At 41.0% G+C, this 121,896-nt stretch overlaps 12 protein-coding genes and 1 long non-coding RNA gene across 22 annotated transcripts; 5 read left to right on the top strand and 8 right to left on the bottom strand.

Annotated features, from left to right (window-relative positions):
• Positions 1-5,276: 5,276 nt before the first annotated feature.
• LOC135503583 (uncharacterized) lies at positions 5,277-8,629 on the bottom strand. Its single transcript, XM_064797189.1, has 2 exons — positions 8,360-8,629; positions 5,277-7,733 (listed from the first exon to the last, which is right to left on the bottom strand). Exon 2 carries the CDS (start codon positions 7,731-7,733, stop codon positions 6,594-6,596), a length of 1,140 nt encoding a protein of 379 aa, XP_064653259.1. The 5' UTR covers positions 8,360-8,629; the 3' UTR covers positions 5,277-6,593.
• Positions 8,630-8,889: 260 nt separating this feature from the next.
• LOC135503584 (uncharacterized protein C9orf85 homolog) lies at positions 8,890-11,372 on the top strand. 2 transcript variants are annotated; one of them, XM_064797191.1, is made up of 5 exons: positions 8,890-9,125; positions 9,407-9,624; positions 10,154-10,267; positions 10,466-10,548; positions 11,048-11,372. In XM_064797191.1, the coding sequence occupies exons 2-5, from the start codon at positions 9,416-9,418 to the stop codon at positions 11,194-11,196; spliced, it is 555 nt and encodes a 184-aa protein (XP_064653261.1). In that variant the 5' UTR covers positions 8,890-9,125; positions 9,407-9,415; the 3' UTR covers positions 11,197-11,372. The 2 variants fall into 2 exon arrangements, with proteins under 2 accessions (XP_064653261.1, XP_064653260.1); XM_064797190.1 differs by having other exon boundaries at positions 9,341-9,624.
• A 3,452-nt stretch (positions 11,373-14,824) lies between these two features.
• LOC135483585 (uncharacterized) lies at positions 14,825-16,154 on the bottom strand. The gene has a single exon (XM_064764560.1). It carries the CDS (start codon positions 16,049-16,051, stop codon positions 15,020-15,022), a length of 1,032 nt encoding a protein of 343 aa, XP_064620630.1. The 5' UTR covers positions 16,052-16,154; the 3' UTR covers positions 14,825-15,019.
• Positions 16,155-18,170: 2,016 nt separating this feature from the next.
• LOC135503581 (14-3-3 protein gamma-like) lies at positions 18,171-23,767 on the bottom strand. Its single transcript, XM_064797188.1, has 5 exons — positions 23,573-23,767; positions 22,985-23,178; positions 22,392-22,543; positions 21,846-22,183; positions 18,171-21,509 (listed from the first exon to the last, which is right to left on the bottom strand). Exons 1-5 carry the CDS (start codon positions 23,655-23,657, stop codon positions 21,487-21,489), a joined length of 792 nt encoding a protein of 263 aa, XP_064653258.1. The 5' UTR covers positions 23,658-23,767; the 3' UTR covers positions 18,171-21,486.
• Positions 23,768-24,805: 1,038 nt separating this feature from the next.
• Positions 24,806-30,432, bottom strand: LOC135503580 (14-3-3-like protein 1). Of its 2 annotated transcripts, none has more exons than XM_064797186.1 (5): positions 30,241-30,432; positions 29,336-29,532; positions 28,985-29,091; positions 28,274-28,626; positions 24,806-28,108 (listed from the first exon to the last, which is right to left on the bottom strand). In XM_064797186.1, the coding sequence occupies exons 1-5, from the start codon at positions 30,350-30,352 to the stop codon at positions 28,089-28,091; spliced, it is 789 nt and encodes a 262-aa protein (XP_064653256.1). In that variant the 5' UTR covers positions 30,353-30,432; the 3' UTR covers positions 24,806-28,088. The 2 variants fall into 2 exon arrangements, with proteins under 2 accessions (XP_064653256.1, XP_064653257.1); XM_064797187.1 differs by lacking the exon at positions 30,241-30,432 and adding an exon at positions 29,677-29,731.
• A 613-nt stretch (positions 30,433-31,045) lies between these two features.
• On the bottom strand, positions 31,046-38,900 carry LOC135503578 (gametogenetin-binding protein 2-like). Of its 2 annotated transcripts, none has more exons than XM_064797184.1 (12): positions 38,672-38,900; positions 37,303-37,493; positions 36,935-37,078; positions 36,673-36,771; positions 36,137-36,247; positions 35,671-35,874; positions 35,154-35,334; positions 34,803-34,997; positions 34,242-34,521; positions 33,999-34,090; positions 33,567-33,683; positions 31,046-33,449 (listed from the first exon to the last, which is right to left on the bottom strand). In XM_064797184.1, the coding sequence occupies exons 1-12, from the start codon at positions 38,759-38,761 to the stop codon at positions 33,237-33,239; spliced, it is 1,917 nt and encodes a 638-aa protein (XP_064653254.1). In that variant the 5' UTR covers positions 38,762-38,900; the 3' UTR covers positions 31,046-33,236. The 2 variants fall into 2 exon arrangements, with proteins under 2 accessions (XP_064653254.1, XP_064653255.1); XM_064797185.1 differs by having other exon boundaries at positions 35,154-35,331.
• Positions 38,901-39,332: 432 nt separating this feature from the next.
• LOC135503577 (ATP-dependent RNA helicase DDX55-like) lies at positions 39,333-76,096 on the top strand. 6 transcript variants are annotated; one of them, XR_010449923.1, is made up of 15 exons: positions 39,333-39,432; positions 43,981-44,118; positions 44,401-44,555; positions 44,760-44,853; positions 44,957-45,202; positions 45,437-45,561; positions 45,656-45,745; positions 46,026-46,233; positions 46,418-46,586; positions 46,830-46,962; positions 47,575-47,665; positions 47,995-48,165; positions 48,360-48,833; positions 49,365-49,410; positions 74,392-76,096. XR_010449923.1 is itself a non-coding variant. In XM_064797182.1 (13 exons), the coding sequence occupies exons 1-13, from the start codon at positions 39,337-39,339 to the stop codon at positions 48,423-48,425; spliced, it is 1,782 nt and encodes a 593-aa protein (XP_064653252.1). In that variant the 5' UTR covers positions 39,333-39,336; the 3' UTR covers positions 48,426-48,950. The 6 variants fall into 6 exon arrangements, 3 of the variants coding, with proteins under 3 accessions (XP_064653252.1, XP_064653251.1, XP_064653253.1); XR_010449921.1 differs by having other exon boundaries at positions 48,360-48,863; XR_010449922.1 differs by lacking the exon at positions 74,392-76,096 and adding an exon at positions 74,105-74,146.
• LOC135503576 (somatomedin-B and thrombospondin type-1 domain-containing protein-like) lies at positions 49,633-67,879 on the bottom strand. The gene is made up of 4 exons (XM_064797179.1): positions 67,261-67,879; positions 58,266-58,469; positions 52,084-52,210; positions 49,633-51,715 (listed from the first exon to the last, which is right to left on the bottom strand). Exons 1-4 carry the CDS (start codon positions 67,502-67,504, stop codon positions 51,427-51,429), a joined length of 864 nt encoding a protein of 287 aa, XP_064653249.1. The 5' UTR covers positions 67,505-67,879; the 3' UTR covers positions 49,633-51,426.
• A 5,619-nt stretch (positions 76,097-81,715) lies between the features above and the next one.
• On the bottom strand, positions 81,716-89,842 carry LOC135503575 (threonine--tRNA ligase 1, cytoplasmic-like). The gene is made up of 18 exons (XM_064797178.1): positions 89,667-89,842; positions 89,258-89,323; positions 88,278-88,459; positions 88,060-88,175; positions 87,606-87,732; positions 87,225-87,342; positions 86,889-87,032; positions 86,559-86,705; positions 86,185-86,283; positions 85,868-85,963; positions 85,502-85,572; positions 85,189-85,351; positions 84,737-84,874; positions 84,219-84,296; positions 83,855-83,955; positions 83,444-83,624; positions 83,246-83,360; positions 81,716-82,925 (listed from the first exon to the last, which is right to left on the bottom strand). Exons 1-18 carry the CDS (start codon positions 89,736-89,738, stop codon positions 82,777-82,779), a joined length of 2,163 nt encoding a protein of 720 aa, XP_064653248.1. The 5' UTR covers positions 89,739-89,842; the 3' UTR covers positions 81,716-82,776.
• Positions 89,843-90,546: 704 nt separating this feature from the next.
• On the bottom strand, positions 90,547-96,200 carry LOC135483584 (pre-mRNA-processing factor 19-like). The gene is made up of 12 exons (XM_064764559.1): positions 96,166-96,200; positions 95,444-95,593; positions 95,126-95,260; positions 94,836-94,919; positions 94,527-94,576; positions 94,045-94,239; positions 93,469-93,654; positions 93,078-93,233; positions 92,691-92,760; positions 92,190-92,345; positions 91,841-92,003; positions 90,547-91,468 (listed from the first exon to the last, which is right to left on the bottom strand). Exons 1-12 carry the CDS (start codon positions 96,182-96,184, stop codon positions 91,324-91,326), a joined length of 1,509 nt encoding a protein of 502 aa, XP_064620629.1. The 5' UTR covers positions 96,185-96,200; the 3' UTR covers positions 90,547-91,323.
• Positions 96,201-97,553: 1,353 nt separating this feature from the next.
• On the top strand, positions 97,554-101,013 carry LOC135483674 (uncharacterized). Its single transcript, XR_010446355.1, has 3 exons — positions 97,554-97,642; positions 99,772-99,861; positions 100,204-101,013. It is a non-coding gene; the product is annotated as an uncharacterized LOC135483674 (long non-coding RNA).
• A 638-nt stretch (positions 101,014-101,651) lies between these two features.
• On the top strand, positions 101,652-106,999 carry LOC135503573 (uncharacterized). 2 transcript variants are annotated; one of them, XM_064797176.1, is made up of 8 exons: positions 101,652-102,036; positions 102,590-102,708; positions 103,101-103,218; positions 103,792-103,914; positions 104,201-104,294; positions 105,063-105,148; positions 105,397-105,507; positions 105,852-106,999. In XM_064797176.1, exons 1-8 carry the CDS (start codon positions 101,872-101,874, stop codon positions 106,029-106,031), a joined length of 996 nt encoding a protein of 331 aa, XP_064653246.1. In that variant the 5' UTR covers positions 101,652-101,871; the 3' UTR covers positions 106,032-106,999. The 2 variants fall into 2 exon arrangements, with proteins under 2 accessions (XP_064653246.1, XP_064653247.1); XM_064797177.1 differs by having other exon boundaries at positions 103,101-103,197; positions 105,852-106,981.
• Positions 107,000-111,847: 4,848 nt separating this feature from the next.
• LOC135503566 (cAMP-dependent protein kinase type II regulatory subunit-like) lies at positions 111,848-116,215 on the top strand. Its single transcript, XM_064797173.1, has one exon. The coding sequence runs from the start codon at positions 112,028-112,030 to the stop codon at positions 113,111-113,113; it is 1,086 nt and encodes a 361-aa protein (XP_064653243.1). The 5' UTR covers positions 111,848-112,027; the 3' UTR covers positions 113,114-116,215.
• The last annotated feature ends 5,681 nt before the right edge of the window (positions 116,216-121,896 follow it).

Genomic DNA, 121,896 nt, shown 5'->3' with positions numbered 1-121,896 from the left:
TACTAGAATATATAACTCATAATAAAAAAACAATATAGTAGTAGTTCATGGACAACGCAAAACTTAAGTTCAGAAGATGATTATTACATTGTGATCTGACAAGCAAAGGTATGCTTGCAGTTCAGTTTTCTTTTGGTTGCACCTGGTACTAACTTGCTATCCTTTGCAAGTTTGTCCTCGGAATCTTTCAGTTTGTTCCTCTTGGTTTCAACTTGAGTTGACAACTCATCAAGATCTTCCTGTAATTGTTGACAGTTCTCCTCCATCTTTGTTATCTCACTTTGCGTCAGGTAACTTTGTCTCATCTCCTCGGCCATTTCTTTCTTCATCTTGGTCTGGTTGTCTTTCTCTTTTCAAAGTGAGAGGACGATACATTTGCAGTTTTATCGAACTTTAACGGGATGGCTGGCTTGGAGAGGTCCCAGTTAAAGAAAGAAGATGATGAAAATTGCACTATTGCTCTGCTTCCAGACAACGCGCGTATGGGCGTAGGCAATATCGCTGGAAGTTCAGTATGCCGGTATTCCTGATCAGCCCATGTATTTTAAAAGGTATTCGTAATGTCCGGCGTTTTGAATGAACGGTGTTGACAACCCAGCTAATCCATATTCCCTCATCCCACCTCAAACACCATGAACAATGGATGACAGAGTTTAAATTATTAATATACAACTGAACTGCTCAGAAGTGGAAATGGTGCCTTCGGCAGCCCCGTTCCAGAACGCCACGCCAAAAACTTAAATATGCCTAAATGGTACCTGATGGATACTATTACCATTGGACATGTATTTCCGAGCTATAATATAATATAATAATAGTCGGCGCTTATATAGCGCTCGAATTACTCAATAGCTGGGTATTCTCAAGCGCTTTGGGACTATCATCATCCCGGTCTCCACAGAAGTCAATCTGGGGTTTCAAGGAGCAGCTACAAAGCGCTCATTCTTGAACTCGACCAGTAGGAGAAACAAAGTGACGATTAAGCCGGGAATCGAACCCACGACCTCCGGATCATGAGTCCGACTTTCTACCACTGCGCCACCGCGTCTCACTGCCAAAATACCTCAGTAGGCCCTACAGAAATTGCCTAGCTACTGAACTCACCATGAGTTAGTGTTGCCTGAAAGAGAATGAAACTCAATGATAATTCATACATGATCAAAATATGTCCCGAAAAGATACATTTGAAAATATTTGTTTCCTGGTTCTATTGCGAAGTGGAAATTAAGTTACCCAAACACAACCTTGCCGGCCAACCAACATCACCAAAACTGTCAGGAGATGTAAATAGTCAGACTATGATTAGATCACTTTTTGAAAAGCACGCCGGAACGTATACTACCATACATCTTGACCACCGAGGTTTCTGCATCTTATCAATATTTAAACCCCGGATATGTAGAGGGGGTATAGACCATGAGGTTTAGGACCACTACCACAAAGGAATACATGTAAATAAAACCGCAGGAAATGCCTACCTTAAGGTTACTTAGTATGCGATTCTGTTTTTGTATTTCATCGGCCTGGTCCTTCTGCATCACAGCAACTTCACTTACAACCTGAGGGAGACTCCTCACGTTTGCGATCGCTGCGTCCACAAATTCACTTTCAAGCTCCATGCTTGTTAAACTTGGTTGCGGAAGTGCATCTTAACAAAGAAGATGATGCCTCATGAAACATCCTCCACTTGGGTTTATTCGTAAAACAGGCAGCCTTCAAAACCGTGGACCCACAGAGTCTACGTTGCCCGTGTAGCCTTTAATAACTTTAAATCATATCGTTGTGGTTGACGGACATATCATGAGGTTGTAATGAAATTCCCCGTGATTCTTGCAACAGATAGAAAGAAAAAAAACGGGAAAGGACAATCTCCTCGACCTCGAAAAGACGCATCGGGAAAAAAGATCGGTAAATACCAACCTGCAATGGCTATTGGATCTAGTCCAACCACATGCTCCGAACGCCCGAGATGTTCAATTATTCCCTTCATTTCTCTATCTTCTTGACAGATATTAGATATTTTACAGAAGGCCTGGTCCATAAGGTTAGGATGGTCATCGATGGGCTTGATTGGCAAATGGATCATCGGAAGTGGAATGGTGTTCGAGAGCCTGATTGTCCTCGTTGGTTTTGGCGGACTGAAGAAATGAAATTTACAAGTCGTTCGACACTGTCATATTTCAATTTGTAATTGTAATGTTACATATCAAAAACTATAAACAAATACATGTCACTAAAATGTTGATATGTAGTAAGATAAAGTTGTTGAATAATGTACAGGCAACATAGGCCTACTATCTATGTTCAAAAACGGTGAAACTAGAGTATTTTGTGAAACAGTTATAAACAATGTTTGTACACCGATATTGCACGTGCTGCATCATCAGTGCATGCATGTACCCATGTATGATGTAGTGCCTAGTGGATCAAACTCGTGGCGTCACCGTCATCCTCACTGTCCACTGACAAGTCGTCCGATGCTGATGAGGCAATAAATTTTGTATTACCTGTTAAATAATGCAGATTCCTGCATTCTGTGCATGAAACTGGTAAGCTTGATCCTCCCAGAAAGTACTGAAATGGTGAACAATTGAAACTTCGCGCTTAGAAAAACCGCATCAGAAATGTCTGACGTTTTGTACCGTTGCCTCCTGATAAACCCAGCGGACCGTTTGACCTATCGCCGTGGAAATGATCATCTCAAAAACACCGTCTTTCCACTATACAGGGTGGTCCAGAAAAAACGTAACCGGACACTTCCACTACCATGGGAACACCATTGGTATCAGTTGATGGGGAATCTCTCTAGGAGAGGAATGATAGGGCCTACCAAGATCGCCCGATTTGGTCGAGTGATTTTTGTTTTAGAGCCTAGTCAAAGGCAGACTTCTCGCACATCGAACTGTGCCGGTAAATTGAACTTAGCAAGTGTACTTGAAGTAGGTGGATTAAATGAAAGGTAGTAATTCTGATATGAGATAATGTCAACAAGACTTCTAGTGACCATTTGCAACTGAGTTAAGGTCGTGATAGCATGACCAGGCCTCAGCACTCCACTGGGATGTAACTTACAACAGACGCGTTCTGTTTTCTGCATTGAACCTGGCCAAGGGGCTCCAATCTTGCTTCACAAAAACGTCTCTACAACAAAAACTACTGATCAAAATCGGTCGATCTTGGTATCATTATTCTTCTAGAAAGATTCCCCATCCACTGGTATCAATGGTTTCGACTCCCTGGTAGTGGAAGTATCTGGACCACCCTGTATGATCTTGTCCAAGATGTTGAGAAATCTTGAAAATCGCTCTCTAGTTAACAATTGCGTATTTATATCAATGAAACCTACCTCAATTGAATCTTCCCAGCTTGTCCCACCCTGTGAGAGAGTATGAATAGGATGACAAAAAGGTCTACAGGGAAGGCCAAGTCACAGAGGATTATAACTCACCTCCGTTCTTTCAGGACATGGTCACATACCACGACGCTGGGTCAAGGGGGATCATCCCCCCCTTCTTCTTTCAGGAGATGGTCACAGCCACACCGGTGGGTCAAGGGAGATCGTCCACCTCCCTTCTTTCAGGAGATGGTCACAGCTACACCGGTGGGTCAAGGGAGATCATTTACCTCCCTTCTTTCAGGAGATGGTCACAGCCACACCGGTGGGTCAAGGGAGATCATCCACCTCCCTTCTTTCAGGAGATGGTCACAGCCACACCGGTGGGTCAAGGGAGATCACCCACCTCCCTTCTTTCAGGAGATGGTCACAACGCTGGTTCAAGGGAGCTGAGATCATCCACCTCCCTTCTTTCAGGAGATGGTCACAGCCACACCGGTGGGTCAAGGGAGATCATTCACCTCCCTTCTTTCAGGAGATGGTCACAACCACAACGGTGGGTCAAGGGAGATCATTCACCTCCCTTCTTTCAGGAGATGGTCACAGCCACACCGGTGGGTCAAGGGAGATCATCCACCTCCCTTCTTTCAGGACACGGTCACAACCACAACGGTGGGTCAAGGGAGATCATCCATTCCCTTCTTTCAGGATATGGTAACAACGACAACTTTGGCGGCACAGGGGGAACATCACTTCCCTTCGTTCAGGACATAGTCACAACCACACCGGTGGTTCAAGGGGATCATCCACTTTCTCTTCTTTCAGGACATGGTAACAACCACAACGCTGGGTCAAGGGGATCATCCACTTTACCTTCGTTCAGGACATGGTAACAACCACAACGCTGGGTCAAGGGGATCATCCACTTTCTCTTCTTTCAAGACACGGTCACAACCACAACGCTGGGTCAAGGGGATCATCCACTTTCTCTTCTTTCAGGACACGGTCACAACCACAACGCTGGGTCAAGGGGATCATCCATTCCCTTCGTTCAGGACGTGGTCACAACCACGACGCTGGGTCAAGGGAGATCATCCACCTCCTTTCTTTCAAGACACGGTCACAACCACAACGCTGGGTCAAGGGGATCATCCACTTTCTCTTCTTTCAGGACATGGTAACAACCACAACGCTGGGTCAAGGGGATCATCCATTCCCTTCTTTCAGGGCATGGTCACAACCACACCGGTGCGTCAAGGGAGATCATCCACCTCCATTCTTTCAGGACACGGTCACAACCACAACGCCGGTTCAAGGGGATCATCCACTTTCCCTTCTTTCAGGACATGGTAACAACCACAACGCTGGGTCAAGGGGATCATCCACTTTCCCTTCTTTCAGGACATGGTAACAACCACAACGCTGCTTCAAGGGAGATCATCCACCTCCCTTCTTTCAGGAGATGCATCGTGCACATCCATTCAGGACAGACAGAGCCATCTAAAGCCAATTCATCACCATACATATGTTGTGGTATATTCAGCCAATTTCCCCAAGGACAGTGCCACAATAAACGCCACCAACAGTATTGTTCCTCTTTCAACTAGTCAAGAGTGATCCATCAGCCCCCGTTCGATGGGGGCAAGTCAATCAGCACAACAGGCCAAGACATCGATTTATCCCTAACAGGTGTCAGAACAACACTTTGAGGAACATCTACCTCATTATTCTCGAAAGGGACTATGACCAGTGTCAGGACCAATTAGAAGCAGTATTTCTTACAATGGGGGAAAGTCAATCATGATATCCGAGGGAGATGACCTCCGCAGCTAAGATAAATTCCATGTCAAACCTTTGTTATGTGTTTTCAATAACGAGAAATGGACAACGCCAAATGAAGAAATCCTCTCCAAAGCAAATTAAATAGCCTCATAACAAGCACTTCCTGATGAATTCAGATTTTTATTAACATCTTTCATTAAGTACATGTTTTAACAAATGAGGAAGAGACAGAAGATAAGAGTCTCGACACTAGTAAGATAGGCTACATGTAGACTAAGAGTAATACCAAAACACACAAGCTGTTGCAGATGCGATGTTCTTAAATGAAATGTCCTTGGGACATTGTGCTCACCTGGGAATGATTTAGAGCTGGATGAAATGAGACATGGGGGTTAAATTGACTAATATATGGCACTATCAATGATACTTTTAGAATTTGACCTCTGTGAACTAGATAACTAGGTCAAAATTAGTTCACAGTTGACTTAAATTGGGTCAACTTGTACAGATACCAAATAGGTGTCTACATATAAAATCTGTAGAATCTGTGACAAACAGTAGTGAAACGGAGTTTGACCTTTCTGACATTGGAAACTAGGTCAAGGTCAAAATGTTATAAGCACTATGTTAAGTTTGATCAGATCTAACAATGCACATTTTATGATCACACAGTGAAGGTTTCTTGATAAAAAGATACATGACCAGACATTGAGTTTTATGACCGGACCTGAGCTAAATAATGGGCTAGAAAGAGATTCATGTGTAAATAGAATACACCACATCAAAAGCACAATTCAAAGCAGCAAGTTTGCTAGTTTTAGTTTTAGTCCAAAACATCAACTGTAAAAGGTAGATTTATGAAACTTTGGGGCCACACTCAAATTATCCTTGAATGATATTAGGTATATGCCAATCTAATATCACCAACCATTATTGAATTATGGGTATGTATCACTTTATTGACTAAGGGCGTTTTTTGGCCACACGGTGCATTTATTATTACCAGGTATTTCAGCTAGGTTGACCCCCTGGGCTCCTGGTCTGATATATAAGTTAAATGATCCTGAAGGACAAAAAAATAAAGGCACAGAAACATTTGTATACCACTATTTGCAGGTAAGAGTCCACAGACTGAGACGGATCAAAAATCTATAAAATGTAAGAAGCGCAAAATAATATGAACATGTGGGCTCTGTTAAGCACATAGAATTTCTATATACACCTTATATATACTTATCATGTACCTCAAATACATTCACTTCCTTCTTGCTGACAGACATACAGTCATAGACAAGGTTTTCATTCAATCAATACACTATACACTGATCATACAACTACTTTCTGTTCAGTTGCGAAAAAATTTACAATAGGTAAGAGACCAAATGACATTCAATTCAACGACGAAACTTACATTCAATTCGAAGATAGAATTTTTTAATATTCAATGTGACCACGGTCTCATTCAAACATCCAAATCTTAGAGTACTTGGTTGGGGACTAATTGAGCTTGGTCATGCGTGCTTACCACCTGCGCCTGTGCAGGGTTTGCTTCACTTCCACTGGTGCTGGCAGACTTGTCAGAATACCTGCACCACAGCATCAGTGCCCACAGTGCATAGGCCACCAAGGGCACAAGAAGGAAGCAGGGGACATAAATGGCAATGCGGGGCTTGCAGACGGTTTCAATTTGGTATTTCTTTACCAAAGCACCATCTAGGTCCCTACCTGGTGCGTACACCAAAGCCATTTGTTCAGAGCCAAATGTCAGGTCTACACCACAACCTCCATCTGTATAGTTAGCACAAACATACGTTGCTTCTCTCCAGTCATACATGGTTTTCTGCAACCCGAACTTTGCATTTACAGTGGCACTAGAACCGCCACTTATGAACCCAAAATCAGCTATGGCCATCGTGATGTAATACTCATCAGTTTCAGTTATATTATAATCGAAGTAACTCCAACCAAAGCTGGATGAAGAGTCCTTCTTGAGGTAGCAGCAGTCCTGGTCACCGATCCACTCTCCCAAGTTGTAGCTGCCCTTGATAACGTAGACCTCCACGCTGGGGAACGTAAGTGATGCGTGGGTTTGTACCTCTAGGCGGGACCCCTTCAACATGTAGAAGTTAATCATCTCCCAGTGTTTGCTATCAATGTTCTGTGGATCAACCTCAATGACATAATTCTTGTGGAAGTGTTGACGTATTGGTGGCGTCTTATCAAAGAAGTAGACATCGACTGGAGCGTTGGACTTGGTGACTTCAAAACGACTACAGAGGTTGGAGGAGAACTTCCTATCCATTGGACGCATATCAGCGGGGGACGCCTCAAACTCGTCGCTACCGTATGTGACGAATGCAAGCAGGAGTCCAGCTGCCAATGCAATAGCAGCAAATGTAAAGAAAGAAATCACAAGACGGTTTACACGCTCCATTTTCGGCTTAAGACCAAAACAGCATGCTATCATCTGGAATGGTAGACAGCAGATTATTGCTAATCCCCCGCATAAACGTGTTTGCCGAGCAGCATTTTGCCTGGGAATGATGATGATTCTCTGCACTTGCGGGCCCTGCTGGATGGGGTGGTCTGAGTACGGAGGCGGCATTCCATTGGACATCTGTAATGAGAAAGCACTCAGATCAAAGAAAATCCATTTTATTTTTGGTATATATTCCAGAAGTATCCCCTGGGGTGCTGACGCAGTGACATGGCAGTGGCATGTGTCATTTTTATGGAAACAATCACCAGAGTAAACGGTTTCACTGTCACCATCAATTAGACATTGCCCTCAAATGGTGGCGTTTCATTCGCCAAGGGGAAAGCAAAATTTACATGTTTACAAAATTACATTTACAGTTTTCATACTGTCAAAAGCAAGGTAAAGGAGTAAAATTGTCACACTTTATACCGAAAAACCCCCCTTTTTTACGAGTACGTCAAAAAAGTGCTCTTTGTAGACTTGTGAAAATGTTGAACCACCCCTGGCCCTTAGGCTTTCCAGCAGACTGAGAACTCTAGGTATATAAAAGTGGTTCTTCACTGACGTCACATGATGATGTTGCCAATTGTTTTGCACTGCCATATTGGCCGTCAGACGTGGTCACGACGTAAAGGAAATGCATTGGCAGGTGGCCGTCAAAACGTCACATCGTGAAGTCACGTGAAAAACCTCTATAGGCAACTGACACTTGATAGTGATACAGTAGTGTCCAGTGTGAGTGGCCTGTGGACGTGTGTGCTTACCTTGTTGTTGTTTGTTGTTGTGACTTAATGTAGACTTGTGGATATATTTCTCGGGGCCCTACTCCTTACCCTGGATGGCGGTGGTGTATATGTGAATTTGGCACCCTCCGGGAGCCAGTAACAGACTCACAGAGACTGAGAGAGGTCTAGCTGGTCCTTTAGTGAAAACTTGGAACTTGCGATATATAGCCTACTATTGCGCAAAACTAGGGGTTAGTTCAATACCTGGCAATCGGCAATTGGCGAATGGCGGTTGGATTTTGACAATGGCAATGTGCCAAAAGTATATCGCATGTTATTGATGGTACGGTATTATTTCATCATTATTCCTTGGTTGTTTGACATATTTGACCAAATCCCAAAAATTTGGGATTTCGGAAATTTTTGCTGACCCATCCTGTCCTCTACATAACATGTACACTTAGATAGGTGGCAGCACTTATGTCATATATGTCAAACATCCAAAGAATAAATGTGAATTATCACCATCATTAAAACCTGTTTTATAGCATTTGATATACTTTTGGCACATTGCCATTACCAAATACTAATCGCAAATCGCCAATCGCCAATCGTCAATTGCCAATCGCCAATTGCCAATTGCCTGGTATTGAACTAGTGAGTAACCCGTTTCCAAATAAATCAGTGACGTCAACTGACGTCATTTATTTGGTTTTGTCACTTGCTCATAGATGGCAGCAATTCCTGATCCTCGTTTCTTTAATTTCTTGCCCTGATTAGCGCTCATCCTCCCTGTGTTTGTTTGGTAAGGCTACCTGTATGTTCTGTGTGAACCGATCCGCTAAAAAAAGTAGGACCGAGGCCAACACTCCTCATTTCAATGTTAACCTAGTCAAATGACTCAAAATTAAGTCGGTCAAGATCGTGTGTACACATTCACATTGCATGCATGCATGCATGGACGGTGTGTATCATTCACATCATAGGCCTATACCCAGATATTTCTTTCTATTTTACTAGCGCAATACCCTGTGTACTGTAAGAAGTCCATTTATTGTTAATCCATTCCATGCACCTCCAAACCAGAATTAAAACATGAGCAGCAAGAAAGGAAATGTGAAGAAGACCGGTCCTCCAAAATACCAGAATAAAACAGCTTTCAAGAATAATCTACACGACACAAGTATACAGACCAAGCGCATCAACAGCCTTGAGGTGACTGGGGCATGCCAGAGGTGTAAAGAGGTCATTGAATGGAAGATTAAATACAAGAAATACAAACCTCTGAGTGTGCCAAAGAAATGGTGAGTATACCTCAGAAATGGCTGAAACAGCCCAAAAACAGTTTGAGAATATTGATCTAAAATTTATAAAAACTATTTGTAATGTAATATTCACCAGAAAGTGTCTTCTCCCCACCAAAGCCGATGTTGAAATGGTCCATAACCGTCACTGTACCATGACGGCATGAGGTAGGGGTTCTCCACATATCATACAGAGTACTAATAGGCTATTCTTGCTTGAATTTTTTGTGCATTGCTGACTTTCAACTCGCAAAGCCTCGGGGTAGATACAGATTCTCAAAGCCTCGGGGTAGATACACACTCTCAAAGCCTCGGGGTAGATACAGACTCTCAAGGAAGGATACGGGGAAGGGTAAAAGAAAAGCCATGATATACCCTTTATTGTCAAGAATCCTGTTCAATAATGGGATTGATTTCTACTTCAATCAATTAACTGATAGATTGAATGTAAGCGGTAAGCTCTGTATTGTTTACTGCTTAATATTTAATGGTGTAATCTAATGCAACCTCTTTGGTTTCTTTTTTTCAGTGTACGTTGCAATGAGAAGGCTATCAAGAAGGCGTACTGTGTTGTATGTGATGCATGTGCTGCCAAACATGAAGTCTGCATAAAATGTAACAAAGCTGAGAACATAGTACAAAAGTAAGTTGACAGGGGAGTTGTGAATAGCTGTCTGAGGCCAAGAGTGGCGAAATGATGTTAGTTAACCACTTTGCTGCTACTCCTTTTCTGTACCACTGTGATTACAATTATTGAGGGTTTGCTTCTCTAGTCTTATATTCGTGTTATGTTAATTCATAGTTCCTTATCTTCTTTATTTCTCACTCTATTTCCTTTAAGGCCTGGTTTGTCACCCGAGGAAGAAGCACGCCAGCAAAGTCTGTTGGAACAAGAAATCAGGATGATGTCTGAACGGAAAAGAAGTGAGTTGTTGTGATAATGTTACAATTATCCAACTTAGAAATCTGCATGCAACTAAATGGAATATCTTTGACTCAGATTCAATTTGAATCTGGTACAGGAGACAAGCTATTTTTTTCGGAGCGGGCACCAGGTTCATCATCAAGATGCTTCTGTTTCTGTGTCTCTGAGCAAGATACAGCTATTTCATCACTATGTCTTTGGCCAGATACATATAAACTCAACATTGCTTTGTCTTTCAAATGAAATGTAAGACCATCTTGCCTATGCCAGGACAAGCAGATAGTAGCTTGTGATGGACACCTTCTCTTTGGTTGAAGAGGGAGTCACTCGGCCAAAAAACCCAGTTGGTGCTTCACCATTGTGGCATGCCAAAACGCTCACTTCACTGAATGCAGAGAAATTCTTCGAATAAGAAGAAGTTTGAATTGGCGATATGCTTTTTCAAATCTTTATGAGGGCTGATACAATCCTGTTGAAATTTATTAAATCTTCTTTCAGGGACGTTTTTCCGCCTTCAAGAATCCGGTAAACTCAAAGATGCAGCTGAATTAGAGGGAGATGATGGAGACGATGATTCAGATGTAGAGGAGAGTGATAATGAAAAAGATATTGATACTATGGACACTAGAGATGGACAAGGAAGTTGATGAAACAGTTCATAGATTGGAAAAAGTGACAATTTATTGATGGACTCCATTTTAGTGACATTGACAAGGACTATGTACGAGCAGGATGCCTCTAAACTAAATGCTAATATAAACTGAAGTCTAAATATCTGCTTGTCAAAATGCGATGCAAAATAAAAATGTTTATATTAGAGAAATCTTGCTTTGTTTCAGTCAATTAAATCCTGAGTTGACCTACTAACGTTAATTCTCTTTCTGTCAGAATTGATTGAATTGGGTGAGAGTGAGACCATTTCCTCCTCTCCCGCCTGGTCCTCCCTAGTTAGTTCCCTCGGAGCATGGAGAAGGGTAAAGAGATCAGCTTCTTGCACATGTCAGTCGTCCTAGAGAGTTGGATATTGTTGCAGGTTGTGATGTCTCTGTAGCATGTGGTCCTAGATTAGGACTGTAAGGTTGTGACGTGGCTAGCTTGGAAAGTAAGTCTGCTTCTGGCATCAAACTTCGATACTGTAGACCATGACATCACTGGTGTACGGGAAAACGAGGTTGTGACACAAAGTCCTATACTTGGTCTCTTAGGTTGTGACTTGTCTGGTGTGGAAAGGGAGTCAGCTTCTTGCATAAGACTTGGATACTATAGACTCTGACATCTCTGGTGTATGGAAAGAATGAGCGTGTGGCACATTGTCCCACGTTGTGACCTGGCTTGAGTGGAAAGGGAGTCAGCTTCTTGCATAAGACTTGGATACTATAGACTCTGACATCTCTGGTGTATGGAAAGAATGAGCGTGTGGCACATTGTCCCACGTTGTGACCTGGCTTGAGTGGAAAGGGAGTCAGCTTCTTGTATAAGACTTGGATACTGTAGACCATGACATCACTGGTGTATGGAAAAACGAGGTTGTGGCACAAAGTCCTATACTTGGTCTCTTAGGTTGTGACATGTCTGGTGTGGTATAAAGGAAGTCTGCTTCTTGCATACACTCATATAGGCAGTCATTTGAATACTGTAGGCGATAGTCCTATGTTCAGACTGTTATGTTGTGACTTGTCTGGTGTGCATCGAATGGAGATCAGCTTCTGGAATACTACAGTATGTCATAGAGAGTTTGATACTGTATGATATGATGTCTCTGCATAGTCTAATCATTTACTTGTAGGCTGTGATGTCTCTAGAAAGACGAGCATGTTACTGCCTTGTCCTTTCATTTGAGTGATAAGATGTGACATGTCTGGTGTGGAAAGGAGGTCAGCTTCTTGCATCAGACTTGGATGAATGACCATGCCACGTGGCACATAGTCCTATATTTGGACAGGTTGTGACTTATCAGGTGTGATAAAGAAGTCAGCCTCTTCAATTGCATTAGACTTGGATATTACAGACCATGACATCTCGGGTGTGTGGAAAGAATGAGCGCGTGGCACAGTCTCTTAGGTTGTGACATGTCTGGTGTGGTATAAAGGAAGTCTGCTTCTTGCATACAATCATATAGGCAGGGAGTTGAATACTGTAGGCGATAGTCCTATGGTCAGACTGTTATGTTGTTAGTATGTCATGGAGAGTTTGATATTGTATGATATGATGTCTCTGCATAGTCCAATCGATCACTTATAGGCTGTGATGTCTCTTTAAAGATGAACAGGTTACGCCTTGTCCATCCATCTGAGTGATGATAGGTTGTGACATGGATGGTGTGGAAAGGAGATCAGCTTCTTTCATTAGACTTTGTTACTGTTGACCATGACATCTCTGGTGTATGGAAAGAATGATCGTGTGGCACATTGTCCCACGTTGTGACCTGGCTTGGGTGGAAAGGGGGTCAGCTTCTTGTACAAGACTTGGATACTGTAGACTATGACATCACTGGTGTATGGAAAGAATGAGCGTGTGGCACATTGTCCCACGTTGTGACCTGGCTTGAGTGGAAAGGGGGTCAGCTTCTTGTACAAGACTTGGATACTGTAGACTATGACATCTCTGGTGTATGGAAAGAATGAGCGTGTGGCACATTGTCCCACGTTGTGACCTGGCTTGAGTGGAATGGGAGTCAGCTTCTTGTATAAGACTTGGATACTGTAGACTATGACATCACTGGTGTATGGAAAGAATGAGCGTGTGGCACATTGTCCCACGTTGTGACCTGGCTTGAGTGGAATGGGAGTCAGCTTCTTGTATAAGACTTGGATACTGTAGACTATGACATCTCTGGTGTATGGAAAGAATGAGCGTGTGGCACATTGGGTGAGGTCAAATCTCAGAGTTAACTCCACACCTAGATTATCCAAGTGTAATCTCTGTGAAAAGTGTTAACCTGAACCCTAGACACCAAGTTCAGGTTAACACCTTGGTGACACCTGGGTTACACCAAGATTACACTTGAATAATACTTTCCTAACACCTTCTAGATACTTTACTTCTACATGGGCAAGGTGCCAAGCCTGGCACATGTCAGTGGTAAATAATCCATGCCACAGTTACATAATGATGTTAGTTTCACTTGGTTCCTGGTTGCACAGGTCTGGCACTTTGCCCATGTTGAAGAGAGGTTGAATTGGACTATGCGTAGATCTTTAGTGTAAGTCTGTCATCTGAGCAGTCATCATGGACGGAAAGGGGAAGAAACGCTTCCAGTGGACACTCGAGAAGAGGATGCAAACTCTTGAGTACATGATTGATCACCATGAGGCATTTCGTCGTGCCAAGAAGAATGCTCTGGTCCAGGAATTTTATGCAGCAGTAGGGAACCACGTTGGTACCCACGCCGAAGTGGTTGAAAATATGCTTAAGAACCTAGGGAAGGAATATCGAGATGCCATCAAGACACAGCAGGCTTCAGGGGCTGCAACAGATGATATGCACCCTGGTTTAAAACTCAAGGACTCTCGTGAATTATTTGAACTTTTTGACTCTTTCCATCGACTTTATTATCCGAAGGGCGGGGCAGCCAGACCTGCAATTGTTATGACACCAACCGGCATCACTAGGCCAGGATCTGCAACGAACTCCCGACCCCAAACCCCTAGCGATGAAAACTGCAGCATACCAGATGACCTCGGTGTTGTCATCAGCTCAGATAGGAGTACTCCATCCCCTTCGACATCAAGGTCTGGAACGCCAACTGTTCAGGCAGGAACCGATGCCAGTACCAGTGCCGGAAAAAAACGTCCTGCTTCACAAATGATGCCCCCGGTGACCACAGGAAAGAAGGCCTGGGACGAAAGTGATTTCATGAACTCTTCTGTGCAACATCAAGAGCAAACTTGTGACTTGATGAAAGAAATCAGGGATACGCTCCGTGAACTTGTGTACGAGATTCGTTTATTCCGTGCTGCTGTGTTGGAGGAGAGAGGAATAACCATTATTGAACAATTACCTGATACCGACTAAATTACAGTCCCTACTAACCCGCTCAATACCGGATTTTTCAAGCACCGAGTCCCGTCATACAGACAAGACTCTTTTTATGCAATTAATTACCATGATTGCTGAGTGAACAACATTTTATTGATGAAAACAGTTACAGAAACTGCGATTTGTCACGCTAACAGCAAGGAATTAGTTTTAGTTAATTTTATAGATGGCTCTTTATAGTGGTGGCTTGATCTATACTACACCCACAAAACAGAGAGGTACAATTGCTGTGTGATAACAGACTATTTTGTTTCTTCAGTTCTAGCCATGACTATTCCATCATATTTTTGGTTCAGGATTTGTTTACAAGTAGTGACATGCCACAGATTGGACAGCCAAGTAGGCTTCTCTTTCAGTTACTAAATTGGGGATACTAAGAATAAGCAATCATTTTCAGTTATTTTACTTTTGTCTTTGTCTTTCACATATGGTTCAAGCCAAGAAATTGGTGTAAAGGTTGTGTAACACGCATGTTGCTACAGTGCATTTTGATGGAAAAACAGGGCCATATTTCGCAGCGTACCTATTCTCTTTTAGCTGATTGATCCTCCATATCAGTTCAGTACATCCGATAGACCTCTCAACTATTTGACGGAGTCGAGTGCATCTGTTGTTAAAATCTAGTTGTTCCTGTCGAAGATTATTTCCAGTAAAAGTAATCAGCACAGATCGGTGCAGGTTCCTGTAGGCAGGATCACCAAGCATAACATACTCCTCTGGAAGTTGATCAAGGAAGTCGAACAATTCTCGAGACCACTCGGCCGCTGTTTTGTCGTGCGTCGATCCAGGTACTCCGCTTATAACGTGTCTTACCCTGCCAAATCGATCTACAACGTACTGCACGTTGATGGAGTCGCAACATTTCCCCGGCCTCCCACAGTAATACGCATCACCAGCCCTATCAGGCTTTTGGATTTTCACAATAACGCCGTCTATGAAAAGAATCACTTGCCGCTCAACTCCGTCGATATCAACCAGAGGCTGGGCCAGTTGATCAAACTCATCCTGCTCAGGGAATGAAATATGACGCGCAGCTATGTCAAAGAAAAAGTCAGAAACCTCAGTCACATGTAATATTGCAGTTGGCTTAGCATAACCAACAGCATAACCGACCTGTCTGTGAAAGCCTCCTGAAGCGAGGTAGTGCAAAAAAGTTTTCATTCTTCTTGAAGATGTACTTGCGTTGACTTGGCCATTCCCCTGGTGATTAGCCTGCCTCCATCCATGAAAATAATCAACAAGGTGATCAAATTGTTCTTGGTTGAGCCTCATATGCCGCTCAATCGGTTCTCCACTGTAGGCAGGCGTTCGAATAAAGTTCTCTGCTCTTCTATTATGTCTTAGGGCAACAACTTGAAACATAGGAATCGCAAACATGGCTGCCTTTGTAACTCTGAGAATTGACCTCTCACAGGTGTTAACCTCCAGGAGGTTAACACCTGATGTACACGATCTGTAATGCATTTTCTTAACACTTGGCCACTTCCTCAGATTAAGGGAACACCTGAGCGATCAAAGTGTTCCCTAGGTGTCTACCAAGTGTTAACTTAGTGTCAACTCGGTGTTAAGAAAGTGTTAACTAGAAGTCAAGTGAGGAGGTCAAATCTCGGGGTTTTGGAACACTTTCTTAACACCTAGTGTTAACACTTAGTAAACTCTGAGATTTGACCTCACCCATTGTCCCACGTTGTGACCTGGCTTGAGTGGAAAGGGAGTCAGCTTCTTGTATAAGACTTGGATACTGTAGACTATGACATCTCTGGTGTATGGAAAGAATGAGCGTGTGGCACATTGTCCCACGTTGTGACCTGGCTTGAGTGGAATGGGAGTCAGCTTCTTGTATAAGACTTGGATACTGTAGACCATGACATCTCTGGTGTATGGAAAGAATGAGCGTGTGGCACATTGTCCCACGTTGTGACCTGGCTTGAGTGGAATGGGAGTCAGCTTCTTGTATAAGACTTGGATACTGTAGACCATGACATCTCTGGTGTATGGAAAGAATGAGCGTGTGGCACATTGTCCCACGTTGTGACCTGGCTTGAGTGGAATGGGAGTCAGCTTCTTGTATAAGACTTGGATACTGTTGACCATGACATCTCTGGTGTATGGAAAGAATGAGCGTGTGGCACATTGTCCCACGTTGTGACCTGGCTTGAGTGGAATGGGAGTCAGCTTCTTGTATAAGACTTGGATACTGTAGACTATGACATCTCTGGTGTATGGAAAGAATGAGCGTGTGGCACATTGTCCCACGTTGTGACCTGGCTTGGGTGGAAAGGGAGTCAGCTTCTTGTATAAGACTAGTGTAGACCATTACATCTCTGGTGTATGGAAAATATGAGCGTGTGGCACGGTCTCTTAGGTTGTGACGTGTCTGGTGTGGTATAAAGGAAGTCTGCTTCTTGCATACAATCATATAGGCAGGGAGCTGAATACTGTACGCCATAGTCCTATGGTCAGACTGTTATGTTGTGACTTGTCTGGTGGGCATGGAATGGAGATCTGCTTCTGGAATACTACAGTATGTCATAGAGAGTTTGATACTGTATGATATGATGTCTCTGCATAGTCTAATCATTTACTTGTAGGCTGTGATGTCTCTAGAAAGATGAGCATGTTACTGCCTTGTCCTTTCATTTGAGTGATAAGAATGATGTGACATGTCTGGTGTGGAAAGGAGGTCAGCTTCTTACATTAGACTTGGATACTGTAGACCATGACATCTTTGGTGTATGGAAAGAATGAGCACATTGCCTTTTCCTACGTGGCATATCTGGTATGGAGTCAGCTTCTTGCATTATAGTCATAGACTGTTGAATATGTACTGTAGTCGGCAGTCCTAGGTTGTGACTTGTTTGATGTGCTTGGAATGGAGATTAGTTGCTGACATAATACTATAATATTTCATTGGAGTGGACATGTCTCTGCATAGTTCTGTCATTTACTTTCAGGCTGTGACATCTCTGTAAAGATGAGCATGTAACACATTCCCCTCATTTGAGTGATTGGTTGTGACATGTCTGGTGTGGAAAGGAAAAAATCTGCTTGCTTAGTCAAGAGTTGGGTGCTGCAGACAAATTATGTCACTGCTGGTAAAAGATGAGAATGTGCCACATAGTCCTATAGCGGGACTGTTAGGTTGTGACTTGTCTTGGGTGGAAAGCAGGTCTGTAGACCGCTGTGTCTGATTAGACAAGCTTGTGGCTGACAGTCCTGTAATTGGAATGCAAGGTTGTGACCTCTCTGCTGTGTGGTAAGGAGGCCAGCCTTTGGCATATTGTCAGGAGTTTGACCATGACGCCACTGCAGAGAAAGATGAGCACATTCATGTTGTGGTGGTACGGAGTCCTGAAGTAGCACTGTGTACACCATCTCATGGTTGGACTGTCAGGTTGTGACAATTCATATGAAGTTTGGAAAGGAGGCTATGAACATCAGAGCATACGTCCATAACTGCCCACTCGGGGACACTAAATAGTGCATCAATGGAGACAAAGCTCTGGTAAGAAGAGGGACAAGAGACGACAGATACACCAAGATAGATGTAAGCTTCAAACACAACAGGAAAAAACAAGCAATATGTTCATTAACACAATTTAATTTATTTGTTGCCCGAGTTGTACTAGTCTACTTTAATCTACTGATGTTACAATATTAGGAAGTTAGTTCTTACATGATAAAAGGCATTATTTTCTAGACATCAAATTTCGATAAAATCGGCTACTGTCATGTTTCACTTGAAAGCTTCCAGGTTATTATCCTTTCCAAAATTATCACCAAGTTCCACATGATTTTCAAATCCGGTTTAATTTTAAAAATTTTACATCACAATATTATCCACAATATTTCTTAATGCTCTTAATTTTGGTTAGTGGCATTAAACATGTCCTAAATGTGGGGGAATCTCAGGCAGACAAGGATGTGTCTTAAAATAAAAGTACATGTATATGATATGTTTGGGTACTACATGTATAAAACTGAAAGTCAGCCACCTTAGCACTTTTCTGGTTGAGTTCTAACTAGGAGCAAATAAGAAAGTATAGCAGAAGAAGTACAAGTTGGAACAACAGCTGAAGGTTGAGCAAGCAGAAATATTTTAAAACATTTTGAAAACTTGGCCCTGAACAATGCCTGGCTGAGTTCTTTTACCATGCATCACAAACACTTTAAGAAGTTAAGTTGAAAGGAGGACAATATTGAAGAGATATTCCCAGAAAGGCATTTTAAAGAATAATTTACTCCTCTTATATGTCTAGAGGGATCTCAGTGACATTCTCAGCACTAAAAGACAGGAATTATTGATAAGACTCAAAAAGCTCGAGATAGTGCAATTAGTTTGTCAAACACCACACACAATAAATTGTACCAAAGTGGCCACATAAAAGCCAAGCAGACTACTCAAGAAAAAACATACCTAAACAAGATAATTAAGGTCAGACAGCCTAAATAAAGATTAAGTCTAAATCTATGCTTATACCCATTACATTAAATTCAACACTACACGCTCCCAACAAAGAATTTTGTATCTTCGGTAAAAAAGTGAAAATTACATACACAAATACACATTTCACATCATTACAATGTGCAAAGCTCTGCACCTAAACCACCTTGCAAATGACAACTGCAACGAGGATGTGGACTTTCGATAAATCATAGATGGCGCAGCGAGTCACGTTCCTTTTCAAGGCCCGTGTGAACTTCGTAACAACGGTGCCAACAGCAGATGACGTAAATGACGCCACGCATCCAGCAAATCACGTCTCAAAAAGAAGCATAAGGATGGAATGGACTTTGCGAGGCATGATTGCTTTCCCAGTCGTGGTTACATCTTGCTAGTTTTTCGGGTGTAAAAACATACCTCCATATGAGCCCTGAAAAAGAATGCAACTCACTGCGCCTTCTAGCCTTGTCAATTGGCTATTGTAACATTAGTATTTTTCGTAGGTGAAATAAGAGGCTTTACATTTCACAAAGGGCTGAGCAGCGACTGTTGCAAGGACGGACAGTATCCCATATAAATGTCAACAGCCCACTTTGCAAATACCACATACAGAAAGTGTTTCATCTGTGCAAGTAAATCAGTCAAATCTGACCTCGGTGAACTTCTTGAAGATGCCCTACTAAAAGGACTATCTACAATCAATTGACATTTTGAGGACACCAAATCAAAGTCAATTATTGGAATTTTTCGCTTATAAATGGTATAGAAAATTTACTTGAAATTCTCGTCAGTTGCAGTACTTGACCATTGTCACAGGGGCGGGGGGTTTACGACGCTATCAATCCACTTCTTTGTATCACACCACTTACCACTTACTACACCTCCAGGACAGATTTAATTGCAAATCTTCAACTCAACAGGTCTCTAGAGAAATGCAGAAAATTGCAAGTGAAATACATATGCAAGTCAGTAGGTCAAGCGGTTAGAGATACGGTACTTAAAATGGACTAAATTCACCAGAACACCTGCAAGACTGTACAGAGATAATCACATGTACATGTACACCCATATATACATATAATACATGTAACAATACTTTCACTTTAGGTCCTATATCAAACATTTAATCAGTAATGCAGTTTCGACTCAACGATTTCAACCAAAGACACTAACTCTACCCTGTGGATTAAACAATGCATACCTTACAATACATACTAAACTGAAATTCAACACTGGCAAATTCATTTATCAAGAACATCAGTAAACACCGAGATATGTTCTGTTCTTGAGATTTTACCGCTCTGTCCTGTTGGTTGTTAATGATAGTTGTAGCAATAGCCAACTTAGCAGTAACTTGAAAATCCACAATTCACAACGATTATTCATTTCAAGCCCTTGACAACATAATGATCGGCCCGACATATTTCTACTGAAAATTTATTAGACTGTTCATAAGGGGATCACACCAAAACGTCAGATCCAAAAGCCAAAGCACATACTTCACAAATGGGAATAGTTCACCAACATTTATGATATTTTAATAAATCAAATCCAGTCCTGGTCACAGAAATGTGCTTCTTTCATGCAAGACCGAATGTATTCAAAGATTAAACTGTCCCTTTACACTATCAAAATGTCATGAAGGCAAGAGAGTAAATGGATAAAGCTTTAGTCACAGAAAACGTTTTTATCCGTTTATCAAACTATTCTTAGACCAGCGATTCTAGGGTCAAAGGGAGATTTGAAAATTCCACATTAAAATTAACCAACAGACCGCCGAAAACCAATTAAACCAACGAAAGTTGGTGATTTTTAAAAGTTGTGTTAACATGGTACAAAAAAAACTAGTTGTCCTGGCAAAAAATATGTGTGAAACCTCGAAATTCGAGGAAAGCTGGCTTGGAAAATACAATTCCTTATTTAATATTTACTTTATTTTGATACAAGAGAATATATTGTGCAAGTATGCGGAGTCAATTTGTAGTTACAAAAGCACATGAACAGTACTTCAATACAAGCATTGCACCGATGTTCGAGCTATGGAATGTAAACAAAGACGCTTGCGCACAAATGCTATAGGGGCGAAAACACTACTGACACATGCTATTCAAGTACGTACCACAGATTTTCCAACTACTGTATTCTAAAAAGATCTTTACTGTTGGAGCAACAATGTACCAACAAGCAACATTCAACATACTTTGTTTACATTCAATTTTTTCAAAAATACGATCACAGCAATCCTAACTAGAGATTGACCCACATGAGTAAGGTGTTCGGTCCCGCATATGTTTTTTAAGTACACAATTAGCAATAGAATTCAAATAGTGCAGGGGCCACGGATAATTCACTCATCACAGTCTTCCTTATCCAGAAAACAAACATCTGTCTACTTCACATGTGTTGATGAACTTGGTTATATAGAGTACAATAGATTTTATGGTGGAGGTGCCGCTCAATCATCATCTTCCTGGCCAGCTGAAACGAAAAACAGGCACAAATGATTAGACACATGAACAACTGGCAGCATTAGTATACAGGGAGATAAGTGGCATAAGTGTTTCTGCTAGGACTTGAAAAGGGCAAAAATATTGATGGCCCACCCAACATTATGAATTAGGACAAATACATTTTGCCCATTCTTATGCTGCACACAAGGGGATTATTTGAAAACTACACATTTGGACTGAAGTTTGGAAGAGCTAAAGTGACTTTTCTTTATCAACAGATGTCAGTGACAGAAATTTCAACTTTATAGTGGGCAGGGGTGGGTTGTGTTGCTCCGGTTGTCAGAATGATCTGAATGACGCTCACCATCATTCTCACTGGTCCATAATGTCAGGTTGTCTCTCAATAGCTGCATGATCAAGGTGGAGTCCTTGTAGGAATCTTCGGGGAGGGAGTCGAGCTGTGCAATTGCATCATCGAAAGCAGACTTGGCGAGGAGACATGCCTTTCCAGGATCGCTAAGGATCTCATAATAGAACACTGAGTAGTTCAGTGCCAAACCAAGCCTAATGGGATTCGTTGGTTTGATGTCAGCTTTAGCTTTTTCATATGCATCCTCGTAATGTTTGCCGGCATTTTTTGTGTTCTGTTCCCTCTCATCACCTTCTTTACACTCAACGGTATAACGGAAGTAGTCACCAAGCCTGCAACCAAATTGTATTTATTAAAAGAATGAACTGAGAAACCTTCGGTATATACAGACTTAGCGCGGAATAGCATCACCCTACTTAGATTTGAAATAATGAGTTGAGACGCTATTTAGCCGGTTATGGTGGGTCTGTTTCATTTAGGCCTATAATAGGTAGGGTCAACAACAAAAGCTTCCCATCTAGTGCCCTCCCCGGTACTCACATTTTTGCGAAGAAAACCAGTGCTTCAGTATTTCTTCCCTTTTCTTCAGCACTTATGTCTGGGTTACCATCAATTTTTTTCAAGGGAGGTAGCACATGGTCTTCAACAAGTTTGATCACTTCATGGCAGGTTTCCATTAATTCTTTCTCAATCTGCAAAAGGAGTAAGCTATAGTCCATGTCACAATTGACATTGTGTATTATGCAGGGTAGCGCATCAATGACGCGGATGTCAATTGTGATTTGGACTGTACATGTAAAAGTATCGACGATGAATTAGCAGAAGCCAAATATAAACCTGACATTTCTCGCGTTAACATAATGATGCTTTACCCGGGGGCCATGATGTAAAGTTACTTTTGGACCAAAATTGTTTTCAGGTTTTTTCTAAATAAAACTACATAAGCTAGAAGTCAGGAGGTGGGGGCGAAAAAATCCTTGCACCCAAGTGAATTTAGCAATCAAACATCCATTGCGTGACACTTAAATTGTTACGTCACTTCGCCCTCTGTTGAGAGGCGTCTGTTTCTGGATCCGGGCGTGTGACATCAGAATGGCGTCTTCTGTATACAAAGATCACCTTCCATTTATTACCTTTTCTTTATAGGCGTGACATTGTTCTTTATTAGCCTCTGCTGATTTGGATTCAATGCTTGATATGATCCTCCATGCCGACCGTCTGGCACCAACAACATTTTTATAGGCTACGGAAAGGAGATTTCTCTCTTCAGTAGAAAGCGGTTCGTCAGATTTGAACCCAACAGCCTTTTTCATAGCATTTACCATGTCTGAAAAGTCAGAATAATAATATTTCCACATTTTACTGGAATTTAGATATTAGTAGGCCTATAGCCTATTACACAACAAGGAAGCACCTTAACAATAACAGTGTTAGGCCTAGTGACTGTATTCCTTTGGAAGTAGGCCTAGGCTAGGCCAAATATTTTTTTCAACAACTTCTCTCTCTTCACTTTTCAATCTTCTCGGGAGAACGTTCATCCCATTAAAACACAACGCCGATAACTATATCATCAACACCATACTTACACAGCAGCGAATTCAACGGGGCTAAAAAGGTGTGCGTTCATTCATGGGTATACTAAGATGTACTATGCACTCCGCCGCCACACACAGTACAGTGCATGCTCACTCTGTCGCCGCCATGATGACACAGAAACCTACCTTCATATAGCTCGACTTGTTCAGCCAGTTTGGCAAACCTAACACACTGTTCCCGGGTATCCAACGAAGGTATCACTTTCGCCATATCTTCTTAGTTTTTTCTCCGCGTCTGTGGTGAAACTGGAGGGTTTATTCGACGGTGCAAAAGTGCTAGTGGAATGTCCGCATGCAAGTATGTACAGGTCAAATCTCGCAAGGCCGTTGTCAAAGCTCGGCAACCTCGTGGCAGCGTATAATGTAGTGTAACCAGTGTATGTCGTAGTGTAGACTACATTACAGATACGATTAGGAGTGAGGTTGATAATTATTCAGTTCACTGGTGACTAGTCGGTTCACTAGCAGTACTGGTGACCAGTAAAATAAAAGGGCGGAGTCTTTATTGTCTACAAATCAAGGGACTGATTACAAAAAGAAACTATGATTCCAGGGGTTGCTGGGCCTATTCCAACACACAAGATACAAGCCTAAACCTCCATAACTAATAGCCTACATCATTAATACATGCAAGAGTTAGCTTACAGTAACTTAGAGTAACCAACCTGTCCTCTAAGGTTACTCTATTAAGTAGTGAGCCCAGTCCAGCTTCATCCCTTTATTTTTGGTTCTACATGTATTTGAATACAACTAAAACCCAGACAGGCTGGAGCGTATAAAGATCGCATAACTTAATTTCCTAGAGACATTTCAAACTGACATCTTGTATATTCTTTAGAGAAGACCAACCTGCTGGTTACTCAAATGTAACTCAAAGCTAACTTTAGCATGATGATCTATACTACACAGTATCAGTTATGGAGATTTAGGCTTGTATCTTGTGTGTGGGAATAGCAATTGTTGCAAGGAACAAAATCAGTGCCTCTGGTGTCAAGATTGTCACATCCTGGTGCAGACTTCCATTCTCCTTCACAGACACACATCAATCAGTTAGTCACACTTACAGTTTAGTTCTAATAGTTTCACTGCATAATTACAGCTTACATAATAGAATCTTCAGAAAATAATTGTCCCAAATGAACATATTATAGATTATAGATCATGCAGTTTCAATATATTCTATGATGGAAGCTCTCTGTCATAAAACTAGAATGGGCCACCATGGAACATATAACGATCATCATCTGTCACAGATTCAAAACAATCTCCACTCTTTGTTTGTCCATGTGTTGCTTTCCCATAATAAACATGGTAGGCCTTGTCAATGGAAATGTACAAAAAAACAACATGACCTTGTTTACTTTTAAAGAAAGCTTATTATTTGTCCAACGAAACAAATAGTACACTGGTTCTCACATCCAGCAGTAGTACCTGAGTGCACAAATTAAAATCCTAAACCCATCAGAAAACTTCTAAAACCTTTTGGTAGTATCATTAACACTCCAACTATTATACATGATTGATATTATAGAAGACATAAATACAATTCCGAATATGGTCCGACAATACACATTATGATAAACAGTAAAATAACAGAACCCCTATAAATCCCAGCATTAATAATTTTCTCGCGGGAAAATGACAACAGGTAAAAAAGATACATCTATTATAATAGTACCGATATGATGCTAGGCATTACATATGAAATAAATAGGTAGCCTGATTAACAATATAATTGTGTATGTAAACTAGTAGCCAGTGCTCTGCTTCAAATCAGAAGTTAATCCAATAATCATGGACAACGTGATGGACAGCGGGCAGTTTGACCAAGGAACACTGGAATTTTCAGGAATACCTGTCCTCATGTATGACGCGTTGGATTGACAGCCAAAGCAGAAAAATAACTTATTTCAAGCCCTTTTCAGCTTCATGAAGATGTTTAAATCAACATTGGCTAACATTTGGGCATTTTGTAGATTACTATGAGAAAATTATACAGAAACAAGTTCATTTAGCACTGCTACCATTGGCAAAGATAGTTTACCCAGAAAATAAAGAACTTTCAAAAGCTAGATAAAGGAGACATTGATACGTTCATGTATTGAATACGAGTAAATACATGAGGTAAATAGTTTGTAAGGATACATCATATATATCAATAAATATATGCAAAGACTTCAGAACAGGTGGGTTTATAGTGTAAGGACGCAAGAGCCACCTCCTTTTCGTTGTAAGTTCGTCATAATTAAAGCACCGTGCAAACAAGTGATTTTAGTCACTGCGATCTGCGACAAAGCCATGGCAACATAACAAGCGATTACACTTTAACCAATCGGTGGCCACATTCCAACCACAACTGTTATGTTGTGATAGCAACGTTGCAGGTCGCATTGACAAAAATCACTTATTTGCATGGCACTTAACAAAGCACATAATCACCCATAAAGAACCCAGGCAAGGACCTACTATGCTACTGATGGAAGTTTTAACATGGCTTGATAATTGAAGCTAAATATTCTTTCTCTCTTACTCGAGTAAGTGAGTACTGGAACCTCACACAGGAGTATCATAGTTGACCTCCACTGGGCATCCTTTTGAGTACCATTATGAAACTTGAAATTGTGCCAAAGTGATAGTTGGCATCAATGATTCAAAAAGATAATGGTAACCGTATAGACAATATCAAAATCAATTGATACCACAGAAGACTCCATGATGCCAATGTGTCTACCTGTTTTGTCTTTTGAGGGGGCCCGATGCTGAACAAGAGACAGATTATACTTTTGTGGTATCAAAGATGAGATGGTCCCTTAATTTGCAGGCAGTAACTTTGAATAAAATGCAAGAACTGGTATGAGATATTTCAGGTGAACTGAAGCGAAAACAGGCGAGATACAGTATAAATGCATGAACTACACATGCAAAGAAGAGGTTCAGCAGTTTGCAATTTTATAAATCACCACAAGAGTCTTTGTTCAAGCATGTGAACATTGCAATGGGGAAGAAAGCAATATGACTTAGGGTGCTGTATCTCAGAAAAGCTCTTCTCGGTAAGAAAATAATACCAAATTAACACAGCCATAGATGACTTCTTAAAATCTTAAATGATCCATTACGGGAAGAGAGAATGTATGTTACTACAAATACAATGAGTAATACAACATGGAAGATTGAAGCCTATCAACATTACTCATTTGCCTCTATTTTGGACACGAATTGATCTAACTTGTGTTATTTTATTGAACAGGGACTAACATGCCAAGTTATGAGGAGTAAATTATGAATCATTCCGTTATGCAGGCCACAGTGCGCCCTATATTGTTTGACACACTACAAGTTGTTGGTGAAAATATTCAACTTGCTAATTCTCATTTACATCTTTTCACCATTGACATCATCATCATCGTCATCGTCATCATGTTAAGCTGCATGGCCTAGACTTCGGCCTCTGCGATGACTAGGGCCTTGGTCAATTTCTCTTACAAACAAGATACTGAATTTAAAACCATGAATGTAGATCAATTTGAGTCCTGTCACTGCAAGCTATGGCTTACTTTGTCTGCCTGCACAATATTAACGATTAATACTTTATAGCGGCCCCTAAATTTTCTTCTACGTAAAAGCTGGCAGACGCTATCTTTCACAGTATGCCACTATTGATTGCAAAACATATCGGTATGCACAGTTCGCAGACTACAAGACAGCTATATAGCTCACACTTGTAAGCAGAGGTTTATATTTTTATAAGGGGCGTTATCAATTTTTTCAAAGTTACATGAAGTCGCCAGATGTATAGAATGCCTGAGACCAAGAAGGATGATTACAGATGAGATTTGAGGAAAATCAGATAATATTCATCAAGAGAACGCTCATTGAAAATATTTCGTAGTTATAGCCAAAGTTAAACTTTATTCAGTTTAGCTCCCTCTTGAATTGTTAACAAAACAAACACGAATGGATACTATTCTTCTTGCTTTGAAGTCATTCCGGTAATTTGAAGAAATAAACAAAGCCTAGCCAAATGCAATCATCTTGAGAATATGATAAAGCCGCCCTTTGGCTTTTACATCAACTGGTTTTTCAGAGATAATATGGAGTTTAAAGCCGACGGGTAAAATATACCTTTCAGTGTGATGATTTTGGCTCAGGATCATTGAACACCAGTCAGGCCAAAGCCAAGTATCGGTAATGTTTGTAATGTGCATTTGGATCTGCCCATTACATACCCATTACCCCAAGTGCACAACCAGAATAGTCATCATTATCTGCCAGGTCCCAAAGACAATTGTGTGATTGACCGGTCGGCTTAAATTGCCCAACAAGAACAACTTGAACAACTTGAACAACATGTACATTATCAATTTATAATAGATCGATATTTGGATGTTTTCACAACTTCATCAATTTACCTTTCACAAAATCTCTCCTACATGTAGCACTACTGTGACAGCACCATAATAAGTTCAAGTTGTTCTCGTAAAAATCTCTTCACCACCCAACTACCAGCCATCAGTCAACAAGATCTTGCTTAACTGTTGTTCCAGACTGTGGCCAACTCTTATTCTAAAGTTATGGCACACAGAAAAAAGTCCTTCACTTGGTAGATTTTCATAAGGAAACGGTACAGAGATGATGGCATCATTTACTCTTGTTTATCGACTTCTGAAAAGAGGAAAGGGATCTCTGTAAGTGCAGTAATAATAGACAGTTTGAGATTGACGAATCGACAATTAGTACAGGTAGTACAGTCCGCCAGGGACACTTGGACGATTAGAATGAACACTTTAAGAGACATTACTGTGGAGTCGATACCATTACTATACATACCTTCTGGTTCACCAGTCTCAGACTTCCACAAGGTTAAGTTATCTCGAAGAAGCTGCATGATAAGCGTAGAATCTTTGTACGAGTGCTGGTCATCTGATATCGAGTCAATATCATTGATGGCATCGTCGAAAGCTTGTTTGGCTAGTTCACAGGCAGTTGCACAGTCTTCAGCGATCTCATAGTAATACACTGAATAATTAAGGGCAAGGCCTAACCGAATGGGATGGGTAGCTCGCATTTTTTCCTTGGCAGTCTCCATGGCTTCAGAATAGGCTATTTTACTTTTTTCTGATAATGCATCCCTCTCTTCTGGCTTGGCACATTCCGTCAAGTAGCGGTGGTAATCTCCCTTCCTGTATTATAAGGAATGGTTGGATTAGGAAGAGAATATAAATATCCTTATTTCTCTGATAGTGAAATATTACAAGGCCGAGTCGGCATTGGTTTTCCTTGATTAGTTGCAGAGTCAACCATGCAACACAGGGTTACATGGACCCGGGGATCATCTCAATGGCAAACAAAAGTTTTCCCTCAAAGGTCACTTTAATAAAGGCATTGGGCCTGGGTGTTCCTGCTGTTATCTCTTTCCTTTAATTCATATAAGGTTATTAGAATTGGGACAGATGGAGACACTGACAAATAGAGACATAACAGATGGAGATCTGACAGATGGATGGGCAAATGAAGATGATACTCTTTTCCTTGACTTACATTTTAAGGTAGAAGACCTTGCTGTGATCATCAGCTGCATTAGCTACAAGTGTCTTCTCAAGCAGTTCAATTACTTCATTACACAGCTGGTTCAATTCACTACGGAGCTGGAATGATAAGATAGGATGTTACCTAAAACAAAGGGAAAATGACAAAATAATGTGAATGCAAATAACATTGATCACTAGAGACAATAAGTAGGCATGGGGGAGATGCTAGATGGTTCTCCACTTTGCTTATTGTCCAAGCAGAGCACCCCTTGGACAGATTTATTCGTCCTGGACTCCATTTTTGCACCTACACCAGTGATCCGGACACAAAGAGTGGTCAACATCGACACAAAGCACTTACAATCTCCAAATATTTCTGCACATCAGCAGTCTTCTTTTCACTGTTGCACCCCTTCTGCGCAATACTATGAATGACTCGATACGCACTCCTCTGAACCCCAACAACATTCTTGTAAGCCACAGACACCAGGTTTCTCTCTTCTTCTTCAAGCTTGCCTCCAGAACATTCTATGATCTTTTTACAAGCTTCCACCATTTCTGAAAGATTTAAGATCTTGACTAAGTTAAGGGGGCCTATAGCAAGGGGCCTATCACAAGGGGGCCTATAGCCTATAGTCACATAATTACAAGATATAGGAAGGGTCGCATTGAATTCTGTGACAAAAGAATACAGCAACAGACTTGATGATTAAAAAAATCCACTTCAGCAGGCCTGCTGTCCATCACCTAATCACAGAACAATGCAACAATGGGATAGGCCTAGGCCTACAATGATTCATGAATTGGCCCATTGCCTACAATTAGGCCTACCCTAGGTTTGAGCAAACAGATTTGCGTGACCTGTATACTTCCAGGAAATAATGACTCATTATCACTAGCCGCATTCTAGTAAATTGAAACAAAGCCAGGTATGGCAGGCAATGTCTGGGTGTTGGCATGAACCAGATATTTTTGCCTAAGATGGCGCCCCATAAATTATCCATCTTTCCCTCAAAAGATGGTCATTTTTCTGGAACTCTGAACAACAACCTGATTGAAAATGAATTATGCAATACATGCATCCAAATTGAGAAACATTTTATCTATCTAACAGATTATATTTGGGCCCAATCGGATGATCTGCAGCAAAGATACAGCATCACGAGGTCAGCATCTCATCTTAGTTGAGAACCATGCAGATAAGCAGATACAGTGTACAAGCATGAGCAGTGTAAAATGTACACTGGGCAATCAGAGAAATCTTACCGTCATATCTTTCTGCCTGTTCAGTCAGTTTAGCAAGCTGTACCCAGGTTTCTTTTTTGTCAGCATTTGCTACTTTGTTCGCCATGAACTCCTTAAACTTCTCAATACCCATTTTGCGAGTTGGAATAGGGAGATTTTGGAAAGAATGAGATCGCGAATGAGATGCAAGCGCTTCGATTCAGCAGCAGGGGATGGCAGACTCTGACGTCATAGACAGCTCAGCTTGATTTTCATATGGGGCGCAAACATTTGAAAAATCAGCAGCTCTCTTCCATCATTACTCTTTGAGCATCATTGCAATTGGAAGATAGAGAACAGCTAATTTTATCACATAAGTGCCCCGGTATTAAGTTTTCTGGAGACTATCAAAGGCGAGAAAGAGCCACTGCATACAGTGAGGTCCCATGGAATATTTAAAACCTGGGAGGTTGTTTTAAAGAAAACAAAGAACTCCCACCCCACTTCCTTTTGAGTTCCAATTACTCTAAGATTTCAGGTTCTTGCTAAATTGATGGTGCCTATTATCGACCCTTAGAATTTATGGCGACGGTGCTGTCATATCTTTCATAATCACTGAGCAAAGTTTTTATGAATCTTAGAAGATGATAAGTACTGTAAACTCAGTCAAGAACCATCATGACCTCAGCAATAACCATGTGCAGCTTGTAATGAAATAGAACAGCTGTTACCATGAGGAAAGCCCTCAAAAGGAAGACGAAAGCCCTTTTTCTGACCGATTACACTAAAACTTGCGTAGCCAGAGAAAACTTAGTTTTCTTCATCAGTAAAAACAACACAACAATGATTTATTCCTTTATTTATCACTTTATTCAGATACTTGCATCCCAGATTTACTTGAAACATAGGTAGCATAGGGTCAGCCAGCCGCTCAATGACCAAAGTTAAATGTTATCAAGTCCACACACTCTTCATATACAAACAGTTTTCTGCAACACAATTAAATATCCATTCTAAAAAAAAGACGGAAATGGCTCCATTGCTACTTCTGGCAAAAATCATTGAGGTACAAAGGTTATTATTTGACTATCAATCTAGAAACTACAAATCATCCCCAGCTCCTCTTCCAGTACAAGGACAAAATCAACAATCGGATAAGCCAAAGAATGATACCGTAGGCAGCCCTGCTTCAGTCAGTAACTGCAAAGTTAAATATGAAGATTTTGAAAGTTGTGACTGGCAATCGCAGCTCATTCAATGTAAAAAAATAGCCGCAAGTACAGAGTACAGCACTTCAGGCAAAAGGTAAATCAAAAGAGAGAAGCATGTGATTGTGCAGAAGTAGGCCTATGAAATGTCACATCACTGTTATTGCAAACACATCTGAGCATAATGACTTGTGAAAAAACTGTCCATTAAAACGTTTTTACCAGTCACATTCAAATAAAGACATGAGAACAAAATCCACTGCAAACACATCAAATTTTAATGACTTGTAAAAATGCAGTCCATTATAAGGTTTTTACAAGTCACATTCAAAAGACACGAGACCAGAATCCATTGTGGATAACTTCCATTTGTTCTAGTGTAAACTGGGTTATTGGCCCAAGGAAACGCTGACAGTGAAAGTTTTACTGATTTTGTGATTAGTGGTAGGGACAATTTAGAAAGAACAAAATGTGTTCAATTAGAGCATGCATCGTTGTGAAATGAATTGCCCCAATAGCCTAGACAGATGACAGAGGTAGGGGCCAGCCTATCATTGTCAATTACAGCAACGGCCTTCAAACATTCGGTTAGATACTACAACAATACCATCATAAATTTTACTGCCTTTCTTTCAGTATAATAATTCACTTATGACATGTGTGAGATTATCCTTGCACTTACTGATCATTTTTAACATGTTGGGTGCCCAGGGGTTATTACTTAATGGGTTAATTTCTAAATTATTACAGTTACAGGACTAAGGAAAATAACAACCAAGTTTGCATAGCAAGTTAAAAAATTTCAGCCTTCGACTTTACAAGTAAGAATATGTCCATTTTTTCAGTGTGTCTAATGTCTGGTAGTTCACATTAAAAGCAGTCAGGGAAGTAATGCATGTTGGGTCAATTTATGGTCATCATTTACCGGTGAGCAAGAACTAAACTTTTTTATACATTTCTTTTTAAGTGTGGACAAATGCATATATTTCTTTTCTGATATTCAAGATAGACAAATGTCCAACTAACAAAAGTTTCAGACCAAGGTAACTGAAATAACCTCGAAATTTCACAATCCGTTCAATAAATTACTTTCATACAAAATTAGCTGTCTCCATTTCACAATAACTGCCGCCTCCATTCAATAACCGGTTACACCTCTCGACATATCCAAGGCAAACGGGTCACTGAAATTTAAGAAAACTGGCAATTCTGGTATCCATATACAAGTATCTATTCGACCTGGTTCAAGAGGCAAACTAGAGGAACCATAAACCCTAAAATCACATCATTGTTCCGTCATCACCAAGAGCATGGGACACTTCCTTAAATACAGGCGCCCTTAACATACTGAAGAGTGAATTCCAAGACATTCAGGTGACAAGCATCAGTTGCATCATAATTTCAAACACTCTATATACAAATAGCATCTCGGATGCATTACTTCTCTGCATGTCACATTATACACCTGCTAGAAACAGCCCACAGCTTAGATATCACTTACTTTTTTCAAGTATGCCAACAGTGTTGAACGATTATGTGGATTATGGGAGGATGTGGATGATAGATTTCGTTAAGGAGGACTTTAATGCAGGGGTTCCATCCACAAGTTGTTGGGCAAAGAACGGTTGAGAGCAATAGACATAACTGTAGATCTACCTAGTTGGGTACCCAAGGTGTTAATTGCATACACTTCTTGATGGATTTATCATAAGACATCTCGAACTCGCATAAAGGTCAACCAAACTATCATCCACAAAATCCCAACCTCCATCATTAAAGTCTTAGTAACAAGTTGACAAAACTGTACAATTAAAGAAAAGAGCCAAGGGCCTATTCAGAGCCGAGATTCAAGTCTTTCATCGCATGATTCATTTTACAATTTGGATGCGCACACTGCCCATTACGACACATCATGTCAAAACGTTTCCGCAATGTCTCACGCAGCTCCTGACGCTTGGTAGACAGCAGTTTCGAATTTTCCTTGAATCTCTGGATGTCCTCTTCTGATATTGCATCACCTTCGTCTTCAGAAGAACATGACGCCTGCAAATTCAAATAAACAACGTTAGACTACTGTCTAGGAGCAGAGGATGCTACTTCTATATACACGACCTGATGGCGATTGTGATGTATCGTAAAACACGACTCCAGGAAACCTACCTCTAACATATCTTGTAAACTGAGTGTCGTTCTGTAGTGGGAATCTTTGGAAGGGCTGGAGTCGTTCTGTTGCGGTTCCACTTGAACTGCTTTACCTAGGTCTCTGGTTGATTTACACTGAATAATTCAACAGAAATTTGTTAGTCTCAGACTGAGGATTAGTTGGCAGTGACAGTTGGTCCCCAAATTACTCAGCATTAACAATGAGACTCAAATAGATTGTGCAGTCAATTTTGCATTGATTTTCAGCACCTAAGACAAGAAGACAGAGCCAACCTTCCTTGAGGGCTATTACTATCGCGGTATTGGGAACGGTTTCTTAATTGTTGCCTTTCTTCCGTATTTTTAATCATCAGGTTCGTTTGGGAAATATTTTCTTTAAAGGCGAAAGCACACCGACAATGTTTTGATTTCCTTTGTACGATTACTTACTCGTCCTTTCTGCCTGCAACCTCCCTCTCTGCCGTCCCCTAACCACTCCTTGCACACGTCTGGAAGGTCGACAGTACATGGACTAGAGTTACCTGTGATAAACAAAAAGAGTTTACAGGGACAGTTCCAACATTAGCTAACATCATGGCGCAGGCAATCGATGACGCCATATAAAAGAAAAGAATATTTTATGTGACTATCCGTTTTGAGGTTGTACGAGTATGATCCAGCTCGGCTACTTACCATCATGGTTACAACTCTCCTCCGAACAAGCTATATCTGACCCATTTGAACTTGGCATACTGCAACTCTCGCATCCTTCATGGCCTGATGAGTACCCCGCATCACTCCGATTACTCAAACTCCCCGGCGGCGGAACCTTACAGCCTAGGGCGCGTAGATCCTGGTCTCCCTTACAGTCTGTACAAGAGTCGACGATTTTGTCCAAAGTGTTGTTGTTGGCAGAATGATCACGATCACAGTTTGCACAGTTGGTGATAGAGCAATTGGTATTTTCATCACACTGAAAACAAAGACATTTTCATGAGCAATAATTATCAGTCCGCTGACTCTTTCTCTAGGCAACTGGTATCAGAGCAGACCACAAACCGTTTTAGCATAACATGACAGAAATTTAAATCATAATTTCTATTGCAATTTTCAAATACCATACATCGGTCTATTGAAATTTGATATTATCAAATGATAGGTGCTTTATCAAATTTCAACTGCATGCAAGCTGTGCAAAAGATTATTCGTGAATCAGCAATTTGACCGTTCACTACACCAAAATCATCAACTTACCTCACACTTATCACCACCAGTATCACTGTTTTGTTCCGGGCACCACCCATTCTCAACCGGACCTCCTTTGTTTTTCTTCTTCTTACGTTTCTGTCGCTTCTGCTCGCGTTTCTGCTCTTTGGCTATTTCCTCTGCAAGCAGCTCCTCGCACATCAGCTCCAAGTTTGATTTGCCCTGCTTCTTCTCCAGGGCAACCTGTCAAAGAGAGTGAAAGACTTAAAGACTGCTGGGCTTTTGCCCAAGTTGCAAAGGGATCACCCTAGCCGTGTTTGGTGAGACAACCAATACCTCCATTCGGGTTCCGGTATCAATTCCTTAAACTAAAAATCTGGCATCAAGCAATCAACCTACCTCAAAGTTCTTCTTCAATGATTCAACCCCCAAACAGAACAATATCTGCCAAGTCTGTTCCTCGGCACGGAGCTTCTGCCAGATACGATGAAGCCTCTCATACAAATGTATCCCCAGGCAAGTCAGGACCTCTTCTTGTGCAATGTCCAAAGTCTTGGCATGCCGTTCCCTGCGGCTACTGCTGGTGCAAGATGGGAGATATAAAAACAAATCAAAATTTTTGTTGTGACAATAATGAGGCCAAACCAGTAGTCCTCATATAAGACAAAAGCATAGCCTCAAGACTGAAGTCAGAAGATGCATAACACACCCGTGAGGTCCAGGGTTCGATTCAGGGTTGGTCCCGGTCTCAAGTGATAGAGAGGGCCCCTTTCTTTAACAGCTGCGGAGACTCCAGTTTCCTCCTACTTTCATCACAATTGCCCAATACTGTTTTTACACCTAATAATGTCCGAGTTCGATGGTCAGCTCTCAACAGTCACCTCAATTTTTTTTCAGTTTAAAGAAATCCACCCACCTGCCAAGTAACTCTGGCTCAGCACGATGAATGATCTGCTCAATGAAGTCAGTATCACAGTGAATATGGAGGTGTCTGTCCTGTGGACAACAGCGGAGACCTTCATACAGGGCTGGACAGTAACCTTTCTCAGAGTTGGAGTTGACTTCGCCAACCAATATGCTGTACGCACGCTGAACCTTAGACTTGCAGTCGGAGCAGAATCTGAAATGAGTGAAAAAATATTTCAAGGTCTTTGGCAGAAATTCTGCAGCTATGTGAGTTTATCTTATCTTCTTGCAGTGGCAACAGAAAGCTGTCATTTCTTCTTGGCCATCAATTTTCTTGTTTATGGATGTACTACAGAACCAGGCCTATGTCTCTGATAAACCTGGCTGTCGTCTTTCGTTGACATTCCCCTCTTGAACCACTGAGCTTTGTCCTTTAGAACAGTTGAAGAAACAAAACTAATTTAGTCGACACTCACCTGTGCTTTCTGAGGTATGTTTCTAAGGTATCCAAGAGACTATCAGCATCGATAAGGACAACCTTTTCCCTGCATTCTTTCGATAACACATCCCAGACATCAGTCCAAGTCCTGAAAATATCAAATAAGATATCAAATGTGTAGCATACACAGAAGTTATGCATTTAAAGAAATATTCGTAATCTGACGTAACAAAATATGTCAAATGTCAACCATCATGTAACATTTAATGCCGAATTCAGACCTTGTAGGTAAATCAGTTCTTTGACATGCAATGAACCTTAAAACGACTTTTTACAATGCTTATTGGCAGATGAATCAACTGTGTTAACAAGGAATACCATATGAGATTTCCAAAATGAAATACCTAAGAGTTGAGGGATTGGAGTTCTTTTCTTGATCCACATATTATGTTTTGACACAAATGAGAATAATATCAGCCAAAATCACATCATGCAGACTCAACCAAGGACATTTTTCAGTCTATGATGTTTGTTTCACTGACAACGTACCCCAAACATTTCACTTCAACTTACCCCAAGCATTTCACCTTGTGTGTTTCCAGGGAATGTAGTGTACACCGCTTATTCTTTCTGCTCTTGGGAATCGAGTCCACAATTGTGCTGAATTTGGACCTGAAAGTAAAACAAGAAAATAATGTGATCAAAGAAATCACCAAGGAAAACAATAAATTCCACAAGTATAAATTCAACTCGAACCAATTAGAAGTGCTTCAACATGTGCAAAACAGATTTAGTGACTGGCTTGATGTTAGGTAGCACAAGTTTCAACACTTACCCATGCACGTGAAATAAAGCATACATCGCTTTGGGATCTAACAGGTAGTTTCGGTTTATGGACAGCTCAGAATCCTTTGTGATCACCAATGGTTCCAGAGCAGGATGGCTTGAACGTGCAAGCTGACTGAACAACCTCTCAACACTGAAATGAAAGACGAAATGTACTCTGTACATGTCTGAAGTGTTAGAAGCAATATTCAAAGCCCCTGAATAATGACAATGCCATATATCATCTAGTTTAAGTGAGTTATGATTGATGAGCTTACTGTAGTGTAAATGATAACTGAAACACTGAAAAAAAGCTGGCCAGATATTGAGATTACCACCCTACAGACAGTCAATTCGTTATTTTCATCTCTTACTTACCTCCTCCGACAGCCTACACACGGCACCTTCTGTGATAACAGGTGAAAAATATCACTGTCTTTAACCAAAAGGGCGATAGCTACTTCATCTTTTGTCAACGCTGAAAACTTCTGGACAAAACTTTCCATCTCTTTCTGTTTGATGCTCCCCTTCTCACAGCCCAAGCAGCTGTCATTGAATTGCATCACCATCTGAAAAGACAGATTTAGAATTTTGTGACTGATCAGTATTGGAATAGAGTTCGCAATTCAGCAAGTGAGACAGAGACAAATCATCCTTCTAATTTTAGAAGACACTAAAACAATCCTATGGAGGCCGCCAGAATAAGTATTATTATGGAGTAAAATTATGGTCAACTTGCACCAATTGGGGCCAGTTGACCATGATTTGTAAGCATAGTATTGGGAAGGGTGCAGCCGACTACAAATTTTACTTTGCTGCTTTGGCTTTTTCTCTCTTCATATGTGAATAGTCAGCACCATATACTACTATGCTTACAACAAGACCACTTTGAATTCAAAACCAGGAAACAAGTACATGAGACCCTGCACCAGTGATCCCTATTCCACACATAGCCAATACCATAAACAAATCAATACTAACTACTTGTGGGAAATTGATTGAATGTGGTCAATACATCATCAAACATGAATGGCCTCCATGTACTTTAGAATGGAATAAACAGATGTCTTCAGTCTTACAAATAAATCGACTCCAGACCAAAATCATCATATTTACAATGTGTGGTGTTAACTACAAACATTCTCTAAGTCACAAACTTCCTGACACTGACAGTCAATGCACGGTCCACTTCATAAACTTACTGCCCTGCGTTCAACTTGATTTTGATAGGCGTCATTCTGAGAGAGAAAGACGTATATCACACGGACAATCAGAACACATCAGCAGAGGGCCCACGCCGGATTCTATAGGCCTACGCCACTCATTGTTCCAGATGAGACACATTACTGGTTAGCTGGCTGGTCTTCGAATATGGTAAATCTATAGGCCTAGTTTGTAGAAACTGTTGTCAGTATTTTGTAGATTTGAACATGTTGAACGACATGCGTCCATTGCATCATCAACACGACTCACGGACACGGTCATGCTTGCCTTCAGCTGCGATCGTCATTGAGACATGATTGACTGCCACTGCCATGCCAGCTAGCCTAGTGGCAGTAGTGCCATGCAATGCATCGCATGCCAGGTGCAGGTCTAGGCATAGTCTACACTCTTCCATCCAGAGCTGTGCTTCCTCTAGGCCCTACCATGAGCTATCGAAGCCACGAAATGGGGGGGGGGGGGATTTACATGTTACAGGACAGGCAAGATATATAAAGATAGGACTTCTTCAAGGAATGCGACATACCGTGAGAGTGTCGTCAACAACCAGTGGAAGTTGTCGCCTCTCGAATTCGTAGTCTTGCAATCCTGGGCAAACTTTTACCAGTTTTGCCATACTTCTGATGTTTTATTGTAACCCGAATGTGTCAAGTTTCTGCTCGATTAATTTCACAAACTATAAATGGTATATATTGGTAGAAAAAGCGATCTTTTTCGCTGTATTTTGCGGGCTCCTGCCGAAAGTACTGTCGACCATAACCGTTTAACTCAGCCACAATTCGAGTGATACTGAGCCTTCAAATTAGTTCTTAATTCAGGTCTTATATTGAAGAACTCAAAGCCGATTATTACTTAAAATTTAAAATAAAACAAAACTATGGTTAATATCAGTCAAAAGAAAAAGTTTGTGATTAAAATTCGTCGTATTTCAATAAAAAAGTAATATTTGCTTATTTTTGCGGATAAATACATCTAAAAGTAGTTTCCCAAATACCCTCCACACCAGTAGAACAGGAACTTGGTATTTGAAATCTATAATGAGCCTAAGAATAAAAAAGCAATTTAGGTTTATGCAGCATATTTGAAATATTTTATTTTAGTTACCAGATTATTTGTTCTAAAAATGGTAAAATTACTGTAGATAAACACCAATATTGAAATATACCGCACACCTGTTTTGAGAATAATACAATGGAGTCGGAGTGGCGTAATTTGCCCGTAAAATTCAACAAATCCGTCCTAAAATCACTCAGGCAATTAAGATTCCAGCACGCAACCCCTGTTCAAGTAAGTTCGGTTTTTTTAGCATTGTTTTTTATCCACCATTTTCCAAACATTGAGAGGAATCTCTAGATGTAGAGGTTCGAAAAAGCGTAAACAGTTGAGAAGTTGTGTGCCATGTGGTGGTGTAACAGGAAAAGTTGTCCCCAGGGCAAATAGTCCTAGGAGTTGCTCATGGCCATGATAGCATAGGATATGCTGATCTATTAGCGTTGGGCATTTGTATCCGTTTATATGCCACTGAGTCGTCATATCCTTAAGATAAGACATCTTGACGGCTGTTGCACATTTTTGGTTGTCCCAGCCCCAGCCCAGGGGGCGGGGCAGGGCAGGGCAGGCCTCATCGGATGGTACTGGTAGGCTATAAAAGTTGTTTTGTGGAATATTCGATAAAGGCATAGAATGCCTTGAAATATGCATACTGTTGTTTTTATATATTTTGTAAATTCAGGACGTCTTTCAATTAGTTTGTTTCGAGCAGTTTCATTGGTCATCCAGTTAGTTATGATTGATGGTGCGTACGGATCGGATCGGTGATGATGACAGAGACTTGAGGATAAAATCGTTGCACACCGCTGATACTACATGTAAATTGGCATGGCATGTGAGGGCTGCAGTGAAAGTCAAATTAACCATCAATCCTTGTCTTCATGAACAGACCATGAATGATGGATAGACATCTCGGACATACATAACGGAGCATCATCAAGCAAAGAAAACAGACGTGTGTCGGGTACCTATATAATTGGTCGTTTTACATGTACTTGCAGGATCACTGAAGATGGAGGACTTCGTGTCTAAAGAAAACAAGTTCAGTTCTTTGGAAGGAAATCTAACCAAGGAACAGCTTGATGAATACCATCAGATGAGGTCTTCTACTGCTGGTCTTGTGGAATCTAGCGACAACACCTCACACGATGATATTGATGTCGATGTCTCGGCTCTCGAGAGCCTGGCTTCCGTTGCAACGTTTGTCCAGGAGAAGGAACAGGTTATTGAAGTACAGGTCGAAAGAGACCAAGTTGTTGATGGTTCCTCTACACAAACACTCTTCCACGCAGTGGATCCTTCGACATCAATGATGACGACCATTGATGTCAATAGCGAGTTGACTATCAAATATTTGAAAGGGGAAGTGGAGTTTGTTGAGTTCATGAAGCAGATGTTTTATGCTGATAAAGAGGCTGAACCTGAAGAAGGTGGTCCCGATCTTCCTGCTGAAGCAGACAACCTACATGTAGACCAGCCTGCAGACGACACTATTGAAATGGAAGAGGAACCATCAGCATCCACATCTCAAGAACCAGACAGTCCAAAAAAGAGAAAGAAGCGGACGCGTAAGCTGCATTCTCGGCTGCCGAAGGACTTGCAGGGTTTGATGGGAGAGGCGAATCTAATGTTTGCACGCGGTAAACGTGATGAGGCTATCAAGATGTGTATGGAAGTAATCAGACTGGCCCCAAATGCGCCGGAACCTTTCCAGACACTTGGGATGTTGTATGAAGAGCTGGATGATACAGATAAAGCGATGCAGTTCCACTTGATAGGCGCTCATCTTGCCCCATCTGACTCCGACCAGTGGTGCAAACTTGCCGAGATGGCCATCGAACTTGGAAAGCTTAAAGACGCATGCCAATATTATACCAAAGCCATAAGGTACGACCATGATAACACCAACCTGATATTTCAGAGGAGTCAGCTCTACCAAGAAGTTGGAGATATGCATTTAGCTATCGATGGATTCCACAATGTGCTAAGGCTGCTTCCTCAAACTGAGGGGGAACGATATCTGCAGTTGGCTAGAGATTTGACTAAGAAGTTGCACGGATTGAAGAAGATTCCGGAAGCAATACAAACAATGGAAAAAACATTTGAAAAGCATCAGGACAAAGTTACATCTGAGGATGTGAATCTACTTGTAGAACTGTACATGTCGCAGCAAAATTATAAGCGACCTATGGCTCTCTTGGTCGAGTCGTGTGGAGCTGTGTTGACAACAGCTGATGGGCGTGCTTTGGATGGCACTGCTGCCAAAGAACTGGTTGCCAACGATGAGGAGAGAGGAAAGTTAAAAAGTGTAGAAATCTCTGAGCAAATTCCGATTGATCTCCGCGTAAAGCTGGTGCTCTGCTTGATTCATTTGATGATGCTCAAAGTTGTTCCGGCCCTGCTGGCACCCCTGTTTGATGAAAGCCCCAATGACATGGGTGATCTTTACCTCGATGTGGCAGAGGCATTCATGGAGAAAAGCGTCTACAAGCAAGCAAAGCCGATCCTTGCTACTCTCGTCCATTCAGACTCTTATAATTTGGCGGCAGTTTGGTTCATCTATGGAGAGTGCCTGAATGCCCTTGGTGAGCAAGGCAATGCAGCAGAGGCCTTTAAACATGTCGTTGAGCTAGCGCCACAGCACTTTGGTGCTAGAGTCTCACTCTCCGCAATACAACAACAGTTAGGGAAGCCTGAGGAAGCTCTTAGAGCCCTGACTCAAGAAACTGGTAAGATTGCTGAGGAAATAACTGGGCAGGACATGAGGTTGTTGCTTCACAAGACTCTTCTGTTGCACTCACAAGGGAAACTCGAGGAGTTCCTGGACTTGAGTAAGAAGATGTTGTTCAGTCACTTCAAGGACATCCTCCAGCCTGGGCACTTGTCAGTCATCCTCAACTTCCGCACACGAAAGCATAGAAAATTTGCTCTCAAACAGATGCTGGGGTCAGGCACACATTCCAGACTACAAGGAGCTCCATGTTTTGATGGCAACAGCGCTTTACCTCTTGATGATGTTTGGGAGCTTTATTTGAAGGTTTGCAACACACTTGTGAACGTCAAAAGATATGACGAATTTGAGGATTTAGCCATTATTGCTTTGACTGTGCCTCAGTTCAATGATGATGCGAGTAAGGCGAAGGAGTCAGAGTTCATCTGCCTCATGGCATTCATCCTCAACAACAATGGAAACTACGCCTATAATTTCATCAAGGAGTTCTGTTTGAAGGAAGTTGAGAACCATCGTGCTTGGAATCTGTTCTCTCAGACTGTAACAATTGCTGAGCACCAGAGACACAACAAGTTTCTCATCAGGCTTATGCTGAAACATCCGAACAACATTGCCATAGGTTTACTGAATGCCCACCAGTCCCTTGTCGGTGGAAACTACAAGTATGCTCTGACTGACTTTATTTCTGCATACCGCCAAATGCCACGCGATCCGCTTATCTCGCTGAGTATCGGTGTCACCTTCATCCAGCTTGCCTCGATCAAATTTGCCATGAAGCGTCATCTATTGCTAACACAGGCGTGTGTTTTCCTGAACAAGTACATGGAACTGAGAGGAGAGTGCCAGGAATCCTTTTACAACATGGGCCGAGCTTTTCATCAGTTAGGCCTTTACCATGTGGCAATACACTACTATGATAAGGTGTTGACTCTTCCGTGTCCCGTGGAAGATGAGAGGGGGCTATTTGACTTGAAGCGAGATGCTGCATTTAACCTGTGCCAGATCTATAAGAACAGCAAGTCAGATGAAATGGTTCATTACTTGATGCAGGAATACTTAGTAGTGTAGATGTATGGTTTTCCTGCATTTACAACACTGTACAAGACAAAACAATAGCTTTCGATTGGTTTAGAATGCATCATACTGAGAGTTGTGAAAAGGGCGATTGGTGATGAGAACTTGTGCCTGTTATTAAGTGATGTTATGATAGGATCATTGGAAGTGTAGAACAATGTATGTGAATAGGCAGTATTGGGTATTTTTTGAAGGAGGTTATTTGGAGGAGACTTTCAAGTTACTGTGTCAGATTTATAGATCAAGTTCGTGCACATTTCTCGTTATGTTTGACTCAAAGAGACTGACTCTACATATGTTTAAAAATATTATCGGCACTTGGATATTTTGTGGTTGTCTGAGGATTGTTTGCCAATTTATAGTAATTCTTGATGGACTTGATTGAGTTCTATGAAATGAATGCGATCAAATGCATAAAAGAACTTGATAGTATTCTCGGAAATTTTGCCTGGAGTTGTGAATATTTTAGACAGTGGTGTGGAAGAACAAAGTGAAAATACAGTGAAAATACTACATAATTGGAAGGAGGAAGTGGAGAAGCAACTTTGTCCTGCTGGAGTGTGAATGCTACAGTTCTATACTGAAATGCATACAAATGCTTTGATTGAATAAATGAATTGAAACCAAGCTAAGAAACTCCTCTAGGATCCTCAATGTTCAGTGGATGCAAATCAAAGAGTTCAAAGAAAAAACACATCAGAGCAGGTCAAAAAAAGGTCAAAATCTTTTAACCTTTTTAAAAAAGAAAAGTGCTTTTAAAAATTGTCATAGAAAATTGGAGTAAAAGGTCATGAAATTTTATATTTCTGGCAATGATCTCTTGCATCAAAATACTTGAAAATTATGCAATGTACATGTATTTAAACCAAGTTCACTTTTGTTGCGATTTTACACCTTTGTATCCAAGAGAGTTCACCTTGAATAATTTTGAGGTAGAGTAGACAGGTGGACTTTACCTATGATGATTCTTATCTTTGCAGGCATCATGTATTCCGTTGTTTATGAAGAACAAAGATGTAGCAGCAGAGGCTGTGACAGGTAGTGGCAAGACGTTGGCGTTTCTCATTCCGATAATAGAAATACTACTGAGGAGAGAAGAGAAACTTAGAAAATGTGATGTAAGTGATCTTTTGACGAAGAGAGAAGCGCTTCTACAGCATCTGTGAGATTCATCATAATGGGTTGGTTTATTGTCATTAAAAGTTATCATCATCATCATCATCATCATTACTGGTGTTGTAACCTGCAGAGTTGTGGAGCAGCGAAGTCTGATAAGGAATTTGTTTGCATTACATGTATATTTATGTTTTTATATTGCAAAAATGGACAGTTTTGAACATCGGAGAAAATGTATTCTATCTGTTAGCAATGGCATTCAGTTATTATTATGATTTCTTTAGATCGGGGCAATCATAATAGCCCCAACTCGAGAACTAGCCAACCAGATTGATGAGGTTTTGACAAACTTCTTGATAAATGTTCCGGAGTTCACCAAGCTACTCTTCATTGGAGGGAACTCTCCTCAGTCTGACATAGATGCATTCAAAAGCAAAGGGTGAGTTTAAAAATGAGTGTTACCATCATCAATGCTAATCCTTGAATAGATTTTATTTTAAATTGATCTGTTATATTGAGTAACTTGAGAAAGGTTATGTTTGACAAGGTCCTGCTCCAAATGGTAATTTCTCATAAGCAGTGTTCGCTCAAATATAAACATGCTTTGGCCATTTGAGACTAATGATTCTATTCCCCATTTTAGCGGTCATATCATCACGGCTACACCTGGTAGATTGGAAGATCTGTTCAGTAGAGTGTCCCCTGGTTTCAACTTGGCTGCCAGTGCTAAAGCTATGGTAAGTACCTTGTGTATGATGTATATCAAACAATGTTTCCACAAAGCCAGCGCTGTGCGCGCTATATAAGAATGCAATATTATTATCATCAATTTGATTTCAGGAAGTCCTGGTCTTGGACGAAGCTGATCAATTACTCGACATGGGGTTCGAAAAGAGCCTCAACATGATCTTCAGTTACCTCCCAAAACAGAGGCGAACTGGCCTTTTTTCTGCCACACAAACACAAGAAGTGGAGGCACTGATTCGGGCCGGTTTGAGAAATCCTGTGAGAATTTCAGTGAAGGAGAAAAACCAGCCAGCTGTCGTAGAACAGAGAACACCATCATCGTTAAACAATTACTATCAAGTAAGAAAATATAACTTGAAATGAGCATCTGTCCACCCCGGGTCATGACAGTTTCGATGTTGATTTGGCATATTGTGCTCGCATCATTGTTTCCAGGATGCCAAAGTGGAGTTGTTGCATGGCTTTGGATTGGAAGAGAAATACAACACCCAGTTTCTTTAAAGTATCTGAAATATTTTTGAATATGAACCTGAACTTGTGACTTTGACTATAAGTGCTCCCCTTCACTTTCAGATTTGCGAAGCCGACCAAAAGTTTAATCAGCTTGTTTATTTCCTTCGATCGCATCCAAAAGAGAAACACATGATCTTCTTCCGGACGTGTGCATGCGTGGATTACTTTGCTGTGGTTCTGACTCGGTGAGTAACACTGAAAGTACGTCTTCCCTGTACTTTAGCTATTAGATGAGTGTTTGGCCAACGTTTTGTTGACTGAATCTTGAATGTCTTTCAGGTTATTGCAGCAGACAGAAATTCTATGTATACATCGGAAAATGAAGGATAAGAGGAACAAAGTCTTCAGCAAATTCAAGAAAAAAACAAGGTAACAATCTTTAACATATGTCATGAGGCTCTCGGTAGTGACAGTCGTGGTAAAGCGTTTCAGATGAGCTCGGGTCAGAAAACAAGGAGGGGAGGAGCCTGGCCTTGTTAGCCGTTGTTGGCAACCAGTCTTGGAGAAGGAAAACTCTTATCAGAGCAGTAAATACCTGAAGAAATCCACTGAAGTTGGCAGGGGTCAGCCCTTGTGGTGTGGCTAGAGGTTTGGATAGTATGGTATTTGAAGCCACCATTATGATCCGAAGTGTTTCCTTTTGTTTCAGGGGTGTTCTAGTATGTACAGACGTTATGGCCCGTGGAATCGACATACCCCAGGTTCACTGGGTCATACAGTACGATCCACCTAGTTCAGCGAGCGCCTTCGTTCACCGGTGTGGAAGGACTGCCAGGATCGGTAACGAGGGAAGCGCTCTCGTCTTTTTGTTGCCGACGGAAGATACCTATGTGGAATTTATCAAGATTAACCAGAAGGTAACTAACAAATTTCTTATTAATGATCTTCACAACATGGATTTTGCAATGAGGCATGCGTGGCATGTATGGCCTAGAGCACTTTCATATACTATGTTATTTCGTTATTGCAGTTCTGCAGAAGTTTGAAGTGAAGGATAATCCTGTTTATAGAATCTACAATGTTTTTTCGCGTTATTTGCAGGTGCCATTGCAAGAGTATAGTGTTGAAGAAGAGGTGCCAAATGTTCTACCAAATGTTCAAGAAATTGCTGTGAAGGACCGTGATGTCTTTCAGAAGGGCACCAAGGCATTTGTGTCGTTTATACAAGCTTACTCCAAACACGAATGCTATTTGATATTCCGATCTAAAGGTAATTTCACTTTCTAAGATTAATTGACTGGTCAATCAATAACTGTATGAGAAGACCAGATTGAAGTTCACGCCAGGTTTAATTTGATGAATGAAAACAATCTATGATTAGTATGAAATCGTGGCTATGCGCCTTGCTTTGGGGCAAATGTCATCCCTCATGCAAGATTTCATGCCAAGTAACATTGAGAATGCAGCCTTTTAACAATTTATGTTATATGTATGCCACTTTCTTCGATTTTAGATTTGGACTTCCCTAAACTTGCCAAAGGGTTTGGTTTGATGAGGCTGCCAAAAATGCCAGAGCTGAAGGGCAAAAGGTTACCAGAATTCGATGAGAAGTACAGGGGATTTGACTTCAATAGTATACCATTCAGGTGAGTAAAATTGTTGACACTGCGCCCAATAGTGCTGAAATATTGCTGCCTTCAATGCAGGAAAACAAGGAGCCTCATGGCCTAGTGGTTTACACTGCTGGTCACCACGCAATAGGGCCCGGGTTCGATCCCGGGGAGAACCCATGATCGTATGTCTGGATTTCAAGGAACTAAAAATTCCTGGCTCTTCACAGTCCTTTGAATGAGAATCAAAACCGAGGTTCCTTGTACCTGGTGTCTATGCCAGGGCAAGCTAAGACCCCACCAAGTGAGAAACATGAGTAGCTTGCGTGGACTCGATCTCTCTCGCCAAAGTCGGACCACCAGGCCAATAAACCCAATTGGCGCCTAACTGTAGTGGCACACAGGATACGCTCATCCCGCCTTGGAGGAGGATTACTCCTAGGAGAATGACCGCTCCAAGTGCAGAGCGAACGCTAAAGAAGAAGAAGAAGACGAAGAAGAAAATGCAGGAAAACCTGACGGTCACAGCCTAGTTTGTGACATCGAAAGACCAAAGAATCTGATACTGTCGTTGAATCCTGAGAAGAGAGGAGTAAGATCTAAATACCTCTTTTCGTTTGGTGATCTATCAATGCATTTTCATTGCAGGGACAAAGGGAGAGAAAAGCAACGACAGATAGAGCTGAAGAAATTCCAAGAGGGAAAGGTGCAACGGAGGGAGAAGTTTAATAAGAAAAAGGTGGGTTGAATTGAACCAAATAGACATTATATCAAGATTTATGAAGTGCAGTTTTTGTAAGCCGGGGTTTTCTCTTAGCAACATGTTACTCTTTCATATGCCGTCATTCAGTTAATGTACCTTTAAGGGGTAACATTAGACGGGCAATACTAGTTAGTGCAGTGCATTAGTGCTACAGGTACATTTGACCCTTATTAGGCAGTACCCATTCACTCATTCCCTGGGTACGGATATTGCATGTTTGAGGTGAACTGACACTTCTATCAGTTGAACTGGTTTGCAGTAAGGTTGACTCTATGTTATATGAACGCATCCCTTTTTGTTTTCAGGCCCAAACCGTGCCCTGGTCAGACCAAAAACAGAGGAAAGAGAAACGAAAGAAGAGGAAGGAGGTGAAAGAGTTGAAGGCACAGAAGAGGAAAGTTGAGGAGTTTGATGAGGGGGAGCTCGACGATTTAGCTGCTGATGTCCGCCTGATGAAAAAACTAAAGCAAGGCAAGGTGAGTTGATGTAGCAATATTGAGACACTGAGTTGAGCGCTTATGTTCAATGATGTCTTAATTGGCATTATGGGTATCAGATGCAACAAGATTTGATGTCATATTTAAGGAAACTAGCACCCTGGAGTGGACTTTCTGAATCTGAATCTGATTTACAGTCGATCTCTAAGAATTTTCCTCCTATGTCATTTCAGATATCGAAAGAAGAATTTGATGAGGAGTTTGACGATGGCAGTGATGTGGACGAAACGAAAACTTGATAGGGACTATTACAATTCGCATGGAACTCGTACATATTTCACTTTGATCCTAGTGATTTGCTTCACTGAACTTCCTCTGACAATGGCAGTGATAGTAAAGGAGCATTGGCTTATCAAAGGGACTATCTATATTCTGGTTGATGGAAATCGCATAAGGGAACTCACAGAAGAGAGACTTGTAACAATCTAACCTTGACTGACAAGAGCTCCCGATCACCAAACAGGCTTCATATCTACATGGGTCAACTTGGATCTAAATGATGACAATCTAATGAATATCCACATAACGACACATAACTGCTATTGGAGGAATTTGTCTTGGAACGGAGCAAATGACTTTTGTTTGAGGACAGTCTTCTGCATCAATCTGCCATGCCTCTAAAAAATTACCCTGTTCCTGATGCTGGTGTAAGTTTGTGCAGAACATTTTCTCATGAGGTAACGTTTGCATTTGATAGATTACTGCATGCTCTCAGACAAAAATTGCCAATCCATATATTTTATAAATACACCTAATCTCAGTACATCTTACTTGTTCTTCTTCTTTGGCATAAACTCTTTTTTGAGCATTTGTGCCACAACAGTTGGGCACTGATTGAGTAATTGACCTTGGGATGCCATCTTCAGTAATGGAGGAAGAGTCTATCACACAACATACATGTACATTGGATTAGTTGTCAGCTTGCTTGCCCTGGGATTGTTGCCAGGGACAAGGAATCTCTCTGTATAATGCCTCACTGGAGGGACGTGAACAATGAAAAAAGGCATGTGCCAAAGGTCACAAGGACATCATTGGATTGGATCTGGAGAAGGCATGGCACTATTACAAATGGCCGAGTCTATGGATTGATGTCAACTGTTCTATGGCTATGGTGAAGAAATTACACTGTACTGTAGTTGGCCATGGCATTCTATTTTAAAATGTGGCTTTTCTTTCAGGTATCCTGTCCACTCTCTTTCCAACTTCTGTTTCACAGGTTAGAAGGTAAGGGGTCATCTAAATATTAATTGGTAATTAAAACTATTGCTTCTTTGCTGCCATCATCCATGGTCTACTGCTCTTATTGAGACGTCCTTCTGTGCAGTTGGTAAAAGTCAGATTCCATCAGTGAACTGCCATGTGACAACAGCCAAGACTGAGGTATGGGAATATTGTGCCTTGAAGACGGAACATTCCCTAATGAATGAAGAAAAGAAAGTATTTCTATATACATTTTTATTACTAGAACATGTGCATAACATTATATGTGTATTGTAAAACTCAATATTCTGATACTCTACTTTTATATTCAACCCTGCCCTCTAAAAGATTGGGCTCATTGAAAGAAATGTTGCCGTTGACCTTACTATTCCAAGGCTGACTTCTGCTTTTTTAGTACTGAATCGGATAAACAATGTTACATCAAACTGGTTACAGTTTCTCAAGTGGTAATCAACTGTACATGGATTTGGTTTTGTATCACCAGAAAGCTATTTCTCTAGTTTAATAAAACCCTTTAAAAATCCTTTCTGATTAAAGTCCCTAAAACCAAAAACAGTGACAGCAGAAACTAATTCTTTGATTTTGATACATTGCCTAAATTACCACAAACGTAAACCCTTAAAAATGGGAACATATTATCACCCCGAAATATTGTGAGGATGAAATTGAATTGTCATGAAAAAGAAATGAAACTTCCCCCAGAGCACATTTTACTTTAAGACACTACTTAATTGGTCCTTCTGTTAAATTATTGTGGCTCTTTCAACTGCATCTTCATTGATCTTATCTCCACAACACTGATCGCAGAAAAAAACGATCTTATACTACTGATCACAGTTACATGAATTTACAAGTTAAATTATATTGAAATGGTTTTAAGAAATATTATTTGTGTTTGCATTGTGATGTTAAAAAGTATAAGGTATATCCGGGTCCGTTGAAATATTGAAGCGTTCTGCAAACAAGCACTTTTTGACACTGCGACTCGCGACATTGTCATGATAACATGACATTTGCTTGCAGTTTAACCAATCAGTAGAACTTGTTAGGTGTAGCCCTTCATAAACAAGCCCAAGTGTTAGATGAAGTTCATAAAATTTGTGAAAATGACATGCGAATTAGTATTGATGATAGATGCTTGATTGCAGAAGTGTATTTTTGTGATGAGCATATGACCTATGACACATACATAAAATAGCTATAAATAATAATCTCAGTCCTAAATACATATTTTTATGAAAATTTCTAATGTTACAAAATTCCATATATAATTATTGATGGTTGCTCTACATGTACATACATGTTCTTTTCCATTATAAAATGCATTAAAATGATTTATCTTAAACACTAAAATGATTTTAAAAGGAATTAAAACTAGATTTTATGCTTTTTGCACCAAAGGAAAAGAAAAATCCAGATCATTTACAGAAAGTGAAGAACATTGTCTGTATATTGTCTGATTCACGTTATTTCGGCCCAATTTCTGAAGATAAGTTTTGGCTGATTTTCTCAGTCAAAGCACACAAAAGCACCAAAGATGCTTTCACCACGTTGTAAAACAGACTTTTCCCTGAAAGTGCAGCTTTCCTTTCAACATCAAGGACGCTTAGAGTTATTACCGTCAAGCACACAGAGTTACATGTACTTCTCATGCCAAGTAAAAAGCTCTAAGGTCAAGCCACAACTAACTGGTGAAACAACCTATTATAAACAGCCAAACTTTCCCCTACAGTTCCCCAGCTTCTGAATTTTTGGCACAGAAACGTCACATTGACAATTTACCATAAACCCAATGTATTTTCAGGCAACTTTCTACCATATTTCTTACCTAAAATCTCCCAGCTACTTTCTGAGCTGGGAATGTTGAAATGCCCACTATAAACTAACTTCTCATCGTCAATCTCATTCAAACAATGAGCATTTTAGGAGACTAGATGAAAAGAAACAGCCTGTAGTAGGGCATTTCAACCAACATCTGAACAGATAGATAAAATGTTTATGAAAAGTCCATGAGTATTTTTAAACAAATATGAAACTCGTTTCGCTGGAAACTGGACAGGTTCCAGCTCTGTGTTGCGATTTTTGCACCCACATTCCATGACATCCTGGCACATTCATGGCGTTCCAACGTGTCATTTGTTCATAGGCGCCGTGACCTTTGCAGCGGACCCCCAACCGCTGGTGCATTGCTGTGACTTGGCACTCCACGCAAATCGTCTGTCCCTTCTTGAGGTTTCCGGCCCAGGGTCCGTAAATGTTCTTTTCGCATGCCCGCCTTGTGCTGACCAGTTCGTAGTTGGCAAAGTATCTGAAATTAAAAGGAATCGCGTTAGCAAAATTGTTGGACAGTCAAATATTTGTAGTTGGCCAGGTATCTTGAAAGGTACAGGAACAGCTTCAGCAAAATCAGGCAAATTGGGGAGCAAAAGCTTGCTGAAATGGATGGATCAGTTAAGTCAACAGGTGCAGACTGCTGCATGATAGGCAGAAATTGCGCCATCCTTAACCTAAAGGCCTATAAACCTTGGTGGTCAAGACCGGTATGCGCATGAGTAACCGAAAACAAATTCCGAAAATTTGTTCGAATTGCTACCAATGGTGGCGTTTGTTCAAAGTCTTCAAATGCTAAGAGTTTCTATTTCTATTTCAATTCATTGTATTGGTCGGCTAACTTACGATGGCTTGGTGATTATTTCATTTTTGCTGTAATGAAACCAAAGATTTTTCCTGATTCCCCGTGTGGCGTCATACATTTTGCTTGTACGCCATCTGCCGAATCGAGCAGGAATGATTCTTGCAGTTTCTGAAAAGATAAAGACGCCATATGTGATATTAAGATACCATTATATCTATGAAAGAGGCCAGATTGAAAAAAATCCATTCTGAAATTGAAAATTCAGATTATTTAGTTTCTGTGTTGATTCTCATTGGTTAAAAATGTCATAAAAAAAATAGGCAGAAGCCAAGTTTGTCAGATTAAGTTACACTAAGTCTCCAATAGGTGTCTCTCCTATCTCTCACTCCATCAAAACTATTCACGCTTGACTGTAAACCCAAACTTGAACTTTTACTTTTTCCCTTGAAGTTTACCTTGAGGAATATAATTATTACTGAATCACACAACCCAGGCCCCTTACTCTACATAGTAAGCAACTGAAGACTTCCATTTGTACCAATTTGACTAGCTCCTGCCTGTAGTCCGCCTTTAAAGCTGGATCCTCAATCCTTCAAATCTCTATATTAGGCCTAACTTCCTTTGAAAGTTTTGAAATTTGAGATAACTTATGAGACTATGATATTTGTGAGTCTTTTGTAGTGAACTGTCGGACATCAACGAAATATTTTCCTATGTAATATAGTCAATAGCATCAGTGTTGAGCTGACAATGATTTCCTTTTTTCATGAAGAGGATAAAACCTTTATCGGCATTCCAAATCACAGAAAGCGTCATAATCCCCATATAAAGCAGGCAATATCACAAACATCAAATTTCTCATCCTATTCAGCAGATTTGAATTTCAATAGAATACAAAAGGATGATCTCTTTGCCAAAGAAATTAGATCACCATGCAGCGCATGAGTTCATGTCTGTGCGAAAGATTATGTTTTCTCCGTGTTTCCAATCGTGTATATGTAGTTGGTTAAAATCTGGAACTACAGTCCTAATCACAAATGACATGACTGCCCGCCAAATAGCAGCAATGTTATAGTTCATCTACGTCAGGTGAAGTACGAACTAAGTTTATTTTTCGCCCCATGTGAACCTAGACTTGGGATTACTTGAGCCAGCGGGGTTGTGTTATTCTCTTGGAAGCAAGAAAATTCAATCCATAGGGCAAGAAAAACTGTTGTAACTGAATAAGCCATTTCCTTCACCAAAGTAAACTGTTTCGGTTGAAGCAGACAGACAAGTCTTTGATCAGCAAGTGTGTCTCGTTGCTTGATGCAAAAGTTGATGCATGGGTCATAAAGATTTGATTTGGAATTTTGATCCACATTTGATCCTGTTCTGTCAACATCCATAAATCTGTTGGGACTTCTTATGTCAATATTCTTTGTTCACCAGCTGGTGTGGATGCAAGGGGAATCCCCCCAAAAAAAGATTTCAGAAAAAAATCTTCGAAATTGACAATGAAATTTCAACATTTTGAAAAAATATTTAAATTCGACTATGAATTTGTGAAAAGTGAGAGCCTTGTCTCCCTTTTTCTCCAAGTTGTGGATAAACCCCTGATCAGTATATCTTAAAATTTTGCATCTTAGGCAACTTGATTTCCAAGAAAACTCTCCCCCTCAATGAAAGCGGGTATGCGACTTGATAATTGGAAAACGTTCCATGAGATGAAGGAAATGAATCATCATTATCATTATCACTGTAGCATTGAATGGGGGTGATTGAGTGATTGCAAGAGTAGCAAAGCCAGGCAAACCGTAGACATCCCTTGAGGGTATTTACATGAGCAGACGGTGGGAGGCCTTCTGAGTCATTTCCTGTCCACTTCCTTCAGCCAGATGAGAGCTCGGCATTGGACATTCCAGACACTGACATACAATTCCGGCAACATACAGTTCTGGCCTTTATAGACAGAGAAGAGGCATCACCAAACTTTGGAATCAAATATTTTCCATTGTGAGGTAGATAAGTTAGGTTAAGCGCTCCACAAACAGGCATTTTTTGTTATTGCAACCTGTGGCATAGCCATGATACCATGACGATTGATTACCATTAATATCATTGACCCTCTCAATGGCGCAATATGAGTCTGTGTCCAATTGACGACAGGTTCATTACCCCTGAGATTGATCTTCAAATCGGCAAGGGCCATGAAGCTAAAGCTAGTCATGATGGAAAGTGCTGGTTTTGGTATAACTATAATAGATAACATGAGTGTTTTGGCTGCTGCTGGCTTACCATTTAAACGATTGTCTTGTCCAAAATGGGCGGAACTGTGTAGTGTAAAAGAATAGGAACAGTACACCCCTATAGTTTTAAGATTTGAACAAGTAGACCATCTTTTGTGTTTTGTAGCTTTTACAGGGGTATAATTATCCAATTCTGCAAAACAAAATCATCATTTGACCAATCCTATTTGAAGTAGCTATGGGTGGTTTGAGTTGACCAACTGAAGTGGCTTTAAAAGGAGCTACTTTCACTTCCTTTTCTATCAGAAGTGAACCGGTTTGTTTTGATGTCCTGCTGTTTTATTGTAAGTCATACATGTCATCTTAGCAGTCAAATTGGCCAGAAAGTTGTCTGAATAAGCAACTGCCTTGTTTGTTAGGCAGTCGGATATAAGAGTTATTCAAGTTGACATAAACTTTGCAGCTATGGATCATTAGAAGCTAATGGTCTATTGGTGTGTGGGTTTTGGTGCACAAATTTTGATCTTTCTTATCAATACCGATTACTACTGACTGATTGTAACAACCCGGAAGGTCATCTCAAGGACTCTTTCCACCCTGACAGACGTTTAAGGATGAAAATTGATATGTCTTCTGACCATGCGTCGGCTTCAAAAACTTAATATCACTCCCACTCCATAGATTGATGTTTGGGATAGTTTCAGCATAAATCTTCCCTGGACTGGTTAGAGTTGACATTTCGTGTGCCTTGATTGTCCAGCTGAGAGTTACCAAACTCTACCTTGAGGATACTTCATCACTAAACAGCAGCTGAAGTGTGCTGCAGACTTCAGCGTGGTGATAAATCTGACCAGTATATGCACAAATCTACTGTGAAGTGGCCCTTAATACTGGAGATGAAAAGTTCAAATCGATTGAATCATTTATTGTTGACCGATATACTGATCAGGTGGCCCTGTATACTGGGTGGTTTGGAGAAATGTCCACACATCTTGACCACGTGCAAGAAATCGTGCACACCCCAGAAAATAATTCTGGGCCACCCTGTAGAGTGCAACTTGATGAATGGGTAAATTCCCAGCAGCATATTTCTGAGAGCAGTTGTTGATAAATCTGGTGTAAGAAATCATGCCGAGTTAAAAATTACATACAGCTTCTCCCTCGCATGAAAATTACAAACAATTAAAAAGTGTGTTATATTTTCCTATTGCGAACAGAAGTGGTTTGCTGATTGAGACAATGGCAATATGTTTCGAATAAATCATTCTTGATTCTTGAAGTTGAACAGAGTCTCGGAGATTATAGGAAATTATTCTGTTAATTTTTCAATGCCATGAATAAAGTACATTCGGTGTTTCAAGTCTTCATAGGATGTATATTGGTAATTATTGCCAGACGCAGCTGTGTTTGGAGATTTACATGTCAAAGTCAGAAGGATGATCATCAGAAACAAAAGTAAAAGACCAGAGAATACTGTGTTGAGGTCGATTTAGGGGCGCCTGTACGAAAGGAGGCTTTTTTACATGTAGGTCAATGTACTACGTGACTCAACTGGCTAAATAGCGTCGACACAATGGAAATGAGTGATGATTATGATAATCGCAGCGCAGTCAATGTTACTCAAAGAGGGGATTTGTAACATGAAACCAAAGGGGATACACAAAGTGTCATCGGGGAAACTACATGAAAAAATGTGTTACAATCACATATCATTTGTCAGTCCTTAAAAATTTCCAAATGATTTGGCAAACTACTCATAGTCGTTGGCATTCGCAGACAATTCATGAGAAAGTACAGTTATGTTATATGTAGACGCCTATTAGAGATTCTAGTGGCATAATTAACTCATGAAATAATCATGTCCTTTTATGAAGGAAGTTATTTTGTTGTAATAGCCTCTGTTGAAAAAAAATCAGACAATGGTAATTGTCCAAATGGGGCAATTCGAAGAAGGTTGGTGGACCTGATGTTTGGGACAAAGGCGCACAAATATTTGATTTACGTAAATGATTCTTTTGTAGCTTCTGTTTGGGACTAAATGGTGAAGAATCTTTAAGCACGTCCCGCCCCCACTTAGCAAATTTACGGAGGAGGGGCAGTGTTTGTAACGATATTCCATAATGACCCCTCCCCCCCCCCCCCCCCCCCCGACGCATGAAATTGGAATGCACACACAACCCCTCAGGTATGTCACTTGGCTGGCCGGGTAACCAGTCACCAGTTGATACTAAAGATCTGAATAGTTTTGGGAACTCTGTTACAGCCTCACTCACTCAGGGAAGCACTTCAACTGACTGTAAGCTTATTTTGAGTCAAAAGTAAAAGGTGGCGTGTACCACTCTCGCTGATGGGATGTCATTTTAGTGCAGTTCAATGGATCAATGGTAAAAGCGAAATGGTTAGTAAAAGACATTTCTATAGTAACCCTGATGCAAGATTGGTAGTGTACCCATTTGCAAGGATCAGAGCAATGGTGAAGGTATATTCCAGATTGACATTTCAGCTTCTGTGATGCATTATGTAGTTCAAAGGCGCCTACTGAGTGATGAGTGAAAATAGTCCAAAAAAAGTTGTTGACATTGGTGCACCATTAGCCTGAGATGATGGAGTGAAATGTACTTCATACAATCACCCTCTTCTTTGTTTTTATGAAGACTCTAACAATTTAAAGAGAACAAGAGACAAGTTTTTGTGAAACAATTAACCTGAATATGGAATAAAGGAACTTAAATACATGTACAGGGATTGGTTGAAACTTCGGCCGGTCTTGATCACTTCTTGTAAGAGATATCTCTGTTTGATGTCGAACTTGGTCTTTGCTGTTCAGATTTCATGTATAGGCAGGGTTTATTGAGGACTTTTGAAAAAAATACTGCGATTCCTGGTAAAACTAATTTTAGAAGATGATTAATTAGTGTCTGTTGAATGAAGAACAGGGGGGCACTGTTGGAGTCTTAGGCGGTTTCAACCTGAGTGAATGGCTGCAGAGATCTCCTGTTTTTCAGCAAGAGCGGTGTATGCCTATAGTGTGTGTACTTTTACATCATAATAATCATCATACAAAATTTGCATCCAAATTCATGAATTAACAAGGGTTAAATCTCAAGCTAATTCAAAGCGTGTAGCACAGGAGTTGATTGCTTTAATGTGTGAGCTAATTGAGCATTCCTCCCTAATTAATTACTTGATCTAACCAACGTCCTCACATGCCATTCTGTGCATGCGTCGCATTCCAGAAGCATTATCATATTTTCAAATACTTGTGCAAATTATACTTGCAGGGTTTTACTACAGCTCCAAGCCAAAATCAAAATATTTCCGCTGGGAATTGTCATCAGATGACGTCATCAGAGCAGATATTTTGCTCTTTTTTCTGAGTTTCTGAAACTAAACTTTTCATGTAACTGTTCTATGAGAAAGTACAGTACAGTACAGCAGGAGCAGTAAACTGGCATGCCAATTTTTCTCAACATTATGACTAAGCCAGTACTTCCAGGGGCCAAATTTTCCTCTCAACAGCTGTGCCATGCAAAACACCAGTGCTGACTTCAATAACACAATCTGAAACTTGATAGTAACTAATTTCTTGCACTTTACCTACACTAAAAGTAGAAAAACATTTCGATCTCTTAGAGTATGTTTCATCTGAAGCTTGCTTGAACCTTGAAGCAGGAACTATATTTCTCTTAAAGGGGGACTATAGCCTATAGGCCGGATCTAACCAGGTAGGTAAGACACTGATAGTCATGGTGCCTAATTGATACAACCTATTGTGAATATATTTCCGGTAACAATAGAACAGCCCTTGGCAGCGATGGACGATTCTTGTCCCAAACATGCGCACCTGTGATGACAATTGAAAATGAGAGTTTTGTCACTTGCAATCATAACCTCAGGTTGCAGCGGTAAAAATTCTTCTTTGTAAAGTGTTTTTGATACCAATCTGATTTACTGACTCCCTGAGTTACAAGACAAGGACAATTCAATTCACCTACCTCTCACAGCTCTTCCAAAGGTATCTCTCCTTTGATGACAGCTCCTTCCGACACATGGCATTGTCTCTTCTAATTCCGGGCACTTTTTGCCACCATTTGATGATTTGACGATAATTAAACGTTGTCGTTTTGACTCTCCACCTTCACCACATTCTCGACTGCATCTACCCCATTTTGACCAATCTCCTACTTCACAGTCGGTGGCTGAAAAGAGAAAATGAAGACAGTGGTTAAAGCTTTGTTGCATTCATAACTAGCAACCCTTTAACATGAAGCATTTTCTTCCATTCCGGAAACTCAAGTGAATCCCATTTCCTGTCGTTATCTGTCCCGATTTTTCCATCCCTAAATACAACATTTTTGGGCAATCCCTTGAGCGCCCCTAAAAAGACCATTCCCCTCTGCTGTTCTGTGGAAGCATCATTACTTACAGACGGGACAGTAGTATGTGGTCATTTATATCAGAAGAGTGCATTGAGAACTAGCCCTCTTAGATTTAGATCTTGCAACATCAAATTGTAGCTGATATCATCAAGCAATGTCAGCCAAAAGATCACAGAAAGTTCATATAAAACTGATAGCCTCGAAGAACATGAACTTTTATCAATGCCAAGGAGTGGCTGTATAGCGCTTATGCACTCGGAAGGGTGTTTGGTTAGAGGTCTTCTGGCTCCAGCCAAGGTTTCCTCATGCCGCCTCTGGCCAGACCGGGTTATCAGGGGTCACCAAGTGCGATAATAATTGTGACAGCTAAACATGAAGTGTTTATAGTAATGTCTGCTGCAGAGACAATGGCGGGACCCCCTTGGCAAGGTTGTGGACTATGGAAGTTTGAGAGACTGCGTGGTCAGGGTTGAAAGATGCAGTATTGGTAACTTTTAATACCGGTCCCAGTATTGGTAGATGTAGCTCTTTTGAAATACCCTTATAGCTTTAGAATTAGGTGTACAATGAGCATGTTTTGGGCCATTGTAAGAGTGGACGGCATTAAGAGTGATAGAAAATTTTTTTTTTTCTGAGTTGTCATGCAGTTATTGGCTAGAGGCCTGAATGTATGCACACTAAATATGAACAGTCAAACCAATGAGATATCATGGGAGGATTGGACTTAAACAAATACACGAGTCAAATGTAAGCCTAAGCCAGGGTGTGTGGTCCCTCACAAAAATCAAGGGAAGACCGTCACAAAATCCATGTAAAGTCAATTTGGCGAACATAATATTTTACAGGGTCATATTCGACTTTAGGACTCCTTTATGTGTGTGATTCTAGATACAAAATAATTGCTCATAACTAGGTGCTTATAGCTTTAGAATTATTGTTGACACCCTCAGGTGTTGAGATAAACCCTTGTCATTTTGGTGTTGGGCAATATTGAAAAACGTATAACACCTCGGGAGATAAAGACCTTTTCTTGAGGGATCAACTCTGTCGAGAGTTCCTGGAGATTTCCTTTTCAATCAATGGGCACTTGTCACATTGCCATTAATTTTAGCCACTAAAAGTCAATAGTTTCCACTTGAAATCAGTTGATCTTGTTTGCCAAAATGCAGGGTAGGCCCCTTGTGGGTAAATGTCTCATTAAAGCCGACGACCAAGTCGACATGGGGATTGCACAAAAATACTGGCCAGGCCTCTGGTTAATCTCAGGCCTAATGACAGATGTCAAAAGGGTCCTTTAAATTTTCTCCCCTGTCCATTCTTATTTGTAATTGTGGGATTGAGTTTTATGCTTGTTTATACTCCATTGTCGTACAATTCTTGCTGAAAAAAGGTCAACTTGGTGAATGAAATGACTGATGAGTTTTGATATACAGTTTGTAAGTAAGCATTCAGGGCCGTATTTAGGGAATATGCGTCTCTTAGGAATTTTTTTTTAATGCAGATGTGGCCCCTTTGACCTTCCCCCTCCCCGGAGAGTCTACCAGCCCCCCCCCTCCACGTGGCTTTGGGCCTCTTGTTAGATCGCTCCCTCCACACCCAAAGTCCACAGATATTGGTCCACTCCATCAGAAGGCCATTCAAAACAGGTGAGGGGCAAAGCTTTCTTGATATAGAACCTGTTGACTATTGATAAAATCATCAACCTGTTCAGTACACAGAGGAAAACGCCGAGGTCCAGCCAGTGTCAAAACCCTGGAGGGGAAGGGTATAAGATACACATTGATATTTGCATTACACCTCTTCTTGACACTCAAAACTATAGCTCTACATACTCAAAGTTCTGTGGTCTTTGCAGTGCTTAGTTTTTGTCTTGAAAAAAAGGAAAGTTTAAGAATCTACTTAGAAAATAGCACTAAATATAGTATTTGTTATGTATCTTATTAAGCTATGTGGCAAGGTTATATCTGTTTACATGGAAGACGTATAGGCTTAGGTCCTTAAGTCTCAATAAAGGCAAAGTTTTCTTTTCACATCAGTGGTTTTTCTGTCTCATTGAGCTCTGTGCATTGGCTTTAATGATTCTTTATTAATTAGTGAGCAATCGAACAACAAAAATGTGAGGAACGATTACCGAATATTTTCTAGGGTTGAGCAGAATATTATATCTTCTTGCGTGAAAAATCCGGTCTTAAAAAAGCTTTGAGCTGCTTTGGATTCGAGAGATCATTTTTTTAAAGAGGATATAATATGGTGTGTTGTTATGGGGTCTTATTCAATCCTTATGGACTTTCCATCCAACCAGCCCTATGCCTCATTGGCCTCAGTCCCTTGAAGTCAAACTAGCTTGGCGTAAAATCTTGATTTAACTGGAAGTCTTATGTATGATGTCGAACTTGACTTAGAAATCTTGTTAAGTGCATCCATGGAGTAAGTGAGGGTATCATTGAGTAGAGCTGTTTCCAGAACTTGAATCAGTGGGAAAGTTTGATAAAGTCAAATCTGGGGTAAAATCATATAATCAGGAGGTTGTGGGTTCAACTCGCAAACGAATCACAAGTGCTCCACGCTGAAGAAAATGCGAAATATTTCTGAATGTAGTGTACCCTGACCCCTTGCATATTCCAATGAATCACGTCTGAAAAGAAAAAAGTCAGTTTGCCTGGATTAAAAAATGGTGTTATTTTGATTTGGTTCAGAATTGGCTGTTATATTACCCTCTTCAGACATGGGATTTATCCTCGAAAGGTGAAGCATGGCCTAAAGGGTTCTTTGATGTCAATTTTTTCATCATCGAATACACTCTGAATGTTTGGCAAGCTCCAATGTTAGGTTATTGCTTGCAATGTATCACAAAAACCGCTCGATAATTGGAATGGTTTTTATGATATTATGCTTGATTATAAAAGTGTGAAATACGTTAGACGTTGTTTGGTCTGATCTAGGGGGTCACACAGAGGTCCAGACTGACACGAGGACAAAAGATCATAATGAGGAGGTAATTTATTGACATTATACCAGTATCTTAATAGTATCTGAATTGGCTACTTGAGAAAGATTAGTCCTCAAATAGCAGTGTGCTTCTCGAGTTCTTACCAGTACCGACTGGTCTATGGCAAATTATTTCGTCTCAGGAATGTTAACAGTTCATATGCAACATTGTATCGACCAAAGTGTTTGTCACATCTTCCACATCTCGTCAAACCCGACTTTGCCAATATGTAACCTGTGAGCAGTCCTCTCTAACCTGATTAGGTAAACTTGGATTGGAATGGACTTCAGTCTTCAGGGTCTGTTCGTACCCTTCTGTTGATTTATCGTCATGATCATGGCCCTTTTTATCAAGATGATCACCTCCCATTGCCAATGTCAGACGATGTTTAAAATTGTCTACCACCATTTAATGGGGAATAGACAGGCAAACACTGAAAACTATCTTGGAGACAACTTCACTAAATGAACTTGGAGGCTCTTTGAGTGTTGCATTGTATTAGAAGCTGATTTCAAAGGAGGGACTCCATTGATGTAGAATCGTTTCACACGTTTCCGCTTGAAATGAAATTTGTTCACAGCTCTCTGTTGATTTTAGGGAGTCTGCTTTGAAGGGCGCGCTGTATGGGAAACCCAGAATGTGTTCATGTTATCGTGTTGAATGGCCCACCAAGGTTGTGACCAGTAATCGGTGAAATTAAGTCCCATTAGGTCTGATCAGACGATTTCAAAAGTGTGATAAATGGCTAGGTTGATTTTGAGGACTCCCAAGAAGTAGGGGCCGTAAATTTATGATTTGATGGACTGGTGGCTATTAGGTTTGATTAATAGTTTCCTAAGGACACCCAAGAAGGGAGCACAAGACTCACCATGGATCAACCTGTTAATAATCTTTGATTATGAGGATCAGTTCATTGTGATATTATGAAAAGATATGTCAGGAGATATGTCATGATATATCGGCACAAAATCAAATGTTTTTCCATCATAGCAGGGTTCCACAGAGTTTGGAACTAGATCAAACCCTCAAGGAATTGTGGTCCAGTAGCAAAAAGGGTTATGGATTTCTGCCACTGACGATCCACCAAAAAGACCAACAATATAAAGATATCTTAATCCAAGTGGTATGAATTAGACAAGCCTTTGTGCCCTTAATTGACGTCATGTTGACGCACAAGGCTACGCGAGTTGAGTAAAATTTATAAAAAATGCTTTGAATCTGACCCTAGTTTGAAAAAGTTGCCACATAAGGTCAAATTAAATCAAATGTGTTGATTGAAATAACACAGATTTCCTTCCTGACTGTAATCACATTGTAAAGGTATCAAATGAACCAGACGGATATTGAAAATCAGTATCAATCATGCCCACAAACCCAGATAAGGAGCTTCTGACGCAGACTTGCAAAGTTGTTCACCATCGCAAGGAATGTAACTTATGGATAGAGCAGTATAAAAAAAGCAGTTTTCCCATGAGACTGACCTTGTTTGATTCGCTGCTTGAGGAGAAGTTTATATGAACTTTTGACTCTCTCAGTGAGTGTTGTCATGTTCAGTTCTCAATCACGAGAATCAACCCAAGATGTAAATTTTCCCATGTATCAACCAGAAAGGGTCAACAGCTTAGACAAGATTAGAATTCTTTCAGTAATCAAATCGCTGCTTATTCATTCATTCATAAGTTTTTATGCTGACTGTCTGTCATTGCCCAACTGACAATAGAAGTTAAGCTAATACATATTTTGATCATGACTTCAGGGGCTATACTAGCTTGGACAGCAATTTTTCGTTGTTCCTGTTTGGTCAATGGGACTTGTTCCTGTGAAAATTTTCTAGCTTTGTTACAATGTCTAAATACAATGCGCTAGGGCTGTGGGAGGATACTGATCATTGTATGAACTTAATCCATTCAAGATTTCGTCCTAAGGCCAATTACCCATTCAATCAGGGAAATGGGTTCAAGGTGAAAATGGGGTCGGTCTTCTATCATCCCTGGAGGTGAAGTTAACCCTGTCAAGAGTGAAGCTGTTTAGAAAATGTAAACCACTATTCAGAGGGATGAGCATTGGGGCGGGCACCCCCCCCCCCGCCCCCTCTTTGGAGACATTTTCTACTGTGGGCTTTTGCAAATCGATCAAAAAACCCACTAGGGTGCACCCTCAGGTAATCATTTGAAGGCGTAAACATTCCGATATCTAGGATTAAAACTTTGGGCCATGTTAGTCACACTGATGCCACGCCTGCATGTCCCCACCTTCAACGTGCATGCTGAAAAATGTCTCAGCAATAAGTAAGAATGAAAATAAAAGGGCCTAAAACACTTATTGAGACACAAAGTAGGTCTTCAGTTCCCTACTTTTTACGCTACAGTTCAAAAGTCACTATTCGTTTTGATTACAGATTTTCCCCGATGTCTGATTGAGACAAGCATAGTGAATTCCTATCACCGCTTTATCCTCAACTGGCTGACAGTTGAAAACATTCATTCATTATACTTCAATAGATTTATCAAAACATAGCAATAATGAATTTTCAGTTCAACACCTTGCAGACATACTTTACTTTCTAATGACTATATGGACTAAAATAATATTGAAAGTCTCCAAAGCTTTTGTTTAGACTTATATTAGATTTTCTATGTCGGTTCCCAGTGGTTCTGGACACAGTCCATTCCAATTTTGGTGTGCCGGAATCTCAAATGCATCTTTCCTCAGTGCTGTACATAATACAGTGCAGTTAAAGGCCATTTTAACCTGCCACTAACCCCAGGTCAGCGTTCTTTTAGCAAGTCAAGTACCGCTTAACCCTTAAAGTGGGAGCCGGAGGCCAATTTTGGATATTGGCATGTGGGAAAAGTAGTTAAACATTTTTAACATGCATTGAATGCATTGTCGGAAATGGAAACATGCAGGAATGACCCAAGAAAACAAGGGTAGGCACCCTGTCGCCATTCTAATTAGCTGTGACCACCCTGCCTCCTGTTAATCCCATACAACTTGAGGGGGAGTTTCCTTCCAATATCTACAGTATGTTGGACCCTTAGCTTTGCTCATCTTGAGGGCCAATGTTGGATCATACAGAACGGTTTCCAAAGCAATTAGAAATAAGGGAGAGCAAACATTTCTGGCTCAATACTGAGGAAAAAATCTCATTGATAAAGAAAGCTTTGTGCCAATCTTTTAGTGAACAAAAGCAAAAAACAATACCCTAATTATAAGACATCCTATGTTGTGTTTCTTGCAGTTTCAAACCATAACATTGCCAGCTTTCTTCAATATCAATGTCACTTTTGACTTAGGAAATGCTTCATCACTTAATCTAACTTTCCACTGTTGGCCAGGAACCCTTTAGGGTTTACCCTGTATACATCCAGAAACCCAATAAAGGGAACAAAGAGGGCAAACAAAAAGCTAGCCATTGATACTAATTAAATTAGGGAAAGTCTCTCTGAAAAGACTTTCTCTTAACCAGAGGAATATCACCCCAATTCATTTCCTTGATGGGAAAGTATGTAAAGTTGTTGTTCTGCTAAAAAAGCAGATAGGTTTGCATGGCATTAACCTTGAGTTGAAGTAGCCATTCTTTCTTACTTTTCACATTCTTGGGGTATTCTGAGGACCTCTTCAATCTGACTTTGTGACTTGGATTGCTAGGGATAATCCACTTGTCCCAGCTGGGCACATGGTCAAGCATATTGCTGCCAATAACTGCCTCTCTCCTTGTTAGCCTAAATGTTATATTTGACAGTTGGAGTGAAACTGTTAGCTTTTCTTGCCCGTCATCAAGAGCCTTTGTTAATTCTTGTAATCATGAATGGTAAGAAAAGAAGATACAGTCCAAATCACAATTGACCTCTGTCCTGCTTTGCGTCAGTGACGCACAGGCATTGAAACAAAATTATTTCTGGTAATGTTGATTGCCAATTAAAAGAAGCTTCCATTTGTCAGCAGTAGGCCTTCCACAGAGGGATGGAGCATAATTATGTAAAGATGACCTCCCCTAGGCACATTTCCGATAGTGGAGGCAGACAAACCTCCAGTTATCTTAACAACTGATATATAAAAATACTGCTCATGTGATGATAATAATTGGGATGGGACTGCTTTCTCAGAAGCACTAAACTGACAAACAATGGCACTACTCATCAGGTCATCAAGGGCAATGAGGACATTCTCTTTCAAAGCATTTCCTCACCATTTCCTGTCTCTGTCGGCAACCTATCACCTTTACCTATTCAGATGTTAGAGACATTACTCTAATTGTAACTACCCCAGTCCTTGAGGTTTGAAACAGTGCAAGGGAAGTCTGCAGAATGTTCTGTAAATTCAGGTCATTTCCTTTCAATGAATTACTTTTGGGGTTGTTGTCTTTGACCATGTTGACACTACCCTTTCAACATGTATATCACCTTATGTCAAACTTTTATTACTCACATTCACAATGTGTTTGACCTTGCTTGAACTTCTTCACACAGGACAAGGCTCGTTATATCAGAGACCCTTGTTTAGCATGTCGGCCTTCAATGTGACACCTCGTATTTACTTTATGATATTACGATTAACTGACTGGGAATTACATTAAAACTGTATTATATTAATCCACCCTATATCTTAATCCGATGACTTACCTTATTTGAATTGAATTATTTCATATTTATTTACAGGAAAGGTGTGGGTGAAACATATCACTCTAATTTCTTTGGGCGCTTTAGCTATCTCAAAAACTTAAGGGCTAAAGATAGTTTCTGTTTGCTGACAGAAATGATAAGGATAGGAAGTTAAACTGTGGAATTCCACAGGTTATTGCAGAAATGTCTTTGTTTCTGCAATAGAACTGGGCCCTCAAGTAGTATTTTACAACTGACTGAAAGGGAGCTTGTGGATATGGAAATGACCCTGGTATGTGATGCTGTCAAAACCTGATCACGTCAGAAGTGAAACATAAGACTCCACCTAACATTCCCCTGGATGACCCAGTTTCCAAGTCCTTGAAGACATACAAATAACCTGCCGTCAAAACTTGATGACCTCAGAGGTGAAGCATGATGCCTCAGGATGACCAGCAAGTTTCAGACCCTGGTATGTGATGCTGCGGCAAAACTTGATGACGTCAGAGGTGAAGCATACATGCCCCTGGATGACCCAGTTACCAAGTCCTTTAATTCCTGACCTTGTTTTCAATTTGAAGAGCTGTTTCACATTCACTGAAGTTTCAAATCATTGTTTTGCACTTTGAAACCTTTTTAGGTAAACTTAGTAAGGCCTTGCACTGACTTGTTCAGTTTGTCATGTGTCATTGTATGCATCTTCCAATCATTTCAAAATAGATCTCAAATAAATAACTTTTCAATGTTATAAATGACAGGAATGTCCAAAAGAAAGAATGAGGGTCTAGTCCTATGAGCTTTATTCTTGGTCTAAGTGTTCAGAGTTCATTACAGCTGAAAAAAGAGAGTAACTTAAAACAAGTGACGTTTGGAGAGTTGTCTTGGTCAAGTGGTCAGTAACGAAATCAAGTGCATCCCTCCCTGTGTTTGGTATGTACTCTGCATGAAGCTAGATAAATGGACAATAAAATGAAATGGAATGATAAAGAGATATAATGAAAATCAAAGATTTGCTTACCTTGACAGAAAGTCTTATAATCTGAACAACAATCCTGTGTCTTTAGGCACGATTCATCACAGTAGCACTTGCCACGCTGTCCTTTCATAGTTATCCCGTTAGCCACGTTACATAATGAGGAGCTGTTAAGGCCCTTGCAGCATCCACCGACCAGCCGCTCACAACTTGCGTCCGCGCTTTTCGTGAAACACAATGAGATGATGACAACGATGAGTAGTCCTGAGAATGATACGATTCGCTCCATTTTATAATTTGGAGATTTTTCAATCTGAAATGCAGATTTTTAACAAGTTAGGAAGATTTTTCCGAAATTTTTGCGAGTATGATATTCCTGAGGCAAAGGCACCAGCAAAAAGTCCTGAGGAAGTTTTTCGGAAGCGAAAATAGAAAGTTCTGCTGTCCCCTGATCCAGGTCTTTTGAAGCGGGATTATAATCGGCTGCAACACCCTAAATTATCAAAAATGTAGTCGGGATAAAAATGTCCAAAAGACTGCTCAAGCTGGAAGGGGTTAAAAAGTCTGGGTCAGTGTCCCAAAAGAGTGCTGCCTGCCAAAGAGGGCTGCCTGGATGGAATAAGAACAGAGTGAGCACTCACATGTGCCGCCTAGACTCTTTTCACAGCTGATCATTGGGTCAACACCCGCTCATTCAGATCTCTATGTTGATTGGTTGAAAGTTCAGAGGGCGGTCGTTGTAGTTGGACAAGTCTATTTTTGTGTTGAAAGTTGGGCTCATTGGGTGAGTTTATTAGGATTGTGGGGAGTGTGTCTTTAGTTGTAGGCCTTGTAGTACACAGGGCATCCCTCAAAAAATATTGTTAATTTTTCATATGATACAGCCCTGCATAATATGCCCTGCAGTGAGGCATGTCATCAGTGTATAGTGGGCAAGTGAACTCCTGCACAGTAATAAGGGGTGGGTCACTTAATCAACTTCACACTTTTTACGGGTCAAAATATTATGTAGCCTTCTTGCACATGATAATTGTATCTTCCAAGACTTATTGAGCTTATGACTGGTTTTGCATTATTTTTTTTGGTGTTTTGCGCATCAAGTAAGGTCACATATGGACAGAACTGTTTGGGCCTTCTTGGCTTAACACATTCTTCAATGGAGTTAGTATTGAAATATAATGACTCTAACCTTGATATAAAAATCCTGCAGACCACAGGGGTTGGTAATCATGCATACCTTGCCCATGTTCCATAGGTCACCAGCAGGTGTTAGCAATAGATTGTGGTCAGAATGGTATCCGCTATCCTGAAAAATACACCTGTTTAAAGGCCCTAGCCTGAGTGTATTACATACTGATCCACAACTAATTGCAATTTCGAATTTCACATGCCCACCATGCAGTTATGACATTCCTGAGCAAGGATGTGTATCGTTTGGTACATGTAGCATTTGTGATAAGTGGTATATTCTTCCACTTTAACTCTTGTTTTCACTTGGGTAAGATCAGTCCCTTTGTCTCAAGCCGAATTCATACTCTGAAGCACGATCATGCATCAGCAATGTGTGTTGTCACGGACCAAATCACCATTGTCATCCCTAAATTCGCTGCCACTGACTCTTCATTCCAAGAGCCAAGCAAGCAATCCATAATCTACCCCAACACAGGGTCATTGGGTTCCTATGATTTGTGCTCGGTTAGCATGCTTTGAAAATGTTAATATTGTACAAGAAAATGTCATATATTTTGCTTTGAGTAATTTTTGATTATTATTGGTTAACACATTGAAAAGTTGCCCACTTGAATAGTTTCACTGGTTTGTTTAAGTACGCAATAAAGGAAATGGTCAATATTGCCAAAAGATTTGAGTGTACTTGAGAATTAAACTTATTTTATTGAGCTGTTGGTTTTTAGGATTGACCCTATCTGACTGGGAAAAGGTATTCTTTGAAGTTTATATGCTTGATAGCCACTGGTCAGACATTTTAAGGAAGAACTGTCACGAGATATGTGCGAGAACTGTGTTTTATTTTTAAGATCAGATCACAAAATTAAGAAGCAAACTGTTGATGTTTTGTTCTTATGCGGCAGGTAGTATTGAAAATTGTCACTTTGACAAATACATGTATACCTAGGAGATGGACTTGGCTTATTTATAAAAAGCAGGTAAATTGAAGATGGTGGCTCTATCAAAATGCCCCCATGTTTTCTTTGGCTACTGTCCATTACCTATTTCTAACTAATTGTTTTATTTTATGCCACTGGAAACAATTGGAAGTGGGACAGTGGCATTTCCTGGGGCAAAGTGTAATGGAGAAGAGTTGGTGTTTCAGGAAACAATTATTTAATGAATGGCATTGGGTTTGTGAAGGGACATGGTTGTGGTCAACCCTATACATCCTGGCCAAGTCAGAGATAATCAGCCCATGAGTCACCAAGTTACTTGGAAGACTGTGAAAGAAAGAGTGACAAATGTCGACACTGACAAAGGCCAATCCAAATGCAAAGATCATCACAGTTTAATAGTACATCTATAGGTGTTAATTGATTTCACTGAAAAGGTACACTCCTCACTGCAGCATGTACAGGAATGTATCAAAAGTCTGCTGCACCATTTCAATCTGCTGCACCATTTCAATCTGCTGCACCATTTCAATGGGTTAAAAATTAAACTGTTAGTCAATTGGTTTATTTCTGGTGTAGTTTACCACAAGCATGACTTTCTAGGTCATGAACCCCAGGAACAGAAGTTTTGCTGATGACCTTTTATATTGTTCTTCTATTAAATGTCCTGGAATGGCAGTCACAAAAAAGTGTGATCTTGTGAAATCTTATATGGGCCATGTGGTGTCTGGTTGTTGACCTAGACTTTTGGCCTGGGGACAACTTGTGCTCAAGTTGGCCTAGAAGCTGCTTTGGTAGGTATGTTTGCAGCATTATAGATTGCTTTTCTTGTACCCTTCCCTGTATCCTATGTGCATAATATCTTCCATATCTTCATATCCCTATCATAATATTCAGAAGCGGTCCTAGATCGATGAAACTAAACGATAATTACTAATTATTCAAACGTTACGGAAAGAGTGTCTCTGAAATACCAGTCATTAGAGAGGTTTTTAATTAATTGCATTTTAGGAATGGCTTGTTTTTGCAGATTTATTAGGGGGGAAAATCTCAGCATGGTATGGGGTACGAAAGGTTCATCAGGGGTTACCACACCTGTGCAAGTGACCAGTGTGATCTTTCGTCTTAAGGGCTGTCCCAACATGTGAAAAAGCCAATGAACCGTATACGTCATTGACAATCGTCTAGCTGTTATTAGACTGATGACAAAAGTTTTGCTACACCAGATTTTGGATATCGTTGTCCTTATTCAATACGCTTGTTTTTCAATTTCCAAGATGCCCATGGACACTTTGTTAGAAATCTGATTGACCGCCAGCCGATAGGATGGCCAAGGTTCATCATAATTGTACTCAAGGTTGGACAACAATATGTATATTGTGATTTACCCTTGCAAGAGCAAATACCTTAGAAATATTTATGTTGGAAATCTCAAGAGATATTTCAAATGTCCATCATTCTTTCATAGGCCTTGATTGTAGAGGTTGACAATTATTACACAAGTGCTTTCATGGTCTGTCATCTTACTTGCCAGAAAGGACACTCACATTTGAAGGGTGACTGTAACTGTTATGTAGACCTATTCAACTCTTCGTCAATTTGGTGGATTATGCTTTTGAAGTAAGTAATTGGTATGATGATATGATTATTGAGTTGGACACGGCAATCGTTGAATCGAATAGAAATATGTTGCTTTTTCCCTGGAGAAATTTGAGGGGAGTTGAATATATAGTCGTTGATGAAGGATGGACAAAAGATACAGATAAAATTTAGACTATGTCCCCTAACTTGCTAAAAGCAACATCGCTGTACAATCCAGCGCCATGCAAACAAGTGATCTTTTGTTGCTGCAACCTGCGACAAAGCCATGATAACATGACGATTGTGGTTGGAATGCGGCCACTGGTTAAATTGTAATCGCTCGTCATGTTATCGTGGCTGAAATCGCTTGTTTCCGGAGAGCTAATTATGGACTTCTTGAAGGCAGCTTCAAGCCTAAACTGGCCAATCAGTGGACTTTTTAGTCTCAAGGTTTGGTAAATCTGTTAAAAGTGTCTTAGCAGTTCATCAGGAGAAAAAGTTGGATGCGATCGATGATTTAGAAATAATAGATGTATACCTTCAGTACAGCCTTTTACCGTTATTTGACTCAACAAGAAGTCTCCTTTATGAGGATCGGACATTACAAATATATTTACCGATGACATGATAAGCAAGGTTTTGTGAAAAGATGGCCTCGGGGTCACACCAATTTGACACGAGTTCCAACAATGGTGAACAAGTCATGAATTGGTGCATTTCCTTCAATGTTGCACATCATTCCTGTAGAGGAAATGAAGACAAGTTCACCCCTGACCTCTTAACCACCAGGAGTTTTAGTGAAGGGGTAAGCTGGCCGTCATTACTGGTGGTCCAGGAAAATAGAAATGCAGTTATACACAATGCCGTAGTGCAGTTATCACGGATACAAAATTGGTGAAACTTGGTATAATCCCAACCTTCCTTAATGAAGTAGTATAAAATAAACAATCACTTACCTTAACTGATCTAACCTTCCCAACTGTTAACCTTATGATTTCTCGGGGACCCCTAATGTCATTTATATAGACCTTCCAATGACAAGTCATATAAGTACCTTGTGGGATGTTGCCCGGAAAGACTTAGTCCCCGATAAGACAAGCTATTCCGCCTATAAAACAAGTACGACCAGCTCAATGTAGGAAATGTGTTCAGACCCTATAGTGGCCAGACTGGTGTATACCTGCCAAAATATGGCTCATATTTGCAGTATAAGGATATCGTTTAAGAAAAAATGTTTTAAGGGTTTTGCTCTTGTCTCTATTTTGAAGAGGAGATGGGGGGGGGGATCTTGTTGATGTAATGGCAGCGACTGTCTTTTGTATATTAATATGTGTAAACAAATTAGTCAATAAATCAATGTAGTATAACTTGATATCAATGTTGAAGTGGCTTTCATGTAAACATTCTTATTGAAGTGTAGGTTATGACTTCCTGACTTTAGCAATCAGCCCCACTTAGTCTGAAATGACAACGAGTCTTAAAGGGAATCGGCAAAGCAGGATTTCATGGGGGAGGGGGGCAATTCACGGTCAGTTTTGAACATGTGCTTCATCATCATAGGGCATTCCAGTCAATTTCAGGAAAGGGTGGTCAAGGCTGAGGAGCATCCAGATGACCTTTGTGTGAAAATGACCTCACGATTTGGTTGAAATTACTTTGGCTTGCAATGGGTTGAAGTGAGATCTAGGGTGATGCACCCTCCTTTGTATTACAACAATTATCTAGAAGAAAAACTATTTGCACCCTGTGCTGCTGAAACATTCCTTGCTTATTTCACAAGAGTATCACTTGTTCAGGTGGATTGATCTTTTGTTTTATTTGGTTTACATGCGTCAGGCTCCCTGGACCGCCTCTCAGGATAGAAACAACTCTATCTATCTAGTGCGTCAGCAATCCAGGATGGCTAACGGAGTTGGTTGTTGTGTGCTAAACATCATTGTTTTGGGATGAAAGGGTGCAGGTTTTCACCTGAGGGATGATATTTAGTGTGTAGCAAATGCCAGGGAGAAATGACAGTATAGCAAGTTAGAGGCGTCTTCGAGTAAAAATTGATATCTCAATCTCGGTATTAGTTGTCTCACCAAACACAGTTTGGAGCTGTCATTTACCAAAACCTCAGCTGCCACCTTAGTTTTGGTGTACATTTTCACTCCACCCTCATGGCATTTGGTGAGACAATAGCCCGGTATCAATTCCTTAAAGGAAGTCTTTCTATGTCTACTTGACCTTTGACACATCCTACTATAAAGCTCAATGAAGACTAATTGTCACTTAATAATTACTCCAATAAACAAATTAAGATTCCTGAGATCATGATAGTGACCAAACTGTTGTGTGGGTAAACCTTTGACATTTGCATAGATGAGCCATCTTTCTTTCATGCGCTTCATCTTTGGACAGTCTGTTATCACCCCTCGTCCTCAAATATTATGACAAGGACAAGTCAAGTGGCCTTGTTCAATGGGTAATTACCCCTCTCCTTTTCTGCGTTGAAATCAATCTTTCCACATCATGGCTCCGGTAAACAGTAACATATCCTCTCTTCTTCCTGTTTGGGTCACCAAACCAAACACCTGGTGCTTAGTAAGCTATACACATGTAGATCTAGTTCTTTATGAATCTTAGAGAAATCAAGTGAAGTTTTTCCAAACTTTAATCAAGCCCCATCAGGGTTTTGGCCAGGACTTTTTTCGTGGGGAACTAGAAGAAAATTTTGAAAAGCCGAAAACCCCTAAAAGTGTGTTGCTGTGATCTCGAGTATAACAAGCCTGGTTACTCTAAGCTGTAATAAAGTATGACCGTTATTTTTATTCTGATGCCCCATGTCTCTGTTTTTTTGCTCTCCAGACAACTTAATAACAAACAGATCATTTGATATTGATACCACCAGACAGATAAATCCTATACCCCTTATAGATCACACTAACTGACAGTTAGTTTAAAACCCGATGTTTTGACTAGTTTTTTTATTCTGACTGCATACACAAGTTGTGTTTGGTAAACATAGTAGTATTTATACTCACTGATAATACAGGAGCATGTGTTTCCTTCTGCTACTAATCTTGTCTTTCAATCACAGTGTTTTTTTAGACAATCTTTTAGCAGGACTCCCAGAACTTTGCTTATGTTATACAAGCCAGAATGGTGCTTTACTCTCCTTATAGTATATTTCAAGTCTTCTTCAGGAAAACTCAAAGCAACAACCGAGCTGTCCAGAGGAAGGGAGGGGGGGGGTCACTCATCATAAAGTGTGTGGATATCGGTATACCAAAAATTGCAGGTAATGGATTTCTTTTTTTGATGGGGCAGGGGGGCATTGAAATGGTCTAGCCATCCCTATCCTTAATAGAGAGCAGTCCAATAAGATAGGTTCCACTGTACATTATGAAGAGTGATCAACCGGGGCCTGCTCTATCATTTGTGATTATAAATGCAAAACAACTTATGTATGTGATTCTTTCCTGTCTTTTAGGTTCTGCGATGACAAATAGAGTGGACAAGCTCTGAAAAAGAACCTACTTCTTGCTAGATGTAAAGCAGTAGAGATGACAGCCATGATGTGTGGACAAGTACAAAGACATCTCCTGAGGAAACCTGAAGGATGTGACCAGAGGTCCATCAGCGAGTCACCTTATCTCTTTTCATGTGACAGACCCGAGGTATTCAAATCAGACACAGATCCAGATGCCCCCCCCCCCCACTTCATGAAAATCTTTGAATTTGGCCCTGAAATTTTGGAACACATCAGACATTTTAATGAGAAATGTAGTGCATGCCCATTCTTTTTCTGGGTCCTGTGGATCTGCCCCTGCAACAGATAGATCTCAAAGGAAAGACACACAAGAATTTGTCCCCAACTCCGCCAGCCCAGGAATAGAAGAGGAATGTTTGAATATGTTGAGCAAATTTGTCCTCAGATCAGATTTCCAACCCCAGCTGTCACGTTGTGTGCTCCTTAAATTACAATTGCCACTCAGCAGTCTCATCAATGATAGGTGTCATTTTGCAAGATTTTGATGCCCACTTTGGACAATATGGGGATCATCTCTTTCAGCTTGGTATTCCTGTGCAAGTTATTTTTGACGGGGAATATCGAATTGAGCTTGCGGAATGTGTTACAGATTAGATTAACCAGCCGACAGCAACAAGTCCTAATCCGATGACAGTGTATAAAAGAATGCTCTTACCCTTATTTAGTATCTTGCTATAAGATGTCGCATCTTTATCTTTGTAAAATTGGTCTGTATTCAGATGCGGATCCAGGAATCTTTGTTAGAGTGTGTTTATATCTATTTTAGAAAAATTCATAGTCAATTCCAAAAGAATTTTCAGAAATTAAAATGTGCCGCTCCTGGATTTGTGCCTGTTGTAGGCAGGTTTCCGTCCAAAAATGTCAAGGTACTGAGTAGCATGAGATGGACACAGATATTGCTTATTGAAAATAGATGATTCTGATTACGATATCAGAAAATATCTGAATAAGTTGCAAAGAGTTGCCCTTTAGTCTCCTAGCTTCTGCCAGTAAAAGATACAAGAAAAATGAAAAAAGGCAGGCATGATTCAATCCCTGCACTTTTGTTGGCAGGATCGCAAACTTAGTGCATTTGATTAACATGCGCTACTTTGTTATGCCCTGGGAGAGTGCTAACGGTTTTCACCTGGAGCCCACTTGCTGAATGTTAAACATGCTGCAGCAGACTAATTTGTTTACTTTGGACATTTCGTGGAATTTGTACAAAAATCAGGTGCGTCTGGCTAATAACTCAGGGTCTTAAGGATCACCTGTAAGGTGGTAAAGAATTTTAGCCTGATCTAAGGATGATTTAACGACCTACACTGTTTGGTTTCACTCTAATTTTATTGTGGTTCTGATAAATAGGAAAAAAAATGTTGTTATTATGCATGCAAATTTGCTGAAACTTGGCATTTAAGATATCAATTTACATTTTTGACACTAGCCTTCAGTCCGTTCCAATTTACACAATTGAAAACTTTCAATTTAAAATTTCATTTAAAAAAATAATTTAATAGACAGAGAAAGCCTTTAAAGGCAATGAAGGTAAAAATATGATACACTTTAATACTGTACGATTTTATATGCATGTACATGTACATCTATGGGAAAGATATCTTTCTTATGTGAGTTCCTTTATGCTAATGTTCAGATGTTCATAATAAAATGAATATTTAAGAGGTACACTGTCTTTGTTTTTCCTTCTCTGTAGCAAATGCCAAACAGCAGAAACGTCACACAGTTTCAGAGATGGGATCAACATTTAGCGCAATCCCCCAAAAAGGGAGGCCCGCCTTAAAATTGCTGATAAATTGGCGATTGAAATACTGTATCCTTGTGCATGCTTTTTCTTAGTACTGGATGACCTAAACAAACATTCACCTGATATGTTCCTGTTATTGCATAATTGTGTTGGTGAATACAAGGATCTTGAGACAAAAGTTAAATATACTCGAGAGGTGTCATGTACGTTTGATGACTGACAAAGTTCTTTTTCTATTTATTTACAAACAGTTGAACATGGACAATGTTTGTTCCATGTATTTACAATCACAGTAGGCACTTTCCTGGTGTTTATTTAAAAGTCGTTTGTAGGCCTATTGTATTAGTGAGTCACTGGGTGAGAGGTGTTGTTCTTATCTGATTTGAGTGACCTCATGGTTTGAGGGGAAGAAGACCTATAAGACAATTGGGGGATTTGTTTAACGGGTCAATTCCATAGAGTGTGAGGTGAAAAATGGATGTAAAAAATGACTGAACAAAGTAAACAGGTCCTTGAGATGCAATGTTGGAGAATAAAAAATTGCTTATTTTGATAAATAATGTAAACGGCTAAGGTATGTTCCAAACCAAAGGTCATTCAATAAGGATTTTCCTAATAAAAACCTTTGACGCAGTTGTATCAAATGGATGCCAAAATCTTCCTTTTAACCTTTGATGCAGACTTTGGGATGGAAAGAGAACCGCAAAATATTATATAGTTTAGGCAACTATGAAATTTTCAGGACTGTGATATTTTGGAATTGTACTCTCAAACAAAACATAAAAAGCCAAAAAGGTCACTCTAATTCATCAACCTAAATGAAATTTTGGCTGCAGACATTAAGATCTTGTAATACATGCAGTTTACCACCAATGGAAAAAGAGCAAATTCGCCAACTTTTGCTTTCAAGCATTTCGCGGTGTACAGCTATTTGGTGTTCCTAAAGTTCATTACCAATAACTGCATGGCATCAGAGTTTGTGAAGTGGGAACAACCTTTTAACCCTGGAAGATGTTTCCTGGTATTTGGAAATATTTTTGGTTTCAGATTAGTTGCCTCAAAGGAGTTCACAAGTCTGATTGAATGGGCTCTTTTTAATAACAAAATTAACATGGCTGTGGCCCTCATCTTGCTGATTTATACACTTCTAATTGCACTCTCCAAAAAGCAACCCTCTGTTGAACTAACCCTCTGTTGAACTGAATGTGAAAAAACTATTTTATCAGTACATGTATTTGATCTGAGGAATAATGGCATTACATGGATACAGAATTTCAATTTAAGAGTTATGCAGTACACAAATGTAAACTCTAATCAAGTCCTAAATATTTCAAGGACTTTAAATTTTGCCCCAAGGATGATCAAAATTAAATCTACAGTTCATTCATTGTGTTCCCTGAGGATTATATTCCTTGACCCAATGCAAGATGGGTCAGACTTTCATATCCCAGAGAATTGGCCCGTGAGATCTTCAACCCTGGAATGTTGTTGTAAGTTGTTAAAGCTTTCCGTCCCATTCATCCATCCAATTTGATAATACTCGGGAGTTATTAAAATTCTCAAGCAAAATATCTGCCGCGGGTACCATCACGTTACCAAATGTTTGAGGGACCACAGGCCAGACACATCGGCCCTAAATGAGGTTCTTGTATGTATAGATAGGTTGACAAATGAATTGCCTTGGGAGTTTACAATACAAGAGTATGAATCAAATTATGAGCTTCTTGAAGAGAAATGTGCATCTCAATTGTGCATCTCCTATGTGGAAACGAACAAAGATATGCGATAATTTAGCCAACCTTCAGATGTCCAAGTCCCCGGTCAAAGTCTATTTAATAGAAAGTTTACTAGCTGTCCTGCCCTGAGTGACAAGTTATCTGAGCTGCATGCTGGCATGTCCTCAGACCTACATGGTGTCTCAGGTTGTCCTAGGAAGGCATACCAATGTGGAGCCTTAGGTTGTTCTTGGTTGACATGCCAACGTGGAGTCTCATGTTGTCATTGGAAGATGTGCGAACATGGAGTCCCAGGTTGGCAATGGGAGACATACCAACGTGGAGTCTCACATTATCCTTGGAAGATGTGCTAGCTTGGAGTCTCTGGTTGTCCTTGGAAGACATACAAACGTGGATTCTCTTGTTGTCCTTTGAAGATGTGCCATCGTACGTTTCAAATTGTCTTTGGAGGACATGCCAACATGGAGTTACATCTTGTCAATCAAAGACAATGCCACTATGGAATTGACAGATTGTTCAGGGCATATTTTCTTATGTCCTCTGAAAAATAACAACGTCATATTGTACCTGGCATATATGAAAACATTGAAGGACAAGGTTGTCCTTGGAAAACAGGCCAGCATGGAGTCCTAGGTTGTCCTACGTAGATTCTCAAACTTTCCTTGGAAGACTCCAGCCTGGCCAGGTGAGTCTCAGGTGAGTCCTTGGAGGACATGCTTCGTGGAGGCTCAGGTTGTCCTAGGCCTTGCAAGACATGCCATGTGGAGTCTCCGCTTGTTCTGGAAAGATACACTAACGTGGAGTCTCTATTTGTCTTTGGAACTTGGAAGACATGCTGACGTGGAGTCTCAGGTTTTCCTACAAAGACATAGTGAGTATGTAAGTGATATAAGTAAATGTTGTATAGCGCCAATTTCAAGAGCAGGGTCTTCAGCCCTGTCATGAAACTGGCAAGAGAACCACTGTCATGCACTGATCAGAGTGAAGCGAGTTCCACATTCTGCCAGCCTGGACTGCAAAGTCCTACCCCCAAATGTGGTGTCTCAGATTGTCCTTGGAAGCATGCCAACTTGTAGTCTCAGGTTGCCCTTGGAAGACATATCAATACGGTATCACAGGTTCAATCACCATCATTGGACGACATGCAAGTGTATTAGATTGTCTTTGTCTTTTGTCCAGGTTGACCAACATGAGGTCTCAGGTTGTCCTTGGAAGTCATGCCAACGTGAAGTCTCAGGTTGTCCCTTGAAGACATACTGATGTGGAATCATAGGCTGTCCTTGGCAGACATGCAAAACGTCGTCAAAGCACAACCGACATCTCAGTGATGGCCTCATACCAAGGACAACCAGAGGCTCCAGTTTGACCAACATGAGGTCTCAGGTTGTCCTTGGAAGACATGCCAACAGAGTCGCCAGTTGTTCTTTGAAGACAATCATGCCAATGTGGAGTTTAAGTTGCCCTTGGAATAAATACCTACGTGAAGTCACAGATTGACCTTGGGAGACACGCCACTTGGGTCTTGGAAGACATGCCAATGTGAAGTCTCAGATTGTCCTTGGATCGACATACCAGCGCGACGTCTCAGGTTGTCCCTTGAAGACGTGCCAATGTGGAGTTTCAGGCTGACCTTGGCAGACAATCTAATTGTCGTCAAAGCACAACCGACATCTAAGTGATGGCCTATTACCAAGGACAACCCTGAGGCTCCAGGTTGACCAACATGGGGTCTCAGGTTGTCCTTGGAAGACATACTAATGTGGAGTCTCAGATTGTCCTTGGTAGATATATGTCAACATGTAGTCGCCAGTTGTTCTTTGAAGACTCTAACTTGTAGTCTCAGGTTGCCCTTGGAAGACATATCAATACGATATCACAGGTTATATCATTATCATTGGATGACATGCAAGTGTATTAGATTGTCTTTGGACGACATGCCAATGTGGAGTCTCAGGCTCTGGTCTTGGAAGACATGGCAACATGGATTATGAGGTTGTCCTGGATGACATGCCGGCCTGAGGTTACGGATTGTCCTTCGATTGACATGCCAACATGGAGTATCAGGTTATCCTTGAAAGATAGGCCAGTATGGAGTCTCGGGTTGCCATTCGATCGACATCCCAAAATGTGGAGTCTCAGGTTGGTCCTTGGAAAACATGCCAACTGAGAGTCTCAGATTATCTCACAAACGTATCGTTGCACACTCTCCTGGGAAGACAGTATCAGGTTGCCTTTTGAAGACCACGTAGAGTTGCAGATTGTTCTCGAACGACATGCCAACGTGTAGTCTCAGCTTGTCCCTTGAAGACGTGCCAATGTTGAGTCTCAGGTTGTCCTTGGAAGACATGGCAATGTATTGTTACAGACTGTCCTCGGAAGACATCCCAGGGTGTGATAGCACCCCACGTGACTCCATCCAATCGTATGCTCATGAGGAAGAGTATTGGGAGGAACTGAGCACGACATCTGCAAAAGCAGAAAAGCGAAAGGACGGAGAACTGGGGTGGGTGGGTGGGTGGGCAAAGCAAACGTCTTAAGAAAGCTAACGACGCTATTTCTAATGTATGAACTAGGCCTATCAATTAGACGAGTGCATGTTTTTAACTCTCAAGTACATATTTGGAGAGGTTTTGAAAAATATTTGCTGTGGCAAGTCTACCGATATAAAGAAATTATTTGATGAAAAAATTAATTTCGAATTTTGCTAATTGGGTAATAGGGGGCGTGTTTTGAGTTTTTCTGCCAGTTGGCTGAAAAGAGTGGAAATATCAAAGTCTGTCTAATTTGTCGATTATCAAAAAAAAAATTTTCGTGGTCAACTACCAGTTTATTTTTCACCATTTACTTGCCCGACTCTCCGGAATAACATAATCTAAATTTCAGATTCACAACCCCACGCAGTATTTGATGCGTCGCGGTCAAACATTGACAATTTAACTGCTTAAAGGCTTAAAAATCAATTGTGGTCTTGTCTCCTCGAACGGGACAGCTGGGGAGCAGCCATTCTCCTCCCCTCTCGGGGCAAAAGGCTGAATGAGGCCGAACAAAAGGATTTCGCACACTCGTCGATGAAGTCACGTGGGGTGGAGTATCAGGTTGCCCTCTGAAGACATGCCAACGTGGTTTCGCAGGTTGTCCTTGGATGACATGCCAGCTCAAATGGTGTCTCAGGTTGTCCTTGGAAGACATGCAAAGGTGCTGTCTAAGATAGTCCTTGGAAAACATTATGTCGCAGAATGTTCAGGGCAGATAAGACAATCATGCAGCCAGAGATTGTCCTTGGTTGAATGACTGCCTTGGAGCCATTAAGATTGTCTCTGTCAGATATATGACCTTGGCTGACATAAACAACTGATAGCCAGAGAATGTCCTTGTTAGGGATTTGAATATCTAGAATAACAGGAGGACCCAAGGAACATGCAATGTTGAGATGACAAGAATATATTTTGTCATTGTCATGACGTGGCGTCTCAGGTTGTTTTGGTTGACAAGACAAACTGATAGCCAGGGAATGTCCTTCGTAGGGTTTCAGAGCGAGAGGACCAACAAAGGATCTTGTAATGTTGAGATGAAAGGAAATGTTGTTGTCGTTCACTGCAAGATCCCTTGGCCATAAATTGTCCATTGCAAACATCACAATCTGGGAGAGAGAGAGCATCCTTGGCAACATCAAACCACGGAGAGGAAGGGTGTCCTCTTCAGATGTGACATCAAATGAGCAAGTGTCAGTGCATGCCTCCGATTCAGAGACGGTTTTTACAAAGCAAACTAGTCACTGTTTTTTATTAAGATTTTTATTCCAAGTACATTGTATCAAGTAATTGGCAAGTCCACACTACATGGATGATAGTCAAAATAAACTAGAATTGTCAGTCAAGCCACAACCAGTCACTATCTTTAGGGCACAGCAGTAAATATTTCAAATGTGATACTTTTGGCATCATAAAGCGTTGACGGCAGACACCTTTTTCGTTGTCATTTAGTGAGGTGGGGGTGCAGAGACAAAAAAACAACATTTCTCATGACACTAAGCAATTTTGAGACGATCCTTAAAAAGCAGTGAAAGCTACAACCAATCATCATCAACCAAATTAGTGACCTTAAGATACCGTAAATCATATTTTCGGAATTCTGCCTACAGGATTGTGCCATTTAAATTCCCACCACCTTGGTTATCAAGCACAGCCAATAAGGCCAGAATCGATGAAACTATATCAGCCAAACAGCACTTGTCTCTTGAAAAGGTCAATCCAGGGCCCATATAACCTCGGGCCAGCCTGAAAAACATGTATATATGCTATTGTGAATTCTATCTCAAGTGTTTCTACATTGCACTGGCAGTAAGAGTTAAATGCCCAATGCACAGAAAATAAATTATTTCATTACATGCTGTATAAGCATAAGTACACATTCAAAGCAGCTCAGGCAAAAGCTACTTGATGCAGCAAATTTTGGTACCAGGCACCAGTTTTTCAAAACAAGTTGAGTGACTAACTTGCTGTGAACTTTAAACTATTAAGCCAATGAGACTGAATTGACAATTTTGAAGAAGTTTGTTGGGGCAATGAACATGCAGTCATGCATTTCACCTGGGACGAAGGGTCACAGTAGCCTATGGAATTGTCCGATGTTGGCTCAGGTGAGTGCGCACATTTGTTTGGTTTGGACTCTGGTTTGTCTTTGTCGAAATCGTGGATTCCAAGTTATTGACTACCTTCTTTTGAACAACCAGGCCGAGGTGCCGGGAACATCAGAATTTGATCAATCTAAACTGAGTCAAAATGTATTCCACTGCATCAAATAGGAGACACTACACATCATTATTGAATATTGTCTACTTTTGGTTTAGAATTTCTCTTCAGCATCCAGAGTTTTCTCTGCGGTGAAGTCGTTGAATCGTTTGACGACATGGTCAACCGAATGTTCTCCATGAACTTTGTTATCTCTCGTACGAACGTTCACCGTGTTGTTTGAGAGTTCCTTCTCCCCAACGACTGAAAAAGAAGAGAAAGAATCTTAACAAGAGAACCTACTCAAATACTCGTTCAAAGGACTTTGAAGAACGAGTCCACATCCCCTGCCAGTCACGGTTGTGCCATAACAACTGATGCAGCCAAAGCAAGGCCTAAATGTATTTGACAATGAAAACATTGATACATAGCAACTAGGGTTTTTTAGTACAGCAAACAATGTAAGGTTTGGCATGACACCGATGGAGATTCATGTGGAAAGAGGCCGGAATATCAAACTGTTAGAAACCCAAAGTAGCACATCTGAAGAAACAGTGTTTAGAGCTGTGCAGGTTTAAACTTACCGAAGATAAAGTTATACTGATCGAGTTGGGCGTTCCTGATTTTCTTGTTCATGGTAAATCCAGGGTCTAACTCCACATCACACTGGAAGCCGGCCTGGTAGAGCGTGTCCTTCACCTAAAGAGAGGAATGTCCAAATTTAAACACGCGTCAACAAACATGAATCAATCCTTTAGATCCTTGAAATGATCTCAACTTACCTTCTGTGCATATTCATCAAATGGTGTCGCCACTGGGATGACCATAGCTTGCCTCGGCGACAACCAGAACGGCCATTTGCCTCCGCAACTCTCGCAAAGAATGGCTATCATACGTTCGACAGATCCTAGGATGGCTCGGTGAATTATGACAGGACGTTTCCTTTCTCCATCAGTTTCTCCACTGGAATGATAACGGTAAAGACAGTGACTCTCATGGCCTTTCAACAAACTTGTTCTGCCCAAGAGCTTTGTGGTCTGGGTGGTGTCATTTGGACAGTATTCCTCTCTATTCATCATCATTGAGCAGGTCTGAAGCATATTAGCTGGAGTGGCGAGGTCTCCAGCACCACATTCAATCAGTAGCCTACCTCGGATTTAAATGCTCTAAAAAATCTTGATACCAGTACATACCTGACGTAATTCAGATCAAATCGCTGAGGTAGCTGGAAGTCGAGCTGAATCGTAGCACACTGATGCGACCTCTTCAGGGCGTCCATGATAGTGATGTCAATCTGAATTGAAAATCAATATTTCGATAAATTTTATGACCCATCTACAATACTGCAAATGGCTGTGCATCAATCCTGCAGCCCAGTGGGCGAGCAGGAGGTCATAATTGCTAGTTCGACACGAGTTTTTCATTTGACACATGTTCAGTATTTGCTAGATTTGCATTTGACACATGTACATTATTTGCTGAAAGATGGCTGCCTGGAGCCCATGGTTGATTACGAAAGATACTGCCTTTAAACTGCAACTCCCTATCCATACATACCTTGGGTCCATAGAAGGCACCGTCTTCCGGATTAAGCTTCCACTCCAAACCAAACTCGTCTAAACTCTCGGACAATTGCTGGAACGAAGACGATAACTTGTAATGTAACAATACGGGTAGTTAAAGGAGAATTTGCATGACCAGTGTTTTAGCCTACTTTTTACATTTTCACTGCCCGAGAAATGTGCCTTCTTGTTTCCTGTTTAAAAGTCTGGTGTGTATCAGTTAGCCCGATTCTGCCTGATGAACACGAGGAGTACACCATACAGTGGGTGATATGAATAAAGACTAGCAAATGCTTTTATCTAAATCTCCATGTACATTTACACTAGGCCTTCCTGTACAAAACCGGAGTAAAAGCATTTGCTAGTCTTTATTCATATCACCCAGTACCTTGAACTGAGCTCTGTCCAACTGGCACAATCAGTCCCAGTCAACAATAACATGCAATGTGAGGTACAGGCCAGTTGGGCCAGCTCTTGTCTCCTTGCTACCTGATGCATTATGCTTATACCTACCTTCTCTGCATGATCCCAAGTGGCAATCTCTCCAAGGAATTTCACAGGCCTAGTGGATAAATACAGCTTGAAGGTGAATCCAAACACACCGTAGACAAACTGGAGGAAATCAAGGCAGCCCTTGATCTCTTGCTTGATCTAAAAGAGATACAAAAAGACATCACAAAAAGAAACAACAACATGTCGTTTTATTCTTCTGAAATTCTATAAGGGAAGACAGATGGGTTGCTAGTGCCAAGAAGCACGTTAAAAAAGTTAAAGTCACAGTTCTGAGTTTACAGTATGGTTCTCCATCCACTGGTACTTGAGCTTTGGGTCTTGGAGTGCTGCTGCTGTGGTCATTCATTTTTGCGGGATACCCTGTGTGAAGGCGGTAACACCCACTCCCACACATACTTCTTTCAATAGAGGTGACTTTCTTATTTGATATTGGACACAAAACCCTTATTTACCTGGTCAGTCATACAGAATATATGGGCATCATCTTGCTGGAATCGTCGTACTCTAGTCAACCCGGACAGCGCACCAGACAATTCATTCCTGTGGAGGACACCGAAATCAGCCATTCGGATGGGCAGCTCCTTCCAGGATCGAATCCGGTGATTGAAGATCAAACTACGGAAGAGAAGATGAGGGTTAAGAAAATATTCAAGTAAACATCAGTTTCTGCATATTATTAAACGCAACCCACACAACTGCAGCATCCAAAGAAATAAGTTCAGATCGGATTCAGATTTAAATTGAGGCATACTTGGAACTACTCACCAATGGCCAGGGCAATTCATTGGCTTCAAGGCATACTTTTCTTTTTCTACATCAAACTGGAACATGTTATCCTAGAAGAACAGAATATTATTGAATGAGAGCAGTCATTTAGTCTTGATTGTAGAATCCGAGCAAATGCTTCAAGGAGGGTTTTTCGTTTGGGTTTAGACACGTGACCTTTCCGCAGTGATGACCTTTTATAATTATAATTTCATGTGGTTTGAGATGCTCATTGCAGGTCGATCAACATCTTACCCGGCGATTACCTGTTTTACCTGTAGATGAGGGGCAGTTCTATCACTCATCACAGCAATGAATGACACAGAGCCAAAAATCACTTGTTTGAAGGGTGCTTAAAAGACGTACCGAGTAATGTTGCCAATGTCCTGACGTCTGCCACAGCTTACTGTTGTAGATATTTGGGCTGACTACTTCTTGGAAACCCCTCTTCCTATATTCACCCTGAAAAATTAGTAATTACAAATTTAGAATACCACAGAGAGTGAGAGCATGTATGAGAAATCAATCTTCAGAGTCTCTTCTCAAATTCGGCCATATTGCTGATGAAATCATTGACATTGCCAACAGTCATTTCTTCGTCAACAGTCTGGGGTTTGAACCAGGGACTTTTTTGCTGAGATTCCCAGCCACTAGTCTACAGAGGCTCCTAGTCAGTACATTACCTTGATAAAGTCGATTAGAGTGTTGTAAATGTGAGCTCCTTTTGGCATGAAGAAACAGCTTCCAGGACTTAACTCATGGAAGAAGTACAGTTCTTGTTCCTTGAAAAGTTGAAATGGAAGGGGAAAATATTAGAATTGCATATTATTCATTGTCACAAGCCAAGTTTAGCTGACATCACCACTACATGCGCACCACTAAGACTAACATTTTGACTTCATATTGAAACATCACTTGTATCTCTACAAAAAAATTGGAAATTTCAGACTGGACATGTCCATAAGATGAGTATGAAAACCCAAATAGGCTTGGTGGATGGATGAGGATGACAAGGTAAGCACATAACATGTAATGAAGCCAATAAAGCTATCCTTACCCGGCCGATTTTCCTATGGTCTCTCTTTGCCGCTTCCTCTTGGAAGTGTTTCCATTCCTTCAGCTGTTTCGTATCGGGGAATGATATTCCATAGATTCTCTGCAACGACTCCGCATCTGATTTTCCTTCCCAATACGTGGCTGAGTTCTGAAAGTGAACGAGAGCTGTGGTGATGGTCCATTCATATTTTAGTTTAACCAACCACAAAAATCTTGCGAGCAATAACCTACTTTGATCAGTAAGATTTCGTTTCATTATCACTTGCCCATTATCACTTGCCAGCAGATGATAATACCCATTAGCACTTGCAAACAGACGATAATACGTTACCTTGGTGACTGCTAGGGCCTTGATCTTTCCAGTATGTCTCACATGGGGACCTCGACATAAATCGATCAGCGGACCACACCTATAGACAGTGGTGGTTGGAGTCGTCACTCGTTCGTTCAAGATCCTCAGTTTGAATTGGTTATACTGCAGACAGAAATATTGAATTAAAGTATATCAGACAGCATGCATGACGATGATTAATTGGTGTTGATGATTGTCCAAGATGGCCACACTTATTACTCGAGTTTTCTTTGACTATGAACCATGTTCCCAATTGGCAAGATGCAAACATCATTGCCAAGGAGGCCATGAGGATAGAAGAAATAGGAAGCCTACCTTAAACATTTCTAGTAGATCTTCTTTCTTCATTTCTAGCCTAACAAAGTCCTGCTTTTCCTTGACTATATTTTTGACAAGGGTCTCCAGATTACCAAAGTCATTAGAAGATACTTGTCTGAAAAGAGCGTGAATCAATGAATGAACATATCTATTCAAACGCAAACTCACCTTTTTAAACAGACAAGAGTTTTCAAGCTCTTTCACTTTAGAAAGAGGTGGTGTCCCAACTTTTCTCATGTTAACATACATTTTATTCACAATGAAAGCTTGGATATTTTCCTAGAGTTCACCTTATCACTTGTAAAGTGTCACACAGAGAGCATCATAGCCCACTTCAAATTGCAAAAATTTGCCGGTCTACAGTTTGCATGGGCTTACCTTTCTGAAGCCATATCATAGAAGAATCCATTTTCTATTGGTGGACCATAACACAGGCATCCACCGTAGTGCCTCTCCATAGCTTCTCCGAGGATATGAGCACTGCTGTGCCAGAACACATATTGACCTGAACGGGAGAGAAGGAGAATTCTATAAAATCAACTTGGTTGAAAGTCAGATGGACTATACCCAGTCACAAATGCCTCATTGGGCTGGAGCGTACCCCAGATTCTGTAGCTTTAGGGCACTGGGAGTATCACTCCCCAGGAATGGACGCTCGCCTCGGGCAGGTCAACTTCCCTGTCAGGACTTGGACCCATTTCAACTCCTGATTCGAGCCAGTATTGTGGGGTTAGGTGTCTTGCTCAAGGACACAGAGATGAAACAGCATTGAGCCTTAAAGAGTCGAAAAGTCGAATCCTATTTTCACAGGAATCCTTTCCACACTACTCACCTTCGTCATCAGTGAATTTCAATAGCTGCAGGGCAGCGTCCCCTTCAAATGGTCGGTCAAGATCCCACACCACACCATTCACTTTAGCAACCACAGTGTTATCGGCAAGGCCCTGGCTGAAAATCAATGCAACATTTTAATGGATTTTCTGAGACTTTTCAAACAAAGCACTTGTACATTTCATCAATGGCGACTAAGAATTTGCCAAAAATACATACCTGATTCCTTTGGCCACTTCATAAGGCGTTGTCTGCCATGCCAAACCATCCACCTGCTTGCCATCGGGCAAGGTGACCTTGATGGGCTTCCGCTCCTGGGCGGCCACCCACGTATCGTAATCCGCCTTCAAGCGGTCGAACAGGGCAATCCTCTCGGCCAGGAAACCTGGTGGAGGGCTCATCTGGAAAGGAGTCGCACAACTTTATATTATTCAATTACATGAACTTCACAGCATATATCCCCATAAGAAGTGCCCAATTTGGGAGTTGGGTTTCCCCCTCCCTTAAAACAGTATGATCAAATAACTGACTTATTACCAAGAAATAGTGACCTTCGATTTAAAATTACGTATATATAAGGCCCTGAGAAAAAGTTGATGGCCAATACTTTTTCGGATCGCCTAGGAGCCAATTTAACCTTAAAACTAAGTGTCCCTCTGTCCATTCTGTTTTCAAATAGAGGAGCTATCACAATATTGATTATTGCCCCACTTGGTTTCAGGATTATAAAAGCAGTATCAAAATGTGAACAGTAAAACAGCATATATTCCTACTTCAAGGGGAGAAGACCTGCTCTCCATGTTTCTTGTTTAAAAAGTAGGTACGGGTATGAAATATCCTCTACTCAAAGTCAGGTATGCAAAAAGTGTTGTGGCTTATGTATGCTGGGCAAATATCTATGAAGTGAGAGTACAGCAATCTGACAGAACTTTTATACTGGTCACAAATCAAAACATTGCATCACCTTGTATGTAAGATCAACCAAAGTTCAGATACTAAATGTAGGACTGTTACATCAGATTGGCTTTGTTCCAAATCGATGACTTCATGATGTATATATAACTTTTAAGGGGCACCTCGTTTATATCAATCGAGGTCTAGGAAAATGGAAATGCAGTTATACACAATGCTCTAGTACAGTGGTGCATATATATTCGCAATATTCAAGGATATTTCCTCCGATAGCAATTGTAGCCTACCTCAAGTGGGTGTCCATCACCACCACTCGCCTCCTGCTTCTTTTTCTTATCTTTCTTGCCACCGGCCTGAAACATCAAACAAGGTATATCACTGACTGCCTAAAAGATCTGCCTTTCCCCAAATGCACTGGCTAAAACATGTCAGAAGGACGGGGGGGGGGGGGGGCTCCCCCATGGCCGCCAATGCATTGGATAAAAAACATGTCAAGACGGGGGTTTGGGGGGCTCCCAATGTCAAACAGTTGTGCGAGTTCACTAGAGCTTGCACTTTAGATATTAATAAACAATCATCATGAACATAGTGGTAGGCTCCAAAGGCCCAAGAAAGAAGTCATACAACAGGCCATCGCTATATTCGACAGTGGTGCCACCTTTTATCAGTTTCAGAAGGGCAAGAACTTCCACAAACCATGCGAATTCCTCGGCTATACGTCCACCCCAATCTTTTGCCAAGACGCAGAATGTTGGACCGTGATAGCATTACTTCGTTCAAAAGAATCTATAAGAAAAAGAGCTTAGGTTCATGCCTTTTTTGGGCCATCAACATGCAGATTCTCCATCCCTTTGGCCACGTTGTCAGCCATGTTTGACACCGGTCTGACGCAACCAATTTGTGGTTGTCGTTGCGTCAATTCTGTCTCGGCCGACGGATACGCTTTCTGCCCGAAGACTGATCACAAACTTTTAGGGTTCTTTATCCACAACCAAATAAACCAAAATAGGTGTAATCTTTCAGTGATGTCTATGAAGCTGTTGGCCTCTTTAACATTCCTCCTGAGTTCATAGGTATGTACGAACTATCACAGAAAATGACAAAGACAAATTGCATGACCAATGCCAAAGGCAATGCAAGCAGACACTTCAGGCTGCCCAATTTTAAACAAGTTCAATCATCTATTGTGGCCATGAAGAGGACACTTTTCCACTATCTGCATCTATCCTCTCAATCTGATGTTGACTCATAGAGATAGGAATTTAAACATCCATGATAACATAGCAACAATACTCCAAAATAAGAATGTTCTAGATATCTAATACTGGTAATGGAACCAATGGAACATCCTTCCAAGATCATTTCATTTATTTAGAAAGCAATATTCATTTTCAAGGCACAACATTTAGTCCAGCCAAGGCACCAAATGTACCATGCCTATCCTTTCTGGACAGCATCAGCCAACACTTTTTCAGGGAGAATGCTGCAATCCGGTTCAGTAGCTCCAGTTGTCTCTAACCTGGCCTAAATTTGAAGCTCCATCCATGCAACAAGGAATTGATCAGACAAACACAAGTTGTAAGAATGTATGTTTATTCTGAAATGCACAACTGGTTACAATACATTGGTGCTCATTATACAGAACATTTTCCGTTAAAAAGAAAATTAAAGCGACTGAAGCGATTGAAGCACGTCGTATCAAGGGAACTTTTGATGACTTTTAAAATAAGATGGACTTGTTGTGTGAAGAAGGGATTGCACAGCACATTGATATTTCTTTTTAACTCCCGACACCTCCCCTCATTGATATATACTCAAGGACCAGGCCTCCTCGGTTAATTTGCAAATGTACTGCTTTTGTGTGGTAAATGTAATTGTCTTCAAAGGAGTGAATGTGAAAATACAACAAAGCATTGTCATTTGTGACTCACTATCTCCTCATTGAAACACTCAACTTAATTAGGTCAGATTTGATATTGAAGGACTCTTAACTTCTGTTGCACAGACTCAAATATCCTAAAATTACAACAGTGCCTATTTACATAGGAAATAAACAAGACATAGCATTTCATAATCTATTCACAGAAGATACATGTACTTGTACACCATAGGTAGTTTACACAAGTCAGAATCACTTATCCATGTACAGAATCCCACAGAATGATCCGTGAGGGTTATCGCTTGACATGATCAACTTCTTACAAGCAACATCAATATTGCCCGCTGCACACCATCAAATATATTTCATATGACTTGAAAATACATAATTTCCCATGGGTTGGACTTGAATGGAATATTCAGAAAACCGTGTTATGCAAAATATTTGTACGATCCCGAAACATCTTCCAGAAGTTTATGGTGGGCCGAAGAACTTAACAGATCGATCCATACTTGCAGATGCAATGAATGTCCCATTGTGACCAAAACGTACACCAGTGGCTAAAGCGGTATGATCGTTGAATACGCGGAGCTCTTGCCATTGTTTACAAAGGTACACCCTGAAATGGAGGAGGAGAGAAAACGTTACCTAAGACAGAGGCAAAATATGAGTAAGTAAAATTGGGGAAAGTTGGTGCCTCCATTTCGTTCCATTCACAATTCTCGAGTGGGTAAAAAGACGACAATGAAGGGGTTAGCTTTCCCCCAATTTATCTTACAAGAAGGCTCAGAGGCGCACGCGAGTCATGCAGGATTGCACATGTCAATTTATGAAATGCAAAAGTCCATTTGCACGCCTGGATAGAAACCAAGTTGACTAGGGATGTTACACATTCTGACCAGATAAAAACGCGAGCCCAGCTTAAATGGGTTACAGGAACATTACTTCAAACTAAACTTAACCAGAGACCAGACTACACATATTTTCTTACCTAACATCAGTTCCACCAACTGCTAAGTAAGTACCACTCTGATCGAAGCTCAAACTCTTCACTTCATATCCATCATCGAGAGTCAGGGTCTTGAAATTCTTCAACTTTCTCAAATCCCAAAGTTTCACCACCGAGTCATCCGCAGATGTAGCCAAATAGTAACCTGAAATGTTAAAAAGAAGTAAAGAAAACATAATATTATGTCTCTTTGGATGGGTTCATATGGAATACTTTGACGGGAGGAGAAGTTGAGGTTTGTTCACGTACAAATTTAGACAGAGCATACGCAGCCCACATCTCTGACTCTTGTTGCCACATACAAACAGCAGCCACCAGAGAACAAACTTACCGTTTTCAGAAAATGCGATGCTGGTAATGGGTCCAGAATGGCCAGGGAAATCTGCCACGTTCGTCTTCTCTTTCAAATCCCAGATCTTGATCATGGAATCCTCGGTTCCAGTACCGAAGATCAGACCGTCAGGATGGAACTGTGCACAGGTCAGAGCTGAAATCAAACATGGATGAAATTACCGTAGTTGAAATATCTTTTTCTTTATGAGCGTTCGTTCTGCTCATGGAAGTCTTTTCCCCAGGGAGCATTCCTTCACCAAGGCAGGATGAGCATTTTTGTGTGGTAAGCAGTAAGGGACTGCCAATATGGAACAGGAGGCTGCCAAAAATGTTCCAATCAGCGTAACAAATGACTGAATTGCTGCTGCACAAGTATAAATCAAGGGAAGTGGAAATGGACACCTAATACAGGACAGGAGGCCCCCAAAAAGGTTCCAATCAACGCATTGAATAACTGAATTTCTGCCAACAATTAAGAAGGCAGGCACAATCTATTTACCGTGTTGGGAAGTTCCATCTGAAACCTTCGTTAATACTCGACCAACCCTTATATCTGAGAATGCCCAGTGCTGGAATAGATAACGTTCATTTACACTTTTGAATTTTTCGAATATGAATGGCATTGACAATTGAGCATTCAACAAATGATCCATTCATTAACAGTTGAACTCAAATCCATTTCATTGTCTTCACCAGATCCTTATTTAAATGATAGATAACTCATATGTTATGTCATAATCTGCCAAAAATATTTCTCGGAAAGACACAAAATAGGGTAAAGTGGCACAATTACAGCCTCAACAGTGTACAAAACAGCTGGCAGTACACATTAATGCACACACAGGCCATAATCGTACCACCTTACCTTATAATAAATCATACTTACCCTGTCAGCTGAAGAACTCAAGAGATAGTCTCCTGTTGCATGTAAACTGATGCCAGTGACGGGACCCTCATGAGCTCTGATGATCTGGGCACACTGGGCTGTCTGCACACCCCACACTCGAATCGTTGTATCAGGGGAGGATGAGAAAACAAGATCCTGAAGTGGAAAAGAAAGACTTAAGTCTGAAATTGTACAAATGAATATATAAATTAATGAATCGCATTGTAACAAATTCTCGGTTTCGGGTTATAACACAATTCCATTTTCGTCAGTACATTGTAACTTGACTGGGCAACCAATTATTCATGTATAAGAATGATAACTGAAGCTAAGCCAAACACCTCGCTAAAGGAACATTCTGCTTGGATCCAAAAGGGTATAAAATTCTTACCTCTGTTGGATGATAAATAACATTTGTAACCTTCTTCCCGTGGCCCTTCAAGATGGCAATCACTTGTTCAGTTTCTTTGTTGAAGACCACAGCCGTCTTATCGTTTCCACCGGTCACCAACCTGGCCGTGTCTCTCAGACACAAGTCCAGGCAAAGGATACCTGGTATGCTTGCACTGTGAAGACCCTGGAATATAAACAATGCAGATTGATACTGAGTTCTGATGAACGTTCTTTTTCACCACAGCATTATGCATTAGAAACACCTCTGATTGGCTAGAGAATAGAGGCTATGGGGAGAGCAGGGAAGGCGGACAGCCTTGCTGCCAGAGTCTCAGGTCACATGTCTGGGTGATTGAAATAAGTGGGAAAGATCTTCACAATAGGAGAGATCGAATGACCTTGACCTGGGATCAAGGCAAGCTACCATCCGGCATCAGTGTATGAAGCAACTGTTGACAAGATTTCCTTGGACCATTCGTCACTTTTTTATACAAGACGTGAGTCTAAATTTTGGTATCAGACCATCTTCCAGATTGCTTTTAGACAAGTAACGACATCTTAGAAGCGAACCTACCACACGAGATGACTGTTGTCTGTACGATTTGATGTCTTCGACCGTGACCAATCCATCTGGGACTGTTTTGCCTCTCTTCTTACGTTCGGCTGTCAACCGTGTCGCCTTGTCTTGCAACTTCTGTAAGACTTCGTCAGACATTCCAGCTTCTTCAATAACTTGTTCCAGCCTCTCTGGTGCCTCTGCTCCATATGCCTAAATAGATTACAATGAAAATATAACATACATGGGTGTTTTCGAAATATCTACTGTTACGTCTTAGCAAAACAGAATCCAGAACTGTCTGGATATATTTCTGTTGATATTACACCTACTTTTAAATCTATGCACAATTTCTTCGATGTCTGAACCTGATATAGACCTAAATCCCATTATCACATTCTGCAAGCAAGTTATTTTACCGGCTGAATTATCAACCATCCACATCTATCCAAACATAAAAGTAACAGACCAGAAAACAGCCTTCATTTACAAATACATACCGGCTGTACATTTGGAGCAATACCAGCTTGAGGTTTCAGTGTAGCCAAGGCTGAAAGGAACAAATGAAAACAAATACAATTTAGGGCAAAAATTCTCCGTGTGTTCGGGCACAAAATAGGACACTTGCATATCTTAGAGGGGTTTTAAGACCTCATTAAAAGAACCTTCCTTAAAGTAAACTAATTTCCTTATCGACTTCATGAGCAAAGCAAATTAGTTCTCTATTTGAGGAATGTGTTTGGTAAAGTCTTTTCTTGGTATGATGTACTCGAGCAAGATTTCAAGCCATAACTTTGTGTGTTTCTCACCTTCACGAGCAGCTGTTACTTCCTTGTTCAATCTGGCAATGACACGACACGCAGCATCGTGCTGGTACAGAGCGTGGGATAACTCTAAAAACAAACAATTAGAAATGTGAATAAAATCGCACACCAAAGATCTGTCCATGACAGCAGATGGGTCAATAGAAACACTGGCAGTATTTTTCTCTTTCATCCCCGATGAACTTATATACAGCAGAACCTCTCTATTGAGGACACCTTCGGGACTGACAAGTGCCGTCCTGCAGTTGGATCAAAACCAATCAAATTTTGAGTACCTTGTCTGGCAGTCTGAAGCTGCTGCCTGAGGGTGAAGCTCTGTAGCATACTGGCATCCCATTCATCTTGAAGTGACTTGAGGATGGCTGGAATGCTGGTAGCAGATGGCGGACGTGGCTTTATTGCTGGTGGAGCTGAAATAAGAAATTGACTTGATTAAAATTACGCTAACTAACACTTGAAGCTCTCAAAACTGACAAGTAAAGCTAGAACTCTCAGTTCAATCTGCATGCAGACTCTGGAGTCTCTGTCAACCATAAAGCCAAAGTACACTACAATAGCTCAGACAAGTCGAAATTACTATTTCTTGCACCCACTTTTAACATCAATGAGCATATCCTCTGATAACCTCTCCCCATTGATCGGATCTGTTCCATTTTCACGGATGTATTTTTCAATCAGCCTCCGCTCGAACACGCATCCCGACACAGCCGAGATACAGGGATGTTCAGGAACTTCATTACTGACTGAAAATAGATAAGAAAAGTAAAGTAGGAGGAACCGGTAAAATTCAGTCATCATCTACAAGGACACGGAAATAAATTGATGGATGAGGACATCAAATTGACAATTTCGACCAAGTTTGTTTGGGTGCTGAAACAAAGTGTGGTCCCAAAGGGTCACAGTGGCTCATCAGGACCCAGGCACCATCCACACGACTGGTCAGCGTCTCTAAACAAACTTTTTCAAAAAGCTCAAAAGGCCATGCCCATTACCATGAAGTAGGTTCATGTTTCATGGTTCATGTATGTACTGTATATCACAGTCGCTAGGCTTGTACATTGCAGTGGTAATGCATTCCGAGTCGAGCATACTGTGCGTTTGTGTACTGTATGCATGTACATTTTGTGTACATCACGGGCTTAAAAAACCCTTGGGATGACCGGTTTCCTAGATCCTGCAGGTGCAGTGATATAATAAGGTGTTAAATGGTGAGTATGTTCTTTGTTTTTCGTTTATTTTATTTTCTTGTCTTTTGCAAACGATCGACGATACCAAAGACGCCTGCGAAGTTAATTTCTTTGTAAAAAACACTCACTCGCACAAACAAGCGCCATGTTGGTTTAGCCGGCGTGAAAGTCACGTGGTATGGTCTCACTCGACAGTTTTCAGGCTCAATCATGGTCTCACTTTACAGTTTCAAAATATGGCAAAAGGGACCGTCCACTTTAAATAGGTCGTTACAAAAACGGTATTTTCCTTTAAATCGGCCGTGCGGTGCCCACCATCGAATTCTTTTTAACATACTGAACAGTTTTAGTGAGGTAGAGCAACAGAGATTTGGGTGCTATGACCAAAATGGGTCACATACCACATACCCACATATACCCACATGCCAGTTGAAGCTTTTTCTTCACAACTTGAAATATCGACAAATTTCACCTTTAACAAAAGCCGCAGACTTCCCCTTTAACAGAAATTACTGACAGTGGCGCCCTCTGAGGTCGAAAGATCGACAGATTTTCCTGACCTTTAAATTCAAAATATCGTTTGATTCACCTTCAACAGTGACATCCGGTGGCGCCCTGTAAGATTGAAATATCGACAGATTTCCCTTTCACACTAGAAAGTGACGATGGCGCCCTCTAGGATTCAAATATCACCATATCCCCCTTTATATCGACAGATATTCCCATTTGGCAGAGTACCACATCCGGTGGAAATATCGACAAATTTCCCTTTTACAACAGACTTCCCCTTTAACATACGTGACTGGCGGTGGCGCCCTCTAAGCTCGAAAGATCGACAGATTTTCCTTTAACAATAGTTGTGAAGAAAAAGCTTCAACCGTCATTGGATTGCCCCACCTTGAAAAAATTGGAATGTGGGTATCTGGGTATGTGGTTTTAGATACTGCCGTTGACCAAATGATGGTTTTACCCAGGAGATAGGAGTGTTTAATGAACAACCCATTTAGTGACCCGACCGAATCAAGTTTGATATCATGCTATCAAAGTTGGCAATTGTATTCTGTTTCGAATGGTTGGATGTTTCGAAAGTGAGCGCCCTACGAACGACGAACTACAAAGTACGAATGTCTTTCGAGTCATCACTTCCTCCATCTGTTAATTGATTTACACGACACTGAACCATCTTTTATGCTTGGTTGTAGGAGGAATGGGGAAATGAATAAAAAAAATCGTCGATAAAATGCATTTACATCGTCTTTTGGCCTACGGAACCTGCCTAATGCATTTCCACAGCTCGGCAAATGTACATGTACAAGTATGTATGCTAAGGCCAATCCCACATTTTGACAATGCCTGTCATAATGATCATTGACAGAACAAAGGTCTCTCCTGAGCAGATAAGTGCTGGCCGCCCTGGTTCAAGGGGGTGCCCAGCCGGCTGTGACGACGAATTTATTGTCTTTGGTCATGATCGGTCGCGGTTGATTTGAACGCCAGTCGGTTTGTGTGTGAGATGCGGAGAACATGGCAGGAACACTTCTCCGATTTCAAACGTAAAAATGCCTTTAAATTTGCCGAAACAAATCAGAACGGCTGCAGCAGAAGGTAAGGCACAGCATATATTCCTGATAAAGGTATGGGTTGGTTTCAAAGGGTTTTTATTGTAGAAATAGTCATACAATCAAGGCGGGAATGAAATTTCAAGCCAGAAAATGTGTGAATTATGTACATCATTGTACTTCATGTACATGTTCAGCGGCAATTTTAATTGCCATCCCTGATCAAATACAAGGCGCACGTCCAAGTCATGATGGTGAAGATGGGAGTGATCGTGTTAAATCTGCGAGATGCCATCACTGCTGTTCTATCCTGTGATGTGAAAATCTCCACTGAATTTATGAAGGTTTGTCTAATTATATGTAAATTGACGTAAAACAGTTAACAGCTTTAAATTCAACAACCATTCATTTGGCGGCCATTATCCCGACTGTGGTGTAGCACCCGACTATAGCTGGCATGAAAAGGGGATACGCTGGTTATGGATGTCAGATCGTGGTTCCCTGACCTTTGCAAACAATTTCACTGGACGAAACCCACGCAGCGACACCAAGGACCGCTGGCTGATCTATTGATATGTTCGTAGCAGGGTGTCAAAGTCGGAGAGAAGAAGAGCCACTCGTCTCTCGTAGGGGGTTCACTTGAAAGTGTTTGCATTTGTTAGCCTATAAACACAAGATTTTAATCCTTCAGTCTTGGGTTTGGCGGAGAGAACTAATCTTACATAAGTCCCAAAACAATATCATATGTCTTTATGGCAATATTTATTATTGGGACCCAGTACAGTGCCGTTCTATCCAATATTCTTTGAAGCTGTTGATGAGGCTTCTTGTTTAAACAGTGCCATTCTGCCCCCTCTAAAGAATATATTGGTAACTAATGAATTGACTGCGAAATGAACGCAGTTGAACACAATGTAAATAATTCAGTCTCGGTTTCGCCGAAAAGAAGGCGATATGTTATTATTTGATAATGTATATGATCATGATAGTTAGGAGACCTTTTGTGGGTGTTTGATCCAACATACTTTGATTTGATTGGAGATGGAAGTTTGCCATAGTGCCTTTAAAGGTATGATAAAGACAGCATTAGTATGCTACCTGGTGCTATTCTGATGGACCATATTGCCAGGAAAACTAAAGTGGCAGGTCTCTATAGTCTTAATTCACGTTGCAATTGTCCAAGTAAAAGGTAAGTCTTGCTGAAAATTTATTGGAAGGAAATCTTGATCTTGACGTTCCTGAGTTTGACCCTTAGCTTGATCTGTCTCATGATTTCATGATTTTAAATTCAACAACCATTCATTTGGCGGCCACTATCCCGACTGTGGTGTAGCACCCGACTATAACTGGCATGAAAAGGGGATACGCTGGTTATGGATGTCAGATCGTGGTTCCCTGACCTTTGCAAACAATTTCACTGGACGTAACCCACGCGGCGACACCAAGGACCGCTGGCTGATCTATTGATATGTTCGTAGCAGGGTGTCAAAGTCGGAGAGAAGAAGAGCCACTCGTCTCTCGTAGGGGGTTCACTTGAAAGTGTTTGCATTTGTTAGCCTATAAACACAAGATTTTAATCCTTCAGTCTTGGGTTTGGCGGAGAGAACTAATCTTACATAAGTCCCAAAACAATATCATATGTCTTTATGGCAATATTTATTATTGGGACCCAGTACAGTGCCGTTCTATCCAATATTCCTGGGGCTGTTGGAGAGGCTTCTTGTCTAAACAGTGCCATTCTGCCCCCTCTAAGGCATACATTGGTAACTAATGAATTGACTGCGAAATGAACGCAGTTGAACACAATGTGAATAATTCTGTCTCGGTTTCGCTGAAAGAGAAGGCGATATGTTATCATTTGATAATGTATATGATCATGATAATTAGGAGACCCTGTGTGGGTATTTGATCCAACATACTTTGATTTGATTGGAGATTGAAGTTTGCCATAGTGCCTTTAAAGGTATGATAAAGACAGAATTAGTATGCTACCTGGTGCTATTCTGATGGACCATATTGCCAGGAAAACTAAAGTGGCAGGTCTCTATAGTCTTAATTCACGTTGCGACTGTCAAAATGAAAGGTAAGTCTTGCTGAAAATTTATTGGAATCTATCTTTATCTTTACATGTGTTCCTGAATTTGACCATTAACTTGATCTGTCACATGATTTCAGAGGTGACTGACCCCTCGGCCCATGAGGTGTGAGGGAGAATGATGAGTGCCAGTTTTCAGAATGACGAGGTGCAGTGCCCAGTTTAAGCAGGTAGGATGCAGAACTTGTGTAACCAAATACGACTCAGATCCACCTGATGCATATGATCGTATATCCAGAGCAGACTAACGAAACGTCTCCTCCATCTTGACCCTCAAATGTATTGACATCGAGACAACGCTCGTATGGGCGGAGGCTACGGAGGCAATAGCGCTGGAAGTTCAGTACAGGGTTATAACTGCAATTTGTGCAGAATCGTAGTGGCACGCAAGAAACGCAAGAAACGCACAGGGGAACAAATTCACATACGAGATGGAGACTGGTCTTTAGGGCACAACAATTAAGCTTCTGAGACGCTCCCTATAGTATCGCTGTATCTTATTTTATTTTCAGGGTCATGGAACAACTCTTCCCTCCGTGAAAAAACCTCCATGGAGACAGAAATAACTCTGGGCCAAGTCTCAGTAGAACCATACCTTAACCCGAGGTCACCAACCAGGGACACGTTTTCCAGTGGTCATTCCATTCTGCTACACTAGGATGCGAATCCTACCAAACTGGAGCGTCACCTATTCACAAATATAGTGCCTTCATAGCTTTTTGTTAGAAATATCTTTTTGTAAAACCTATTAGTGATTTTTAAATATCAACAGATGAAGATACCAGTTCAAGTTAAGCATTTGAATTTGTCCTAAACATTTCAAATGCTATATTGAAAGTTTCACAATCAGTGGTTGTTTGTACATTTCATCATTGGTGCCCGTTCATAATCCAGGACAAAATTTGACACGTCCTTCTTGTGCTGGTCGTTCAAATTGCATTAGCCCGTTGATGATGTATTTTATCGTGGCTTTAGGTTGATTGGACTTAACTGCATGAGGTAACGCCTGGTAACTGTCTTGACTTTGTCGGCAACAAGCGGTTCCTGTGAAGTACAATCAGGACCAAGTGTGTTGTCGCACCACTTTCGCTGTCACAATCACATCAACATTATCAGGATGATCAGGTCACATATCGCCGATACTTCGGAGGAGTCGGGGGAGTGTAAAAGCAGAAAATTTCCCCTGGAAAAGTGTCCGGGCCTATTGTATTCTGTCGGATTATGCTATAAATGGTTCTGTACAAGATGCCATGACCACCAATAGCTCCAGATTAAAGTGAGTGATAGAATGCTTGGTCCCCGGACATTCTATCCCCGGCTGTAGAAACTCTATACTCTAATAACTTATTGTTCAATAAAGTTATTAAAAACAAGATCGTGATATTGTCTGCGTTCTTTTTTGACCTTGATTAGCTCAAGGAAGTTTTTTATAACAATTTTATCACGGTCGATGGAGGACAAACTATTATCAGAGTCTTTCAAATAATTGTATTTGACTAGGTACGTGTATTATCAAATAAATATATAGGCCTATATATAGGCTACATAAATGATAATCTAAAAAAACATTATTTCATATAGCACCGCTTCAAAAAATAATTGTCAGTGGCGCTTTACAAGAGATGAATACCCATGCCTAAGCATAAAAATACAGGGTTAGACAGCTACCAAAAAAAACGAGATATATATGAAATATTAAAACTAGAGACCCCTTGAAAGTCTAAGAAATTCATAGAGACCTTTTTGTTTTTTTTAATTCGGCAATTTTATTGCAGGTGGCAGTCCCAAGCCGCCCCAACCACACAATAATTGATATAAACCAGCCTGCATGCAAGAGCCCGAAAGGACGTGGACATTATTACCCTTTTGTGGCGTATCTGCTCCAGTGACCCAAATCAGCACGTCACCATGACTCAGCATAGTGTTATTGAACTCCAGCCAACAATGCTTATGAAAATTTATGCACAGTTTATGTGCAGGTTGAGACTCGCCGGAATTGACTGAATAATACATAAGACTGGCCCAATGGCGAATGTTGTGGAAAAAACCGCCACCAGGGCAACCAGATAGGTAGTTGGTATAGGCCTAGACGCATCGATCATTATTATAACACCAATATACACGCAATGCTATAGCCAGACTGTTTTCCTTCGATAAATTCACAACAACTGACGCTAAACATGGATTATGTATCTCCAATCGTCGATTGTTCTGCCTGCAGTCCGGATAATATCGACTTCGATCCGACATCGGACGAATGCCAGAAGGTCTCTGAAGAACTCCACCGGGCTTTTACCGACGTCGGCTTTGCCTTCATCATCAACCATGGCATCTCGAATAAGGAGGTAAGCTCTAACTAGTGTGACATGCTCTCTTGCTTATATGACTGTCACGTCATTGACATACGGCGACATGCTGATAGGGCCTATGTCACAGGCGTTTGTGAAGGACAAGTGATTTAGTTCTACAGCGAACGTTCACACCAGACCACGGTGTATCATGCGATGTATGTACCGTGGTGTACATTAGCTCTACATAGGTGGTGATGTAGAAGGAAAAATAGTCCCTCGAATCATAGTCCTTCCGGCACAAACGCCTGTGGCTTTACGGTCAAGCTGTGTGCCGAGTGAGACGAAAATCTTGCCGATTCGGTGTGGTTTGATTCCGATCGGCGGTTGTGCCTTTTTGTCAAATCCCAAAAGTGGCATACAGTGTCATCACTACTTTTAGCGGTTTGAATTGACTCTCTCGGTGAACGCTGACACTGATCTGACGAACTCCGTTGTAGTTCGCGTGGTCTGAGCCCTAACCTTTCATAAATTCGGATGACACCTTAGTGGCATGCATATCAACTATTATTGACATGTCTTGCTCGTTAATATATACCTGTATTTGCAGATGGCCGATATGTGGAAAATGTCCGATGATTTCTTTGACCTTCCAAAAGACATAAAACAGAAAGCTTTGAGGGCCAAGGGAGGTGGAACAATGGGGTGGACGCCAGTCGAACAAGAAGTGTAAGTGACAATGGTCTGCAGAAAAACTTTCTCGCCCGCCCATCTTTTGTCATTCTTCTTCTGCATGTTTTCCCCTTATAATGAGAATTTGTTGTGTGCCGCTTTGGTTGGGCGCTATTACACAACATCGGGTCTTGGCCGGCATGGGGAAAGGGTACATATCTTTTATCATTAAGGCCCATTACAAAAGGCGTCCCTACTATTGCAAAATACGTGAATACGTGTACTTACTCATGCCTGTATCTCATTTGTTTAATAAGTTAAACCTCACACCAAGTTCGTTAACTCGCTGTGCAATACAATGTACATTATCTATTCACCTGTAGACCATCAACTGACCTCCCAGCGCTCATGACTATTGTCCCCCCTTAATGTCCAACGCCCCTCTTCAGTGTTTCAGGTTTAGAGGGAGACCGGGCTGACTATAAGGAAGATTATAACTACATACCGCACATGGTGGACTTTGATGGTACCAGGGATAATATTCCGGTACGTCACAACAATAATGATGTAGGTATAGAACTAAGTGCACTAATATCGAGACAGACGCATTTATCTTTCGAACAGCTTGTCACACTGCTACGGAAACTTCCGTTTGCAATTGTAGTTACCCAGTGTAGAAGTAGAAAACTGTCCCCTGGACTAGTGTTCGGCCCTATCGTATTCTGACGGCTTGCCGGGATGCTGGGCCTATAGTTCTGAAGAGGCCATGACCGTCAATAGCCCAGAGATGAAGCGCATGATAAACTACATGAACTTTGTTCGCTGGAAATTCTATCCTAGAACATTTCAAACGTCTACACCGACCGACCTTGGAAGAACTACATTTAACCCTGATTAAAAACCTGCGTCTGAGCGCAGACCTATAGTTGTCTCTTCCCGCTGAGAAGTCACCTGTCTCGCTTCGTCGTGAGCGGTGACTTCAGAATAACGGAAGTCGATCGTTATATCATGCAAAGAAAACCAGTGGTATACCCGGGAGGTATATTTATATCAGTTTAGCTGCAATAATCATATTCTGTTCGAAGGCTTGAAGATACAATGTCATCGCCACGTCTGGTCTACATTTTCATTTAATTCCAGCGTCTTGAGTGGCCCGAAGATGATATACCTAATTTTTGTCAATCACACGCAACGTTCTTTAAGCGACTACACAAGTTGTCAATACATTTTCTGCGATTATTTGGAAAAGCATTGGCTCTTCAGGTAAGATTGGTTGAGTTGAGACCTAATTTGGGGACATCCTGTACGGCCTACACGTTATACGGTGTAGGAATCATGTAATTGAGAGCCCTGGTTGTACATTAATGTAGTATCGACTTTGTCGATGGTCTGAAGTAATAACAAATCCTGTTATGAGCGAAAACATTCGGCATTTGAATACCTAACCGAAATAGAATGCGCAACTATCTCAGATCTCATCAACTCTAAAACATTACTGTACTGTTTAATTAGTGTCCGAAATGCATTAAGATTACACCCCACCTTGCAGGACGCTGACGCTATTGCTAAACTTCATTCTAAAATTGGGCAACCAGGCAACATGACATCACTCCGCTTCTTGAAATATCCACCAATCAAAGAAGGCAAGTATGCTGTTTATTTCAAATTGGCTGCATTTTTGCAATGAATGTCATACACAACCCCAATCTCCCAATGAGAGGAATAGCCCCATATGCTGCGTAGCAATGGTACACGTACGGTGCTGGTATCCCAAGCAACAATTATCAATATTGACACAACCTCCGCAGGCGCGCCACTCGCTATTGTGCTTGTTCTAGTGGAGATGGATGCTCCTTGCAGTAAATAAAAGAAATCGCACTGTTCCGTCCTGAGGAGGTTGATTTCATACATTTTGTTGTACATGTATATTTAAGACTTTAGTGAGAGTAAGAAAAAAATGCACTGTCTGGCATCATCTGACATTGCCTTTAGATTCTGTTTGGTGTTCAAACCAGACAACCACAATGTTTCAAATTCGTCTGACCTTTGCTTGTCTGTGCTGAGATGCAATTAACCAAATACATTTAACTATGTAACATTTTAAAACCATTGTCTGTGCTGAGATGCAATTAACCAAATACATTTAACTATGTAACATTTTAAAACCATTTGATAATAAACAACAGTGTACCTTTCAACTGCAAAGTTTAATACATGTACAGGCTTAGTTCAGCACAGGGCACTTTACTAAAGCGCCATGCAAGCGAGCAATTTTAGTCGCCGCGACCTGCAACGGAGCGATGTCAACATGACGAGATTGCAATTTAACCAATCGGTGGCCGCACTCCAACCACAATCTTCATGTTATCATCGCTATAATAGTGTTTCATTTCTTTTCTTCTAATGAACAGGTGTCACCAGTGGTCAACGACTTGGCGCACACAAAGACTTTGGCACTCTAACTATAATGATGCAGAGGGATGTTGGAGGCCTCGAGGTTAGTGATTGCATTACCAAGTGAACCATCTTAAGTTAGAACCTAGCGCTTTCACTCATTCACCTTCTAAATAGCCGCCGATGTAGTCCATTCGTCATCCTGATCGCCTTTCCTTCATGGACTTGGCGACAGGAAAAGGCGCAAATTTCTAAATTTGTCCGATCTACTACATGTAGCTGATAGTCCTTCGCTTTATTCCAGAGAAACCATCTTTTAGTTCAGATCCAATGTACGTATTTTGTTTACAGTTACAAACACGATCTGGTGAATGGGTGTACGTCGAACCAAGAGAAGGGATTTTCACTTTGATTCCGAGTGAATCCTTTGAATTCCTCACGTCGGGAGGATACGAAGGGGCGGTAAGCAGTTTCTATAAGATACTGATGATAAGCCTGCTCTTATGCCCGCGTGGTGAGGTCAGACTACATGTAACATGTCTCCTCTTCACATGGTTTGTCCTTAAAGTTGCCTTGGCTCATCGGGCGATTTGAGACATTTTAATTGAAATGAGGATCAAACACCACGGAATATCTCTCTGTGCAACAGTTTCATCATAAAAATAATTTCCTATCAAGGTCTGGTCTTGCTCACCCTGCAAGCTTACATAGGCGTTGGCGTTGCGGGGGGGGGGGATATGCGAAAACTCATCACCATATTACCTTAATCCAGTAATAAACTACTTTGATCCTCTCATTCGTTGCAGGTTCACCGCGCTGGTCTTCCAGCACTTCACGAAAAACGGCGGCTGCACACCAGACGGTCGGCAGCATTCTTTGTCAATCCGGATAACCACAGTCTCATTGCCCCCTTGGATGGCTCAGACAGTATTCCTGGCCATTTGCACCAAACATACCTCTTTCAAAAGTTCAAAGCAATGTATTAAAGGGGTAGTACGACAGGCAGGAGCTTGGGGTATGCCGAGAATAACGGCTTGACTGTATAAAAGATAGGCCGGGTCTATTTGGCAAGCCGCTCGCGGAACAGGCATCTTTTTTTGTCCTGTTTGGAGAGCCGCTTGCCAAACAGCACTAAAAAGCCACCCTGTTCGGCCAGCCGGGCTTGCCAAACAGGTAAAAAATCTACCCTGTTTGGCGAGCTGGAGACTTTACTTTAATATTAATGAGTTCGGCTCGCCATTCAGGACAAGAAAAAGTCGCTGTTTGGTAAGCCGGGCTTGCCAAGTAGTCACTTCCTAAAAGATACGCCATTATCCGCATCACTCGGGGAGGTTTGTTTAGATCGACCAAGCCCCTCCCTCTACAAGAGATGAGCGCATTTCGTCAGCCTCGGTGGACTATTAAAGGTAGTGTTGGAGGAACAATCCCTATTAACCGCAGTGCATTTATCATGGTTATAGTTCGCACAAAATATAATAAAGTGGGAAGACCACGTAGTTTTTCTCTAGTTTTTGGATTGGTATCAAGCAACTAGAATGTACAAACAATGTGGTATACATATCAAGCTCATATTAGGCGACCACTCTGCGCCTCTAGTCAAAAACGTCATTGGAACGTTTAAAAAGGTACGATCAACCACGGAGGAATAGGATTTCAAGTATGGAGGTTCCTCTACTCAGGAGAATTTAACACTGACAAAATCGTTATCTCGCCTACGGAGAGTGAAACTTTCTCTCGGGACATCACTTGTTTACGCAAAGTGCCCGAAACGTCATTGTGAACGGCTATCTCATTGTCGTCGAACAATGAGATAGGCGTTCACGTTGGCGTTTCGGGGGATTTGCGAAAACTCCCTATTGATGTAAGCAAAGTTGACTTTTATTTAGCATGTTTGGAAGAACATTTATACCGTTAGGTGTAGTAATGTGATCTTAGCAATGCAGTTTCTGTTCTTAATTGGAAATAATAATTTTATGCAAACAAATGATTTCATGTTGTTCTTTATATGTTTGCGAGTGATACTATACTCTTTCGACGGTATTCAGCCGGTTAAGGGACGCCTGTTCGAAAGGCCTATCTAATGTTAAGGCCTCTGTGAAACAGAGGCGCCTCAACAGGCTAAATAGCCTTGACACAGTATCTATAGTCAATTTCACGAGTGACAGTCTGTTTTTTGCCGAGTTCACGCAGATAACACACTCAGTTGAACGAAATGCATTCTTTCATCTGAAACTTTCAGGTCTGAATGATGCTGTCCGAGTGTCATATTTATCGTATCGTTCGTCAGAAACGGCCCATTGCAGGAAATGACCATGACACGTCGGCGATCTATTATCAAATCAGCTACGGTAAATCCCGGACATTCCGTGCACGTGACTTTAAAAATAGACTAAATTGATTGACAGATTGGGTTTGCAAATATTTAATTCTAATTTATCACCACTTAATCAATTTTCCATCAACAGTGTAATATATACTGCCCAATTGAAAATAGAGTTACTTTTGATCCGCATTGCACAAGGTCGCAGGTTATCATCTTCTTTATTAAAACTGATCTAAATTTGTTTTTTAAAATCTATGATATTCTTGATTACATAGGCACCACGACTAAAATATCATACACACAACTCTCTTAAATGCTCTTGAGTAACGTGCCTGCATGTCTTGTACACTGTACATGAATCGATCACTGACTCCAAAGTTTCGTCACCGATTTGTTTTTGAACCACTTGACTGAAATTTTGAAATACCTGTCGTGACTGTCGAAATTGGTTGTCTCGCCAAAGATCACTCGGGTGGAGGTGTTATTTTATTGGCAAAATCTCGGCGTTCTGGGCACCTCGGTTTGCGGGCCTACAAGGTATAGCTCCACCCTGGCGGTGTGTGGTGAGACAAATTCGGTATCAATTCCTTTAACCATGAGCAAGTGATCAGTATATACATATGTCGTGAAACTCTCATCAAGCGTCCATGAAGGAGTGGCTGATATTGCTGACCTCCCGATCGAAGTCTACATGTTCCGCAGTAGTGTCTTTCGTGTTGAAGCGACACTTCCGAAACATTCTATCAGCCTCTTCAATTTCAGTGTCGTACTGGTCCGTGCTTTCATACAACTTTCCTTTGTCCAGTCTTTCGTAGTCTGGTGCCTTTTCGTCGGATCGACGTCGGACTTTCCCCTCCGCGGCACGGGCCTTCTGCCGCTCGAGCATTTCCTCCAAGTCCAACGTTCGTCCAATGGTCACGCTGCGGAGCCGGGACACGCGGCGTGGCGGCAAGTGTGTTAGCTCTAGCTCCGGCAGTGGGCTTGGCTGTTTAGGAAGGCTCTCAAGCGAATGCGACAACCTGCCTGATAAAGCTGAATTCATATCCCGTACGAGACTGTTGCTATCCAAGGAGCTCCTTTTGTGCTCATTAATGTCTGGCAAGACTATTCGATCACCTTGAAAGTCCCGGCCACGAAGCTCTGTACTCCTTCTGGCATTTGAACCGAATTGCTTCTCCTCGGGTTGAATATGATTTGGGGCTAATTTGTCCCTACTCCTCAATTTTTCCCGGCGCTGTAGTAAACTTTGCTGTCGAAAGTAACTCTCAAGAGTACTCGCTCTTGCCCTTCCATCTGCCGGTATATCATCAAAAGCATTGGTTGGATGCAGGATACAGGAGGAAGTGTTTAGATTGCTCATATCCAACTGACGAGCGTGCATCTTGTCTTGCATAGTCAAAAGAAGTTTCATGTTGGAGCGGTCGTGTTTTCCGCGTTTGTGACGAAGTTCTGATTGTCTAAGGATCCCTTGCTTATACAGTTGCGCGTCTTGATTCATCAGTTTCGTCCTCAATGAAAACTTGCGATGATCTAAGTTGCGCATTTGGATCTTTTTTGCGGCCTCGATACGTTCCTTTTCCTCCTTCAGTTGGAGGTCAAGGTGAAAGTTCCTCATGATAGCCTTTGGCTCGTAAACACTGCCGGCGATGATCCGCTTTTGGCCACCACCGCCACCCCTCGCATGAAGCACATCATTCCCGATTGCGGAAAGCTCTGGATCGCCCATTTTGGGAAGAAAGTACCGACAATATCCGGAATCAAGTGTCTCTGTTAGTTTATGCAGTTGGCGCTCTCTGCGTTATGATAACCTTTAGTGTACATACGAAAACGAAAGCTGCAACAAAGTCACAATACGTAGGTTGCTTGGTCTACAAGGATCCTGTGACAAGAGGAAAGGATACTCTCCGAAAAGAACTGTACCAAAAGTAAAAAATCATTTCACTTTTCCGGACGTAGATTCTAAAAGATTGTCTATCTTGTTCCGAAGCAGACACGTTGACTTGTTGGAAGTCTATCCGCCGTTTAAAAGAGAAGCCTAATTTGCAACACTCTTGATATATATCAAACGAGACTAAATTCCGATCGATTTAGGTGATTGATAAACTTTCAAGAGAAAAATCAATTTTACTCGAAGGAAGTTAAATGTGAAGTTTAAAATAAGTTGATTTTGTGTACATAAATCTTAAAGAGTCCACCAATCAGGAGCTGGTTGACCATTTGTTCTTTTTGACATCCATTTCAGGTCAACCGCGTGTTTACTTTGGAAGGCCTTTGGTATCTATTGGCCAGTGTTGGGCCTATAAAGTAAGATGCAATATAACCGTCAATTAAACTATTCAGCGCAATTTCGCGGAAATTCCAGTCATCCCGTCCATATCTTAAGAATTCCATATACAAACAGATCAATTCCTACATGCCTTACTGGGCACATAATTATAATTAGACCCATTTAGAACTGAGTGAGTGATTTGCTTCATAAATTTCGACACGTTTTTTAAGGCCCACGCGATATTTAGACAAATATCCGTTTGCTTGTTGCACTGAGACTACATGTACATGTATGGTCAAGATTGAGAATACCGCCTTAGACTTTAATTATGGGTTAGCGAGATGAAAAATTCAAATCAGCTGTCGCTACTGATTCGTTTCTTATGGTAAATTAGTCATGCCATTTGGCTATCACAAATTTATCAATATGATCAAACACCTTTATGCATGGTCTATTTCGTGAAGAACCGAACCGGTATTGAAAATAATGGCCAGGAGAAAGTGGTCGTCGTAATTAAGCAACGTTAAAGGGAGACAACGGCTTTCACAAACCTTGCCGTATCCCGGCAAGTTAAAGTTAGCTTTTGAAAAAGCCAGATGTCAGCACTTACAGCAATACCCAATTCAAATCACGGCAAGATGACTGGTACGTAGGACCTGTCACGAATAGACTAGACTGTATCTAGTGCCAAGATTAAGGCCTATAGGTGAAGGACAGATATTGTATCGAGCTGTCATCATTAGCGTTGTGTGTTGCAGACATACATTGTTTGACTCGCACATGATATGGCAATGTCTTTGATGATTGTATACGCATTACGGTTCACAGATTGGATACTGATCACGAAGTCATAAAAAGAGTAGGACATGCAATGATCTTGACCTGCATTGACCTTGACCTGCACTGACCTTGACCTGCAGACCTTGACTCCGCTACATACATGGTCATTGCATCTGGGTAATTTTTACTCAAACAGATCTACATCAAGTAATTGCTTTCCTTGAACCCAGCTGGTTGTAACGGGCGGGAGATTGCTTAGCGATCAACAGATCAATGATGACACTCGACCACGAATCTAGTTAACTGAGCATCCGATGATAAATTCAAATTCTATGTATTAGGAGCATACGTGTATTCCATGCTGCATACACAGGAACTCTGAAAACGCAGGGATTTATGCTGCATCAGCGACCAGACAGACTTCTGCATGTTTATATGTCACTTATATATTTCGTGATGAAATCGATGTGGAAATCGAGATTGTCTACATATATTTAGAAAGTTTAGAGTTCACTGCGATCGTAAAGGAATACATATGAAGGTATCCGAGTCGATATAATTTTGTTATTTTCACCTCTGAATGAAGTGGAAATCAAAATAAAGGTAGCTCCCTATTAGCCTCGGTCTCATGAATATTCGCCATTTCAGGTTCAACATGTATATTTGCAATACATTCTGTTGCGGATGGTATATACATGTTCTCCGACCGAGGTTGGCGTCTGCTCAGAAATTTGGTCAGTTTTGATTGGTCTCACTGGTATCTCACAGGCAAACTGTATTCCGAACGATTTTAAACGCTGTCTACTGAGACTCTAAGGGATAGTCCATAAATATCAGTGTGTTTCAAAATCCTCACAATGTTAACATTGTAAGGATTGTGTAATACATTGATATGGACGATTTATTTAGAATAAAGCTGTTAGTCACGACAATATCCTAATGCATCATGTAAAGTGTCCATAAATCATTCTAATCGCATATCGTGAATAACTTTGATGCAAATCTTCTCGTGTACTTCTTTCCCTCTCAAAATGACGGCCATAAATATTTTATTACCAATACCAATAAAAGCAATACATTTCTCATTTCCCTATGATGGCAGCAGAACTATGCATTCCTTGAAACCTTTACTTGAGGTAAACAATCAATATATCAATCTATATGGCCTGTAACTTCAATTGACCAATGGTGCCAGGGGTTTTATCGACCAACATCAACCCTGTCCCAATGATATGTCTGATTGAACACAAAAGATGGCACAACATATATGTAACTCTGTACCTGGAGAAAGGTTTCTATATCGATCGCGCCGATGTTGACATGTGACGCTTATTGCGATTGGCGCTTTCTGCGGGTTTGTATAATTGATTCGCAGAGCATATATTCCTCTGGCGGCTGGTTATAAAATATGCATTCGAGATGGAGTAACGGTTCCGGTGAGAAGGGAGGATTAGTATAGTTCGACCGGAGTAAGTTATATCGCGTTGCGGATGTGTGTTGGTGGCTGATAACAGACGGATTATAGCTCTCATCAAATTCACCGGATTAACGCAGAGACCATATCGGAATACTGTGAATTTATTTCGTCGCGGAACTAAAAAATATTGAAAATGAACTTGGAAATACCGGACGGGTTAGGGGACATGTTACGGGACTTCACGGTTTCCGTCCTGCGGGAAAAGCCCATGGATATATACGAATACGCCGTGGAATATTTCACGAAAGTTCGGGACAAAAAGGCGAATAAAAATGTCCCGATGTATATCATCGTCGATGATGATGACCAGGCCAGGGAGCCTGACCCTGGTGAGTTCAGGCCGATTACCCAGAAAAACAATCGTTTTGCCCGTCGGCACTCCGTCTCTGCGGAAAGATACGATCCTGAAGCGGACGACGACACTGAGAAGGTCGTCCATCCAAAGACGGATGACCAGCGGGAGAGACTCTTAGAGGCGGTAGGTGGGATCTTGCTTTTCCGTTCATTAGACCCTGACCAGATGCAGGACGTCCTTGATGCAATGTTCGAAAAACGTGCCACGCCTGGTGAACATGTCATCGAACAGGGTGATGACGGTGACAATTTTTACGTTATTGACCAAGGGACCTATGATGTTTTGGTGACGGTAAACGGGGAGCAGAAACGTGTGCATGTCTTTGAAGATCAGGGGAGTTTCGGGGAGTTGGCGCTGATGTACAACATGCCCCGGTCCGCAACTGTCGTCGCAAAAACCAAGGGCGTACTATGGGCAATGACGAGGAACTCTTTCCGGACTATTGTGCTAAAGGCAGCATTCAAGAAACGTAAAATGTACGAGAGTTTACTGGAGGGTGTGCCTATGTTGAAACATTTGGACCAGTATGAACGTATGAATCTTGCTGATGCACTTACACCCAGGATTTATCAGGATTGCATAATTCTCAAAGAAGGTGATGATGCTGATGGGATGTACTTTATAGAAGATGGAAATGTAAAAATTACGATTACGAAAGACGGTAAAGAGGCGGAAGTCGCTCGATCCGGGAAAGGGAAATACTTCGGTGAAATGGCGTTGGTTGAGAATAAACCTAGGTCTGCTAATGTGTATGCTGTTGGTAAGGTTAAACTAGCATTTTTAGAGGTAGAATCGTTCGAAAGACTTCTCGGACCCTGTTTGGATATCATGAAACGAACCATCGCTAAGTATAAACAGAAATAGGACAATATCATGAACTACATGAAACATGAATGTGGAAGTTTGAGAAAGGTATAGAATATGTCGATTCGAGTAAAGTTGGCAAACTACATATTTCTGACATCAGGAGTTTTATCACAGAAATTTCATTGAACACATAACTTCTGATTTGTACCGCCACCACTTGAATCCGGTGTCGTTAATCGAGCATCTTTTGGCAACATGCGTATAAGAACAGATACTATATACTGTTACATGTGGGTCTATACGTCACTAGCACACGTTTGCCATGCTACATGTACACCATAAAGAAACGTATACACGACAGACAGATGAAATTCATCCTGCTTGGGCTTAGGCGATTTGCCACATTCCAAGTTAGTTCTATATGAAACTTGATGATGACAAGTGTACAAAAAGCTTATGCCGTGTCACTATCGGAGTCGACAGTCTCTTTCTCAAACGTCCACACAGTGACATGTTTTAATCCTCGATAAATCCACTGACAATAAGCCAGAACTGTGGATATCGATATACATGTATATAAAGAGTTTCAGGCCCGAATAGCAAACATTACTAAACCTTTATGAAAACCAACGATGTGACGTTCTTGGGGTGTCAAAATGTTGACAGAAGTGCGCCAACTCAAATCACTGTAATCTTACATGTGCATTGCAGTTAAGTATTTGAAGACAGAAATCATGATTCTGATTATCTATTCACGAACGGAAGGAGCCCAACTCGTTTTATTATACTTATTAGTCAGATCTTCATTTGAAAAATGGTTACTTAATGGTGGGTCGTTGTCTGCGAGAAGATTTTATTTTTCGGAAATACCTCTTCTATTACATCAATATTGCATGATAATGGTTGTGAAAAGAATACATACCTACTAAAGTGGTAGCATTTCATCTATTGGTGACAACACGCAGATTCAATTCAATTCAATTTCATTTAATGGATGGTGCTCTGCTTTTTTCGCCCGTCAAGAAGGTGATGCAGGGAAATATGTATGTGTCGCGAAAAATGATGCTGGATCTAAGGTGTAAGACGGGAGCATTTCGTGAATGGGTCAATCTTTATTCGATTGGCGTGGCGAGGGAACAACCAATACCATGAGATGAATATTTGGTCACCGCCAAAATTGAGCTGATTGTACAAGAGATTACATACAGAGACAAATAGCCTATTTCACTGTGTACAGACGACCAAGCTTTACCTCCAGGAAGTGGAGTCCATTGATCGTATTCTTTCGTTATGCAGGTATTCCCGTGCGAATCGGGTACTACGTCTTTCAATCGGCTATACCCCGGTGACATTAAAATGTGCACTTGGCCATCCTATACAACAAAGAATTTGGATATTGGAGTCTTCTTCCTGTTGATGTAGCAGGGCCTTCTTGACGCGCTTGTATTCATCAATTGGGCTCTGCATCCGTGGGCCCATTTAGGCATACGTCAACGATATCGCCAAAAAACAAAAAATGGCGCTGTAAGTTAAAGTAATATTGATTTCGTCCTCCATTATCGTATTTCCGTGGAGATTCTCACTGAATTAGATTTTCTCAGTTAATTCGTCTGTTCAAGCAAAAACAGGTGTCGATCAGAAAGTTAGTAAACATGACCGGAGATTGATTTGGTCGTTAGTGTAGGCTCAGTTATTTGTCGAAACCAATCGAAATCTACCCATTCTCCAAGCAGATTACACAGTGTGGCCACAGGCAAGTGAGAATACAAGAACGAACAAATCAGTTGGCGATCATTCAGCCCCCACCCAACCTACAGAAAACGGAACCAGAAAACACTTTTGCTTTGTTGATTGCGTGTGTTTTAATTTGATGCGTGCACTGCATTCATCAAAATTCCTAGTGTTTCCCAAATTTTCATGGTCAATTTCGATGATCTGTCATAAATAAAGGGGATAAACCCTACGGTCTGCACGCGTCTGTTGCGCCACCTGTAGCCGCGCCTGATCGATCGGATTCTGGTATCTTCACGCGCCTGTGATGACTCTAAAATCTTGGAGGATATTCAGTATTCATAAACGGTAATGAATGGCGGCATGTTTGGCAGACACAGAACGAGTGTCTGTACGCGCCGAAGACTAATATTTACCCTGGAAATGGAATGAGGTGGTCGGTCATTTGTTGCTGTGTCAGAATAATGAATTTGATTGCGTTTCCTGACAGTCCTAACTTGATATCCGTGGAGATTAGCCGTCTCATTTTCCAGGCTGAATCGCACCGACTGAAGGAACGGAATTGGCGGAGTAAGAATGATGGAACATGAGATATTCACGCATTAAAGGGACAACCTGGGCGTGGTATTTACCTGGCCAGGAGGATAATGACCCTGCTTGCCACCATGCGCCGCCATTTGTACATGTCATATCACACTAATGCTGAGTTCTAATTATGATTTTGGACAGTGTTGGGAGGCAGTTTTGGACTCGGGACAACGCCATGGCATGTGCATTTCAGGCAGGCCTATGATTACACCCCGTTCGAGTGCATTGTTTATTGCAGTTCAATGACTTTTCAATTATGCTGTTTGGATAAGTTACGGTCCTACTGGAAGCCATTTTCGTATGAAAAACCAACATATCTCATACACAAGTGGTCCCTTTAAGCAATCAAGTAAAAGACTGGGATTATATCCTCAATAAGTTGGTTCTTCTGCTATTTCATTCATTAAGTTGGTTTTCTTTGAAAGTGTTTGACGTTTTTTTCCAGTTTTGTTTCAACTCTCAGAAGAAAAACGCGTTATTCGATAGCGCGCGCACGGTCAATTACTTCTTGGCGCGGTCGTTATCCGGCAATTTGAATAGGGCCATTTGCTGGTGTATAAGAATAATGAATTGAATTGCGTTTCCTGACAGTCACTGACAGTGTAACTCGATACCCATGGTGGCTAGCTGTCTAATTTTCCGTGTATTGACGGAATATCAATTTCCCTGTTGCTTGACGCTCTAGCAGTTCGCTAATAAGAGTGAGTGCCTTGCAGTACAGCTAACGCCCATTCATCATTGACCATGTCAACCGAAAAAAACAGACATTGAGGCGACGGACGTATATACAAACACTACATCCGTTATATTGATCACAAATAAAATAATGTTAGTCGTTAAGCCATTATCCGGATTAGTAATTTATTATCATCTTCTTCGTCTTGAGGGAAGTCCTCTATATAGCCGCTGTATGAAGTAATTGTCCACGTCCTTTCGGGCTCTTGCACGCGCGAAACCTACCATGCAGGCTGGTTTATATCAATTATGAGACCTAGTTGTTCCATCAGATTCGAGAGTTTTAATGCAATTTTACATGTACAAAATAATAATTTGGCCCATCTAGAGAATGAATGTACAGTTTGTACATTGTAGATGTACAATGTATGCCATACATTAAAATAGTGATCAAAATTAGTCAGGAAAAAACAGTATTCAGAGTAGAAATGTTCAGAAATTGCAGGTGCGAATGTACACAGAAATATACACGAAACGTGTCTTACTGCAACACACACATAAATGCATGTGAGGTACGCTGAAACCTTGAAGGTTTCGTCAAAGGCACAATAAAACCCCAATTTCGAAGACGAAGGACATTGACCGAATAATTTGTACTCAAGAGCCTAATAAGGATGTTGACATTCTGTGATCGTCGAATGGTAGAAGACAGCCCTGAGAGACGGTCCTAAACTGCCTTAGGTGAATTTGTTATTGCAATGAGATTCCATCCATTAGGCGACATACTTGTATTAAATTCCTAGGTCTGGTATTCTATGTGTAAACAGCCTGGTGTATGTTAAACTATCTCTACTTTAAGAGTCGACCTTCCTCAGGAAAATACGCTGATCTTGGGTTGCATTTATCATGTCTAGATCTCCGCTGATTCATTTTACTGTACCGGACAATTCAGTTGTGTCTTTATCATTGAAATATAAAAGGAGATACCAATGAACCGGAAGTCGATTGGCGGGCTATTGAGCTCTTATTTCCACGTGCGTGTGCGTCATGTAGTTGTACTATATCGATATGCATCCACATATAGGCCCTGTTTATCTGACGGCGGTTTAATCTCTCTGATAAATGATGCAGTTTACAAACATAGGTGAATGTAACTCGGCATCGAAATAGGGTGCGTAGGCCGCGTAGGTGTTCCCCAAGGGCGAAAACAGGTTTGACATATTGCCCTTTTTTCAGTTTGCCATGTTTAATATTTGCAAAATGCCTGGGAATAATGCCATGCGTATTTCGATATCATCACTTGAGCAGATCGATATCATTTCCAGTTTCATGACAAGAGAGCTCGTATCAGTCAGAGGGCAGTACAAGTGAGTGATGCGGCTTTGCACACGAGTATTGAGCATTCTCAAGTGCAGAGTTAAAAACGTTGCTCAGCCAGGCCTACAGTTGAAGGAGCAGGAAGAATTTGGCGCATGCGTTTCTGTGGAATAAGGGGTTGGGGATAAAGACCCTTTAACCTATTTTTAATTATGAGCTTCAACAAGTAAAAGTTGCTTATCAAAATTACCCTTGACAGGAAAACACGTGACGATTTATTTTCGTTTCTTGCATAATTCACAATTTTCACGCTTTTCCTATGTTCTCCTCGACAGGTGCGAGTCGGTAATATATTCATTGAAATATCGATTAAGACATTGTTCCACTGGTGACCAGGTCTTCGCTCTCTCATTGGTATGTGCATGTTATGAATGTGAAACTTCCTTTCATTTCCTTTAAGGATTCATTACCCGGGAGCCAAATTGAATGCGATAACAAGTAAGAATGTCTGGGTAAAGTGACATACATGTATATGTATTTGCCCGAACCAGTATATGAGTCCAAAGTTCATTTCCAACGTTTACCATTATATGACCTCACCATATACCATATTTCTTCTTTTTGGATCTGAACAGTGAGTAATGCATGATAAGTGGTAAAACACCAATCTGCAGCTGTTCAGTATAGCGAAGGTTCCGATTTCATTCAGTATCAAATAATGATAATATTACTCTAGTTGCTGGAATTTTTAGCTTTGCCTTCAAACGGCAGCATGTCACACTCGGGTAGGGCAGGTACCACGCACATGGCATTAGCGATTTTAAGCCAGGTTACCAACGTGCACACGCCTTTAGCCTGGTAAGTGGCACGAAACTGCATGTGCAGGAAGGCCGTTACGATAGCGCTTGCTACCGTCTAAAAATACCTTTACGTTTTTGTTGATCGCGCTGTTTTAAACATATTCTATTTCTACCATAATGATTTCGTTAGTAGGCAAATTCTTCTCTTTGACAGTGATTATTTTTTATTCAGGATGCTAGATGTGCTTTGATCAATGCCTCTCATATTGAAATAGTTATTAAAAAAACATTGAGAGCACAGCTCAAACGAATACTTCTATATCGAGCTCGGAGCCACCAGGGAACAGCGGAACTAATCATTTTAAGCGGTTGGAGTTTGGTTCAAGGAATTGATACATGTACTTGTACCTCACTGTCGGTATTGGTTGTCTTACCAAACATCGCAAGGACGGAGCTATAAAGTGCATGCGAAAGGCAGCTACATTACCCTTGCGGTGTTGGCAATACAACCAGTGCCGACAGATCGGACTTCTAGACACAAAATTATGGATGTATATAGGTCAGTGTCGACAGTAGTTTCTATCAAAAAACGCCTGAAACTAAAAAAAACCACAATTGTATGTGATTGTAACTGTCTCTAGGCTGCTCTCACATTTTCACTAACCAAAGCGGATTTGGTTGCGACACCAAAACCGCTGCGGCAAAAAGGAGGCCAACATTTTCCATCGTAAACAATACAGCATTGTAACCAAGGTATTATCGAGTATTCAGACGAAATACAATTTAGTATCATAGAAAAGAAGCGACCGTTCTGGTTATTACGAGATAAAAGCTCTTTCTAAAGAAACATTTCATCAACACTAATGATAAGATTACACTTGCTTATACATGTACCATGTACATATCAACAAAACAAAATCACCAATTAATTTCCGAGCACATCCCCTCTAAATCCCTGCAGCAGTTGATGGTCATTAGAACCTTAACCAAACAGAGCTTTTATGGTAGTCAATCCTACCATCACCACCATCAAGACCCAGGGCAAGTGATCATTTAATCGCAACTAATGGTTTAGTCTTTGTGCGCCTCCATTCGCGATATGGCAACGTGCGAACTTTCGCAGAATTCAAAGCGAGCAACAACGATTTTCTTTAACAAGTGCGCAACGAAGGGAAAAGATACCACAATGGTTAGCGGTGAATTAATGAGATAGACAGCGAGATGCCTAAGGCTCTGTGAGAAATTCATAAACCGCTGTTAATTAGCCGCATTATCTCCGGTATTCTTTCTGCATCTTTTTTTCAACGAACGGAGAACGCCTTTTCTGCCGCAATGAAAATACATCCTTTATGATTTTATCAACTAGTTGGTATTCACGACGAAGTTTTCCATCTTTTGAGTGAGATTTTATAATATTTTAACATCAATTTACGTCGTCTAAAAAACTTTTCATTCTCTACTTTCCTCAAAGTGCATATATTTTGTGACTTGCGGTCATATTAACCAATTAGAAAATCTCAATCGTGTTTCACCTTTGCTGTTATCAAAATTAAACCAATCAAAATGGCGTAACGTGAGATCCGGTCAATTCGGCACGTGAGGAAATTGGTCAATGCTTTTCCTTTCGTGATTTCATGAGCCCGACACGACATGACGACTCCGGTTACCTCGGTAAAGGAAAGGTTCTTGAGAAAAGGGCTCCGTTTGAGTTATAAGGTTATCGGTCATTCGGTGATTGATGATGAAAAGCAAGGAATAAGGTATTGGCGAAGCCGTATCCGCTGTCTAGGCGAAATGGTGGCTTTTGTTGGTGTCTCACACATACTGTGTTCGTCAAGATGAAGGATGAGGAGGTTGATACGGTAATATATCCCCAAGAACAAGCAGCCAGTGGCGTTTATTGTTGAGATCGCAATTTACGGTCAACTCACACACGAGAAAATGAGAGTTTTGAAATTGAATTCTAAAACAACTTGATTTATAATGATTGAACCGCAGTTTAAAGTGTAAATGCACAGTGTTCGCATTCGACGTGATGGTTAGACAACCAAAACCACTTGCATGGTTGGTGCAAAATATTAAGGAAGACAGAAAGCCTCGGTTTTGGCCGACATTTTAGCTCCACCCTCGCGGTTTTTTCGGTAAGGTCACCAATATCTCCGGTGAAGTATCAGTTCCGTAAACGATGTGTAACCGTGTACATGACAGTTGAAAATGGAAAGAAGAACAGAAAATGTTATAAGCCATCAATGTATGACGTGGGTATACATGTTCATACATGACATTGTATTAAAACAGAATATGATGAAAAGAACATGTTGAATTCTGTCGGTACCTTGTCACTGTTAACAATTTATCAGCGTGGTGATACACGTCAGCGACTATGCATTGTATGTTGTTCTGCTTCACTCTACTACGGACACTAGGATACGTCACTGTACGTACAGTGCGTCTGCGTGGACGGAGCGTTGTAGCCGCCATTTTTTCATATCCTCACCATGCAAGAGCCATTCCGAACGTTGTAATTTGACCCGGGCACTAATAGACTGAGGAAGTGAACAAATGGGATAAACCTTATGCATTAGATTAAGTGACAGCTTCTTATCATTATGAACTTCATATATGATATCTCATGCTATACGCTCGTTAATCTGACACGCATTTACATACTTGACATGCAGTTGCCGGGAAACCAGTTGATAACACGATTTACGATGCTTCATACCAATGATTATGTCCAATGTACCGTCTTATTACGTACCAAATTGCTCCCCAACAACCGACCGACAAAATGATCCATTAATCGGCAATAGGTTACAAATCAGGGAAAGGTTCAACCTATTTCCAGCGCCCGGGTTCCAGCGGCCCTGCCGCTCACCGCAACAAGAACACAGCAAAATCGAAACAGCGAGAATGCAAATGAAGTGTAGATTGTATATTGTTAAATTACTTGGAGTGACATCAAATCGACCAGGAAACCATGCCATGAGCCATCATCTCGGGTTATAAAACGATTCCGACGGTAAACGAGTTCGAGCCTGATCATGACAACCAATTCCGAATGCAACCTGCAGGCTACTCACCAAGGCAGAATACGACTAATGACCATGAGGTATGACGTTTAATTTCGTTGGCTGTCACGCCCGCATTACTAGCGTAATTGGAATGTTTCACTCTGGAACCACACATCGCCAAGAAGACGGCTGATCAGTTCTCTAGAATTTCCTCGGTTACCTGAAGCCACGTAATTTACAGACCCTGAGAAAAAGCAGCGAAATCCACTGCGAAGAGCGGCTGTTCCGCTTACTTGACATGCTCGTACATATGTGGTATGATATACATTTTTGCAATTAAACAGATTTTGAATAAGTTCAGTAAATATAATGACTTTCTCTCAGTCGAATATCGCCTGCTCAATGTCAGTTTATTTCTCGCGCCTCAGTCAGTTCCAAGACGAAGATGAATAAAAATCCCATATTGATGCACGAGTGACCTTTATGGAATTCCACCAAAAAATGACCGAATCTAGCTTTGCATTCTTTTGTGCCGCTGTTTTTATCAAGAAATGAGAGGGTACATTTTCGTGGGCGGTGAAAACGTATCAGTTGATTAAAACGCTGGGGTCGTGCGAAATTTAAAAGTTAAGGTATAGTTTCCAATAAAATAAAAAGATAAACATTCCCTGTTTCTTCATAGTATGGGGAAGTTTCTTTCCCTAACTTCTAAAGA

Source organism: Lineus longissimus, chromosome 2 (assembly GCF_910592395.1).
Source record: "Lineus longissimus chromosome 2, tnLinLong1.2, whole genome shotgun sequence".
NCBI classification, from domain to species: domain Eukaryota; kingdom Metazoa; phylum Nemertea; class Pilidiophora; order Heteronemertea; family Lineidae; genus Lineus; species Lineus longissimus.
The sequence above is the reverse complement of the archived record's forward strand: the minus strand, read 5'-3'. Positions and strand labels throughout refer to the sequence as shown.

Bases quoted from the DNA above. Each gene is read 5' to 3' on its own strand.
- LOC135503583 (XM_064797189.1), bottom strand. From the start codon at position 7,733: ATGTCCAATGGAATGCCGCCTCCGTACTCAGACCACCCCATCCAGCAG.
- LOC135503584 (XM_064797191.1), top strand. From the start codon at position 9,416: ATGAGCAGCAAGAAAGGAAATGTGAAGAAGACCGGTCCTCCAAAATAC. The intron at 9,625-10,153 runs GTGAGTATACCT...TCTTTTTTTCAG, and splicing joins CTGAGTGTGCCAAAGAAATG to TGTACGTTGCAATGAGAAGG. The intron at 10,549-11,047 runs GTGAGTTGTTGT...ATCTTCTTTCAG, and splicing joins GATGTCTGAACGGAAAAGAA to GGACGTTTTTCCGCCTTCAA.
- LOC135483585 (XM_064764560.1), bottom strand. From the start codon at position 16,051: ATGCATTACAGATCGTGTACATCAGGTGTTAACCTCCTGGAGGTTAAC.
- LOC135503581 (XM_064797188.1), bottom strand. From the start codon at position 23,657: ATGGCGAAAGTGATACCTTCGTTGGATACCCGGGAACAGTGTGTTAGG. The intron at 23,179-23,572 runs GTAGGTTTCTGT...CTGACTTTTCAG, and splicing joins ACAAGTCGAGCTATATGAAG to ACATGGTAAATGCTATGAAA. The intron at 22,184-22,391 runs GTGAGTACCGGG...ATTTGGTTGCAG, and splicing joins CTGGTTTTCTTCGCAAAAAT to GCTTGGTGACTACTTCCGTT.
- LOC135503580 (XM_064797186.1), bottom strand. From the start codon at position 30,352: ATGGGTATTGAGAAGTTTAAGGAGTTCATGGCGAACAAAGTAGCAAAT. The intron at 29,092-29,335 runs GTAAGTGCTTTG...TTATCATTCCAG, and splicing joins TGCAGAAATATTTGGAGATT to CTCCGTAGTGAATTGAACCA. The intron at 28,109-28,273 runs GTATGTATAGTA...TCCTCTTTTCAG, and splicing joins TGAGACTGGTGAACCAGAAG to AAGTCGATAAACAAGAGTAA.
- LOC135503578 (XM_064797184.1), bottom strand. From the start codon at position 38,761: ATGGCAAAACTGGTAAAAGTTTGCCCAGGATTGCAAGACTACGAATTC. The intron at 35,335-35,670 runs GTGGGTGGATTT...ATCTTGCACCAG, and splicing joins GAGCCAGAGTTACTTGGCAG to CAGTAGCCGCAGGGAACGGC. The intron at 33,450-33,566 runs GTAGGTTTCCTG...TTGAATTTGCAG, and splicing joins GTTTACAAGATATGTTAGAG to GCGTCATGTTCTTCTGAAGA.
- LOC135503577 (XM_064797181.1), top strand. From the start codon at position 40,208: ATGGAGGACTTCGTGTCTAAAGAAAACAAGTTCAGTTCTTTGGAAGGA.
- LOC135503576 (XM_064797179.1), bottom strand. From the start codon at position 67,504: ATGGAGCGAATCGTATCATTCTCAGGACTACTCATCGTTGTCATCATC. The intron at 52,211-58,265 runs GTAGGTGAATTG...TTATCTTTTCAG, and splicing joins CTTTGGAAGAGCTGTGAGAG to AAACTGCAAGAATCATTCCT. The intron at 51,716-52,083 runs GTAAGTTAGCCG...TTTTAATTTCAG, and splicing joins GAAATAATCACCAAGCCATC to ATACTTTGCCAACTACGAAC.
- LOC135503575 (XM_064797178.1), bottom strand. From the start codon at position 89,738: ATGCTATCACGGTCCAACATTCTGCGTCTTGGCAAAAGATTGGGGTGG. The intron at 88,176-88,277 runs GTATGTATTTTT...ATTGATTTTCAG, and splicing joins GAAGTGGCCAAAGGAATCAG to CCAGGGCCTTGCCGATAACA. The intron at 84,297-84,736 runs GTAGGTATAAGC...TCTTCGTTCCAG, and splicing joins CTTGGGATCATGCAGAGAAG to CAATTGTCCGAGAGTTTAGA.
- LOC135483584 (XM_064764559.1), bottom strand. The intron at 94,920-95,125 runs GTACTCAAAATT...GTTTGTTTTTAG, and splicing joins GCTTCAGACTGCCAGACAAG to AGTTATCCCACGCTCTGTAC. The intron at 93,234-93,468 runs GTAAGAATTTTA...TTTCCACTTCAG, and splicing joins TTATTTATCATCCAACAGAG to GATCTTGTTTTCTCATCCTC.
- LOC135503573 (XM_064797176.1), top strand. From the start codon at position 101,872: ATGGATTATGTATCTCCAATCGTCGATTGTTCTGCCTGCAGTCCGGAT. The intron at 102,037-102,589 runs GTAAGCTCTAAC...CTGTATTTGCAG, and splicing joins ATGGCATCTCGAATAAGGAG to ATGGCCGATATGTGGAAAAT. The intron at 102,709-103,100 runs GTAAGTGACAAT...GCCCCTCTTCAG, and splicing joins ACGCCAGTCGAACAAGAAGT to TGTTTCAGGTTTAGAGGGAG.
- LOC135503566 (XM_064797173.1), top strand. From the start codon at position 112,028: ATGAACTTGGAAATACCGGACGGGTTAGGGGACATGTTACGGGACTTC.